Here is a 144,179-nt window from a genome sequence, read left to right as displayed (position 1 = left end):
TTAGGCATACACTAAAACACAAATAAATGGATCACCAAAGCCCTAAATTTTATGCCAATGTTCCTAGCATCTACAAGTATAGAATATCTTCTTAAAATTAAAATACTTCCGAACTTATAAATAATGGTGATTATAATGATAAAATGCATAATGATTTGACAGGATGGCACCCCTTTGTAGAACATTACTGTTTATCCTATAGGTGATATGTCACCTCCTACACATAGTCTGAGGGCCCATGGAGGTCTGCAGTCATGAGCTCTCTTTTCTCGTAGAACTTTGGAAGGATTTCTACCTGGAAAACTTTGGGAGAAGGTATTGAAATTGTCCACTGAAGCCATAAAATTCTCAATAATGCACCAATGGGATGTCTTTGTTCTTAAACAATTTAAATTTCCAGTGTCCCTTATTTTTAAAGTAAATAGTTGCCAATTTCACCTGTAGGTTAATTTAATGCTGGTTGTTGTCGGAGACTCCATAATACCACACACACGGGCTGGCATCTATTATCATGCATGGTGTCCTCTATTTTTCATCTGTTTCTGCATCTATGCAGTTCCCCTGATTATTGACTTCTTATTCGTCGGAAGATTTGTAAACATAATGAAGCCTAAATGGAGCACACATGAATATGAATTCCATGGTATGTAAATTAAGCCTCCCACTGTAACATTTGGGGGAAGTATTTCTCCCATGAGTGAACGCTGCCACCTGACAGGTGTGTTATGAAATGCTGTTTTCATCTTCCATGGTCTAAGGTTTACGATGTACCTGGAAACATTCTGGAGGTGGAAGGGGGTGGTTTACTCCACATAAGTGTTGTGAAAAGCATTATTCTATGCCATGCTCAGTTGGATTTAAGGATGAATGAAAACAAATGCTGAAGAACATTCTGTTTCCATGCTAGGCTATTTCATCTGTTATCTTTTCCTTTTGCTCTCAAATGTGACCAAAAGAGCTTCCAACATGGAATATAGCCTTGTGTGAAATCAAATTAACCTCTTATTTATAATGTATCACAAAATATTTGTCCTGAGTCTTATTAGGCTGCAAAGCTATTTGTTTTGTAAAAAAAATTTAAAGATAAAGGAAAAGCCATTTGAAGTTTGATGTTAAAAAGAGAAGCTATATAGTGTGTTCTACATTTGAAATTCCACACACTGTCAGTAATCAGGATTTTTCCTATAAAGAAAGACATGCACCCCTTTGCCCAATTTCTCCACTTAGGTGTTCACTTTTACCATCCCCCAGTTCCCCTTGTTCAGTCAAATATGTATGAAGTCCGGAGCTTTCTAAGAAATCCCCCAGCTAGGATCAAAGGGAAGCTTCTGGAATGGGACATGAACACTATGGCTCCCTTGGTTCATTTTTTTCACTCCTTTTTTTTTATTGTCAGCAGTGAATACCTTTCAGAAACAAAGCCACCTGCCATCAAATATGAGCAAAGCAACACTGACTCTTTGTGTGCCTGTGTACATGCGTGTGTGCTGGGCCCAGGGACACTTGGTGTGTGTGGTGCCGTGTAGGAGTTATTTACATGTCTGACCTCCCTTCAGTCTATTGCAAAATGTTCAGCAAGCTGGAATTAACCTCCTTGGAGGGTGTGAAGCTCCAAATGGCCATGTTAGGGAGTGACCACTCAGTCCCCTCTTCATAGGTCAGGAGTCCTGGGGCATCTGGGTGGTTCAGGGCGTTAAGTGTCTGCCTTCAGCTCAAGTGATGAGGTTCTGGGATCGAGGCCCACATCTGGCTCCCCACTCACCGAGGAGTCTGCTTATCCCTCTCCTTCTGCCTCTGTTCCCCACCCACCCCTGCTCATGCACTCTCTCTCTGTCAAATAAATAAATAAATAAATAATCTTGAGAGAGAGAGAGAGAGAGAGAGAGAGAGAGAGAGAAGTCCTGCCATGAAGGCACCCATGCTGAGAGGCATCTAGCTTAGCAGAGTGAGCATTGACCTGGGGAGGACAGGAGAACTTTTCCTTTCTTAGCTGTCAAAATAGGGGCATGTGACAGTATCTTCGGGACCCTCGGTTTTCTTTTCTGTAAAATGATAAGTTTGGACTAAGTCTGAGGCCTCCACATTGCTGCACAGTATACTCACTTGATTTTCTTTTTCTAACAGTGATATAAGGGTCTTACCCCAGACCGATTAAATTAAACCTCTGGTGGAACCCAGATGTGGATATTTTTTCGAAGCTTCCAGGTAAGTCTTGCTGCAGTCAGAGTGCAGAACTGCCAGGTGAAGTGAGCTCTAGGGTCTCTCCAGGGTCAGCACTGCTGGGCTGACTGCTGTCACCTTGGGGTGTGGGTAGGGGGCTGGTCAGCTGAGTCTCCTCTGCTCTACACCCTGCCCAGCCCACCCTTCCAAGTGCAGAAGTCAGTAGGGCCACACCTCCAACAGGTTCTGCTGAAACAGTCAATGGATTTAACCAGAATATTCCACCTAAAGATTGAGGCACTCAGGGAGGAAAGGGTAGGATCTATTGTTTAAAGAGAATCTTCATGACTCCTAAGAAATCTGCAGGCCAGCAGCAAAGCCCGCTCTTGTTTCTCTCGAAGCCTGCACAGCGAGCTCATTTGCTTGTTCATACCAGCTCCAACTTCTGTTTTGCAGCGCAGCGCTGTGCTGCAGAGATAAACTGCATTTTGATCTTGCAATCATGTCACATAATTCCCTTTTCCAGGGCAGGGCCACACTTCTCTCTGCCCTGTTCTCTTGTCTCTCGGAGCCTTTATTCCCTCTTATTCCTTCTTAACCTATCCATCCCCACGTCCCATCATCTACAGATCCACTCCACTGTCACATACCCACACCCCCCTTGGCCTGGTTTTCCTTTGTAATGTCCCATTTCCCCCACATTTTCCCACTCCTTTATTTTCAGCCAATATTGCTGGGCCACTGGTGGCTGTGAGGATGTGAAAATCTGAGACGCAGGCATGAATAATGAATTGGGAGAGCCAGACTGAAGTCAGTCGGAACTGAGAACAGTATTTCAGAAATGCAGCCAAAATGACTTAGCAAGAGGTGGTATCGAGTTACTGCAGCCCCCAGAAGCCCTAGATACACTGTTAATTATGAGAACGCAGTTCTGAGGAAGTAAAAATCTGTAATCGTCCAAAACCAGGTAAAAGCATCATGCTCTGCTTTGGGGCTAAAGCTGGGAGTTCTAGAAGGTGCAGAGATGCTTGCCCCACCTACTGCACTGGCCAGCCAGTGAGATTATTGGCTGGATGGCCAGCTTGTTCATTCTGAGAATGTCACTGCCACACCGGGCAGGATGCAGCTGGACAGGGATAGCTAGAGGGGGGTGGAATTTAAACTTTATATAGCTGCCAGGTGGAAGCTGGCAATTGGGGGAATCTAGATCTTAAGGTTGCCAGAGAGGAGACAGGCTGGAAGTCTGGAAGCCGAGAAGAGTTGTCTGTTGCTCTTCTAAGTCTTAGAATCCAGCCTAAGTCCCTGCCCTCAGCTCAGATGTACCTGAATCTCTTTAGTCAGTAGGAATAAGATTCCCATTTAGTGAGAAACTGCCATGGGACCTTCTTTTACAAGCAAGACTTGGTGGATGGGTCTGTGAAGCCCGTGGAACAATCTGGGGACTTGCCGGGGCCGGCTGGTGAGCAAGAAGCCTGCAGGACAACCCTAAGTGGCATTCTTGCTGCCCCTCACACCCCCTCCCATCTGTCCCTCAAATGCAGCCAGACATGTCGCTATAAAATATAAACCTGGTTATCCCACTCTGTTGCCAGGAACCTGTCAGTAGCCTGTCAGCTCCAGAACAGAGGCTAAATTCTTAATCATAGCATTCAAGGCATCTACGACTCAGCCCAAGCTTCCCCACCTTTCCAATCAGTGACTTGACCTGACAGTCCAGAGAGGCTGGATGCTTTGTTCTCTTTGTACTCTCTGCGGCTCCTCTCCCGCATGCCTTTGCCCAGGCTGTGTCGTCTGCAGAAATTTCTTTCCACCCACCTCTGTCTGCTGTATGAACACCCATTTATCCTTCAAGACCCAACTGAGGAGCCCTCTTTATTTTCCAGAGCCCTGAAATTGGATGGACTCTCCTCCTCCTGAGCTCCCATCACACCTACTGTCCATTTGACATTGAGGGATCTCTTTGTGAGACTAGAATGGACCCTCTGGGGCAGAGACCTTGTCCCATTCACCCAGGAATATTCCTAGCATCCAACACAATGCCTGGAATACAGTAGACAATATTTGTCTAGAGGATCCTGGCTGGAAAAGACTTGGAATGTAGGATAACAGTGTTCCAGTCTGACGGGCATGGATATTCCCTAGTTCCTGCCTTGAATAAAGGTCCGGAGATCTGAGCAATGCTCCTCTTCCTGACCCCTCACAATAGAGAGCTCCCCAGCACATGCTTACAATCCCTCCTCCCCATCCTCATGTGCTACAACTCTGATCTCATGCTGTTAGCTGCTCCCAAGTTCCCAGGCTCTTCTCATCTTTGTGGGGCCTTCGCAGGCAGTGGAGACATGCCCTGGTGACTCACACATTGCCAGTGGTGAGATAAGTCTTCCAAGAGAAAACTTACTTCATTTTCCCAAAGTCTGAGTCATGGAGGAAACAGGTACAGCAGGTATGAATCTCTGTCTGCAAATCTGAATGTACCAAAAAAAAAAAAAAAAAAAAAAGTGTCTTGATTTTCTCACAATTCAATTTAATTTCTATTTCAAGTCTCATTTTTTTTCTTAGGGTGGCATGGTCTATTTTCTATCTTCTCCCTTTTCCCTAGTGTGGCATCTAAGCACCAGGAGTTATGTGGCATCTGAGTGAGGGCATACCTGGTCTTCATCCCCAGGACCATCTATTCATTCTGGCTCCAGGTGGGAAGCCCCATCTTATCTGACATTCCTGCCCACCCACGTGGTTGCTGAGGTGGCCTCATTGACATTCTCTGTGCTGCTCTTGGGAGCCAAAAAACCATGTTGGGGCCATGATGGGACCTGGGAATTCTGTAGGCTGACTGAGGCCACATCTGCCAAGTCACACTACATCGTCATCACCACTTCCCCGGAACCTTAAAGAGAGGTTCGCTCTCTTCTCTGCTTCTTTGAACTTGTGTGTGAAGAGTTTTCTGTTGGTTGATTGGTTGGTTGGTTGGTTGGTTGGTTTTTGGTTTTGTTTGTTTGTTTGGTTTTAAGTTCCAGCATCCCTATATTTGACATGGGAGCTGGGGCTTATGGCCTCCTCCCTCAGAGACCCACCAGCTCTGTGCTTTTATAACTTCCATGGTCCAATTTGTCCACCTCCCAATCTCTAACACTTTTCATAGCCAGTGTGTGGTGGTGGGCGGGGGGGGGGGGTGTGAAGGGGGAGGAGCCTTCTTATTTCTCATCTGATATCTGCCAGCTTGTTTATCTCTGTCCTGTTTCTGTTTCCTCAGAGTCTATTCTTTCAAAATTCATAGGCCACAGAGACTTTTTTCCCTCTGATCTTTCCTGTCACATCCCCTCCCCTGGGTCAATGATCACCTGCTACAGTCTGATTACCGAATGGAGAGAAGAGGTAAAGTCTAAGAGGGAACTGGTTGGGTAAAGTATTGTTAAGGATGTTAGTGAACACAAAGGTAGGAGCTCCAGGGTGACTCAGTCGGCTAAGAGTCCAACTTTTGATATCAGCTCAGGTTGTGGTCTCAGGAGGTCTCAGCCCTGCAATGGGCTCCTTGCTCAGCAGCAGTCTGCTGGAGAGTGTCTCTCTCTCTCTCCTTCTCCCTCTGCCCCTCTCCCTGCTCATGCTCGCTCTCTCTCTCAAATAAATAAATAAATCTTTAAAAAAAAGTTGGCAAACACAAATGTAGTATTTACAATGAATCAGGCACTGCTCTAAGGACTTTACATACATTAGCTCATTAAATCATAGCAACCCAGTGAGGCAGACACTATTGTCATTCCCGTTTTACAGACGAGGAAACTGAGGTGAAGTTGTATCAGATTGTAGGAGCTGGGGCTTGAACCTGGGCCGTCAGCACCAGAATTTGTATCCTTAACCTTTACAATGACAGGCTGTGACAAATCAGTGCCCTGCCACGCATATTATTAAGTGTAGAGTTGTCTTCCTTGAAGATGAGTAGGAAAAGTTTTAAAATATTATGATGGAGCCTTCTCTCTCTATTCAAAGTGCTTATGCTGGGATTTAACAAATTCTGATTTTCATGAGAAATCTATCAGTCATCCAAGTGAATGTCAAAAAAAAAAAAAAAGCCTAAAAGTCATTAAAAATAGAATCTCCCAATATCACTGATGCCACTGCCTTCATCTGCCTGGGAGCGTTTTATCACACCCTCATCAGTGGGGTGAGAGAGAAGATTTGACCTCTGAAAAGGTATGCTAGTTCCCTATTACACTCTGCATGCCCTTGACCATTCTAAAAACTTACATCCCGTTTGAATAAAAAGTTACCCAAGAAAAAGCACCTGTGGGCTTCTAAGTTCTCAAAGACAAATATTCTTAACATTTGGAGGCAATGTCACAGACCTTTTTGCAAAAAAGAAATACCTCTCCGTGAAAATCAAGTGCATATATCCAAATGCATATACAATGTATTAGGGAACTGTAGGGAAATTATTGAGTCCTGTACTGTGTGTGAATTCTTCCTGGAAGTGAAGTTGCTTTACTCATTTCTGTACCTTCAACACATAGCAGAGAATAAAATAATTGAGTTAGGCTCATCCTGTTCCATCCAGCCCCCATATCCATAATGTCTCTCTGTGGTACCCTAAGAGACAGAAAATCTTTCCCTCCCTCTACTACATCCCAGATTCCCTGCAAATGCTTGGTGCTAACAAGGACTCTGGTTTTTGTGCATTGTGTGCAAGCCCTGAACCCTTGCAGCAACTTATTAGAAGCGGCCATTCTGATTTGGAGACCACTTGGAGGCCACACATAAAACTCTCCATGCCTCCTAGGGGCCAGTTAGAGAAGGACGGAGGTTCTTGGCCTCTTTATAAGCCCATAGGGGACTCCTTCCCAACCCATTACTTCAGGGTAGCCAATTCCGACTGTTTTTTTTTCTCTTTTCAGAAGGGAATTCAACACATCAAGGTTTAAAAATACCTTCTCAAAGAAAGCAGTTAATGGGTTTTCCAGGACCTCAAGAGTATCATGGAAGTGCAGTTAACTCTGCTTCTCAATCCTCTAATCAGCTAACTGAGAGAACATTTGAGACAAGGCCAAACATTATTCTTTCATTGAAGGAAACACATAGACAGTTCAGGATAAACTCTCTGAGCAACTCAGAGTCCTCTGCAAGAAATCATTGTACCCTACAAGTGCAATGTTTATCATTTGTAGTTAAGTGGAGTCACACCACTAGGGTGATTATTAAGAATAAGTTGGCACGCAGACAGCTAAAAGATATTGGGACATAAAAAGAGTATCTTTTTTCATTGTCATTTTCCATTTCCTTTCCTCTAGTAGTGGAGTGGCATGGTGTACCCCTTTCATTCCTTCCTATCAACCTTCTCTATTTCTTTTTTTTTTTTTTAACCTTCTCTATTTCTTTGATGATTTTTTTTCTTGTGACCTATTCTTGCTATCAAGTTTTCATATCTTAACTGTGTTCATGGATACTTATTCCATGAAAAAGGCCATCTTTGTTTCTCTAAGCCTTTGTGATATATATTCATCCATAGCTATTTTAGACATGTTCCTTGTTGTAAGCACGCTTATGATTGTATAAATTGCATGCAAGTAAAACTGTACTAATCTATTCCATGTATTATGAAACACCACAAAATAAATTATAAAAGGAGGAGATGAAATAATTATAAATAGAGTGCTAACATTTTATTCTCCTGATTATCCACGTCCCCTTGGGAAACACAGATGTAGTGTATCAAAGCAATTAAGCATACAACAATGCCCTCCAAAAGGTTTTAAACTGGAGGTCACTGCCTCAAATTGTAACCTGTTATACCCCTTAAAAATCTCCATTCATATAAGTGAATTTAGAAGAGACTCTGTTATAAATGGAATGTTTGTATCTCCTCAAATTCATATATTACAACCTTAACTCCCAGTGTGGCTGTATTTGAAGATGGGGCCACTAAGGAAGAAATCAAGGTTAAGTTAAGGTAGTGCTCTGATTCAACTTGATTAGATAGATTTAGTGTCCTTATAAGAAGAAACACAAGAAGCTCATGCCTCCTTTCCTTCTCTCTCTGTCTCTCTCTCCCTCTATATGTGTGTGTGTGTGTGTGTGTGTGTGTGCTCACACTGAGGAAAGACCATAGAGCACAAGCAAGATGGTAGCCATCTGCAAGCCAGAAGAGGGTACTCATCAGAAACCAATCCTGTCAGGCCTTGATTTGGGACTTTCAGCCTCCAGAACTATGAGAATATAAATGTGTGTTGTTTAAGCCACCCAGTCATTGTGTTATGACAGCCCCAGCTGACTAAGACACTCAGAAACCTCACCAGATTATTCCTATACCCTGAACTCAATAAACACACACACACATATAGTCATTCAACATAAAGTTAATACTTTCTTCAAAGCTGGTCATAAAATTAGTATTAGGTAACAAATTTCAGTAGTGTCAGAAATATATGGTGGTATGAGAAACTCACACAACATCCGTCTAACTTGGGCAAGCGAGAAATGCAGGGCCAGTGTAGCCCTGCTACTACAGCTGAAATATAGACCCTTCCTTTTCCATCAGATATGCACTGGCTTCCCCAGTGGACTGTATGGTAACCGTCCCCATGATTGTGCCCCAGAGAGGCAAGAATTGAAGTTTCTGTGGGAAGTAATTAGAAACTGAAATTCAACTCTCTAGAATTTTATAGACTGCTGCTTCTTGACATCATTTTGAAGAGAAAGCATAATCTACTTTTCCACCAAAAACAACAAAGATAGATGCTATTTTTGTTTATTTATTTTTAAAAGACAAACCTCTTCCTAAATGCATTCATGAGCAGGTTAGAAAGGAAAAAAAATCAATGATGGGTAAAAGCTAATTAAAAGGAGAAACATGTAGAGGTAGCTAAACACTGAATCTGGCTTTTGCTCTGGGGTAATGTATTAAACCTTGATTACTTTGAACTCCTGTTTTTAACAACTATGCAATGTGTAAGACATGAGACAAACCCTTGAGCCCAACTGAAGACAAGAGTCTGAAAGGAGAACCTGTAAGCAATCTAGGAACATCAGACAAATAAGAAACCACAGAAAGGACTGCTGAAAGTTACTTGTTTCTTTCAGCCTTGAAGCTGGGTTGGAGGAAAAAAATATTTCTCCTGAGAATTTGTAACTGTAATCCAGTTTTCATGGGCATTTTCAGCCCAAATTCACAGTACTTCAAATCTACAATTGACTTTAAAGTAGCCCTTAGTTGAGAGTGTCCTACCGGTGCCAGGTAGAAGTAAATGCATATTCTTTTTGAGGGAACTTACCTTCAATAAGGACCTAAAAACTACTACAGGTAAAATTCTAGGGAACATATGTCCATAGTCAATATCACAGGAAACACATAAATGAAAGGCATCATGAGTGACAGATTATAAAATCAATCAAGAAGATTCAAAAGACTCCAAAAGAATGTCTAAAAAATAGAGCAATTGAAAGTCGAGGCCAATATTCATAGTAGATACAGTTTAAGACTAATTTAGTGAAATGGAAAATAGTTTAGCAGAAATTACCCAGAATGCAGCACAGAAAGAAATGAAGTGGAGAAAATCAAAAAGTCATTAAGAACCTTGTAAGATAGAATGAGTTGTCGAATCATAAAATCACAATTGAATTTTGGAGGGACATAATAAAGAGAATGAAGGAGAGGCAATATTCAAATTGAAAAGGGTGCATAATTTTCTGTTACTGTTAAAAGATTCCAATATTCATACTAAAAAAATGAATATACGTGTATATATAATGAGATATTATTACTCAGCCATAAAAAAGAAAGAGATCTTACCATTTGCAACAACATGGATGGACCTAGAGTATATTATGCTAGGTGAAATCAGTCAGAGAAAGACAAATACCGTATGATCTCACTCATTTGTAGAATTTAAGAAACAAAACAAGCAAAACAAAACAAAACAAAAAAAAAAAGAGAGAGAGAGAGAGAAACGAACAAAAAACCAGGTTCTTAGATATGGAGAACAATCTAGTCATTGCCAGAGGGGAAGTGGGAGGATGTGAATGGAGAAGACAAGAGTACACTTATCTTGATGAGTAATGTATAGAATTGTTGAATCAGGGGCTCCTGGGTGGCTCAGTGGTTGAGCATCTGCCTTCAACTCAGGTCATGATCCCAGGGTCCTGGGATTGGGTCCCACATCGAGCTCCCCGCAGGGAAGCTGCTTCTCCTTCTGCCTATGTCTCTGCCTCTCTCTGTGTGTCTCTCATGAATAAGTCAATAAATAAAATCCTAAAAAAAAAAAAAAAAAAAAAAGAATTGTTGAATCATTATATTGTACACCTGGAACTAATAGAACACTGTATGTAAGTTATACTTTATAACAAAAGAAAATAAAAATTTAAAAAGAAAGATATTTTCAAGGAAATTTAAGTTTTAAAAAGTCTACAAGTATACATATCATAATCAAACTGCAGATGGAAAGTAATGAGAGAATCTTAAAGCAGCCGGAAAGAAAAGATGATCAAAGTGTCCTCCAACAGCTACAGTGGCAGCTGACTTCTTAACAGTAAAAATGAAAATCAGAAGACGGCAGAATAATATTGTCAGTATGTGGAGAAAAAGTTAACTCAAAAACTAAAATTTTATATCTATAATCTATTACTCAACTATGAGGATGAAATAAAGATATTTTAAGACAAATAAAAACTAATAGTTGCTAAGAAACACCTTTGCTACAACTTATAAATAAGCATTTTGTATAGAAAGAAACTAATCCGAGACAAAAGGTCTAGGATAAAAGAAAAAAAGGTAAAGAAATTAGTAAAATTTTGAGTTTATATAAATTTGTAATGTGGAAAACAAAGATAATATATTCTTTCAGAGTTTAAGAAAAGACAGAACTAAAATACAACAATGATATAGAAGTAAGGAAGAGGTCTTTGGAGTTTAAGTGTTTATAGATTGGATGGTTTATGAGGATGGTAAAGATGGTAACAGATTTTAAACCTTAAGTTTACATTCATTTGAAAAAACTCCCAAAGTAACTGCTAAAGGAATACAGTGCATATACTCAATTATATTTCTAGGAATTTACAACAATAGCGACAAATTGAAAACATTAGAAATAGCTCTCAATAAACAATTGGTTAAAATAATTATGAATAGTAAAATACTGTGGATAGAATCTAGATAATTGAATGCCATGCATCCATTTAAAAAATGCAGTTGCTACGTATGTATTTCTTTGAAATAATCTCCAAGGTAAAAGCAAAACTGGTGTCGGGGGATCCCTGGGTGGCTCGGCAGTTTAGCGCCTGCCTTTGGCCCAGGGCGAGATCCTGGGGTCCTGGGATCAAGTCCCACGTCAGGCTCCCTGCATGGAGCCTGCTTCTCCCTCTGCCTGTGTCTCTGCCTCTCTCTCTCTCTCTCTCATGAATAAATAAATAAAATCTTTTTAAAAAATGGTGTGTAGCATGTGTACTATTTATTGTTTTGGGTTTTTTTTTTTTTTTTTTAAGAAGGGACAAGAAATAGGCTTGTAGTTTCATAGAATAACTGTGAAAGATACACTGAAAATTCTCAACAATAATTGCCTCTGGGTTAGCTTTGAAATTTTCTAGTGTGTATATATATTCAAAAGAAAGATTTCTGCTAAAGACGTACAAAAGCAGGATAAAAAACAATACACAGAACTAAATACCCAGAGAAAAATGGACACACACGTACATACACTCATACATAAATACAGTAAGGAACCCATGGCAAAATGTATCATCTTTAAACTGTGTACCTCACCTTTGTGGTAGTAAAACATCTAAAAAAAGCACTCTGACTTTCCATTTTTTCATGTATAATGACAGCTCTAATCCTTGGATTTGCCACAGAGTATAGCATGGGCATTGATTCCCTTACTCTTATGTCCTGTTTGATTATATACTTCTTGAAATCCTGACTCAAGTATATTATTTCCTTTGTGGTTCTTGAAATATTTTTAGTATAAGCTTTATATATGGTAGGAACTTAATAAATAAATATGTGAGATACCATGTATCATTTTTTATGGGTTTGAAACTTTGGGGCTACCAAATTGACCTGAATCATATTAATGAGTTTTGATAACATATAAGACTCAATGGAATGTTAGATGAATTTTGGATGGTTTTGAAATTCGAATGTCTGCTGGTTTCTTTCATTGTCTAGAGTGCTTGCTAAATTTGACACAATAGGAAAGACTTACCTTAGGCATTTAGGAAAGCAAAAACCACAACACAAGACTGTCTTGCAAGCAGCCATATTAGTGTTTTTAATGTCTCATTCTGTGTGACCTATAAGCCAGAGTGGGAATGCATTCTGCAGTCATGTTTGTGCATGGCACATTCTAAAACTTTGTCTGAAATGAGGAACTCTTGGGCTGAAGACCAGAATTGAGGACTGGAGGGGATGGGTATGGTCCTGGGTGTACAACTGAGGGTAAAGTGTTTATCTCAGATACCCAACTAACACTCTTGGAGGGGGGTGGTCTTCAGAAACCCGTGATTTGTACAAATCAGCTGTAGTTGGAGGTACAGAACTATGTCCTTGCAGTAGATGAAGTGAGTGGCTTTCTATGTCCCGAGTTATCTGGACAAAATCACTTTCTTACGCATTCGTTTGCATTCTGACCAGAAAGAAATCATTAGTGAAGATAAACGTGAGAAGGTATCATTCAGATATTTCCGCTAGAGCAATCATTTCTAAAACTTTCCAGGGTTTGGTTTTGGTTTTGGTTATGGAAGTGCTTCTTCAAATGAAAGCACAGAGGAGATTCCAGTGTGTAAAATAGATGAACTCAAAATGGGAGTGGGGACAGCCCAGAATCCCAATTTCCAATTCCTAGATCTATGAACATTGAGCAATGTTCCTCAAACTTTAGTGTGAGAATCACCTAGGAGAGGATAACCCGTGGGCTGATCAGAACATCTGGGTACCTCTGAGAGTTGAAATCTTAACAAGCACCCCAGGGGACGTAGAGGATGTGCTCGCCCCTCCACCTCACAGTCATGGTCTTAACAGTGACACTCAGCAGAGCCCAGTGTGAAAACTATCCTGCAAGAGAATCCAAAGTGAGGTTCACTCTTTGACTCACTCATAAAGCAATAGCAGTACAAAATTTTCCATTATTTTGGTTGATTTTCCCATAATTTCCTCCCCCAAAGCTGAGGCAGCAACTACATTGTATCAGGCTGGTAAAAAGAAGTTTAAGAACTTGTTTATTTTAAACCAGTAACAGTGCCCTAAAAATCCATCTAATACCCATTTCCCAAATTATCTCAATAGAAGGAAGGAGAACAACATCTAGATCCTATGGAACTGGTAGGGACAGCAGCTGAAACCCTAAAAATAGCTGAATCATGTTCCGAACCCAATCAGGGAATTCCTTCCCAACATTTGACTTCAATGGATCGTCATGAATGCACAGCTGCCCAGGCGATGCAAATGTGCCTCACAGTGCTGAAACAAAGGGTCTTAGATTTTAGAAACAGTGGTCACTGGAAACCCTGCATTGGGCTGGCTACTTTCTTGTCTAAGCAATTGGACATTGACAAAATTCCCCAACATGGGAGTTGTGTGGGGCAGGAAATACATTTCTGTTTCCATTTTGGAGGTAGTGATGCATCACACTTGATGCTCACCCTGCTTCTCCAATTAGATAGGAGAAAAACTATAGGGCAAGAGCCAGCATATGTCTTTCTTTATCTAGATTCTATCACGGTGTTTTTTAAAGAGTGCTTGATAATTCCAGGTGATTCTGTCTGGGCAGGAAAAAGCCTGGGGGTGCTAGTTAAGATTTGCGAGATCCACTTTCCTTCAGGAGAAATCACCAGCACACTTGGACATGTCGACAGAAGTTGCAGGATCTCAGTTTTACACCATAACACGTGGCACTAAGTTTGGCCAAAATCACCACCAACAAAAGAACACCTAAGCTACGGTAAATTATAATTGGGTTTGACCTAAGACCTGAAATTTTCAGAGAATCTGAGAACCCATATAAAGAGATACTATTTAACTTGTTCTTTTCTTGTAAGGATTGTGGAAAATTTACTCTAAAGTCTGCAAAGCCTTTCAATTCTTGGAGGAAGTATCTGGTTAAGAAAGATGATTATCAAGTATTAATCTAATTTTTAAACAAGAGTACTAGAACTTTAATATTAAAGTGAGGGGTGCATAGGTGGCTCAGTCAGTTAAGTGTCTGACTTCCACTCAGGTCATGATCTTGGGGTCCTAGGATCAAGCCCCAGTCCCAGTTGCACTTAGGAGAGAGTCTACTTCTCTCTCCCTCTCCCTCTCCTTCTGCCCCTACCCACCCTCATGCTCTCTTTCTCTCTCTCAAAATAAATAAATAAATAAATAAATAAATAAATAAATAAATAAATAAATAAAAAATCTTCCAAAAAATTAAAAAGAGCATTAACCTTAAAAATTGTTACTCTAGAAGACTCTAGCTGATTTCAATGAAGCTGCCATTCCTCAAAATATCTCTAGGCTCCTATTTTGTAAATTGCCTTTAAAGGCAGGATAGGAGCCATATAGAAAACACAATCTTATTACAATATTTTTTAACCTTTTTAAATGTACATATCTTTTGAAATGTTAAAAAAAAAAGACCATCAACTACTCTCCATCTTAAAGCACATATCATGGATCATATTACCCAAGAAAGTTGAAATTTAAAGTCAAAATTTATTTTTTATTTTTTTTTTAATGAAATCAGGATTTACTTTCCTATTTTCCATCTGTGAATGCATTTTCAAAATACATCACCAACACACCATGCCCAGAATTTTTATTTCCCACTGAGAATCACTGCATTACATTTTAGTAAAAGCTTATTTCTAACCCAGACTCAGCTTGATTATTCCCTTTACTCAACAGCTTGGCTCTGAATGAGGCCTTATTCAAAAATCAAATCCATTTGAATAGAAAGAATTTGCCACCCTAAAATAAGAGATGTCACATATTCTGAAGGCAGTTTCAGATGCATTCTTAGAGACTTTTCATATTGATATTCAGAAAAGACAATATCTGTTTGGGTGCTCAAAATCTAATAGGTTAAGAGATTAATCTTAATAGTTATTATCGATTAGTTACAGTTTTTAAGCATAGCGATTGTTTTATAATATAGGTCACTATAGATGAGAAGCTACGATGTAGAAAGCCAGGCTGAGCACTGGTTTCTTAGACATACAGTATATTAATCATGAACCTTGAAAACTAGTCATTGAGAGGACATTCAGGGCACCTGGGTGGCTCAGTTGGTTAAGCATCTGCCTTTGGCTCAGGTTATGATCTAGGGGTTCTGGGATGGAGCCCCGTGTCGGCTTCCTGCTCAATGAGGAGCCTGCTTCTCCCCCTGTGCTCCTCCCCCAAGCTTGTTCTCTCTCTCTCTGCCTCAAATGAATAAATACATAAAATCTTGAAAAAAGACAGAGAGAGACATTCGTATGTGTATAACATAAATCCATAAGCAAGACCTAAATGTTGTGCGTGTTTTGAGCAGTGAGAAGGAGATGAGTGGGGGGAAAAGATATATTCAAATTTACTTCAAAGACATTTTTGAAGCTGACCACTTCCAAATAAACAATGAGAAGAATTTGATCAAAGAGAGAGGTTTGTAAACTACCTCTGCCATTAATGCAGCTTGGATATTTTCTTTTATTTACCAAAAGTCTGTGTCCTGCCACAGTCATGTTGGAAATATTTGAAGTTAGAAGGGCATGGGTGATTATGGGATCCGACTTTTAAGTGAAAGGAAAATCATAGGTGTGATATTCCCTTATGGAAGAGAAACCTACCACATCCATCTCAGCCTAAGAGAACCGGGTGATGGTGGTAATAACACCAATGATGCTGGTGGTGGTTGTGGTGGTGGAAGTTTTGTTAGTGGGAGTGATCCTTCGACTACTTCTCATACCTTTCTCCCAGCTGCTTCCACTGAAGCAAATAATGTGATTTCCTGAAACTTCCTGTTATCTCAGAAACAAAAACACAGATACTGAGTTGCTTCTGTTTTGAGAGGGTAGAAGAAAATGAGCCAAAGTGAGAGACCATGTATCTTATGAAAAGTAATATTGTTATTCCATAGGGAACCAGGGGCCAGGCCTTAATTTCCAGATTCAGCATTCCAGTCATATAAACTCAATGTGACACACAGGGGTATATGTAGGCTGTTTTTTCTTGGGTCAAGGTTACAAAAATGTTCATTTTGAGGTGCTACTGTGTGGGTTCCTTGCAAAATACATTTTTTATCAACACTAGCATTAATACAATATCCTCCAGTAGTTAAACAGATAAAACAGGAGACAACATGGTATTTGGTTCAAATCCCAGCTCTTCCACTCTCATGTTGTGTGAAGTTAAATGAGTTAACCACTCTGAGTCTCTATAAACCATTTTTACTCATAATTCTTACGACACTAAATGTGAGTTTTCCACACCCAGCAATTCTCCAACTTTCCAGATACCAAGTGAGTGCCCTACAATTCAATTCACCTCTGTCACTAGCTACCCAGCGGTAGCATCAAACCCCCCAGATTAAGAGTCCAGTCCCACAAAACTGGCCCCTGCTTTAGAGGCAAGTTAAGTTGCAGGGGCCTCCCATACTTCTAACTGATTGGCTATAAACTGAGGATTTCCACAACCCTCTCCTTGGGTTAAGTAATTTGCTAGAGTGGTTCACAGCACGCAGGAAGGCATATCACTTACCATTACTGGTTTATTATAAAGCATACAATTCAGGAACAGCCAACTTGAAGAGATGCAGAGGGCAAGGTATATGGGACGGAGCCTGGAACTTCTTCCTACGCCCTTTCCAGGTACACCACCCTCCCAGCACCTTGATGTATTCACCAACCAGGAGGCTCTCTCAGGATCTTTATGGAGGTTTCATTACATAGGCGTGATGGATTACAGCATAGCCCCTGGGGATGACCTCAACCTCTAGCCTCTCCCCTCCCCACCGGAAATCAGGGGGTAAGGATGAAAGTTCCAACCTTCTGATCATGTCTTGGTCTTTCTGGTGACCAGCCCCCATGCTGGAGCTATCTAGGAGTCCCCAACCACCATCTCATCAGTGTACAAAACCCATTCTTATCACTCCAGAGATCCCAACAGCTTAAAACTCTTGTACCAGGAGTCAGCGACCAAGACTAAATATTGTAACAAAAGATGCCCTTATCACCCCTCTCGCTCGGGAAATTACAAGAGTTTTAGAGTTCTGTGCCAGGAACAGAAGACAAAGACCAAATATATATTTCTCATTATAGCACAGCCTTAGTTTCTTCTGCTGTGGGTAGGGTTATGATTAATACACCACATAGTAGTTAAGAGGATTCAATCCGTCACTTGTTAGCAAACATCTGGGACTAACAAAGTTCCCCTTTGGTGACAATTACCTTATTTTCCCTGTTCGCCAAAGGCATAGTGGTTACTCCCTTTGTGCCAATCATAGAGCTGGGCACTCAGGGGTACCGAAAAGCAGGTTGCAGTCCACAAAACAACTCAACAGAGCTGTGTGAGCCCCTTCTGGGGATAATTCTTCTCCAGAGTAGAAACTTAGTTCATAGAGTGGCTGGATATTTATTGTGTAAGTGTGTCAAGTAGCTGAGTGTCTCAAATGTCAATGATTAGCTTACTTCCACTCAGAGTCTAGAGATCCACTTCATGTATTTGTTTAGAGATTGAGGCCCATGATACCAAAAAAGGAAATTGAACATAGTTCTCCTGTGTGCTAAATCTAGAATGTTGGTTGGAGCTAACATCTGCCTCGTCCTTTAAAAATGAGCTGTACATACCTTAGGTTAAAGATAAAATAGAAAAAAAAATTAAAATAAAATAAAGATAAAATAGAGAAAGAATGAAAGAAAGAAGAAAGAAAGAGAAAGAAAGAAAGAAAGAAAGAAAGAAAGAAAGAAAGAAAGAAAGAAAGAAAGGAAGGAAGGAAGGAAGGAAGGAAGGAAGGAAGGAAGGAAGGAAGGAAGGAAGGAAGGAAGGAAGGAAGAAGCCTTTACCGGTACGTGGACAGAAAAGTATTATTCAAATGGGATCAAATATTTTCAAAGCGCTTTATGAATGGTACGGTTCTATATAAATGTTTGGCAAGCTTCCACCTACACATTTTATTACCTTTGTTATTGTAGCTTGAGTTATAATCGAAGGTTTTAAGGTTGTAAGAACATAAGTCCTCCACCTGCACTGAGGATGTTTGAGAGAGAACAGTGACTGTGTATGCTCATGAACACACATGCGTTAGGGGCTATGTGGAGAAAGGGGATGTGTGGCTCCCACAGACTGCTGCTATCTTTTTTTTTTTTTTAAGATTTTATTTATTTATTCATGAAAGACACAGAGATAGAGGCAGAGACATAGGCAGAGGGAGAAGCAGGCTCCCTGCCGGGAGCCTAATGTGAGATTTGATCTGAGGATCCCAGGATCACGATGAGAGCCAAAGGTAGATGCTCAACCACTGAGCCACCCAGATGCCCCAGACTGCCATTATCTTAAAATATTTAAAATATTGTTCTATTTGTAAATGCTAGTTTTTTCAGATTAAATATGGACGTTGATGAGCAATAGCACTCCTTTCATGGTAGAAATTTTATAGGAAAATGCTAAGAAGCTGATAAAGATCAAGTGTGACCACTGTGCCCCTGGCATCCCAAACTATGACCTTGAAATGAAAATGGGTTATTATCCTTGAATGCCCAAGACATTAATGCATGAGCCCCACCAGGTTTAGTTGCTTGGAGGCGGTCCCCACTCCTTGGCACCCACCTACATCCTCATCCCCTGCCTCCCAGCCAGCCTGAGGTTTCCCAAGGTGCCAAAATGTATGTTCTCAGGAACACATTTTTGGTTTTGCTGATTCCTTGTGTCTTGGCCTGCAGCTTCTCCTGCTGCTGCCCCATAAGAGTGCAACTCTGACAGAGTCTGACACTGGTGTCCAGGCAGCCAGTTGGCCCACTGCCTGTCTGGCTGTCCCCAGAGCCATGGAGGGAGCCACTGTGATCCAGAAGGCCTCATGGGGAGAGCAGGCCAAGGCTGTGGGGACATAGCAGCCTTCACAAGGAGCGCTCAGGAAATGAGGAGGAGCTGCCCCATGAATACTGAAACCTTCTCTCAGTGACCCAGGAGGATGCAGTTGGCAGCTGGAGCATTGCCTGGAAGCGCCAGCTCAAGGCTGAGCAGAAAAGCAGTGAAGAGGGCTAGGAAGAGAAGGGCCTGGAGGTGCAAGAGTCCTGGGAGAAGACGGAGCCTGGGAGAAGGTGTGGGATGTGGTGGTGGGGCTGCTGGACACCACCACATCAAGGACACCAGTAATGCTAAAAGCTGGGTCTTCCACCTGAACTTGAGGGGTGACCACATCACGAGTCGGCTGAGGTGGCCACCGGTAAGGACCAAAAGCGTATCATCGACTCTGCCCTGTCAGCCAACCAGGAGGCCATAGACATCAGCAAGGCAATGCTGCCCACCAACCCCACCTGCTGGGCCTGGCCCAAGGTTTGTTGGTCTTCTGTGAGATCACCAACAGCCCAGAAGAGGTGGTCTCACTGGCCAAGACCAACTTCAATGATGCCATGGCTGACCTGCACGTGCTCACCAAGGACTCCTCCGAAGATTGCACCTTCATCATGCAGTGGCTGCAAGACAACCTGATGTTGGGGACGGCCTACAACACCAGGGAAGAGGGGGTGAGGCTCCTGAGGAGCCCCAGAACTGAGCTGCTCCTGCCACCTTCCCTGCAGGCCCCCGCTCCCTCAGAGAGGACCAGTATGGGGTGGCAGGCCCCATCACGGCTCTCTGCACCTTGTTCCTGAGACACGCCCCCTCATGAACCAGGTCACTGTTCACCTTCTTGACCCTCTCCTGCCCCTGTTGTCTCTGGATCTTAGGAATTGAGGACAGTCCCATCCTTGTGGCTGAGAACTGGACTATGCCTATGTGTTAGGCAGAAGCTGGATATGAGTGTGTATGTGTGTGCAAGACCAAGAATGAGAGGGAAAGCATGCCTGTTATGTATGACTATATTTCCTCCCAATAAAGATCCCCTGTGACCCTCTGCCCCCCAAAAAGAAAAAGAGTGCAAGTCTTCTAGGCTAGTCATCTCTGTCATCCTAAGCATCTTTCTGCAGGCTACAGGAAGCCCATGGTTCTCCTTAACTCCCTACAGTACACCTACACATGGTACACGGTACACTGGAGATCAGGTTTTTGTAAGACTTACCAGAAGACCTGGTCATAAGCTAAGTGAAATTCACCACTGCTTCTAGAATTGTACACTTTTGCCATTTTAGGCTCAGACCCAAACTCTGCACCCGGGCTTAGGTTCCATAGGCCTCCCCAGACCTCAAAGTCCAGGGCCCACTCAGTTCCCAGAAGAAAAGAAGAACCTTACCTTGCCAGTCCAAAACCCATTCTTCTCCTCCACCAGGATAGGTGATCATTGTTTCTTCTCTTTGGGGGAAATCCCACCCTTCTTCTAAGCAGACATCTTTCGTCTCTCGGAGAGTTGGCACGGCAATCGCTGGAGCCATGAGAACACTCCCAGTGCCTGGCACAGGTCACCTGAAATAATGGCTCTTCCAGGTGATGACACAGACCAGGCTGCAGGAGCCCGGCCCAGTCATCCTTTTCTTCTTCCTTCCTTCCAGCCCAAAGTGAACAGAATATCAAGTACGCTTGTTTTTACTGACGAAGCTGGTTCTCATTTTTTAAAAACAAATGTGTGGACAACAAAGTCAACCTACCTCTCGTGAATGACAGTAATATTCTGGAAAGTCAGGGGGAAGACATTTTTCTATCTTTTCAAAATAGAGTTCCATTGTCATACCTACTCAACATTGTGAAGCACCTAGCAGCATCTCAACCTGCAGCATCAGCTCCTGGATCCTTTTCTGGGTTCCCGTTTCCTTTTGCACGGAGGCAGTCATATGTTTCCTAACTAACGTGCTGAAAGATCCTACCAACAGTCCTACCACAGGGGAGGCTCTGCCCCAAAAGAGTGCTGGTATTCCTCAGTGTGGCAGAGTTTTGCACATCAAAAGACATCTTATGTCTTATGTAAATGTTAAGATTTCCATCTTTCCTACTTTTTCACTCAATCATACAACTCTAGGGCATTGCTCCTACTAAGTCTTCAACCTGTTGTAGCACTGTTAGAAATAAGCATTTCCCACTGGGGACAACCTTACAACCAACCACAAGGTAGAGTCACCCTAGGAGCAGGGCAAGATGACACTGGAAAGCTTTACAAATCATTAACGACGTTCTTAAGAAAGCTAATCTATTGGTGAGTTTGCTAATGCCAGCAAGTCCTCTTCCCCATCCCCAAAGATAAAAGCAACAAACAAAGATTGCCTTTCCTTTCTTTATTGGCATAATTTTACACTTGCAATTTCATTAGCTGTTTAGATAATGTGGCAGGCGCAACAAATAAAGCCCATAAAACAACAATAGAGTAGATCACTTGCAAGTGTAGAGCAACTTAATTGTTGTTTTCAGCAAACCCAGAATGACAAAGGGGATTATAATTTAAGTTGTGCTGCTGGCATTTGTGTTAGACAAAAGCTAGTAGTTGATTTCAGTACTTATTATTCTCCCCTGCAGTTTAAATTACTTTCTTACTAGGAGCAAAAGAGCAATAAGGGGAAAAAGAAACAAAACAATTTTAACCTTATGTAAATGTAATTCTCCAAATAGATTATTTTTGCAAATTCTGGAACCACTGAGGGAGACATGGTTACACAAATCTAAAGAATCCTAGAATTTTAGAGATGTGGCCATAAATATCACAATCCAGTTTCCTTAGTCTGTGCTTCCTGAACTGGCATGCGTATGTCCTGGTTATACAGGGATACTGTAGGCGTGCTCCAAGGGAACTATGAGATAATATTTGTTAAATTAATAAATCTCTGAGCTTTATCAGCTTTCCTGCTTGTTAAGTAATTTAAAACATTATTTTATGTTATTTCATTATTTTCTTTAGGTAGGCTCCAGGCTGGGCATGGAGCCCAATGTGGGGCTTGAACTCACAACCTGAGATCAAAACGTGAGCTGAAATCAAGAGTCAGCGGCTTAACCGACTGAGCCATCCAGGCACAGGAAACATCATTTTACTATTAAAATAAATCTATACTAAGCATGAACCTGAAAGTATGAAAATTTTTAAAAAATCATGTAGGAGATCAGAGAACTCAGGGATGGAAAGCAGAATGTAAATTATGAGATGACTTCACTGAGGGTCTGTGTGCTGGGAGTGAGGTGGGGAGGATGGAGGTTGGTACTGACCTTAGTAACTTTTGGAATGAGTGGAGTCTGTAAGACCAAACGCAAAAGAAACTGTACATAAACTTTGTGCCCTAGTTGATAAAGTTGTTTTCCACAAGGGTGCAGGTTAACAATAGTTACTGTCATACCTGTCACACTGGGAATGAACAAATTAGTCAAAGGGTAACCAAAAATGGGAACCAGCTTCCTCACTTTTGGAATGAGAGTTGACAGAGAAGCAAAGGAAGAAGGCTAGAATGACCCATCTGTTCATGGATTCATACCGGAAACACTGTGTGAACTTACAATGACCTGAATATAGGTATATGTGTATCTCTATGCACTTGGAGTACATAGAGATGCACAAATATTTATAGACATGTAGATAGGGGTTAGTACATGCACATTTATTTCCTTGCTGTGCCAGCTGAGAGGACCCAGAAGCCAGCACACCTAGAATCTTGGTTTCTTGTAGTGTTCTCCAGTAAAAGGAACCGGGACTCCTTGGAGAAATGGCTGATTCTAAGACCAGGACAGGAAACACACAAGATGAGCCCAAAGTATCTAATAGTGCCAGAAAGTTAAAAAATGCTAGAAGAAAAAGAAACCCCAAACTAAACTCCATAATGATAGGAGTATGCCAAAGGGACACATGAATCAACTGAAAGAGCTCCTAATTAAAGCCAAAACTGGAACAATTTAAGTAGCGAAATAAAGTAGAACTGGATTGTAATCTAAAGGAGAAAATAAATGTCCATAAGCATATGCTACTGTAAATAAGTGATTGGATAACTAATTGGTTGAATAAATAAATAATAAATAAATCTCAAAAAACAGATAAATCTCAATAATTCCAAAAATTTCTGTACTCTGGTGGAGCTTGTCTGTTCACTTCATAAATACAGGTTGTGCTTAGTAACTTCCTTCCAGAGAGTACAAAATATGGAAAGGAGGGGAGTAGAGTCACTTCAAAGTGGAGAAAACAGATAAACACCAGCTCAGCCAGTAGGTCAAGGTCAATAGTAACAGTGATGTCAGATGATTGATCAGTATGTTCTCTGGATATGATGTAATGGGAGGTGCCTTTTATTTGGGGTCTACTGCTAAAAACCCATAACCTCTGTCTAATCATGAGAAAAACATCAGACAGATCCCATTTGAGGGAAGTTCTGTAAAATATCTGACTGCTAGTGCTCAAAAGTTATCAAAATCTTCAAAGGAAAATCTGAGGAACTGTTACAGCCAGCAGGAGCCTAAGAAAATTGGACAACTAAATGTCATGTGGCATCTTGGACAAAATCCTAGAACAGAAAAGAATAGTAGGTAAAAATTAAGGAATCTGCATAAACTAGGACTTTAGTTAATAATAATGTATCAATATTGGTTTATTAATTATAACAAATGAACTTACTAATGCAAGGTGCTATTAATAGGGGAAACTGGGTACAGGGTGTGTGGGAACTCTCTGTACCATAGTTGTAAGTGTTCTAATCTAAAAATGTTCTGAAATAAATTATATGTATATATATATATGTATATAAATATATATATATATATTTAAATCTAGATAGATCAAAGGATAAAAAAGGCCAAGTATAAGGAATCTTTAAAGAAATAGGTTGAAGGCAGGCTGAGTAAAGTCTTCCAGAATGTCAAGGTGCCGTTAGGGCCTAGTGCTACTTTGGTACACGGTTTATGGTGTGTAGAACACTACATTAAACTTTGGACTTTACCTAAGATAGCTCCAAGGAAACTTCAAGGATTTACAATCTTCTTGGTTAAGGAGTAGAACAAAGACAAAGACTGGGAGTCTTTAATGATTAACCAACATATTTACATTATCCATGTTGAAAAACAAAAAGAACTTCATTGACAATGAATGAAATCAACCACTCATCAGTAAGACTTAGTAAAATATTTTGTTTTCATAATATATAAGGATGAGAAGTGAAGGTGCTTTATTTTAGAAATATTTTTTTGTTCACTTTTAAAATCCTTTGGAATGCGTAGTGACTAATGTTTATGCAAATAATCTACTTGGCCACATTTCAGCAATCTCCCTCTTTTTACCTTTTACTCTTTGCAAAGTTCGTATCCCGGGTAATTCGTGAGGATGAAAAATCTCATCAGTTTAGTTTATATTTAGTACTTGAAAGCCTTTCAAAATGTATTGTGTTTACTATTCATTACATAAAGCTCATCGTACCTGTTAAATTTTAACTTCTGTTTTAATCCTGAGTAAATCATAACTGGTTCTTAATAAAATGGCTTCTCAAACTAAACACATGTTCTACTTTGTCCAATACTCTTTTAGACACTGTAAGTGGACTTTTGCCTCTCTCTTCCTTCCTTCTTCCATAATGCCTGTGGAGCATCTACCCTGGCCAAGATTTGGGAAAACATTTTATTTTATTTCTTTATTTTTAAAAGATTTTAAAAATTTATTTGAGAGAGAGAACAAGCAGGGGGAGGGGCAGAGGGAGAAGCAGACTCTGCTGAGCAGGGAGCTGGACATGGGGCTCAGTCCCAGCACCCTGAGGTCATGACCTGAACTGAAGGCAGATGCTTAATCTACTGAGCCACCTGGGTCCTGTGGGGAGACATTTTAAATAACATATACTTGGTATCAAGGAATTCACAGTCCAGTAGGAGAAGCCGATGACAGGCAGATAATTAATCCTCATTGTATGAATATTAGGCTAGAGTTGTGCAAGAGATGCTTGTGAGGGCAACACAGAACGGAAGGCTATTAATCAGGGTGGGGAAGTCCTCATAGGATCGGGCAGGGGAGCCATCCCCTCCCTCACCCAACACTTGGCTGCTTCCTTTCCCCTGAGGTACATCTGAAATCTGATCATTTCAATTAATTGACAAATGCATCAGATGTAATAGAATCAGCCAAGCCTTCCTTCTTATCCTCTCCAGACTTTTCTTTGTAAACTCTCCTAGAGGTAAAAAAACAAAAAAACAAGGTGTTCATGATTAATCCTGGAGGGAACAGTGAAGGAACAGTGAAATTCTTTCTGTCCTCTGGCCCTCCCCACATTAAATATGTAAAACCGAAGGGGTTTAGAAAGGTGATCACATTTAACTGCTTTGTGTATTATTTAGCCAAATATTTGAGTGGAAAGCCAGATTTCTTAACGATTTAAAAAGTTTGTGAAATAATTTTTTAAAATATTTCTTTTAAAACTTTCTTTTCTGATAACACTGTGGTCTTTTTAAGCTGTGAGTGATTAGAAATGCCTGGTTTTTACATCAACCCAAAGTGATAAATAGCTATCAAGCCATAATCTGATAGTGTTGGTCTCATGACAGTCTTGGAAAAACAACGTCCCCATTGTAATGCCACAAGGGGCAAAATGGGAGCCTGTCAGAAGGGTCTCAATGTCATGCTTTTGCTCCAAAATGTGCTGAATATCATGGACTCATGTCACATTGCTGTGTAAGGCAGCGCCCATGTCACCACACAAAACCATATTATGTAGGCCCGACAAGGGCCACCAGCAAATACTAACACTGACATGTGAGCTCTGAAACTATTAACCAGCTCCCTCTTCCAAAGATGAAACTTAGCAGTCAACTTTCTAAAGTTTCTATTCAGGAAGTGTTTTATTAAAATTCTTGTTTATTATTAATTCAGGAGAGAGACATTTCTAAGCTTGTGGATATGAGAGGGAAACAGTATTTACACGTGAATTATACATGCCCCACTGGGCGCTCTCTCACGTTTACATCAGAACCCACAGAAACTTTGCCCACATGAGTCTTAATCGAAGATGTTTATGAAACCACCAGACTGACATCTGTACTCTTTTTTTCGGAGCCAAAGATTTCTGGAAAGAAAGAAGCTATTGCTTATACAATGCGCTTAGTATATTACCTGGCTTGAATAAACTGTGGGTGTGAGCCTGCACTCAGTTTTGGTTTGTCAACAATGGTTTCACTAAATGAGGAATGTCTGGAGGGCAGTTCTTTGATTAAATGTTCCACTGGTGGATCTTGCCTCTCGTCTAGTCCAGATAAAGGGAATTCTATGGGTTTAGGGACAATCTGCACCACCCAGGGTGAGCCCCACCTGCAAGCTACATGGAGGAAAAAGCTGACTGTGTGTTTCCCACCATAAGACATTGTTATCGGAAGAAGACACAGATAGAAGTTGGAACTTAACAGAAGTCGGAGGTCAGAAGGCACTTGCTCAATCTCAGGGATGGCTTCCTTGATCTTCCCCTGGCAGTGGCCGCACCTGTGGCAGCAGGCAGTAGGGCGGAGCCAGGAGTTCAATCCAAGGTAAGGCTCTTGCAAACAAGTGACCCCTCACATCCCTCTGCCCAAACCCTTCCCTGCCCTTCTATATCGCTTCTCTTCACTTTCTTGGGAACAGCTATTACTCATTCTTTAAGATCCTAATCAGACACCACATCTGCCAGGAAATATCCCTTATGCCAGGATCACTAGCTGTTCCCATCCCCATCCCCCATGTTCCTATCACACCCTCCAGCTGGCACCACCCTCTGGGCAGATGGGCACCCCCTGGATCTTCTTTATGGTGTCATTACTCCAGCAGTGCGTGACTATCCCAGTCACTGCCTGGACCTGTGTCCAGGAAACAACTCTAAAGAGCAGTGAGAACGTTGATGATGAAGAGTGACAAGAAATTATTGGGGAGGAGAATCAGTCACAAGGCTGAATGCATCCCGCTCTGAGATCATCAGCATGGATTCAGCACAAGAGGGAAAGGCCAAGGCAAATATAGTCAGCCTTGAATTAGAACAGAAGAGCCATAGAATGAAGACAGGGCTAACTTGGGTCTCTTGGAAGCAACACAGGAATGAAATAATAAATAAATAAATCTCAACTCGTGTGCTTGAAGTGTGTGTGTGTGTGTGTGTGTGTGTGTGTGTGTGTATGCATATGTGTGGAGACATATCTGTGCATATGGCATAAACACTGTTTTGTAAACAAGGGTAACAGCCACCCTAGACACGTTTCCTTTGCTTTTGAGAGTAATTTTCTTGGCATGCCATGACTTGTGCTAATTCAAAAGAGATAATCCCAGAAGAATCACTTACTTTGTCACTCCCAAACCCAGATAGTGTTCCAAGTTTTAAAGTAATTATTTTTGTCCTTCTCTCAAAGGTGGTTGGGCCATATTACCAATTCCCAAACTAATAAAAAATGAGATTCTTGAGAAGTCTGTTACTCACAATAATGGCACTCGTAATAGATCCAGAAGGATACTATACAGGGAGACTAACTTCTGCTCAAACATATAAGTTGGGTCAGAGAGACCTAGCAAGATTGTCTGATGTCCCCCAAATCCTTTAAATCTAATACAAGGAGACTAATTTCAAGATAGATATGGAAGATAGGGCTTCCTGATTATAGAGAACATGATCTGGTCAAATTACAAGTGATATTACAGTCATAGTTCTTCATATCATAGTTTAGAGATCAGCAAACATTTTCTAGAATGAGCCAGTTGATAAATATTTTCAGGACTACAGGCTATCCTGTTTCTGGCACAACTACTCAACCCTGCCATTGTAGCATGAAAACAGTCATAGGACATATGTAAACAAATGGGCATGTGTTCATGCTCATGGCTGTGTTACAATAAAACTTTATTTACAAAAACAGGTGAAGGGTTTGCTGATTCGTACTATAGTTGATGATATAGCAGAAATATAAGAAAAGATTTATAACTCTTTGGCTTTTAAAATGCCTGTTCTAAAATTTTTTTAAAGGTGCAATAATATATAGCACGTTAATGATTTTGTGCTGGGGCAGGCCTGGATTTGAATTTTTGCTCTGCCCCTAATTACCTGTGTGCCACTAGGCATGTTACTTTACCTCGTAAGCCTTTATTTCCTTATCCATTATACAAGTCAACAATGATACTTATTTCATTGTTTGTGAGGATTAAATCAAATAATATGTGTCAACCTTCAAGTACTACTGGTTAATAATGTTATCTATCTCATGCATTTATGTTGTCCTGGAAAAGGTCACAATCATCATCAACAAAAAGCCCAACACTGCCTCACCTGCCTGCCTGCCTTCCTGCGAACCATGAGTAGATTTACTCCACAGGGTGAGCCCAACAACTATAAAGTTCAGCTTTTTAAAATTTCTATCCTACTGACTGACTCTCAGGATCTCAGAAGCTTCAAGAGATAGATTCAGTAGCGCCTGTTACCTAATCATCACCTTGAAGGATAAAAATTCAGGTAATTGCCTAAGCAGGTCTGCAGAGAAAGGGAAACAGACCTTCTTACGTGTTTTATACCAATTTAATATTGTCATTGAATTGTACTAGCTCACATTTTAGTTTTCATCCTGGTAACAAGGGGTCCCTTGTCTTTAATTTTCCAGTGATTAGCACATTGGCTAGCATACATATCAAGCACTTACTAAACGTTTTTTGAAGGAATATTGACAACCAGATAGAATGAGTTGAGGAATCAACAGAAGATAAAAGTACATGCCCATGACTTTTGGGATATTTCCTTGGGACCATGATTTCCCATCCTTATTTCTAAGACCATTCCAGGCACAGAACTAGTCTCAAAGTGAAGCATCATTTTCTCTAGTTTTTTTTTCAGTGACAGATAAAAGCCAATGTCGATCTCATTCTGTACACTCATTTGAGCAAGGAATGTAACTGGGTTTTTCTATAACCCAACTAAAATGTTATTTTATATCTTTAATCAGTGGTAGGAACTTAAACCCAGTCAATTCCAGTTGCCCTTTCCTGCCCCATCATTGAGTCTAGGGCATGGTGGAGTCTGGGATTCATCTAGTGCTTGGACACTGCCCATCCAGGAAGGCATCCCCAAGAGGACTGTTGTCCTGGCTGGCCCTGGTCTTCAGGCACTGCTGTCCCATCCCTCATTGCTCCAGGGGCAGTTCCTTCCAACACAGCGCTCTTTATGCTGTGTCCCAGAATTGACTCTTTCCTCAGTGTTCTGCTGTTTTCCTTCCTCAAGGCAGTAGGCAGGAATGTCCTTGGTGATTTATGAAGGAAAGACGAGGCAGGTACATAGAAATGTGGTGGAACCAAACACACCATCAAAACTAGTTAATATTTCGAAATTACTCTGCCACATAGATTGTTCAAATTAAGATGAATTGGACAAGGGGAATACATACCCGTGTGCAAAGAGCCTGCCTGGCTCCCAGGTACAGGATTGGGACAAAGCAGGGAAGGCATTTGTAAATAGATTGGCTTGTATAGAAAATAAACAAAGCAACAAAACGTGCATTTAGAACAATCCACAAATACAGCCATTGGGTTCCTGGGTAGTAAATATTTAGCAGAAGCTCAATGCTTTAAGTTCAAAAGGATAGTAGATAAGATATTCACAGCTTGGGGAGATTTGGAATAAATTGTCTTTAACATTTTCCCAACTATGGAAGTTTTGTGATTCTTTATGTGAATGTGTGTGCATGTGTACAGGTGTATGTGTGTGTGTCTGCTTTTGATTTGATACTGTAGTGACAAATCCCTAAGAGGCGTACTGTTATCTTGTTGTGTGACCTCAGATAAGGTCCTTCACCCCTCTGCTTATTTCCTCACCTATCAAATTGGGATAACAATACTTCTTGTGTATTCGTTTGGAGGATTAAATTAGGTAAAACTCTTTGCAGGGTGATCAATGCATTTTGAATACTTGATCACAAGCAGATAAATCTTGATAGAAATGCTTACCTAGATAGAACTCTTTAGTCCTCCCAAAACTTTTGAATACCGCTATTTTCAGGGTTTCTAGAAGCAGCATACTTCTTTGATAATGTGAGCCAATTTTTAGAGATGTGTCACTTGGACTCAGCTATTAATTATACTGGTAATTGCAGCAAGGTTCCCAGAGCCCTTGCTCCTTCACATTCCCATAAGGTGGACAGAACTGTCACCCAGACACGGAGACTGAACACACAGCGGATGATTTGGCAGGGCCTTCATTTGAAGTCAGATAATTGGCTACAGTACCACTGCACTCCATCTGCCACTGATTTGTGGTGTGTATTAGTCAAGGTTCTCCAGAGAACCAACAGAACACATGAATATGTGTGTTTGTGTGCATGTGTGTGTGTGTTCGAGGAGAGAGGGGTGGGGGGAAGAGAGAGATTTTAAGGAATTGGCTCATGTGATTGTGAAGGTGGGGTAAATTCAAAATCTCAGGACGAGCTGGAAACCCAGGGAAAGGTTGCAGTTCAGTCTAAAGGTGGTCGGCTGACAGATTTCTCCTTGTTTCCAAGGTCAAGTTTTTGCAACCTTCAGGCCTTCAACTGACTAGACAAGGCCCACCCACATTACAGATGTAATCCAACTGTACTCAAAAGTCCACAGATTTAACTGTTAATCTCATCCAAAAAATATTTTCACAGAAATATCCAGAATAATGTTTGACCAATTATCTGGGCAACCCACGGTCCCACCAAGTTGACACATAAAATTAACCACCACATTGTGGTTCTCCACAAAAATCCACTCTAGTTCCTCTCCAGTTTTCCATGTCCTGGAGATCAGGTAATATAGCAAGTGAGTTCATTCTGAAAACAACTTTTAAGATTCTACAATAAAAGTGTTGTAAAATTACTGAAGTTTTCTACTTCCTTCTCCACTCCCTACCCCCTTTTCTCTCTTTCTCTCCCCTTCTTCTGGGAAAAGAAGGAGGTTGGAGAGAGAAGTTTCAACAGGGAGAGTTTTGCAACAGGATACCACAGCATGTTGCAACATTATGATGCCTGAGGCAAATGTATCCAAAAGACAAATTCCATTTTAAGTGCATACATACATAATTCAGCACCTAAAGTTTCTTGCTACTTTGATGTCTTTATAGGTACTTTTCTCTTCTTTCTCAGGTATGCAATTGTCAATATGTAGCAGAGTTTGAAGCATTAAAGTTGAGCCCCTAGTTTTCTCTGGGTGACGGTGAAAACCCACTCACATACGATTATTGACCTCATTGCTTTACTGCAAAAGGGACTAGGGGATCTCAGGCAGCCACAGCCACCACCTTCTCAGCCCCTTCAGCCAGCAGTACATTTGCCTGTGGAGAAGAAGCCGTGTGCTCTCCCTGTGGAGAGTCGAGGGCCTGGAATGACAAGTATAGAAAGAAGGCTGCTTATTGGAACGTCTGTGACAAGTTCCCGTGGCCAGCCTGCCCTGGTTCTCATCTTGTTCCAGAACAAATGCTTCAGCTAAAGAAGCAAAAGATAATTTCTTAATATCAACTCAGATTAAAAGTATGGTTGCTACTTGCTATATGAGTGAGTTATGGTAAGTTACTGAAAAAACAGTATTGACTTAACTTACAAAAACCCCCACCCCTTTTAAAATAAATTTTTAGGGCAGCCCGGGTGGCTCAGCAGTTTAGCGCTGCCTTCGGCCCAGGGCGTGATCCTGGAGACCCGGGATTGAGCCCCGCGCTCCTGCACAGAGCCTGCTTCTCCCTCCGCTTGTGTCTCTGCCTCTCTCTGTGTGTCTCTCATGAATAAATAAATAAAATCTTTAAATATAAAATAAATTTTTATTCAAAGCCACCAAAACGCACTAATAAATCAAATGTCTACCCACTGGAGAATGGATAAAGAAATTGTAGTATATCCATGTAATGGATGGGGCAGCATGGATAACTCTCCAAAGCTTTACTCTAAGTGAAAGAAGCCAGATACCAAATACCACATAGTGTATGACTCTCCTGGAAAAGGCAAAATCGCAGGGACAGAAATCAAATGAGTCATTGCCAGGGGCAAAGATGGGAGGATGGGGTTGACCCCCAAAGGGGCATGAGTGAACTATTTGGGTTGATGAAACTATTCTGTATCTTGATTGTCATGGTGGTCACAGGACTGCGTTAGTTTGTCAAAATTCATAGAGCCGCAACACCTCAAAAGGGCGAATTTACTATATATAAATTATGCCTCCATAAACGTGAGGTCGAAGAAGAGGATGTAGGATAATGCACACGTCTGGGGAGAGGGAAAGGCCAGGCTTCCTGGCAAATGCAGAAGGGCGCCTGGGAAAGCCTTTTACTAACCCTTCATGCTGGCCCAGACGTCGGGTGAGCAGGGAGCGCAGGAGGGAGAGAGACAGCAGAAGGCAAAGCCTCCTCTCCGCGCAATTCTACGTGCTTCTGCCAAGATTTGCCAGTGCTTTGGTTTATTTATCAAACACTCTCACTATCTATTTGAAAGTTGAAAACATCAAGTCAGCATTAACCTCCTTGGTGTATAAAGAGACGGCAGGCATGAGCCCCCCCAAGACGGGCCTCCTACCCAGTCTGCCTTCCTAAGGACAGGAAAAGGACACCAGTCCGGTGAGTCCAGTTCCCCTCTTTCTGTGTCTGGACTGCACCCCAGGAAGACATAGCAAGGAGGCAAAAAAAAAAAAAAGACATGTTTTTCATTTGCCTCGAAGGGCTACAAAAGTGGGGGCCGCTGCCAGAAGAAGTTAGCAAAGCAGCTTCAGTGCCAGCCAGAGCTGCGACTGGATTCAAAGGCAGATACTGTTGCAGTGACACTATGATTAAATCCCCGTTGCTGTAGGGCCCGGGAGGGGAGGTGAAGTAAGAGGCTTGACAGGGGTGGGAATGGGGAGTCGATGGAGAGATGGGAGCATCTAGGTCTTTTAAAATGGGAAGGATCGCCTCAAATTGCTCCAGCCACTGAACTCCCTCCAGAACATAATTTAAAGATTTCCTTTCCCGGGGCCGAGCGTGCCCCCCCCCGTTTGCTGGGGTTTAGTATCTGCTTTCTTCTCTGCCAAATGGCTCTTTTCTTCCCACAGGACCATTCTCGGGGAGAGTCAGGCAGTGCACCTGCGAGCAGGTGCCAGGCTCTGCAGGGGAAGGTGCGAAGCCTATGAACCATGGGCAAAAGACCACCTTTTACAAAGGAATCCATTAGGGCCAGTAAGAGCACTACTGTTGGTAGGCTAACTTTTTTTTTTTTTTTAAGATTTTATTTATTTATTTATTTATTTATTTATTTATTTATTTATTTATTTATGAGAAAGAGAGAGAAAGAAAGACACCCCGCTGAGCAGGGACCCCCCCCCCCCATGCGGGGCTCCATCTCAGGACTCTAGGATCATGACTCAAGCCAAAGGCAGACGCTTAACCAACTGAGCCACCCAGGTGTTCCAGTCAATCTAACTTCTAAGGAACAATCTGCTTGTGCTGTCTCTCTGCTCTGTGGTGTTTCCCTAAGACCTAGCTCCTCACTGATGTCTTTTTGACCCCCACCAGCTCCCTTCTGAGTAGGGACATATAAGGTAAAGAAGAATATATGTCGCTTACAATGTCTGGGACTTACTTTCTGTGTTCACACTGGGCTCAGTGCTTTCTGTGTGTTATCCTCCCCCCCCTTTTAAGATTTAATTTTTATTTTTTTATTTTTAAAGATTTTATTTATTTATTCATTAGAGACTTACAGAGAGAGGCAGAGAGACAGGCAGAGGGAGAATCAGGCTCTTAACTGCTGAGCCACCCAGGGGTCTCGATTTCTTTTTTTATTTCAGAGAGAGAGAGCATGAGTAAGGGGAGAGGGAGAAGTGGATTCCACCTCTGAGCAGGGAACCGGATGAGTAGCTCCATCTAGGGACTCTAGGTTCACGACCTGAGATGAAGGCAGATGCTTACTTGACTGCGCCACCCAGGTGCCCTCAGTGTATTATTTTATTTACTACTAAAAACAGCCCTATGAGGAAGATACTATGAGCACTCCCATTTTTCAAACAAGGATGCAGAGACTGAGAGAAATTAATGAACTTGCTGAAGGGCACTCAGCTATTTAGAGGGTAGAGCTGATAGTCAAACCCACACCAGTGCCAAAGCCTGAGTTCCTACCCACTAAGCAAAGACTGCTCTATCCTTGTAAAGCCAGGCCGTTCCTCTCAGAAGTAAGGAGCATCTCTCAACATTGCCTTCTATCTTTCAAAAATATGCAGGACATATGATTGGGGCTGGCTGACATGCTATATAAAATCCAGAAGGCCAGTGGATTCATTTAGAATGAATGATAAACTGTGTAAGGATCCCGAAATGACTTGGACTCAACACGATTTATTTTCCCTTCTTTCACACAGAGGTATCATGGAATTCTTCGTTGAATGCCTCCTTGAGGTGTACAGATGCTCTATATACTGTGTGGGCTTCATCTACAGCATGATAATCCACTGATAACCCTTTTCTGCTTTTTCATATTGAAATAATGAGTTTCTGCCGTTCTCTCACACAGATATCCTGTGTGCAGACACAGCAACGTAACAATCCAGGTGGGGAGCAAACTTGGAAAGAGGACAGACCCGGACTAAATATTTTCACAACAAAAATTGGCAGGGAAACCATCAAAGACTCTAAAACACACATATGGCTCGTCTACACAAAGCTCACTCCTAGAGGTTACGATGGATGTAAAATGAGTGTAAATCAAAGTTTCTGACTTGGGCTGTGACTGTCAAGGCAAGAGCAAAAAAGAAACCTGTAAAATGGTTAAGAACAATGAGAGGAGGCATAGAAGTAACATAATATGGAAGAAAAATTTATCAGTAGGGTGAATGCACCTGTCACTGAGGACAGATTTAAAGAGGCATGTCGACGGTGAACTAGGTATGGAAGCTGAGAAGACCCAGAGAGATTTGAGGGAATCAAAGTGATGAGAGAATATGAACTGCTTCCCTGGAGCCCATGGGGGAAGTCAAATCACCCTTTGAAGGTAGGAAATGACAGCATTTGGAGGAAGTAAAATAAGCATCACTTTGCAAAGTAATTGGAAATCTTCTAGAACTTGTTAACCTTAGGAGATACAGACTAAATATATATATTTATTTCAAAAGTGTGAATATAACCTCATAGTTTATACACACTCAATAGGTTTTTAAGATAAACTAGGGATGTGTCTGTATCCTAATCTGATGTTAACATTACAGAGGGTAACAATATCTTTTCTTTTCTGAATTACATGAGATTTCTCTCTAATGATAAAACCCAGTGCGGCCCATCTTTTATACTGGGGATCCCATGACACACAGATGGCATTTCTGAACACAAACATTTCCTGGTGACCTCATCCCCAAAATAGGATCATTTGGTGTTTAAAAGGGGTCTGGTTTTCTTTTTTTTTCTTTTTTAATTTAAAAAATTTTAAAATTTATTTATAGGGGGGGGTCTGGTTTTCTTTTAAATGGTTTGTATACTCACAGGAACTGGACTTACTTTCTTTTTCCATGGTCTTGGAAAGCCATTGCACTTTCTGGTCTGTACATTTCTAGATATTCCTCTTGAAAAGTCTTAAATATTGGACTTGGGGATAAATATTGAGAAGATCTTTCTGCTTTACTGTAACACTGGTTAAAAATAAGTGTACTATTAATATGCTGTTTTTATAGATGATTTATTTTTGTATGTAGTGTCACCTCAGAGTATCTCAGTTTTCGTTACTTTCTTTTTCTACACCACAGAAAGCCCAAGAGCTGTTGCTACATAATACTAATAACAAGTTCCAAAGTCATTCCTGAGTCCCTACTCCACACACAAAAGCAAATTCTGCTTTTTAATTTTTTTAAGTTTGTTTGTTTGTTTGTTTGTTTGTTTGTTTAAGTAATCTCTACACCCAATGTGGGGTTCAAACTTACAACCCCAAGATCAAGAGTCAAACCACCAGAAGCCCCAGATTCTACTTTTCTAAACATTCATTTTATCAAATGAATGTTTTTTGGTGAGCAGGAGCTATGAGTCTCTTACCAATATTATATTTTTAAAATATTTAAATTCCATGAGAAACACAAAGCACAATTTTTATCATGATTCCTTTCTTCTAATAGAGAAACAAGAAGCAAACATTCTGGAGGCTTCGATATTATGTTTAAATGACAACACATTTATATTTTTCCTAAAGTGTAAACAGAAAAACAGTGTGCCTGGCATGGGAAGGTGGTTGAAGCAGACCCTGGCACAAAGAACAGTGTCTTCAGTCACTGTGGCTAAGGGAACAGGGAATGCCAAAAAGGCCTTTGGGAGAAGCATATTTGCCTTACACTGGGAGCAGCCAAAAGAAGGTTTGGTGCAAGCAATGAAAGGACAAGGAATTGCCTAGACTCCAGATGCCAATGTCAGTGTGGTGATTTAACTTGCTGTCTACCCTGAGAACAAAGCAAACCATTCCTTTGCTGGGTGTGCTGTCCTCAATTTTTTAACCTATAGGCTCAGAACAAGGGCATGGAAAAGGTTAAGGGAACGAAGCTCAGCAGAGACCTCCAGCTTGGCTGCTTTGGGAGCTGTGAGTTTATTGGAGCTAATGACTCAGAACGGTTTTGAACTCTCCGCGGGGTTCATGTCTCCACAGCTTGCCCTGCATTTGGCACAGATAACCAAGCTTTGGCTGAAATAACCATTATGATAATATGGTGGAGAAGTCCCGTGTCTTTCCTACTGATTGCCCTCATGACGAGATGGAGACAAAACCCTCAATTGGTGATCGCTCTGATGTGGATTTTAATGGTTCTATAAATGATTAAATTGGACATATTCCAAAGTTGAAAAGTCATAAATAAAATCTATGATTTTTTCCTTTCATTTATCCCTTGTTTCTCTTTTTTTCTTTCTTTCTCTTTTTCCTCCTTTCCTCTCCTTGCTTACCTTATCTTACTTCCTCCCCCTCCTCTTCTCCTCCTTCTTCTTTCTCTTCTTTTTTGTTACAGTGTTAAGGAAGCACCATGGGGATCTCTCATAATATTCCTCTCATAAAAGATTCCTTTACTAAGGAATCTTAGCAATTATTTCCTCAAATCTTCCATTTGTGGTGTACTCAAAAGACCTGGAATAAAAAAGCCGGGATTGTGGTCAAAGTTTCACCACCTACTAGGTGTATATCCTGGTGAGTACAGTCTTTTTGAATCCCAATTTTCTTATTTGTAAACCAGAGCTTGTAGTCAGGGACAGGATTCAGCTCTCCTGCCCCTCAGCCCAATGCTCCATGGGTTTACCTCAGGATCCTACTGGTGCCTTCTATTTGCTTCCATAATCCTCCCGCAGGTGTCTTCCTTGCAGACTCCTTAACTACTGTCCTTTGCTTTGCCTGCATTTCCTGCGATGCTGCAGGATAACAACTCATATGCCAGAAAAGATGCTGGAATTTAGTTCTTCCAAATTCATTCCAATAAATACCATAATCTTTTAAGAGTATGAAATTGAACCACAACAGAACAGATACTCTTTCCCACATCCTGCTTCCATGTCATGCTTCACCCTCCAAGTGGTCACTTGCCATCCTTGCAACCTCAACCACAACATCAATCACAGGGAAGACCTCTTTAAATCTCTGGGCAGCAGAGCTCCCCTGCTCTGTGATCTTATAGAGAATTGTCCCTTCAAAACATCTATCACAATTTGCCCTCAAAAATGCATGATCCCTACATTTGAAACTAATACAGTTAGTTATACTTAGTTAATTATACTTCCATAAAAAAAAATTTAAAGGGGGAATATAATATAAAAGGAACGCATGGTCCTGTTTGGCCAAGTCATTGCCCATCTTCCCACTCCCCCCACTCCCTACTATACTGCCCAGTTCAGAAAATCAGGAAGCATCTGTTTAGCTCATCACTGTATCATCAGGGTCTTGCTTAAAGCCTGGCATAGGGTATGTCCTCAATAAAAATATGCTGAATGAATGGATTCAATTTTCTGATGGATGTTCTAACAACACCCATCATTTATTGAGTGTAATATATTCCAGATACTCTAAACTAATTGTTTGGTTCACCCCAAAATTTATATATTGAAACCTACCCCCCAAGGTGATCGTATTTGGAGGTGGGGTCTTTGGGAGGTGACTGGGTCATGAGAGTGGAACACTCCTGAATGGGATTAGTGTCTTTATAAAGTAGACCCCAGAGACTTCCTTCACCCTTTCCACCATATGCGGACACAGCAAAAAGAAGTCTTTTGTGAACCAGGAAGTAGACTCTTGCCAGACATTGAATCTGTTGGTGCCTTGATCTTAGACTTCCTAGCCTCCAGAACTGTGAGAAATAAATGTTTGTTGTTTATGGCACTTTCTTATAGTGGCCCAAATGTACTAAGACACGAGGTTCTGCAGTAGGTATTTCACATAGCTTACTTAATTTTCAAAACAACCTCTTGAGGAAGGTATCACTGTGTTTTACAGACAAGGAAATTGAGGCCCGTGTAAGCCCCAGGAAGGAACATCCAACTCTGCTTCCAGAGTCAGCAAAAGCTTCCCAAAGTGGCAATGATAAAGCCAATGATAATTTAATTACTTCCAGGTCTGGCTAAAACCAAATTTAAGTGGCTGGCCTTCTTCAGCAAGTTAGCATCCCAATAGGGAGAGACAGATAGATAGGCAGATAGGTATCTTATGTATATGATCACACAATTGATATTTATTAAGGAAGACTCTACTAGCTATAGGAAATATCAGTAAATATGAGACATAAGCATCTGGTACAGATCTGGGCTAGTTAACTATGGAAGGTATGGGGATTTTGTCCTTTTGCTCCCTGCCACCTGCCACCACACTCAGTGCAGCCCCTTGGAAATCAGGAACTGTCCCCTTCTGGCTTTCTCAAAATACTGGTGCCAATCTGTCAAGCACAAGTTTTGCTGTATTACAGCCCCCAAAATGTGGAACTCTGTATTATCTCCTCTGTCCTACAATAACATTGTAGTGCTTATTCTTTAATTGGATTACAAACAAAGCAACACTATGCCCGGATTTGAAAAGTCACATTTATTTTCATTCTGGATACTAGCTCTATGGGATCATGCAAGTGAACGTTGCTGTCATCCCCGCTTGGACTCAGTCAGCTGAGTTGGAAGAGATTTTATGTTTGTGGTTTTCTTTTTCTTTTCTCTCTTTCTTTCTTTCTTTTTCTTTTTCTTTCTTTTTTTTTTTTTAAAGAAAAGAGATTAGTGAATGCATGTCTGTTTGAAAGCAAATTCCTTTTTGAGCAAAACACCAGCAACGTGCCCTGGTGATGAGTCCTCTCCTCATCTTGTGAGCCTTGACCTACGGATGGGAATATTAGATAATAAAAGGTTTCTTTTGAGAAGAATCAGAGATAAAACTCTACAATTCCCTCATCTCACAAATGCACATTTTTCTTTTTCCTTTTATGCTCTTGTGTTACATCTTTTTGGAAGCTGTTTTCTCATTCAAACAACCCCTACTGGGCCAGCAAGTCTGGAAGAGCTGCAGGTGTCCCCTGGCCACTGCTTAAAAAGCCTACTTGTTAATCAGCCCCATCACGTGTCTTTTGACCCCTTTCTTGCCCTGCTCTCTACATGTGTCTCCCTGCCAGCCACCACTGCCACTTCTAAAAGGGGAAAAAACTGAACAGTCAGTCAAAAGAGCTATTATCCTAAAGCCTCCTTAACAAGGCCTGGGGCTTTCCAGTAAATTAGTTGAAGGTTTTCATCCCCTCCCCCTTTCTAGACATGGTGGTCCCCTTCCCCCATTCATTGGTCACATGCAAAGGTTAGTGACTCTGCTACCTTCTGTGACCACTGGGCATTCTATAGAGGGGCCCTCCTGAAGCCTCTCAGCTACCCTCTGCATAGGTCAGAACCAGTTAGGGATGTAAATCCACAAGCAGATTATCCTGAGATTCCAAGTACAGCACGGGTGATAAGGGTGGGCAGTGCTGTCTGGGAGTTGAAACAGAGGATCTGGCAAATAAGTAAACCACTTGCTTCTGCCTCTAGTCTTCTCTACTTGATGAGTGACTGTTCTGACTATGCAAGCCCTCCCCACACGAGAATTCTAGTTCTAGAACATTATGACTTGTGGAGAAATAATTGCTAGTAAGGGCCAGTGTCTGGAGAAGGCTCTGGGGTTGGATTGTCAGGTTATAGATAATCTATGGCAATTACATAGGCCTGAAATTGAAAGAAGGTTGCAGGTACCTACAGGTCCTAGATAGGAAAGTTTATTTGCTCGGCTGTCACCTTACCCCATCCAGCACAGAAACCAGGCCCCATCTGTCCCTTCACTCCACGCTCTCAAGAAACGTGAAAGGAGGAAGCGGGTAAGATTCTCTTTGGTTTCACCATGTGTGGACCATGGAGAGAAAGGAGATGTCCCCAGAGTTACTTGTGCTGTACCAAAATGGGATTTTACTCCTAGGAAGGGCCAATGCTGGTTATTAGTAAAATGCTCTAAGTGTCCAAAAGATTGTCTTTCAATCCTTTTGTGGGATATCTCCTATGAGAACCATAAGAATAAAAGAAGGAAAAGAGAAGAGACCACCTCACCTTAACAAAGGAAACAGTTTGTTTCTCAGCCGGCTTACAAAACTTTACAGCAGATAGTAAATGATGAGTTCTTTTCAGATAAATAAAATAAAAACCTTTCTTTTCTTCCACCATCGAACATTTCTCAGACAAACTCGATTCAGAACACTGGCTTACCTTTGTTAAGTAAAAGCCCCTAAGATACAGTCCATGTAATGACATTCATGTGGCTGGGTTTTGGCAAATGATAACTAGGTCTCAGAGGTAATAATGTTACACAGAAGCCTTCCAGTAGAAGTCAACAAAAATAACGCAGAGGTCAGGACACTCAGAAGCCTACTGGCCTAGTAAGATGCAAAACTGAAGCTGCCTTGAGGGGTGACGAGGGGAGAAGGACGTTCAGCAGTGGAATGGTTGAACTGTAAAGGATGTGATGTCTTCTCATCCATGGTTTATCAGGTAGCAATAGGCCTGGAGTTTCTGCAACTTTATAGAATTGCGGATCGATCTATTTCCTACTGGAGTTTAAAAACTGTTTTTTTGAATGACTAAGGCTTATTGACTTAAAGATGAGATTTGGGGTGCTTGGTGACCCAGTTGATTGGGCATCAAGCTCTTGATCTCAGCTCCTGGGTTGATCTCAGGGTCATGAGTTCAAGCCCTGCATTGGGCTCTGTGCTGGGCATGGAGCTTACTTAAAAAAAAAAAGAAGGGAAAGGGAAGGAGAGGAAAGGAAAGGGAAGGGAAGGGAAGGGAAGGAAAAGAAAAGAAAACAGAAGAGAAAAAAAAGATGAGATTTCTTAGACCTGTGTCATCTTTCAGAAATAGGCTGCTCACAGAAACAGGTATTTCTCTCAATCTCTCTCCCAATTATCTAGTATACATGACATAAAATATGCCATTTTAACTTTTTTAAATGTTCAAGTCTCTGGCATGAAGCACACTGACATTGCTGTCCATCCATCATTCCCATCCATCTCCAGAACTTTTTCATCTTCCCAACCAGAAACTGTACTCATTAAACAATGATTTCCCACTCACACTCCTCCCCTGCCCCCAGTAACCACCATTCTGTTTGCTGTGTCCATGAACTTGAGTACTCTAGGGACCTCAAATAAAGTGAAATCATACAGCAATTTTCCTTTTGTGACTGGCTTATTCCACTTGGCTTAATGTCTGTGAGGTTCATGCATGTATGTGTAGCAGGTGTTTGTTTCTTTTTTTTTTTTTAAGATTATTTATTTATTCGTGATAGACACAGAGAGAGATAGGCAGAGACACAGGCAGAGGGAGAAGCAGGCTCCATGCCGGGAACCCAACACGGGACTCGATCCCGGGACTCCAGGATCATACCCTGGGCCAAAGGCAGGCACCAAACCGCTGAGCCACCCAGGCATCCCCAGGTGTTCGTTTCCATCCTTTTTAAGGCTGAGCCATATTCCACTCTTTCTGTTATTCATAAACAACTTCATTGAGGTATAATTTGCATACCATAAAGTTCAACTCTTTTAACTATACAATTCAATAATTTTTATTTTTATTATTATTTATTTATTTATTCATGACAGGCAGAGACACAGGCAGAGGGAGGAGCAGGCTCCCCACAGGGAGCCTGATGCGGAACTCAATCCCAGGACCTCAGGATCTCGCCCTGAGTCAAAGGCAGATGCTCAACCACTGGGCCACCCTGGCATCCTGATTCAACAAATTTTACTCCGTTTTTCAAGTTGTACGATCATGATGCACAATGCAGCTGTGGGGCACTTTCATCATTGGAGTAAGATCCCCCGTTCCCATTGACAGTTACTCCCCACTCCCATACCCTGTTCCTCCTCCCTACCCCAGGCAGCCACTCCTCTGCTATCTCTATCCAGTTATTTCTTCTGGATATTTCATATAAATGGAATCATACGCTAGGTAATCTTTTGCGTCTGGCTTCTTTCAGTTGGCATATCCTTCTTGAGGTTCATGTGTGTTGTCACGTGTATCAGGCTTTTATTGTTTCATTACTGGATCCTGTATTTCACTGTATGGACAGACCATGTTACTTGTCCATTCCAGTTGAGGGACCTTTGGGTTGTTGGTTCTCTTTAGCTCTTATGAATAATGCTGTGTGAACATTTGTGTGCCGGCTTTTGCATGTGCCGAGTTTCATTCCTCTTTGGTGGGCTTCTAGGAGTGGAATTGTTAGGTCATAAGACTCATTTATGGTTAACTTTTTAGGAAATTGTTAAACTGTTTTTCCAAAGTGGCTGTACCATTCGGAGGTTTTCCTTAGGGTACCAAGCAGATCTTTCAAATGGGTTTGTTTGTTTCTTTGTGACTCTTCCTAACGTAAAATACTTTGCTTCTTTCCAGCCCTGGCTCCAGCTTAGTCAGAAAGCCAAGCAGTGGGAGTCATGATTAATTCCTCAAATAGTTCTCATTTTCACACCCTTAACTCACCGTGAGGCCACGTTAAAACCAAACAGCTTGAAAGCTCAGAAGAACAAGGTTATGAAATGTCTCAGGAGACCTTGGGCAAGTCATGTCAGTGATTGAGGACCTCAGTATCTCCATTGGTTCCTGAAGTATCAGACCTGGATGATCTATCCTGTCCACGAACAACATCTTTGGAAGTTTGTGTGGTACCAGAACAATTCACTGATGGGTTTTGAGGTACATCTTTATTCATACTGCCTGGCTGCGGAGGTAGAGTCTCTCAACCATGCAAATGCCAACACGAGTAAGGAACCAAGACTATCCCCTAACCGTGGGCCCTGAAACTGAAGAAGGAGGAAGCTCTCAGTGAAAGAATGACTATTTTCTTCCTCGGGCAAGTTAAACAAAGGGGCACGCTGACCTCATTACGGAAAACTGTCTGGCCTTATATCCTTACTGGACATTAATTAACATGTCTCCTGGATGTCATGTTGATTTTTGAAAACCTTTATCTTCTGTCTAGAAGCAGTAGGTATATCACTCTTTGGCACGTTTTCATTTTAGTAACTGTATTATTTTCCTAGGGCTGCTATGACAAAATACTCCAAAAAGTCAGCAGTTTAAACCAACAGAAATTTATTGTCTCAAGGTTCTGGAAGCTAGATGTCTGCGATCAAGGTGGAGGCAAGAGCCACGTTCTCTCTTACAGCTCTGGGGTAAAACCCCTTGTTTCTTCTAGCTTCTGGTGTTTGCTGGCAATTCTTGACCTTCTGGGCTCCTAGATGCATCGATATAGTCACATGGCCTCTTCTCCCATTCTGTTTTCACACCCTCTTCCTTTTTGGGGGGTCTGTCTCTTTTCTCCTTCTTATAATAACACTGGGTTAGGGACTACCCTAATGATCTTATTTTAACCTGGTTACCTCTTTATATACGCTCCTTCCAAATAAGGTCACATTCTGAGAAACTGGGGTCAGGACTTCAATATATCTTTGGGAGGGGGTGTGAGAGAACATAATTCAACCTATCACAGTAGCATTTTGATAAAAATGAGGTTTGTAATAAGATATCCATCACCGAATGCACATCCAACTGTGTTTATGCTATAAAAGGGAAAAAAGAAAGTGTTTTCCTTCTTCAACACTTGACATCTGAGCTCTGTGGCACTTGGGCACAAAGGAAGATCATAACAATCTTGAACCCTTGGCTCTTAGTCCCATGCGGTTTGAGATTCTGACATCCAGCAGTTATTTAAATAATAGCTTTCAGTTTTGGGGGAAAAATCTATTCAGTGCTTGGAATATGATACTGTAAATTATTGTGAATGCTTTATCCTGTGGAGAATTGCCTGGGACTAAAGCAGGGGGGGAGGATGGGAGGTTGAAAAAAGGTTTTTTTAAAAGATGGGCTCCCAGGATGTGGTGCCATAATCACAGGACAGGGGTTAACCGATAAGGTTACTTAGATTTCCACAGCTCAGAGGAGAAAGACATAAGTTGGGTTGGCAACCCAAAGAGCTGATTATCACTCGGGGAGAAATAAGGCGGGGAGTAGGGCTGTGTGTGCTCACTAGACCGACCTCTGGCTGGCTCGCTGACACTACCAGATTCCCGCAGCACAGAACTCAGATGAGCTCCCCATGGCAAATTTTCGGAAGACCCTCTTCCTTCCCTTCTTCCCTGCCCCATCCTCTTCATGGTGGTTTTGGGCACCTGCCCATGGCTTCCCAGGATTCCATCCTACTTCATCTGTGGCCCATCCACCTTCCCCTGTTAAATGCCCCTTTCCCAAATGACAGCCCTGACCGTGTTTCCCATCTCATTTTCCTCTCCCCTGATTTCCTTTTTCCATGGGGTCCACTGGAAATTCTTGCTGCTCTAAAGAGAGTAACTAAGAGTTTAAGCTGGTCTCAGACACTCTCCACCTCACTCAATTAACTGCCACCGGGATTCCCTTCCTATCACCTCCTCCCTGGTTATTCTCCCTCTTTACACCACTCCGGGTTAAAGAAGGTCTCAAAGAGAGGCTCCATGCTCCTTGTCTCCACGGCCTCTTTTAGATTGCTGTGTTGGCCAACCCTCGACCTCTTCATCTCATCTCTTCTCCAACCTCCTTCATTTTTTTTTTTCTATGGCTCCACATACCACAGCTGTCAGGATGACTTCCTTCACCAGTTGACCATACACACCAGACTCCAGAGACCACAAATTAAACGCCCTGATTTCCCTACTTGTACTAGTGGTACCATTAGACTACTGGTCCCTAGAGGCTCAAATGCTGGTGCGTATCTTTGCTTCCTTCCTCTGCCTCATGGCAGCACCTACCTGGGCATTTCGGTGAGGTTTATGTGAGAGAAGGCATGCAAATCCTCTGGCACACAGGGCTTGAGAGTGAATGCTCCACAATGTAGGCTATTATTTGTAAGTATCTTATTACCCTCAGTGAATTAATAAGTCCCTAGTCTCCAGATGTACCTGTTCACATCTTTCAAAACCCTCCATCGCACATCCCTGCTTTCCATTCCCACTGCTGCCTCCTTCATCAAAGCCCCTGGGGAGGCTTTGCCTCCCTTCTGGACCAGAGATGGAAACTCCAAGCCAGTCTCCTGTCTCCCACCTCTTCTTCCACTTCCTAATCTATCTGGGATAGAAGATCCAGGTAGGGCTAATGCAAAGCTAACTTGGATGACGTCATTCTGGCTCAGAAAAGTCCATGCTGGCCCGTTGGCTCCCTGGGCAGCCAGGCCCTTCCTGCCAGTCCCACACCACAGTGCCAGCCTCATCTTCTATAACCACGCTCCAGCCAGACTGGACGGGAAATCTCTGCAAAGTCTCCCCCCTCTCCCATGACCATTCCCTTGTGGATACCATTCTCTCAGTCTGGAAAGTTTCCACTGTCCACACATTGAAATCCTTCTCATCCTCCTAAGCCCCTAGCCACTTTTTGTGTTTATTCTTTTCCTTCTTTGAGCCCCCACTGCCCCGGCATTATCTCCCGCTCACAGACCTTATATCTTCCCCATGGGACCTCATCCAGCACTTCCTAAGTAGAAAGAGCTCAATAAACGTTTGTTGACTAGAACTGAACGCCTTTCTCCCTTTAAGGGGAGAGACGCCTCTCTGTGGGATTACTTTGGTCCAATCTTCCCACCGTCTAACCCCTCAAACACCCCAGTTCACATCTTCTCAGTATATTTTAATGTATACTCTTCCTCACTCTGCCTTTTGCCTTTCTAATTTCAGATGACTCCAGCTTACCTACCCCAAAGCACAACCCGTCCCGGCCTTTGTCCTAATTTCCCCCAATTTAACGGCTCTCTTATACAGACTGGTGCTCAGAGACTAAACCCCGAAGGGAATCGCTGTCCTTCGTAGAGGTCTGATCTCTATCAGGGAACCCAAGCCCTGCAGTTAAAAGTGTCATGAAATGGACTGATAAGTAGCTAGAAGCAGAATGCTGTGCACACACAAATGGCACTGCATTGCAGGATGCAGTTTGGAAGTTCGAGCAAGAATTGTTTATTAAAATGCATGAGCTTAGTGCAGCTTTACTGAGGAGATAACATGCTTAACAGTCACTGGTGGAGCACCGCCTAAAAGAATGGGTATTTTATGTGGCTCTAAGTGGGTCTTTTGAAGTATTTTTTGATTCTTTTCGTTAGGCAAGATGAAGCCATCTTTAAGGCCATGTCGCTGGCATAAAAAGATGCACGTTGTATGTCAGCAGCTACAGTATAATGCATTTATTTTGTGTGAGCGCAGCAAAACACTTGGGAACACAGTTTATTTTGCAGAAAGACTAAATTAACCCTTCAATTGCTGTCCCATGCCACCAAACTGCCAATCTTGTCACGCTGGTGCCTTTGCTTCTTATAATTACGTTCTTCGGCCTGTTTATGGATCACGGATAAATTACGTAGAGAAAGGAAAATCAAGTGGGAAAGTGGATGGCTTCTGTATGCTCCATCCTGTGAGGTGGGTGTCGGCACCCAGCCCTTACAGAGGAAGGACTGACACATCTAGCCCTAGTCATGGGAACCAGGAACTTCTCGAACCCCAGGCCATCCCCCACTGTAGGCCATCTCCCACTGTGACTGAATGGCATGCACGTTCTTATGTCATTTTTGTCTTTCTCCAGCGCCGACCACTTCATACCTATTTGCTCATCAGCATCCCCCTCCCTGCTGGGTCTTAGTAAAGAAAGGCCTGCCACTTTGGTTTTGACGCTCAGGGAGGCTGACCAGAGTTTTCCTTCCATATTTGTTCACGTGGTTTCCTCTCACGTTGAGAAGAAAGAAAAATAGGGCCGGACTGCCTCTAGGTGGAGAGGGCACACGCAGAGGTGGAACTGTCCCTCAGTGGCGCCGCGCAGCTGTGGCTTCCCATCCCAGCACTAGCGCGGTGGCGCTGATGGGCGCCCGGCAAGTTCTGTGGTCCCCTGAGCGTCAGGTTTCTTCTTCCCTATAAAATGGGGATGCCGGGGATCCCTGGGTGGCGCAGCGGTTTGGCGCCTGCCTTTGGCCCAGGGCGCGATCCTGGAGCCCCGGGATCGAATCCCACGTCGGGCTCCCGGTGCACGGAGCCTGCTTCTCCCTCTGCCTGTGTCTCTGCCTCTCTCTCTCTCTCTCTCTCTCTCTCTCTCTCTCTATGACTATCATAAATAAATAATAATAAAAAAAATTAAAATGGGGATGCCTTCCCTCTCATGGGGTGGCTTGGTGCAGCCTAGGTACTTAACCAACATTAGTTCCCCTTCCATCCCTCTATACTGTCTCCCCTCAATTCGATTATACTAAGGAGAAATCCGGACGTCGGGGCACGAGGAAGCGTTCCTTCTATCTCTTTACCTTCCTCCTTTCCTCCCACCCACGCCAAACCTCAAAAGCAGGTCTTCTCCCTGTCTCCCCTCCACCCGCCTCCCCATCCTCTCAGTTCAGCGGTCACTGCCGGGTCTCAGGGAAAGCACAAGAATCTCCAGGGGGGACCCAGTGTTCGTGGTCTAGCGGGGTGGAGGCCCGCAGGCTCATCCCTGAGCATGAAGGCCGGAGGACCTGGCTGGGGCTACAATACACTACGTCTCCGGGGAGCCGGAGGGGCAGAGAGGGGGGCCCCGGGTGTCCTCCTGGGCTCTCCTTCCTATTCCGTGTCACCGCATCGCCGCCACCCAGGCAGGCGCCCAGGTCGGGGTGCTGGGGGCGGGGGGGGCTGAGTCCGCGGTAGGCTGCCCTGTTAGAAGATTCCTTTAGCCCCGGGCCTACGTCGCGTTCGGGGTATCTCGGTGGAGCCGGGACACTGCAGACGCAGGTGTCCGTAATCCCGGCCGGCGGACGAAGCCCCGAATTGCTGCTCCCTCCGGCCCAGCCCGTCATTCCACAAACAGAAAAGTAAAGTTCGCGGGGCTTCAGGAACCTGCCTGAGGCTCCGTCCCGGGACCGAGGGGTCGGGATTGCCCCGCGGGGCTCCCCCGCCCCGCCCCGCGCTTGCGGGTTCCCGCGCCGGGGTCTCGCCGGGGCGCGGGGGCGAGGGGAGGCAGGACCCCTCTAACGGCCCTCGGGACCGGGGCCGGGGGCGGGGCCTGGCGGCCGGAGCGAGCGGGCGGGGCGGCGGGAGCCGGGGCGCGCGGGCCGGGGCCGGGGCGGGGGCGGGGGCGGGCGCTGCGGAGGTGCGGCGGGCGCGGGGCGGGCGCGGGGCAGGGGCGGGCGCGGGGCGGGCGCGGGGCGGGCGGCGTAACCGGAGGCGGAGGGGGCGGAGCCGCGCTCGCAGCTGCCGGCCGGCCTGGCGGCCTCCGGGCCCGGCAGAGGACACCCGCCCGCGGCCGGGCACGCACCGCGCGCGCTCCCTCTGCAAACAATGCTCCGAGGCGCCCGGCGGGGCGGCTGGCGGCTGGCGGCTCGGCGACCGACGGCGAGGCCGGGGGAGCGCGGCCCCGAGGTGAGCCCGCCACGCTGCCGCCAGACCCCGTCCCTTTTTGTCTGGCAGACGTGGCCGCAGAGGGGCGCCCGGGGAGGCGAGCGCGGCGGCGCGGGGAGGGCGACCCCCTGGCGGCGCCCCCCGGGGTGACAGGCGCCCGCCCGCGGAGGGTGGAGCGTCCGGACCGCGTGCGCCCCGGGGCGGGCTCGGGGGTGCAGCGGGCGCCCGCGGGTGCTTTCGATTCACTCGGGGTCGCGCTTTTTAAGACGGGGAAACTTGACGCCTCGCGTTCGGGGAGGGAGAGCCGCGGGTTCAGCCGGTCCCCTTGGTCTGGCTCGTGCGTTTGGGGCGCGAGGCTGCAGCGCCCCGCGGGTCGCTCACGGGGACGGCTCCGCTGCCGCGGCGGGAGGACGGTCGCGGGAGCCGCGGGGCGGGCGGCGGGGCGCCCGGGCTGCTCGGACCCGGGTCCCGGGGTGCGGTGGGCGCCCCTGGGCTGCCCCGGTGAGAGGCCGGCCTCGGAGCCCGGGCTGAGCCCCCTGGAAGGCGTACTGGGGGCACGTTCTTCGCCTTTGCCGGTGCTGCTTGTGTCCCCAGCCGGACACACACACACACACACACACGCACACGCGCTGGGAAAATAGAGCCCCTGCACCTCTCCCCACTCTCAGGTCCCGTAAATGGGGATGGAGGCAGGCCCGGCTTACTGTGTTTATTTTTCCCAGGTAAATCTCAGCCGCGGAGGGCATGGCTTTGCAGAGCTGAATGGGAAAGCCCTAAGCACTTAGGGGCCGGGAGTTTTGCAATGGGATCAGGGCAGAGTCGGGTTGCACGGACCTCCTGGATCCCTGGCCTGGGCTATGGTAGCAAGCTTTTCCCTTTTTGGAGAGGGAGATTTGACAGGAAGCCCTGGGAAATCCTGCTTCTGCTTTGCTATCATGGGATCCCGTGGAATTCGGCTACTCTCCTTGCTCCTTTAGACTGTAGTAGGTCTCACCCTTGGAAACACATTCCTACCGCTGAGATTGGATTGCACAGCATTGGAGAAGGAAAAAATGAAAAGTTGGGCGAATATCATGACATCGTCTGTGTGTGTGAGGAGGAGGGGAGTGTTGGGGAGGTGTGTTAAGGCTGTCACTTTGTTCTTTCTCCTGGGCAACCCCTGCCAGTGGAGTATTGAAATCCAGACATTTCCCATACGTACTTTTCTTTTCCAGTGTTGCATTACTTTAATTTTTATATGTATTAATTTCTGTATTACATATTGTGTGTACAATGTATATTTATATATAAAACAATTAAATTAATATGCGTATATATTTATTGGATGAGTATTTTCTGGAATTCGGTCACTTCTGGGCAAGGCATGAACAACCTTTGACGCAAGTGTGAGGGGGAATTTTGAGCCAAAAAGATTTAATTTTACGGACCTGGCCGTCAGTCTTCAGATTGTTTTTGAAATGGGATGGGAGTGTGTCTGACAACTTCAGTCTTGCAAATTGTGGCCACAAATCTAGTGCAGAAGTTTGCAGAGGCAAAGATATTTTATCAGGACTTGGATCATAAAGAATGCCAGGATCTTTGTCTAATCTTACCCTGCTGCCTCCCACTGAAATGGGGGAATTTGCATAAATCTGAGGGCTGCCTCCCCTCCGAGGTAAGGAATGTGGGCAGGAAGGTACCATTCCCAGGCTGTGGAGAGTTGGCACTGGTAGGCGAAGCACAGCGCTGCTCTCTGTGAGCGCCACTTGAGTTTTTCACCATCTTTCACTGAAAACAAATAGGAGATAATTCCAGGCCTAGAGCTCTCTAGACAGAACTGGAAATGAATCTTTTCTGGCTTGACATGATGGCAAATTCTGTTTGCTGTGACTGAGAAACCAGTTTGAACAGGATGCAGTGAGTCAATGATGGTGGAAGGCTAGCGCTTCATTCTGTTGTCTTATTCAAAGACTTCCCCTAAAAACCTTTGCACCTCTGAGCAGTCAGTCGTACCGAGAGTTGTGCCCACGTCAGAGAATTTCAGAGCTGGGCACGGGAGCGCTGAGAGTGTACACAAGCTGGTGAGGGTTCTGCAGGGAAGCTTCCCACAGCTCTGTAACCCGGAGCCCACTTCAAAAGTCCCAGGGCTGTTGTGGGCCACGTGCGACAAAGGATGGGGACCTCTGGTAGCAAGCAAATATGACAAGTTTGCGCTCTCCGTGCCGGCTAGGGAGGAAATGAACTGTGGCCACCCCAGACTGCTTCTTTGTGAATCTGTGGTAGCCTTGAGGAAGTGGTTGGACGCCCACCCCTATGGATAGCTCAGCCTTATAAGGAGATGCAGGAACCTGAAAGGCCCACACAGTATGGGGGTTTTAAGCTTTCTTTCCCCATCCCATCAAGGGGGCTCCAGAGCCTTTGCCTGCAGTAAAGGGGAGCCTCTCTTTCCCTGTGGTCAGGAAGCCAACAGCATTCTGAGGAAGGACCAACTCCCTACCTTGGGGCAGGGATGTGGACACTTGCTCTCTGAATACCAGTGAGCTTCCTCCATTCCCCCCAACCCCCTTCCAAAATTTAGCAGCAGAGCCTCAAGCTGTCTGTGGCTCAAGGCTGTGGGAAGGAAGAAAAATCCATGCTCTCCTCCTCTGCTTGTTGAGGCTTAGTGACCTCTTCTGGGGAACTTGGTGAGCCATGAACCTACTACTTGGGTGTGTTTCAGGGAGAAGAAGAACCCAACCCACAGTCCTCTTAAGGGCAGGGATGCATAAGACCCTACCGATGGCTGCCGAAGGGCAAACACTTGACTTGATTTCAGAGTGCTCGGTTAGCTTCACCATGCAGTGGCTTCCTGGCGAACTTCGGAGGGAAAAGAGACAAATTTATTCCTGGTGCTCGGTGAACACGCACCTCTGTCTCTGTGTGTGACACTGGAAAGAGAGCACTCCCCACAAAGATGCTGGAATGGGCTCCTGGCTCATTCCACCTGCTTAGCCCTGTTGAGTGTTTAGACAGCATCAGCCTCAGAGCAAGTTCTTGCTGGAGGAAAGTGGACAGCAAGCCCCAGGGCAGAATTCCCTTTTTGATGAGAATCTGATCGCCTGAGGTTTGTAAAGATGATTTTCTCAAGAGCAGTTTCCTTATGGGGAGGTCGGTTCACTTAAATGAGGAAAGAACAATGAGCAGCAAACAGGTGATGGCCAGCCACTCTGCATAACGGATGATGACGTGAGGAGTCGAGGCTGCCAGCACATTTGGCCTCGCCTTCCAGCACCAGCAAACTCCCTGTGTCTGTGCACAAGTCTTCATTTATGTCATTGCCACTGTTTCTCCATCTGTAAAATGGGGATAATGGCCAGCTGCCGGGGTGTTACTCAGGCTAATTGGTTAATACCTGCAACCCTTTGAGCTCATCTCCAACAGCTGGATTTATTAGTTTCTTTGGGCAAACTCTGCTCCTGGCTGGACTGTCAGAGACAACTCTTGCAACAAGCAGACTGCCTTACCCCTAGGGCTATTGTAGGGAAAAAATAATTGTGTGATAATCTCTTCCCTCTGCTATAGATCACAGGGCTGTGGTAATCAGGCATTTCTCTTTCTGTTTTCCCCCTTGGCCTGCAGCCCCAGCTCTGTTGACCTCACTGAGCGCTGGGCTAAATAACGTACATTAAGTAAGAGGAGGAGGGCAGATTCCCAAGATGCCAAACCTCCTGACACAGTTCCCCTGGGGGCAGGCCCGCACCACACCTCTCCCCTTTCTCATCCATTGAGTGGCCACCTGGCCAGAAGTATGGATTCCAGTGCTGGTCTCAGGGTCCAGGCCTCCCTGCCCGCTCACACAGCCCTTGGTGAAAAGTCGTGGCTTAGCCTCCGGAAGCCATCGTTTTTATTTGGTGCACCACTCTGCAGTACCATGGATCCTCATCTAAAACCCTGTGCAGGTTTCTCATCTAAAACCCTGTGTGATTTCTTCCTGTCACAGCCCCCAAACCTCAGCTCTCGGGCCTGAAATGTAATAGAGTTGTGTTTAGTTTTTTATAGGTTCTGATAAGGCCACACCACCACCCAAGAGTGACTAAGAGCCCTATGACAAATAGGTGAAGGCCTCAGAATACATCGAATATGCTAACCTTTACCTTTTTCTCTCCTCCCCCCCCCCCACCCTGGTTCTACTCCCCATTACAATGATTAGACTCTAGCTGGTGATGCAGCCAGCCTCGGGTCCGGGAGATCTCTGATCAGGTCAGTGTTCTGCTGTTCCAGGCAGCCGCTCTGTGACCCACATCTGCCTCCCCCACGACCACGGCCGAGAGCTGAGTGCAAGATGAACCAGCACACTGTCGCCTCAAGATGCACCAGGCCCTCCGACTGAACCCCGAGAGCCCCAAAATGTCCGCGTGCAGCGACTTTGTGGAGCACATCTGGAAGCCTGGGTCCTGCAAGAACTGCTTCTGCCTGAGGAGTGACCACCAGCTGGCGGCCGGCCATCCCCAGCCCAGAGCAGGCAACCCGCCCCCTCCGCCTCGCCTGCCCCCCAGGCCCGAGAACTGCCGCCCGGACGATGAAGGGGTGAACAGCTCGCCCTACTCCAAGCCCACGATCGCTGTGAAGCCCACCATGATGAGCTCAGATGCCTCTGATGTGTGGACAGAGGCGAACCTGAGCACCGCCGACGTCTCGCAGGTGAGGCTGACTAACCCCTGTGGCACTGGTACAGGGGCTGCTCTTGTAGCGTTTGAGGGCTGGCGGGCAGCCAGGGAGGGCTGTTAGGGCAGGACTCCCACTGGGCTCCCGTCAGCTGGCCCCACCACCGCGCCTTTTTGACTCTTGCCCTCCTTTCATATCTGCCCTCCTTTCCATCTGTCCCTTCAGGCTAAGACCCCTCACCAGTCCCTCAAGTGTAACTGGAGAGTGCATTAATTATTTATGCAGAGGCACACAAAAATGTAGCTTTAAAAAAAAACAAGTTTTTAAAGCTTTTTTCATTGATAATTTAGAATACATACAGCAGTAGCAGCGATTGCTTAACAAACGGCCTGCATCCGCTGCCTTCCACTATGAGGGTCAACCAATCAACTCATGACCTGGTCTTGCTTCCTCTCTGCCCCCAGCCCCACCTTCCCCTCACTGTGATTTTATTTATTTATTTTTTAAAGATTTTATTTATTTATTCATGAGACACACACACACACACACACACACACACAGAGGGACAGAGACATAGGCAGAGGGAGAAACAGGCTCCATGCAGGGAGCCCGATATGGGACTCGATCTCAGGACTCCAGGATCATGCCCTGGGCCGAAGGCAGGCACTCAGCTGCTGAGTCACCCAGGCGTCCCCCCTCCCTGTGATTTTAAAGCGGACCCCAGACATCACATCATTTGTGCACGTCTTTAAAAAAATAAAGTCTTCCTAAGACATGTAACCACAAGACCATGATCACACTTAAAATGTTAGCAGTAACTCCTCCATATCCAGTTCCCAGCCAGGGTTCATATTTCCAGTTGGATATTAGCAGCTTTGACCTGGGATCACTAGAGACAATTGTATCCCTTAGAGATTAGACCATTCTGCTCATCCCACAGGTCACCCTTCCAAAGGTATGATTACTTAGAGGGCATGTAGAGCCTGCTGCCTCTAGAAGGGTCTAGGAAGCTGTAAGTCTAGGACATCCAAGAACTGCTTGGGACTTGTTTGACCCTTTTGCCTATTCTGGTTTTCCTAAACCATCATGCTGTGTGGATCAGGAAGGGTGTTTGAGCCTATGTGAAATCAGAGGTCAGTTTTAATTTGGAGGAGGCTTAAGTGGAGAGAGGCATTTCCTGTGGTTGCACTTAGTTCCATGTCCCTTCAGAACTGCTCTGTTTGTCACCAGCTGGTTACACCCATTCACTAGGCTGCACTCACTACTGTTAGTCTTCACAGACATAAGCCAGGGACTCCTTCAGTTTGGAGTCATCTTTGACAGGAAGCAGATGCCAGCCCTACTTCGAGGCTGCTTCTAAAAGTTTTGGGGTAGGGGAAGACTTGAGAAAGGAAGGACAAGGAGACTATGACTTTAGGGATAGGAAGGACCAGTCCACATCTTTTTTTTTTTTTTTTTTTTTAAGATTTCTTTCTTTGAGAGATAGCAAGTGCCCACATGTGCGCAATGAGGGGAGGGGCAGAGGGAGAGGGAGAGAGAGAGAGAGGGAATCTCAAGCAGACTCGGTGCTCAGCATGGATCCTGATGCGGGCTTAGGATCCTGAGACCATGACCTGAGCTGAAATCAAGAGTCAGATGCTTAACCGACTGAGCCAGCTACCCAGGTGCCCCATGGCCAGTCCACATCTTTGTCTCATGGCTCAACTAGTCCAGCCACTTAAGCAGGCTCAGGCTGAGGTCACTGGCTGTAACTGGGAGGGGGAGTAGCTCTTTGGCGTGGCCCAGAGACCAACAAGGGAGCTGGGACCCAGCTCAGAAACCGCCCCTCACTCTCCCACCCCAACACCCACCCAAGCTGTCTTAAAAAGCCCCGTGACTTTGGTTTCTTTAGGACTGTACCGCGACTCCGTTGTCCAAAAACTAACAAACGTAAAACAAAAATCCAACCACACTCAAAACTCCATTTTCAGAGCTCTTAGGAAAATCTATCTCATCGGGCAATTTTGAGGGAGATGCCGAATGTTCTTTTTTAGAGTTCTGTTTCCCCCTGCCCCCACCTCTCAGATTTAAGCCAAAAGAATCACAGCCCCCGGGTGGGAAGCGCAGCTCAGTGTCTGGGAAGCCCACTGGCTGCAGGGGTGCCCCCGAATGAAGAGAGTCTGTGGGGAGATCAGAAGGTAGGCGTGCTGCAGAGCTTCCTCGCGGCAGCACAGAAGACCGTTGACAATGTCATGGCACTTCCCTCTCACTTTCTCTCTCTTCCTTTTTTCTCTGACAAGGTCTAATGTAAGTCTTTTCACCTTGGGGCTGTGTAGGTCATCTGGAGACGAGCCCCCGGCAAGCTGCCCCTCCCGAAGCAGGACGACGTGCCGATAGTTTACCTGGGCAGCTTCCGCGGCGTCCAGAAGGCTCCCGGGCCCGCCGCCTCCAGCGAGGGCCACTCCCGCGGCCCCCCCGCCTATGCCATGCTCGGCCTGCACAGCCTGGAGGCCCGAGGCGAGCGGAGCACTGCCTTCCACCCCGTGAGCTTCTCCAGTGACAAGGTCGGGCGAGAAGATAAACCCATGTTTTCCTACCAAGAGCTGACCTCCACCCAGGAGAGCTTCCGCCAGAAAGTGGCCGCCTTTGCTGGGACGACGTCCGGCTGCCACAAGGGCCCCGGGCCCTGCCCGGCGGCGCAGCCCCTGCGGGAGTCCCTGCCCTCGTTGGACGACAGCGATCGGCGGTGCTCACCCTCAGGGGACAGCGAAGGGGGAGAATATTGCTCCATCCTGGACTGTTGCCCCGCGAGCCCCGTGGCGGCGGACACCCCGCAGGCTGAGGGCTCTGGGTGCGGGCCCGGCAGAGGGGACTGCCCGCCGCTGTGCTGGGAGCAGGGACTGTGTGCGGGGCCCCCCGACGAGGAGACGCGGGGCTTGAGCTTCCCCAGGGAGTGCTGCAGCCAGGGCCCAGCGGAGAAGCCTCCCCGCCTGGGCCCCAAGAAGCTGTCCCTTACCTCCGAGGCTGCCAGTTCCTCGGACGGCCTCTCCTGCGGGAGTGCCAGCAGCGGGGCCAGCAGCCCCTTCGCCCCCCATCTTGACAGCGATTACTGCTCCCTCATGAAGGAGCCCGTGCCAGGGAAGCAGCAGGACTCCGGCTGCCACGCGGTGACCTCCAGCAGGTGCCTCGGACTGCCTGGGGAGCCCCAGCCTGCAGCCCACCCCAGCGAGGCTGCACAGCCTGAACCCATCTATGCCGAGAGCACCAAGAGGAAGAAGGCGGTTCCAGCACCTTCCAAGCCACAGGCCACAGCGGAACAGGCAGCGGCTGCTCGGGGCCAGGGCCAAGGTCAGGGCCAGGTACGGACAGCTACCACCTGGGCTCAGAAAGCGGCGTCTGGCTGGGGCCGGGACAGGGAAGGCCCAGATATGGCTCCCCAGGTGGCAGCCACCATCACAGTCATGGCAGCCCATCCAGAGGAGGACCACCGGACAATCTACCTGAGCAGCCCCGACTCTGCGGTGGGGGTACAGTGGCCACGCAGGCCTGTGAGCCAGGACTCTGAGGCAGGCGAAGAGGAGGTGTCGGCCGGGCAGGCGCTGAGCTCCAGAGAAAGCCACCGCCCCGACGCGAGTGAGAACAGCCTCAAGGGGAAGCCTGCCATTCCGCCCAAGCTGTCCAAGAGTAGCCCCGGAGGGTCCCCAGTGTCACCTTCGGCCTCCCCACTGTCTGACCTCAGCGAGGGGAGCTCCTCTGGTGGCACTGGGCCCCAGGCTTCGTCCAGGGGCCCCACCGACTCTGCTTCTTCCTGCCGGGCCAACGGCATTGCCGCCAGTGACTCTGTCCGGTGCCACCTGCCTGCTGCCACCTCCTCGGCCTTGGACCAGAGGAGGCCCCGCTACCAGACTGGGGCCTGGAGTCGTCAGTGCCGGATAGAGGAAGAGGAGGAGGTGGAGCAAGAGTTGCTGAGTCAAAGCTGGGGGAGAGAGCTAGAGAATGGCACCACAGACCCCTCCACCTCCTCCACCTGGCACCGGCTCCGCCCCACGGACGGCTCCTCTGGGCAGAGCAGCAAAGTCGGGACTGGGATGAGCAAGTCGGCCTCTTTTGCCTTTGAGTTCCCCAAGGACAGAAGTGGGATTGAGGTGTTCTCACCTCCTCCACCGCCTCCAAAGTCGAGGTGAGTGTGATTGTGTGTAACTCGGGGCTTGTCCAGGAGGACCAGGGGCTCTTCCAGAAACCTTTGCTGGTGCCCCTTTACTGAAAGCCCTCAGGCCCAAGCTCTGAGTCCTGCACTTGGGGCACCAGCATCTGCCCAAAGGCCCTTGTGCCTTTTATATGCGCTTCTGAGTTGCTGGTGTTTGTGCTGAGCAAACAAACCTACAAGCCCTACAAGCAGTGCCCTGCCTGGGATTGGCTTTTTGAAATGCATCTTTCCAAGAAGCACTGCCAAGCCCTTCCTCCCTTCCTGGTGCTCATAGTTTTATAAACTGGTCCTCTTTTCCTCCCCAGCTCTCTCAAGTATCTCTAGCAGGCTTTTTCAGGGAAACACTCAGATTCTCCATTTATTTAAACACGCAAAAGAAGGCCAAAGGAGGCTGTGCTGCACAATTTGGAAAGGCAAAGAGATGGGGAGGCTCATGGGCACTGCCAAATGTGTGCTCCAGAAACAGTTAGGCCCTGGAGCCAAGAACAGAATAGTAGGAGGCTCTGCACGTGGTCAGTAACCTTCAGATGTGGGTTTTTACAGGGGGGAGAAAAAGGTGGTTCGTTTTAGCATGCCGAAACTCACAGCTTTCTCCTTGCTTCACTGCTATCTCCTGCCAGTTTAAAGGACCTTTCAAAGGCCCAAGGAAAATAAATACCTTTTTTAAAGGTATTATTGCATTGTGCATGGAATTTAAATTCTGGAAAAAAAATTTCCCCCTTATTCGAGCAAAACTGATTTTCTATCAGGGAAAGGAGAAACCTACTGGGTTTGTGTGTGTGTGTGTGTGTGTGTGTGTGTGTGTGTGTGTTTAAGTGACAGCCTTTCCAAACAGACTTTTTCTAGTGGTGTCATTTCCAGTGATTCTGTTTCAGCTCATTCACCTCCGGGTTGATGTTGGAAGCAGGGAACTGACCACAGAGATGCAGCTGTGACACTTGACTTTGAACATCAAGGCGTCTCAGGCTGTGATTCTCTTTAACATGGGCTTTTTCTGTGACCACTGCTTTGTTCTGGTATTGCATTGGCCACCTGCCATGCGGCATAGACATCCTCCAGATCCTCAGGTGATTGCAGACTCCTTTTGGCTACAGTTTCAACTTCCCAAGTGAATGAGGGATCCAGCAGCTAAGAATAGCTCCCATTTATATGGCGCTTACTATGGGCCGGGCACGGATCTAAGGGAATTGGACCTATTAATTCATTTCATCCTCAGAACAACCACAGGAGGTAGGAATTACCATCCCCAATTTACAGATGGCCAAAGAGATGAAGGGAGCTGAAGTCACCTCCCAAGGTTACACAGTTGTACTGGCCAGCTCTGCTCCTAAACTCATAGGGCACTTTAGCAGGCATAGGATGTGAGAGGAAAGATGGGTATTGGATCTGGCTGCCTCAGGCCTGGGTAGGTTGGTGGGAAGCACAGACTTTGAACTTGATCAGAAAATCAAGTTTATACTACATCTGTCTTATCTGTGGGCTGAGTGATCTTGAGCAAGCCACTTGCCGTGACTGAGCCTCCCTACAACTGGATGGTAGTAACAATACTTTTATAACACCCTGTTGTTGAAAGAGTCAAATGAGATGAACAGAATCCAGTAGAGAGGTTAGTTATAATGTAGGCAAGAGCCACCTGGAGCTATTGGCTTTGGCAGGGACACCCACACCCTATCGGAACCTCCTGGCCCAATCCTAGGCATGCCACCTGAATACCACCTGGTTCCTTGGAGAAGAGACTATCCCCTTCTCCTTTAAGAGTTAAGGGCTTCGAGAAACCCCAGTCACCACAGCAACATGACTCAGGTAGGGTTTGCATTAGCATCTGGGTTGAGATCAGAATTTTTGGGGGCCAGTTTGTTATGATAAAACCATTGGATTGTATAAAGCTCAAACCAGGTGGGAATCTCAGAATTTCTGGGTTCCAGCTCTTAAAAACAAAAAACAAAGTTCTTATTTTCAGGACTTTTGGGGAAAAAATCTGGGAAATAAAATTAGCTTAAGGGAACTCAGAAAAGAGGAAGGAGCACCTGGTACTACTTAAAATAAAACATATATATTTTCATTTGAGGAAGATTTTTTAAGCATTACTGACATCTCTTGCATCATCACATCTCCCTCATGAAGAGATAAGAGGGCAGGCTTGGGACTATGAGCTGACTTTAATTCTGGAACATAGTACTTACCGAATCCCTCTGAAGAGAATGCCAGAAACCCACGGTCTTCAAATCTGTCAGGTCAGGGTGATGGCACATTGGACTCTTAATGAGAATACAGCCCACAGTTGATCCAGGACCAATACCAGTACCACACTATAACTATGGCAAACTGATGTCCATTTTCCAAGATGGAGAATGTTGGAGTCTTTGAATGATATTCAAAACTAAATTTCTTTGCATGGCCCATCTGTTAATGGGTCCTATTCCTAAGAATCAACCTCACCTACAAACCAAAATAATGAATCTCATGAAGTATATTACATACACTTAATACTCTCAAGAAAGGGGTGGTTTCATGCAGGACAATGTTACTTTTCACTTACATTTGCTTAGATCCTGCTTTCTTGGACTATCATGGAAGAACAAAGAATCATTTTCTGATTTGCCTGTGGTCCTGCTTTAAAAAAACTGACTGTGGCTCAGAGTTTTTTTTTTTTTTTTTTTTTAAAGATGTTGAGAATGACTTGACTTTCCTGTGATCTTGTTTTGGATGTTTGGCAGTAGCTTCTCTATCCATTTGAGATACTGCCCTCTGTAAGCTGCCATTAGGGAAAAATTCTTGCTTTAATGCCATGTAGGAGAGAGGTTCTCAATGCCCATTTTGTACCCTTCAGAGGTGTTTAAGTGCACCCACTGTGGCTCCCAGCAGATGAGGCACAGTCTGGGTCTCTTGGCACCTTCTTCTGCCAAGGCAGCCACCTGCACGTTCCGGCTCTCTGATTTGATGGACCTCACCGACTCCTTGGGTCAATTTAGTGCCCCAAATGAGAGCAGACTTCGAAGGTGAGGGTTGACAGGTCCCACTAGCTAGGAGACTCAAACTATGGGGGAATGAGCATGGACTTCTTAGTTTAAATGTCACGTTCAAGACTTAAGGCAGTTTAATGAGAGCGGCAGTGCCTGGGGAAATAATTAAGATGCAGAAGAATCAAATTTATTTCTGCCTTTTATTTCTTTGCAGATGCAAACCTGGTTTTAAAAGACTTATGGCTTTTGAGTGACAAGGTCAGTTGAGGGAGAATCCTCTGATTAGTGCAGACAGGAATTTCACAGAGAAACCCCAAATTAGAATGAGAGGCCTGCACTCAGAGGAGGAGTTAGAGCACGGCAGGTGAATAAGAACTAAGACAGGTTTATATGATTTTAGTGTCCAAAGGTCTGGCCTCAGGGGAGACTTATCAAAAGAAAAGAGTTTCCCCCAAGATAGTGAGAGATGTTTTACTTTTGAAGTTGTCACTCATGCTGATTGTAATTTTAACCCACTACTTAACTAATTCTCCCTCTCTTCTGTGGGGATTCTGAGGAGCAGAGGCTGAGTCTATCCTTGGGCTTTTGCTCATTCTTGATTTCCTGCTCCCCCTCCCACACTGCTTCTCGGCAGACAGGTGGTGGCAGAGTCACAGATGGAGCACTTTTGTGTCCACAGAAGTGGCCACTTGGCGAACCAGAGGACTCAAAATGACTTCATTGTGTGGTCTCTTGGTAACATGGTCTCTCAGCGTGAGCCCCAAGGATGGGAAAAGAGCAATTGAGATTGGTATTTATCTCCAGCCTCCATATCCAATCTGAGTAAATCTCCAGATGCTTTATTCTTGAGGTGATTTCTGCAACAGTGGATTATGGCACAATGGCAACAATTTACTGGGAAATCCCATAGTTCTGACACATAATGGGCTTTTCTGTGTGGCATTTTGAAAATCACAGTTTGTATTAGAAAGCACTATGTGTGCTTCGAGAATCTTCTTTGACCATGTTTAACCTTTTTGACAAAGCTGAAATAAGTTGGCCAGAGGTCGAATTGATCCATGGAAGAATGAATATTGGGGATACTTCAGGGAGAGAAATCACTCCCGCATAGACACACAGGAGTTTGGCAAACAAAACAAAGCACATCAGCAATGCAAGTTTATGTTCTGCTCCCTGCCAGGGGCAAATTTATAGTTGGCTCTTCTCATGAGTTTGTGGATAGAACTTGAAAACACTGGACATCTAATGATGCTGTCTGGACCAGGGAGAATTAAAATTGATTCCTCTATTTCTATTCTGTAATTAAAAAAAAATCACTGAGTTGAACAGTATTCTATACCACAATTTTGGAACTTCTCTCCATTTTTGAGCATACATCCATGGCTAAGGCTAGGGATTAGAGACACTTTCTTTAATTCATCAGATGTCTACTAACTGCCTGCTTTCCATTATGCTCTGTAGAAGGTGCTAAAAAGTCAGTGACTAAGGCCCCTTAAGGCCCCTTAAGGCCTCCAAGGGTAGAGGGTAGAGTGGATATAAATTAAATCCGCAGGTGTGTAATATGACCACCAAGGGCTCTCCCCCTGTTTTGATTCCTTTTGATGAGACTGGTTATCATAGCAACAGGATTCTCAGCACATTCTCATTCTGTTGGGTAACACAGAGGTAAGTTCAGCTTGGCATCCAGGAGGAGTGAAAGAATAGTCCTTCCGTTAAGTGTCTTTTGACCCGATCCACGATCAAGCTTAATACAGGTATATAGATAACCATTTATTTTTCAAAAGGCAGGATGGGTGGGAGGGAGGCAGGTGCTCCTTGAAGGTCAGGAGCAAGCTTAGTCATCTGTAATAGCATAGTATCCTGTTTGGTGCCTATTTGGTACATAATAGATGCTCAAGAAATACTTGTTTAAGTTGTAGGTAGAGACCATGCCCTGCTTATTTCACTTCCTCCAAAAAGCACTATGCTTTGCACATCAGGAAACATGGAGAAAGGAACAAGTCGTTTTAAATTCTTGTTTCCAGTATCTTTCTGAAGCCCAGGTTTCTGGATCGCCCCCGTACTCTGTTTTGGCAGTTTACACAGTATGTCTTGCACTGCGTTAAATTGGATCCATATTTGTTTCTCCTCAGGAAATTGTAAATTCCTAGGAGTACAGGAACCACATTTCATATATTTTTTTGACTTTCCCACAGGATGCCTTAGCATGGTACCTGGGACATAGTAAGTATTCAATAAAGGATTATTGAATTAGGAGGGAGAAAAGCCCAGAGGGGAACTACAGATACTGGCCTGATTTTTCACTGGACATCCCATTATAATTCTGTGCCTTGCTCAACAGAACGTTGTCACCTTCAGGAAAAGAAGCTGAAGTTAATCATTACTAATGTTTCAAGGTGGGCAAACAGCATATAGACACAATGCATCCTTTCATGGATTAATTTCTCTCCAATGATTGTACATTTCAGTTCTGCAACTAGGTTCATACTTGGCCCTTTTTTATTTTTCAAGCTGAGCAGGAGTGTGGAGCCAGCCCTCTCTTGTCACAAGAATGCTCCTTTCAGGTAGTCATCACCTAAGGACTTTTCTCCCCACCAGTGAGTCACAAGGAATTCCAGCTGTGGTTTCACTTCTCTTGGGAATGGATTTTTCGTGCTTTCTCAGGTGGGTTGGAAAACACAAGGGCGGGCCACATGATCGAGCCCCCTCTCTGCCCATCAAGCAATCAGAGGGACTTTTTCCTAAAATGGCCAGCCTACTTTTTGGGTGTGGAACTCACCATCTGGTGAAAAATTATCTCTATTTGTGGTACAAGTAATTTGTTACTATGTCAGGATCGTCAGTGTGCTCAGGGAAGGACTTCCTTTTATCAGGGTTGATAGACCAACTGCAGAGAAATAGTCAGTGGCCCTTTCTGCAGCTGGTAACTTTCAGAGTTTAAGATCCGTCTTCATCTGTACTAGAAGTGCAGGCTGTTTCTTTATGTGGACTCTTGGGCACAGTCCTAAAACTGTTGGTTGTGAAGGGTGTTCACACTATTTCCATACAGGTTTGTAAAACTCCCTGCTTCGATGAGCTTTTGCTTAATGCCTTAGGTTACTCTCTGTGCTTCTCTAACAGGCTGACTCACAGAAACAACTGTTCTTCACTGGGGGAAAAGAGGAACCTCCAGATTGAAGCCTGCTTTAAAAAACCCTTCCCTTTTTACTCATTTTAATGTCCAGTACCTATCACTGTCAGATGATCCCCTGACTTCCTGGGAGTTTGGTTTTCGGCCACTTTGTGCTCATTTATGCATGTGCTATAAAAACTTATCTGAAGTCTAAAACCTAGGCAAATAATTGGCAGTGTTACCCCTGGAGTATGTTCCTGAAGTATAGAAAGCCCTTCAGAATGGCTCCTGCTTTTTGAGGAGCTCCATATGGCAGTCAAAGTGAATGAAAAAAATACAACTACGTTGGATAAATACAAGAAGAGTTGGGATAAATTGATATATTAATAAGTAATATGACCTTGAAGATCAGGGAAAAAAAGGGGAGAATTCCTTGGAATTTTAAAACTAGTCATAATGGGGATGTCACTTAAAATAATTCTTATTAATATGCGTAGCCCAAAAGGAAGATCCTGTGACAGCATAGTCTTGAACCATGAGGGCAGTTCGGTTGCATCCTCCACACCAGTTATAATCAGCTGGAGTAGCAGCCTGGAGCTCTATGTAGAAAACTGGGAGACCATGTGCCCTTCCTGTAGGGAAGTTCACCATGATTAGTTAATGCTGTCCACAGGTTATGCCAGCGGAGAGTGTAGGCACGTGTGCCAGCTATCTGTCAATCCAGGTTTGGAATCTAAACTTTACCACCTATAATGCAAAATCATTGATGGTCAAGAACTATTCCGTACACTGGGAGAGGATCTGCGTTCTGTACAGCCCGGGCCGTCCTAAGCAATCTTCGGCAGACTATGGTTCTCTCTTTGATTATAGGCTCAAAGTTCAGACTGTAATGCCAACATGTTTTATTTTCTCTTAATGAGTGATTATGAATATTCTATGAATTCTAACCTTTTTGGAGATACGTATTTGAATAAGTAGGAGTTACCAGTAAGTCTATTACCCATTAAATAATGTATGTTCACTTAGCCCTACTCTCTTTGATATGTATCATTTGTTTTCTATGCCCCCGATGGGGGAGAGAGAGAGGGAGTCAGGGCAGGAAGTATGTCTTAATCTTTTTAGAGAGGTAGTTTGAAAATGAAAATGAAAAATGAAAATTCAATATTATTAATTTAAATTTGGGAGATAAAAATTAAACTATTGTTTTCATGATACATAGAACACAAAATTTTTCTGAGTCTTCCTGACTGGCGATGAGTTAGTTAGGCTGTCTGTTTCAGAGATGTGCAAGTTGGGGAAAGAGCGTGTTTCCCAAGGAGCAAGTTTAAGAAAACTAGAACAAGAAATATTCACTGATCTGTTACATTTACTTCGTGACCTCCCTTCAAATTTCTCAAAATGCCTTCTCTATATTCATGTCCTCTCCAAAACTTGAATCAGAAATAGTCTCTGATTCAGAGACCAGCGAATCCTAAATCTAGCCCCTTGATCCTGCTCCTTATTCTACTTTCAATGCCTGTCCATGTTTCCTATAAAAACAGAGAAATGTAATGAAAGAGACTCTTCTTGCATTTCAGAGGCTGAAGTTTCTTGGTCTTGACAGTTGTTTAATCACTAAATCCTGAGGACTTGGTGTAGGTGGAGCTAATATGAGTTATTGGGTAAAATTAAATATAAGAATACATTTTGCCCCTGCAATCTCCATTCCTCAGTGTGTGCCTCAGAGAAACACAGAATTCAGTAAGAGAACATATACAACGAAAATCATCACAACGTTGTTCACAGTAGCAGGTAGTTGGCGCAAGCCCAGCTATTCGTGTCTAGGAAAACAGAAAAGTAAAAAGTCATGAGGATCAAATGAAATACTTAATAGTAGTCAGACATAGGCTGGATATACAGAAACATGGATGAACCTTAAACTAGTATTGAGGCAAATAATTAAGAAACAGAACAAGATCTATAACACAATGTAATGATATAAATTGAAAACACATAAAGTAACACCTTATCTTTTTAAAAGATAAATCCAAAGATAAATATCAAAGGAAATACAGGGAGTACCCCAAAATGGGAAATCAATCGGGAAAGTAGAGAATTAGTGTAGAGATGGGGATGTAGGAAAAAGCTAAAATAATGAAGATCAGTGTGAAGGTGTTTCATTGATTGAGGCATAAGGTGATCTCACCTCTTGCACTTGAAGTAACTATGAACATAAAGACTGAATCGTGGAGAAAGAGGACTTATGTGCAAGAAATAAGGATGGCAACTAAAAATATCAAGAAGAATGAGGAATGTTTGGAATAGCTGCTTTGAGATGGGAGATCAAGTGCAAGGATTGCCAGGGAGCCCCAAAAAGCTAGCTGAAGGCAGGAAGCATGAATTAATAGTGGCCCCAGGCTGCATGGTTATGCACTTTCCTAAAGAAGCAGTGAGCTACCTGGTGCAGGAGTGGAGATGGAAAATGTTTGGAATTAACTAGTACGATACAGTGTGATTTATAATAAGAAATCAACGTTTGATCTTCCTCCCTGTTTCTGGCACAGAGCTCCTAAAACCCATGGAGCTTCCTGAGTGAAGAATTTCCTAGGAGCCATAAAGGTGTGTTTTATTATGTTAATGAGGTGACTTTTGGACCTACCTAAGGATGGGGGCTGGTTGCCAGGAAATCAACCCTGTGATTAGAGGGTTGGAACTTTCAGCCCCACCCCCCCAGCCTCTGGGGAGGAGTGAGGGGTTGGAGGTTGAATCAGTCTTCAGTGGCCAATGATTTAATCAACTGTGCCTCAGTCAGGAAGCGTCCATAAAACCCCGAAGGATGGCGTTTGGAGAGCTACGAGGTTGGTGAACCTGTGGAGATGCGGGCAGAGTGGTGCCCCTGCCAAGATCATGGAGGCTCGGCACCCTTTCCCTGCACCTTGCACGATGCATCTCTATCATCTGGCTGCTCCTGGGTTATATTCTGCTAATGCAGTGTTTCTCTGGGTTCTTTGAACTGCTCTAACGAATGAATCAGACCCGAGGAAGAGGTCATTGGAACCTCGGATCTATATAGCCTGTTGGTCAGGAGCACAGGTGATGACGTGGACCTGCAGTTGTCATCTGCAACAGAGGGCAGGCAGTTTAGTGGTTCCGAGCCCTTAACCTGCAGGATCTGATGCTGTCTCCGGGTACTAGGATCAGAACTGAGTTGAATGGTAGGACACCCAGCTGATGGAAATGAGTGGTGTAGGGAAGCACCCCTCCCCCTACCTTTGCCACATTGGAGTTGGGTGAAAAGAACCCTTACCTAGGTTGGGGGAGGTTTCAGCCGGGGCTGAGTCCAGGGAAATGGAGCTGTCAAGGAGCAGTTAATGGAGGGCTGACGAGGTGACCTGGGAGTGGGAAAAAAAAAACATCCATTTTAGGCAACAGACTGGGCCAGAGTAGAGAGTGGAGAAAGAGATCTTCTAATGGTTTTGTTACAAATATCCCAACTCTCCCAAGCCAGGAGGATAGGAACAACGTCTAATATAAATTACACACAGATTTCTTAAGCCAATAGTTGGGCTGAGAAACTGGGTCACAAAGTGGACTGGGAGCATTTGCTGAATCAAGAGAAAGAGGGAAAGATAATTCTGCAAGTGTCGTTGCCAAAACCAGTAGTCTAGAAACAGAAAGATTCTGGTCAGGCACAGATTGTATTGGTGGACGAGTTCCAAGAAGGCTAGGTCAGGAGTTGAAGAAGAGTAATTCCCAAGTTGGTGAGTACGAATTTGCTATTGCTTTGGTTTCCTCAATCACCAGAGTCCTCCACTGGGGGTGGAGAAGTGGTATGAAGGGGGAAGGAATTGTGGGAGGTTCTTTCTTACAGGGGGAGGCAGGTTAATATAATAAAAGAGGTTCTTTTGTGTTTTAATTTGTGTATGATGGAGCTAAGCAACCTGGTCAGCTGTGGAGTATGTGAGCCCTGAGTGTGGGGCGATGCTACACATTAGCAATGTTTCAAATCATAGATTCACACTGAGGTCTGGTTGATGGACAGATCAGTTCTAGTTATTATAATACGTTTCTTCAAAGCATTATCCAGATGAACTTTCTTCTTTGAGTCTCTCTCTCTCTCTTTTTTTTTTGTTAAATATTTTATTTATTAGAGAGAGTGTACATGAGAGTGCACAAGCAGAAGGTGGGGCAAAGGGAGACGGGGAGGGAGAAGTAGACTACTCCTTGAGTGCAGAGCCCAAGCCCAGGACCCCAGGAACATAACCTGAGCAGAAGTCAGACACCCAACCGACTGAACCACCCAGATGCCCCTTTGAGTCTCTTTTAAGTTCTATTATAAAAGTAGAGGTGTCAGAGTGGAATCTGTAACCCATGTAGTGTTTTCTGTTTCTGTCCTGGTAGTAGAATTACTCAGTTTACTGGAGGCTCCTGAAGTCCTCCCTCTGTCTCTTCTCTCCATCCATCCATCCACCCATCCACCATTCATCCATCCATCCATCCATCTTTCTGTATAAGTCTGTACACCTGATGCATTTTTTGGTACGTAGCAAATTTTAACTCAATGAACCTTGCCAATAGCCCCATGAGAAAAGTATTGTTGGTATCCCCATTAGGAGAAATGGGCTAGGGGCACGTGGGTGGCTCAGTGGTCAAGCGTCTGCCTTTGGCTCAGGTCATGGTCCCCAGGTCCTGGGATTGAGTCCAGCATTGGGCTCCCCACAGGGAGCTTGCTTCTCCCTCTGCCTATGTCTCTGCCTCTCTCTGTGTCTCTCATGAATAAATAAATTTAAAAAAAAGGAAAGGAAAGGAAAGGAAAGGAAAGGAAAGGAAAGGAAAGGAAAGGAAAGGAAAGGAAAGGAAAGGAAAAAAAGGAAAGGAAAAGGAAAGGAAAGAGCTGGATGGGCAGCTGAAGCACAGAGATGAAGTACCTTTTCCAAGGCACACAACCAGTAGGCAGTGGAGCCAGGCTCCGAACCAGGCAGCAGAGCCCCTGTGTTCATGGCCTTAACCACCCCATCAAGAAGCTTCCTAGATGACTCTGAAATCCATCTGGGAAGTTCTGCAAATGCTTGTGTGGCTGTTCTTCCCAAAGGCTCCTGCAAGTCCTCCTGCACTGTGCTGGCCTGTGGGTGGGCTGGTGGTGGGGTGCCCCTCTGCTGATTGCAGTTGCTTGGTCGTCCACTTGTTCCTCATCTCCTTATCATCTTACTTTCTGCCTGCGTGTGAACACCTGAAAGAGCTTCCTCCTTGACTTTCCAGGCCAGGACTTGGGGCCTCCGTTCTTAGGTGAGCATTTTGGATATGAAAGTGTAGCACACTGGTGATGGAGTCTCTCTTACCTGCTCCTTAACAACTCCTGGCCTGTCCTCAGCCTCAGCTCAAAGCTCCTCACTCCAGGTAACTCCAAACCTCTGTCTGCCTTCCTCCAGCACCAGGCAGCCCAGAGCTTCTCTAGGAAAGTACACAAAAAAGTACCATGCCAACTGGAACCACAGATTAAGGAACATTAATTTTTGAGACCTGAAAGGCGATCCTGTCAAAACATGTGTTTCTCTCAGTGCCAAAGTATATCTGTATATAGTCCGGGCAAATGCCTTTAAATTTCCATTTGACCAATTCAAGCATTTTTACCTTCCCTAAAACTCACAACTGACCTGAATGCATGCATGTGCACGTCCCTATCTTTAAAAGTAAGTATGGCTTTATTCCTATTTTTAAATGGTTTCCACTGAATGCAGACTGCATTCATCATCAGGTTGAACCAAAGGGTTTTTCAGCTTGTAGAGCTGTGAAAGTCACTAGTGCATTAACTGCAAATGCAAATTAATAAGCCTGCACCGTGGGGAACATTGTGGTCATCTGACCGAAAATGAAACTGATTTCCTATCTTTATACATGCTAATAAATCAGTGGGGAAACATGCCCCCAGAGTAGACTGGACTTATTAGCCTAAGATACTCAGAAAGTAACTCCCTTAGCATTTTCATCAAAGAGAAGCAAAGATAAAAACAATAAAAACCTTTCCAGCATAGTTATCTGCCTTTCTCTACCCATCTCTTAAAATATTTTTTATTAACTACAAGATTTATGCAAATTTAGGATATTTTGGGGCCGTTGTATTTTGTAAATATGATAAAGGTTCAGCTTTTGAATCCAGCTTTATTGAGGAGTGTTTGCTCAGTGTTCCTGTCTTTTGCAAGTTTTGCCAGGCGAATGTAATTCTTTACTGAAAGGAAACATTTATCCTCCCAGATGCCACTGAATTATTGAAACAGAAGCAGATAAACTTAATCAAGAAGTATTTAATAATTACTATGTGTTCCAGTATATTCTGAGTATGACACAGCTCCTCAAACAGTTTATAATTGGGGCGTGGTAACAAGCCTATTTCACATGAAACAATTAGAATAATCTAACCAGGATTATAACCTAATGCCCAGTGATGTGAATCAGACTCGGTTCGGTGTGCGTCCTAGAGGAGACAGGCCAGTCAGAAAAGACTGCAGTAGTTTGGGAGGGATTTGTAGGTAAGTGATACTGACCCTGGGTCTTGAGGATATAAAGGTTTGAAAGGGAGAGATTGTTGTTTCCTCAGAGCCAGAACGAGGAGGGGACAATAATGCAGAATCTTTTGGGGACAATGAGAGATGAGCCCAATTGGAGCAAAGGATTTATGAGGAGAAGTCTATTAACCAAAATGGTGATAATTTATTTCTCCCAAACAAGAAGTCTAGCCATGTGTTCTAATATGCAAACAGTGGGGGAAAATGTTTGAAATTGAGATTGGCAAAAGAATATCTGAGGTGTGTGTTTGTGTCCCCATGGAGGACCCAGGATTCGATATGGTGGCCGAGGTTCAGAATACTTAACAAGAGTTCTGTATAGGGCTTGTCAGGGTCAACCATCATAATGAGATCACTATTTTAGAAAGATCTGGAGTCAGGATGCTCGATCCCAAGGCTGCCAATCTATTCTGAAGGTATAGATTGAACCCTCTATCTACTTTCTTGGAGGAGCTTGATAAGTGTTTGTCTCCTGGGTTGTAGGTTTGTTGAAGCAAGGATGGCATCATCTCTCCTCACTCTTTTGTGTCCCCAACACCTAACACAGTGCTCGCCACAGAGTAGGCAGTCCAGATTTATTTCTTGAAAAACCTGGGAATGGTATCGAGGATAGACAGGACAGGGGACACACTGCAGGTAAAGAAGCATAAGATTAAGAAAAAAAAAAAATGAGGTGGTTTTATGCACCCAGCAAGTTCAGTATTTCAGTTTGAATCATTTAATGATTTTGACCTTAGAACGTGGCTACACAGTAGAGAATGAGTGGGGTGAGACCGACTGTGTCCTAGAGTGTGTTTGAATCGCTGCTAACCTTGGAGCCCAAGACAATTGGAGACTGAAGGCTACAGGTCAGAGGCAGAGCCGTCCCTGTTTTCGTGCGCTTTTGCAGGAAGTGCATTTTATAGAAAAGTCAGAGAGGAACTGAGGGGAGAGCTCTGAGCGGTGAATTCACAGCTGGCTGACAAGGCACTCCTGCCACCGCCACCGCCACCGCCACCGAAGCTGGCCACCCTCCTCAGGGCTGCTCCATGGGACCCCGCAGCCACGGGCCCAGCGGGTCCCCAGGCTCTGGGAGGCCATGCCCATGAGGACGGCAGCCCGGCCAGAGTCTAGGATGGTAAGAGGTTCTCATTCTTTGATTTAGGCATGACTTGACTTATTTGCATCCCAAACTAGTCTGTTTTCTCTTCTGGGCAATCTAAAAAAAAAAAAAAAAAAGTGCATAGGCTCTTCTAACCTGTTTGTGCTTTCAGCACTAGCTGGGAGGTCTTCTCCAAGTCATCACCCAGCTTAGCGGTGAACTTGGCCGACCCGAAGGTCTGGCACGCCTGCATACTAGGGTCGTGAGTCCGCGTCTGAAATTGCGCACTGGTGTTGCTTTGGGTTTTCCTAGCTTCTGCTCCGGAGGTGCAAAGCTCTCGGCCAAATGCATTGTGAACTAGACACCAGTGAGGGCAGTGGCAACGAGCCTTTGCCTCCGTCACCCTGTCCAAGCTGTGTGGTCCCAGGAGGCTGCTGGCAGCCCCGTGAGGCTCGGGCCGCACGCTGGGGCTGGGCATCCGTTAAGAATTTCGGACATTCTGAGAGCTCGGGGGTATTTTTAGATGAGTCTTGTTCCTATGAATGAGGAAGTCTGGCAGATGGTTCTTCCGCCTGGATTATTTTTTCCAGCTTTCTACCAATACAGTGTGGAGAAAACTCTGGCAGGGCTGCTTTCTCTCGGGACAATAGGGGGAAAAGCCATTCTGCAAAACACCGGGCGGCAGCTGCAGGGCCCAGTCTCAAAAGAGAGGAGCCACTGGCCATGTATTTCATCCTCCTCTCCTGTGACTATGTCTAATCAAGGGGAGGCAGGGAAGGAAGTCTGAGGAAGAACAAGTCGTTTATCACGCTGCGTGAGCAAAGACATCTGTGCAGGCCATGCTCTCCCTGCAGCTGATAAGAATATTCACCACCCAGAGAGGAAAGAGGGGAGTGTGTGGTTTCGGCCCGTTGAAGCCACTTCCTTAAATTACAGGACATCAGATTGCATCTTCTAGATGGTTTGCTCCACTTTTATGAAAGAGACAGAGCAAACTATCCTTAATGAGGGGAAAGTGCCTTGAAAAACAATCAGTAGCGTCTTGCTGTGCATCGTTGGGGTGCACTTGGATGGTCATTTGGCCAGGTCTGACAAAACAATCCCAACAGGGCTCAGAAAAGTCACCTTTGGAATCCTGAGCCTTTTCTGGGGTTGCTTAAGAAATCTATCACATGTCTAGATGGAGCCCACAAAAACAACTTGATTGTCAGTCTCTGCTTTGATGGCAGGCTTCCCCTTTCATTTTGAAATCTGAGGTAGTTTTGCTCATTCCTTACTTAAAATGGCAATTCTCTAAGAGTGCGCGTTACACAGGCTTTTCAATTGCATCTTTGATGCAATTCATATAAAGGAGTCATCACGCCCAAGATTTCACTGTTACCAGAAAGGGTTACCCCTTCCCTCCCATTTACACCAGAACATTCCAAATGCCTATCAGGCTTTTGTTACCTGGTGGGAGCCTGGGCTTCTTGAGCCTTTTTAGTAGAGAAACAGTAATATTCCCAGAAGTCAGGAAAACATAAAAATTCTACCTGTACTTGAATACTGAGATTTACCGAGGTCTACTTTTGGAGGCTCCCCACTCCCCTATACATAACACATGCACATGCTCGCTATAGAAAGCTTATCCTGCAACCACAAGAATAATCTAATTTTGTCTGCATTCACTTGGTGAGTTCAAAACTTGTGACTTCTCCCTCATAGTGACTAGATTTGGAAGAACCAATTTCTGAAGTCTCAGAAGAGACGTTAGGTCTGAGAAATAACTTTTTCCATATATAAGGCTAGTCTCTGGTATTACTAACCTTCACTGAATGTATCTGCCTGTCCTGCTGTGGGGCCTGCTGGAAATCCTGCTGGGTCATCCCATCCCTTGCCTTTCAGAGGCTTGGCGGCAGGTCAACGACTGTGTCCATCTCTGAGATCATGTAGGCCCTAGTGATTTTCTTTCCTTCTAGAAATGTTCATTTTCAATGTATCATATATTTCAAGCATACAGTGAAGTTCAAAGGATAATTTAAATCACGTGTCTTCCACAAAGATTTTTTCAAGTATTATTCACATTTTGCCATTTTAGATTTTTAAAAAGAAAACATTATAGGTACTGTGGCAGATCACATCTTATCTAGTTTGTGTTTCAGTTTCCCATTGCTACCCAGAGTATTCACTATCTTGAAGTTGATGAGTCTTATTCCTATTTTACTACATATACATGATAAACAAAAAATTATAGCATCGTTATATATTTTTAAATATTATTTAAATGGTATCACACTGCACTTGAGACTTTTGCATGTTCCTTTTATTTTATTTTATTTTTATCTTTTTAAAGATTTTATTTATTTATTCATGAGAGACAGAGAGAGAGAGAGAGAGGCAGAGACACAGGCAGAGGGAGAAGCAGGCTCCATGCAGGGAGCCCGATGCGGAACTTGATTCTGGGACTCCAGGATCAGGCCCTGGGCCGAAGGCAGGTGCTAAACTACTGACCCACCCAGGGATCCCGTTCCTTTTTTTTTTTTTTTCTTCGTTCCTTTTTCTTAAATTGAAGTATAGGTCCCATACAATATTATATTAGTTTCAGGTGTACCAATATAGTGATTTGGCAATTACATACATTATGAATGCTCACCATGAGGTGTAGTTACCATCTGTCACCATACAAAGTTATTACAATATGATTGACTGTATTCCCTCTACTGTACTTTTCATCCCTGTGATTTATTTATTTTATAACTGGAAATTTGTACGTCTTAATCCCCTTCACCTATTTCATCTGTCCCCTTGCTTTCTTCCCCTCTGACAACCACTAGTTTGTTCTTTTTGTTCTTTGTTTTTACGAGTCCATTTTTCCCTGGTTTTTGTTTGTTCATTTTTTTTTTTTTTAGATTCCACATATAAGTGGGATCATCATGTATTTTTGTCTTTCTCTAATTTCATTTAGCCTGATGCCCTCTGAGTACATCTATGTTGTTACAAAAGGCAAGTTCTCATTCTTTTTTAAGATTGAGTAATATTCCATTGTATATATGTACCACCTCTCCTTTATCTGTTTATCCTCCTGTGGACACTTTGGTTGCTTCCTTATCTTGGCCATTGTAAATAATACTGCAATAAACATAGGGGTGCATGTATCTTTTCAGAGTGTTGTTGTTGTTGCTGTTTTTGTTTTCAGGTAAATACCCAGAAGTAGAATTACTGGATCATATGGTATTTCTATTTTTAATTTTTTGAGGAACCTCCATACTGTTTTCCACAGTGGCTGCACTAGTTTCCACCAGCAGTGCATGAGGGTTCCTTTTTCTCCATATCCTCTCTAACATTTATTATTTCTTATCTTTTTTATCCTGACTGGTGGGAGCTCATTGCAATTTTTAATTTGCAGCAAGTTACTTTTAACATTCAACATTTAAGAATCATTTCAATATTGGTACATTAAAATCAAGTTCATTTATTTTTTAATTCTATATCATTCCATTATAAGACTATACTACAATGTATCCATTATTTTATTGATGGACACCGGACTGTTTCTGATTCTGTTTTTGCTATTAGTAACATCATGAAGAGCCTTGTACATGTATGAGTTTTTTTAGATCTTCACTGTATAGTAGAGTAGCCAGTAGCTTAAAATGTGGCTAGTCTAAATTGCATTGTGCTGTAAGTGTAAAATACACACCAGACTTTAAAGACTTAGAATGAAAAAAAATGTAAAAGATCTCATTAATGATTTTTATACTCATTGCCTATTGAGATGACAATATTTTTATATATTTTGTTAAATAAAATATATTACAATAATTTCACCTATAATTTGGCTACAAAAGTTTAAACTATGCATTCATATGTGACTTTTATTGGACAAAGCTGATTTAGATCAGGGGTCAGTAATCTACCATCTATGCAGTGTGGTCATCTTTGTTTGTAAGTAAAGTTTTGTTAGAAAACATGCCCATTCATTTACATGTAGTCTGTTACTGCTTTCCTGCTCCAACAGCAGAGTTGAATAACTGTAAAGAGACCATGTGATCCACAAGCCTAAAATTGAAAATATCTACCCATCTGACCCCTTTAAGGAAATGTTTGCTGACCTCTATTCTTGAGCAATGATTTTTAGCCTTGTTTTTAAACAATGATCCACAATAAGGAATATATTTACTATCCTGATCCAACAAGCACACAGCTGAAACAAAAGTTTCACAAAATAATGTTTCAAAAATCCTTACTATAATATTTGCATATTTTCTGGTCACCTAGCAGTATGTTTTGTTAAAATAAACTACTGGTAAACTGCCGTGCCTCACTAAATTGACTTAGCCATTCATTCACTACTAGTGATTTGAATATTGCTCAAGGACATGTATCCAAGGTGTCTGTGTGTGTGTGTGTGTGTGTGTGCGCGCACGCGCGCGTGTGTATACTGACACATATACATATTTATGTATTTTTTAGTTTAATATATTTGTATACACTTCTTTCAGTGTTTTTCTAGGTTGTAGAGTGGGAGCTTTGCCAGCTTAGTAGCTCGGGTGCTGGAAATTCTCCCATGGCAGTTTTCCGGGTCTGAGGACCAAGAGACACCGGAGGCCACTTTGGAGGGGTTTGGGGAGTTGCACTGCCACAGAGCTGGCTTCTCTCTGGACCAAGGAGTTGTCCATTACTCACAACTGCATATCTAGGCTTCACCTGTGAAAGCCATGATTGATGGATCTGATGAGACTAAAAATAGTTTTACAAAACTTTCTATGATTTTACTTTGCCCGAGGGTAAAATAAAGATAATCTACTACCATGGCACTTCCTACGGATCTGATGTTTCCCAGAGCTCTACAGTGACATTAAAAAGTGAGGAAGAGTATTAATCGTAACCTTGCCATCACTGTCACAACTTCCATTTGGCAGCTGTAACATAGTCTTTAATGTGGTTCTAAGAATTGGGGGTGAGGAGAAGTACGTGTTCCTAAAGAGTGTCTTCATGGTAGCTAACAAACTTTCTGGAAACTTTTCTGGCAATAAGCAAGGGATCCCCATGACTGAAGACCGATACGGGACCTGGCAACATTGAACACAAAGAACAATCGATAAATTCTTGACTGTAAGGTCATGTGCATTAAATAAGGCGGTTCTGATGCCAAATCAATACTGCATTGTGTATTTCCTACAACAGATATTGAGGTATAGATCTGCTGTAGTGGGAACAGGAATGTCATCAAGGAAGCATCAGTTCAGACAAATCTGGGTTACCACCAGCAGGGAGAGAGCTAGATTGATTGTGGTCTGCCTCACTGTGTGGTGAAAATGTCAGGTCAGAGTGAATATTCATGTAGTCCTTGGAAAAAGGGAAGGAGAAATCAATAAGCTAACCGCTCTATCTGATAATGGCATTGTTTTCGCCAAGGCAAGTTATTTTTCTCTTGAACTTGGTATTCCGGTACCTGATATGTTGGGAATGGTGTCTCAGAGATGCAACAAAAGGTTTCATAGAAAGCCTAAGGGCAGATTCTGTACTTGAGGAAGAAGAGTTATGTTAACATGTTTCTGAGTATTGCACTAAAATCTGGTTAAATTGATATAAAGTTTTCCTTAATTCCAAGGAACAACCTATACCCTTTGAAGCTCTGTCAAGAGAGTACCAGACAAAAAGAAATCCCACCTTTTTAGTCCTAATTTGCACTTCCTGTGTCCTATGATCTTAAAAAAGCTACCCAAGCTCTGTATATCTCTCTGCATTGACTTGTATGATAATGTTCGAGCTTTTCTTTGTAGAGATGTTATAATAGGCGACATAAATGTTTTGGCCAACAGGGTCAGAATATGAAGGCAGTTCATCCCAAATCCGGATTTTGACATTTGTCTACATTTACGAAGACCCACTCCTCCTAACCACATTTGAGAAATCTCCCACTATTCATGTGCATAAGGTTTCAAAGGAGTGCCCGTTCTCTCTTCCCAAAATCCTTTTTTTTTCAAAACTTCCTGGCACTGTTCAGGCTGCAGGAGCATAGTGGATTCATGACCCATCACCTGGTTTTTGAATAGAAACCAAATTAATTGCTTTTATTGTTTGTTCTTATCTTTCCCAGGCACCTTTTGAAGATGAACAAGAGCAGCTCTGATTTGGAAAAAGTGAGCCAGGGCTCTGCAGAGAGCCTCAGCCCTCCCTGCAGGGGCGTCCACGTCAACTTCACCACGGGTTCCACGGACAGTCTGGCCTCAGACTCCAGGACCTGCAGTGATGGAGGTAACAGACTTGACCTTGACGGGGAGGCTTAGATTCTCCTGAGTCTGGAAGGCCAGTCCTGGCCACACTGCCCAGATTTGGAATGGCCGAGCTAGACCTACTATCTTGGTTCTGCTTTCCCCATAAGGTAGACTCCACCCAGGAGCAGTTGACGTTAATTCCCTGTTGGATAGGTGACAAGGTACCTCATGCTGTGCTGCTCTTTCCACTTACACACCATGCATTCACTGATTCCTGGGCTGATGAGCCATTTATGTGTAGGTCTGGTCTGCATTTCTGTCCTCGGGATTGGTTCTTGGGGGATTAGGTGCATGCCAACCACAAGTTCTCAGCCTCCGTGTTTCTTTCTCTCTGCTTCTCCCTCATCTCCTTCGCTCCTTCGTGTGCATGAGTGCACATACATGTGCGTACACGTACACACTTCCTTAGACACAGCAGGTGCTTACATAAATGTTTGTTGGATTAAAGCATGGAGTTTTCATTAGGTTACCATCCATCCCACTCCCTGGATGAAGCTCTAAGGCGTTATAGGTGGGTACGTCTTGACAGAGCACATTTCTGAGCACGCTCTTGTGTTTCTGCAGTTGTAATGGGTAGTATTAAAACCTCTCACCATTTCAACATTCTTTGTGTGCTTGTGTGTCCTCTCCTGTGTGTCTCTTAAACTCGCTTTAGCATGTTAGGTTTCAACATGTGCTAACGTGACGCCCTTTCTCACTCCTGTGGAAATATTTCTTCCCAGTAGGTAGTTTTGGCATCAAGGCTTCCATCATAAAATCACAATCACTGACATATTTCCATTGGAAATATGAGTACTGCTAAGTCTAGAGCATATGTTCTGTGAGTCTGTGGTCTGTTCTTATGGGAAATTTCTGATAGCTCAGACTTAAAAACAGGAAATCTCTTAGTCTTGATTTGGGGGGGGGGGGGGGATGTAGCCAAAGAGGCTACATCTTTGGGCTTCCTTCTTTTGCCGTCCAATTGTGCAAAAATTCTGTGAGGTGGATTATTCCACAGGGGGTTGGGCTAGGCGCATAAACCATTGGACCCTATGCCCTGACCTGCTATCTTGGGGATTATGACCAATGCTGAGGGAGCAGTGTAGAGTGGAGTCCCATGGCCACCAGCTAGCTCATGTCAATGGGAACTCTACTTAATTGTCTGGGCACTTGACTAGTCAGTACCAGCAAATAATGATGTTTGCTCTCAGGACTCTTCAGGTCTAGCTAGGAAGATAGGACTGAAACACGTGCCCTCTGGGTGGCTGGTCTAATCTAGGAGATTGGGCTTCCCAGAACATGAGTGTTTATCAAGGCTTCCGGAAGAGAGAGGAGCCAATGAGGGCTGTGGAAAGGTAGAGGGAAGGCGTTTACAGAAGATGGCACTTCAGCTCTTCGCAAGTGTGGTTAGAATTAAGGAGTTCGAGGGAGGAAAGGGCTTTGCAGGTTACAGAAATGACAAAGGAGGAACAAAGGCACAGGGTTAGCAGTACATTCTGGGGGAAAGGTAAGACCACTTGACGCACTTTTGTGGAAGCAGGCAGGGGGAAGATGGGACTAGAAGTTGGTATAAGATAGAGGCTAAATGATTATACAAACCTCTGAAAACCAATGTGTGGAAGTGGGAAATACGGAGCCACTGGGGATTTATAGATACAATGGTGATGGCTTACTCAGATGTTTTCTAATTTTAAAAAATCTATTTTATGGTTCTCCTTTTATCATGAGCCTGTCATTCAATGGAAATGCACTTCCAAATTTAGATTCCTAGATCAACAAAAAATATCTACCTTGTTACCAGACTCTGGGTCCTTAGAGTGAACCATTTCTAGCTGCTGCTCCTGCTTATGGCTCTGTAACCCGGACCATGCTTTCTTTCTCCACCCTCCTTTTGTAACATCTGTTAAACATTAATCTGGAGACTATCCAGAACCACTGGTCATGAATGTGAGAAACCCTTCAGTCTGCTTCTCAACGTTAACCAAGGCGGCTTGCTTTAGATCTAGTCCTGAACAATTATCTTTCAATCCCATGAATTCTTACTTGCTTTTTACCTCATAAAAATAATATTGAAATATTTATCTATCACGCCTTTTGTGACTATTTGATATCTAATACCGAAGCTGAGAGAGTGGATCTGAATAAGAGAAGTAGAGTTGGTTCACGCTGAAGTTCCTGGAGACCAGAATGTAGTATCTACTTCTCTAATAAATATTAAGTCAAAGGATACTATTAGACTATTTGCTTTGTTGGTAAGAATCCAGTAATGAAAAGAGATGCATTTCGCAGAGTTTTTGTATCTATGGTAAAGGCTGACCTGAGTGAGTTGAGGCCAAAGTCATTCCAGAGTATATCATAATAATAGTTTGTGTAAACTTCTTGGAAGCTTATCAGGGTTAGTGGTTAAAGTTAGTTTTCTACTATTTGGGTTTTGTGGCAAACCCCCCCAAAAGTTTTAAATTTTATAAGAAATGGGGCGCCTGGGTGGTGCAATCAGTTAAGCAGCCAACTCTTGGTTTTGGCTCAGATCCTGATCTCGGTGAGATTGAGCTCCGTATCAGGCTCCACATTCAGTGCAGTCTGCTAATGTTTCTTTCTCCCTCTGCTGCCCATCTCCATGTGTGCATGCACATGCACTCTTTTTCTCTCTCACTCAAATAAATAAATAAATCCTTAAAAAAATTTTATGAAAAAAACAAACAGAATTGAAATCTATAACTTTGTTGCATTTAAAAAACTAGGGTGTCTAAATTTTCTGTTTACAAAGTATCATTTTATATCAATATTAATTTCACTGCTTTATGCTTGTATGCATGTCCTACTCCTCAGAGCACATCTGTTTTCCCATTTGTCTGTGCGGGCAATTCCATTGAACAGTGTATCAACTCAGTGGAAGGAAAAATCTGCCTAAGCAGTTGTTTGGTTTATGCTTGGTTTGGGAGGGACAAACTGCATGTGTCAGGACAGATCCACAAATGCTGCCAAGAAGTTATCTGTAGTGAATGGATGTGAGGCAAAGTTGTCAGCTAAATGGCCATCCCAAATGCTCATCAGAAAACAAAGCAAGAAACAAATGGTCATCAGAAGACTCTCATGCTTTAAATGGTTCCTTTTAAATAGGTAAACCTAATGTCACATTAGGATCATTTTCCTTTTTTGATTTAGGATAATGTTAAACTTCAGTTCCACAGTTTAACAAACATCACAGATGCCAGGTTCCCATAGTACAGGAGGATTAGAAAGTGCTCTGTTGAACTGAAACTGTTGGCACAAGCAATAGATAAGAGATCTAACCACACAGTGAATATAGGTATGAATTCACATGAAGGTATGTACCAGGTCAGTGTTAGTATTTTTATAGCTAACAAACCAGGGATACAACCGAGTTAATGAAATATCTTAACAGTAGCCAACTTCCTTTTCAGTATTAAGGCCCAGAGGATTGTTTTAAATATATACATTAATGCAGTCATTGATTCGATAGAGATTTGTTGAATCCTTGTGCTGGGTACAGTTTTAGATGTTGAACATACAGCAATGACAAAAAAATGCCCAGTCTCTTCTTTCACATTGCAGTGGATGGAGATGGAACAAGGAAAACGATAAAGCTAGCATGTCAGACAGCAGTAAGTGCCAAGGGGAACAAAATCAAGCCAGGAAGTGGGCAGGGAGGGGTGGAGGGTGCTGTGAGGAGGAGAGACCAGAAGTCCATAAAGATCAGACATCAGTGAGCAGTGACAGCCTGACCTTATGAGCATTTGCTCCTCTGCTCAGGCTGTTACCTGGGACACTGTAGGAAGAAAAAAAACGGCCCTGAAAAAGGCATCTAAAACCCGCCAGCTGAAATTAGTGTATTCTATCAAATGGGCCATCAGAGCACTGGATCCCAAATTGGCAGGTTTGGTCTAACACATTACATTTGGTGTTTTGCTCTAATGTGGATGGTTAGGCCCTCCCTCATCCCCCACCCCTATGGAGAGAGGCTGAGTCGTGAGTCCTGTTCTGGGAGATTTATTAGATTTATTAGTGATTTATTTATTTATTTATTTATTTTAATTTTGTTTTTTTTTAATTTATTTATGATAGTCACAGAGAGAGAGAGAGAGAGGCAGCGACATAGGCAGAGGGAGAAGCAGGCTCCATGCACCGGGAGCCCGACGTGGGATTCGATCCCAGGTCTCAGGATCGCGCCCTGGGCCAAAGGCAGGCGCCAAACCGCTGCGCCACCCAGGGATCCCCTGATTTATTTATTTTTAAAAGATTTTATTTATTTATTCATGAGAGATGCAGAGAGAGAGAGGCAGAGACATAGGCAGAGGGAGAAGCGGTCTCCTCACGGAGATCCCAATGCAGGACTCAATCCCAGGACCCTGGGATCATGCCCTGAGCCAAAGGCAGACGCTCAACCACTGAGCCACCCAGGTGCCCCATTATTAGTGATTTATTAGTGAAGGATGAAGAAGCTATCCCAAGGAGAAGATACTCATTTTTAATATTGTCTGTGGCCTGAACCCTTACAGAATCACAAAAGTGAAGCTTTACCTTAGTTTAAACAATTCCCTTTAAACTGAATTTTTAAAATACCTATTTTTACTTCAGTAGGGTCAGTACATGATAACAATTCACATGATGGGGAAAGACATGAGTTGAAAAATCAAAGTCATTAGATACCCTCTAAGCCAACTCCCACTTTTGACATATTTGAGCATACTTTTCTGTATTTTCTCAGAAATTTTTATCCATATTTAAAATATCATAAACCTCAATTTGACACATTTTTATACTTAGTTTATCATGAAGTCTTTCAAATCAGAACCTCTAAATTTATCTCATTTTTTTTAATGCTGCATATTTTGTCATGGTGCAAATTGGTAAACCCCTATCTTAACAATGCATGTTTAGGTGATTTTCATTATCAGTCTCCAGTAAGGCCCTGTGGCACACTTTGAGATAATTTGGTGGACATATCTGTAAGATAAGTTCTTAAGAGAAGTGGAACCGATATGTCAAAACGTATAGGCATTTTAAATAGAAGTTCCCAAATTATCCTGCAAAATGTCACTGTACGCGTCCATCAACAGCATGTGAAAATACTTTGAACTAACTTTTAATTTTGCTGTTAATTTGGGAGAAGACTGTAAATGATTGTGCTCTCACAGGAGACTGAAAGTGCAGGGTTCTGGAGCCACACTGAGGCAGTGGGCATGGACTGCTTTCCATGAGCCAGTTTTCCTGAGCCAGGGCTTCTCCTCTTTTGCATGTAAATTGCATTCACATCTTGATTGTTGTCTCTTGGGATGATTAAGTGTTCCAGAGAGACTCCTCGCAAATGCCACATTTTCCTTCCAGTTGTAAAATGTTAATAATATGCTTCCATTTTCAGGCCGCATTTACCTTCTTGAGAAAGCAAGGGATCCTTTTGAAGGGATACTTGGCTGCCTTTTATTTTTTTAGCTTTTGAAAATTGTTGAGCCTTTCTGATTGTGTGACCAAACAAGAGTTTGCACTATTTTTCTTTGGAGGAAAAAGCTACATAGGAGGGTAGAACATTCCCTCTGCCACCCGCTTCACGTCTCATTGGGGTGGGAAGAGGGTTTTGGCAGAAACCCGCAAGAGTGCCACTTGTGTGCACCATTGGCAAGGTGCCCACCTAGGTGGCTTTCACTGAGTGAGGCCACAGGCCATAGGAGAGTTTTTATCCATCTGCTTTTTTCCTTAGGCCTTGCATTTAGTAGGTGCTCAGGAAACAGTAGATGAATGAATAGATAAATCTATATAGCCATTTCCAGCTATACAATCTGTATTCTCATTTTGAAAAATGGTCCATAGAACACTCCAAGTTTTTCAAACAAAAGAAAAGTCAATTTGCTTTCATGTTACCTGCAGTTGGAGAATAGCTAGACCCAAAAGCTAAGGATTTGGAGCTTAGGTACCCCTTACCATGACTCTACCCTTGGCCTCTGTTTGCTCTAGCCAGCTGCTGTCAGAAGGCAGAGCTGTGCACCAAGGGAGCCAGACAGGCTCATTCACACAGCTCAAAACTGGACTGACCACTTCCTGCATAAGCTTACCTCTCATTTTGGCTGAAGAGAACAATGAAAGTAGCTATTAAAACCCAGCAAAGGAGAGGACTCTATAATAAAGAAAACATCACAGTACTACGTTTGAACTTCTGGCCTGTTTTTCTGCTTGGCTTTAAGCTGTTTTATCCCAGCCACTGAAATCCTGATTTCTTCTCTGCTTTCTAAATATAATGGTCCCAAGCTAGTGTACCTTCCCCTTGGTCTTTGTAAGATCCCAGCCAGCACACCATATGTGATGTGTCACTTCCCCACTAGAAACACTTTTTCTTCTCTGAAACACACGCACTGTAGAGATGCAGAGGTGTTCTACTCTGTGGTTGGCTACTGGCTTTATATGCAGAATAGGAAATTGGAAGAAAAATGTAGGAGCTGGGGTTTGGAGTTCTCTGGCCCAATTAGTCTAAAAAAGCCATTTAAAAACCTACCAATGATGTAACTGTAATGGAGGCAAACTTCCCAGAAAAGTATTTTCCATTCTTCTCACCTTTTTTATACTCTTAGCTATAAGCCAGAATTTGGAAACGGGGTGATCTAACACCAGCATAAAACCAGGACATATTTGAATTCTTCTCATTGCTGTTGAATCTGAGTCCTGAGAATACAGGCTGTTGGCCAACATTTTTCAGGACTTTTTTAGGCACATTTTCCTGAACCAGTGGTTTGCCTGTGACTTTTGCAACTATTTTAGGTGTCAAGGCATATTCGTCCCCTCTTCTTTCTGGCTTTTCTAAATGCAGAGTGTGTCAGCTGTTGCAAATACATTTGACCCTGACAAAACATAGGGGTTGCAGCACCAACCCCCCGCACAGTCAAAAATCCAAATATAACTTTTTGACTCCCCAGAAATATAACTACTAATAGCCTACTATTGACCAGAAGCCTCATAACATAAACAACACATATTTTGTACGTTGTATGTATTATATACTATGTTCTTTTTTAAGATTTTATTTATTCATTCATGAGAGACACACACACACCCAGAGAGAGAGAGAGAGAGAGAGAGAGAGAGGCAGGGACACAGGCAGAGGGAGAAGCAGGCTCCATGCAGGGAGCCCGATGTGGGACTTGATCCTGGGTCTCCAGGATCAGGCCCTGGGCCAAAGGTGGCACTAAACCGCTGAGCCACCCAGGCTGCCCTATACTATGTTCTTATAATAAAGTAAGCTAGAGAAAGGAAAATCATAAGGAAGAGAAAATGTATTTGCAGTACTGTACTGTATTTATTTAAAAGAAAAAAAAAAACCACGTGTAAGTGGACTCATTCATTCTGACCCCATTCGTTCAAGAGTCAACTGTAGTAGGAATCAAGCTGCTGTGTTGCCTATGGCCGTGTTCATGAGGAGGCTCCCCATGTAAGAGTGAAGCAACTAGAAGAATCAGAGTGGGTCTTCACGGGAGCCCTCTGGTCCCATAGCAAATAGGTACTGCTTTTTTCATGGTAGAGAAATCAGTTTCATCGAGAAGGGCCACATGTTGACATCTCTTTCCAAGTAGCCCTGGGAATACTACCAGCTGAGCTGTTATGTGGTCCTGAGGTGCCCCAGGGGATCTCAGAGTGAAGTGTGTTCTTCTCACTAGCTATGGTTCCAAATCTGGAGAAAAACTTTAAGAAACTGTAAGAGAAAGAAAGAAAGAAAGAAAGAGAGAGAGAGAGGAGAGAGGGAGAAACCATAAGTTAAGAAGAATGCCTCAGGTCAGAAGATGGTCATGCCTGTTACAGAACTAAGCAATGTTTTTTTTTAACTTCAAAATCACAGTATGTGTACATAACTCCTAATGATACGGGTAACGTGCACATTTCGGGTGAGCCTCACTTCCCTGGATGAGGTTCCGGTAACTACAGCCCTGCCCTGCTGGGGACGTGTGTGGTTGGGGAGCACTCTTAGGCAGTGACCTCCTCTGATCAGTACGGGCTTTGTTGGGTGACCAACACCTAGCATCTCAGAAATAAAGGAAAATGAACCATTTTCCCCCTAATACCCAGTACTCCTTGCCAGATTTACCTGTAGATCTGATCAAAGCCGCTGACTAACACAGTTCCCACAGGAAATCGAGAGAACACCCATAGGGCAAGGGAGAAAAATCACTTCCTTCCAACTGCCTGAACACACAAGTTATTTTTGGTGTGAAAGCAGAACCTCTTGATTCTCTTTGGTAATCTAGGGAATAAGAAGTGTTACAGAATTTTTTTTTTTTTTTTTTTTTTTTTTAAGATTCCTGCTATCCTTACAGTTTGAAAAGTTGACCCCAGGGGCAGCTGAGGGAACTAGGGTAGAGAATCCGTGGAAGCAAGAGAGCCCTCTGCCTTAGAGGTGTTTTATTTTGGGGACAGCTTTGAGACAAAATGCACATTGGGAGAGATTGAAAATGGAGAGAGTGGCTAAAATTATAGACTATTCATGCTGGAAGGGGCCTTGGCTGTGCTGTGATTCAGTCAGTTTTTAAATGAGGGAACTCAGCTGGGTGAGGATAGCACGAGCTCGGGGCTGGTCCTGCTGTCTGTCCTCAGACCACAGACGAGGCAGAAAAGGCTGTGATGGGGGTGTTCCGGAGACCTGTCCAGGGAGGGCAAGGAAGGCAAACCACTAAGGATGAGGAACTAGCACAAGGCTTAAAGAGGCAACTAGTCCAGAAACTGATTTGTCAGAAACACCCTGGCCAGCCGGACTGGGGACCAGAAGGAGTCCTCACCATACCCAGGCTGTCCCTGTCACTGGAGACACAGATTAAAGCATTGACCAGACTCTGCTCACACTCCCCTGCCCCTCCTTGTCCCCCACTTCTGTCTGTTGATAATAAATGGAGATCAGACTCTTGCGACACGTTCTGCTGTCCAGAATGCAGAAAGGCCGGGAAACGGACCTGTTTCCATCTGGCTGCCCTCTTGCTCATCACCTGGGTACTTGGTGGCTGAAGCTGAGTATCCTGTGAGAACCCCACACATAAGGGTTTTGCTTTTCCATTTTCAGCCCAGGGGCCAGTGAGTGATCCCCCCTCTGCTCTCTCAGCCTCTGCTAGAGGGAGGACAGAGAGGAAGTGACTATACGGCCCTAGCCTGCATCTGCTCCCATTGCTGCCTGCACCCTTGAGAGGGGAAAAGTCTCTTCCTGGAGAGTGTGGGCCAGGGGTCCCACAGACCGCAGGGTTCCAGAACCTGCCAAGATCAGCTGCAATCAGAGTCTCCATTCTCTGGCTGGCTGGATGGCTGGCTATCGCTTGCCCCCCCCCCCCCATGAGGACAATACAAGGGTGTGTAAGGTTGCCTGGCCTGACTGTGCCACTGCTGCTTAGTTTATAATCACCCTGGCCTCCCTGGGTGGGTATAAATCACTCATTCAGCCTTGCTGGCAGGCGCCCCGCCTGTCATTAGCAACGCAGGGTGAGGTGGGAAGGAAAACGTAACTGTGATCTTGATAAGCTACTGGGCAGCAAGAGCGCTTGCCTGCTGCAGATGTGGGAGTGTGAGAGGCCTTGGGCTTTCTCTGGGGTCTGGGAAGAGAGACAGCAGAGCCAGGGAAGGTGCTGGTGTGGGCCCGACAGCCTCTCTGTGCTGCACCAGACTGTGGGGCTGGGTTCCCAGCTCCTGCGTCCTGCAGGCTGCATGCATGCTTTGCACTTGGGATTGTCCTGCTGTAAGCTTTGCATTTGGGCTTGTCCTGGACGGGAGGCCCCTGCTGTCACCTCACTGACACAGCTCGCGTTATTCAAGCTGTGGCACAGAGGTCAGTGCCCACTCTGCCCAGGGCGAGGGGACCCCCCCCTCCTCACGGAGTATCCTGAGTAAGGAGACCCAGGGTTGACCTCGGGGAGGCCTGGAGTCAGTGCTTGTTCCTTGGAGGGGTCATTCTGTCCCCAGAATATGTCCCAACTTTGGTTGGAGAAAGCAGAGGGGGGACTCAGTGTGAGCAGAGAAAGTTGTTAACTCTTCAGGAGCAGCCTGAGAAAGATCACGTGCATCGACACAAAATGAACAGTTTGCTTCCTTTGGGGCTTTTCGGTATGTGCTTGGGCCCCCGGTGTTTGTGGCACCTCATGCATCCCGGCATCCTGCCAAGGTGGGGAGAGGCACAGAGACACCCATGGCCTGCCCTTAAGATGACACAGCTTGGGGCACTCCACAAGGGGCGCATGTCACTGTGCCCTTGAGTCGGAGACCCGCATTTCTCTCACATTTTCACCTTTAGGGTACTAGGATGCATTTTACGACCTACAACTACATTTAGTGCTTCTGTTACCGCCCTAAAAGCTGCTGTCAAAATAGTGGGGACATCCTCCCGTCAGAAAGAAATGAGGGCTATTTCACTTTGCCCTTTTCTGTGCCCAGTGGCCATGCTTCTTCCTACCCCCCACCCCACCACATTTTTTTTTTTTTAAAGATTGTATTTATTTGAGAGAGAGCATGAGCAGGGAGAGAGGCAGAGGGAGAGGGAGAAGCAGGCTCTCCAATGAGCAGGGAGCCAGACACGGGACTCGATCCCAGGATTTTAGGATCACGCCCTGAGCGGAAGGCAGACAATCAACCACTGAGCCACCCAGGCACCCCCCCCCCCCCGCCCCTCTGCCGCATAGTTTTACCTGAGCTTGTTTCATTGTGAAACCTCCATTTTCTATGCTGATAGAAAGAGTGAAGTCCTCTCTTCATCCTGTCTAGACTGGCCCTGTAGCTCACTGTGACGCTTCTGAACATTCTGAACCCATGTTCTCGGGGTGGGGGCGAGGTGGGGGTGGGGGGACAGCTGAGGCTGCAATGGAGCCTCCCCCCTCTGACAGGTCAGCATCTACATGCCCCACTCTGGGAATTGGGGGTCCCTTGAGATTTATTTCCTCATTTATAGTCATGTACTTCTGCCTTCTGAGATATTTCTGGGTCATCCCTGCCCCCCAAAAGGCACCAGGGTGTTTGTCAAAACTCAAAGAAGTACACACTAAAAAAGAAGGGGAGTTTTACTATAGGTAAATTGTACCCTCTGCAAACTTTTTAAAAGATCCATTCAAAGCACACATTCAGGTTTGCTGTTGCCGTTGAAGGCATGGCTTGCAAGATGTTAGAAACAACCTAAGTGTCCATCACAAGGGGATCAGTTAAATAAATGATGATACTTGCCTATGATGATATGGGATTGCTGTTAAAAAGAAGTGAATAGATCCGTACATCTGATGTGAAATATCTCCTTTGTGTAATTGACTGGTTTGGCACATCTCTGGTAGGATCCCTGGAAATTGCCAGCAGTGGTTCCCTCCATAAGGGCGACTGGGTGTAGAAGGATAGGGTTGGAGGAAGACTTCATGGACACCGTTATACCTTTTTTTTGCATTTCGAATTTTGTTCCTTGTGCATTTGCTGTCCCTAAGAGGTAGATACAAATAAAATAAATTCCTTTGACCACAGGACCCCAGAACTGAATGGCATTGGCCTCTAGCCTGATTGTCGCTGCTTCTCAATTTCAGGGCCTTCGTCCGAGCCAGCGCACTCCCCCACCAACAGTGGGAAGAAGCTCTTTGCTCCTGTTCCATTCCCTTCGGGCTTCACTGAGGATGTGTCCCCCGGTGGCCCCCTCCAGCCCCCACCACTCCCCCAGAAGAAGTTAGTGAGCCGGGCAGCCTCCTCACCCGACGGCTTCTTCTGGACCCAAGGCTCTCCTAAGCCAAGAACAGCGAGTCCCAAGCTGAACCTCAGCCACTCAGAAAGCAATGTGTGTGCCCACGAAGAGTCCCACTTCAGCTACTCCTCGAGCCCGGGGAGCCGCCACCATCACATCTTCTCCTCTTCCGAGCCCCTGGAGAAAACTTTCAAAGGCAGCGGCCACTGGGTGCCAGCCCCAGGGCTGGTGGGCAGCAAGAGCGGCTGTGGGAGCCCCGGTCTCCAATGCAAAGGGGTCCCCTCGGCCTCGGCCTCCCAGCTGAGCGTGTCCAGCCAGGCGTCCACCGGCAGCACCCAGCTCCATCTCCACAGCCTCCTGAGCAGCATCAGCAGCAAGGAGGGCACCTACACCAAGCTCGGGGGGCTCTATGCCCAGTCCCTGGTCCGCCTCTCGGCCAAGTGTGAGGACCTCTTCATGGGCGGCCAGAAAAAGGAGCTGCGCTTCAATGAGAATAACTGGTCGCTCTTCAAACTGACCTGTAACAAGCCTTGCTGTGACTCGGGGGATGCCATTTATTACTGCGCCACCTGCTCCGAGGACCCCGGCAGCACCTATGCTGTGAAAGTAGGTACCACCCTGTCCCCTGCTTCCATTCTGCACCGCAGACAGCTGGCCCCGGCTGTGACGAGGCCACAGCTCCAGCAGGTCCTCTTACTGTCTGGGCTGCAGGTGCAGGCCTGATGCCTGAGCTTCCCACTAACACTCAGCACTCTCAGCCCGGCCCAGGACATGGTGCAGTGAGATTTGTAGTGTCAATGCCACATTCATCCTCTGCTTCCAGGAGTGAACCTGTGTGATCTAGTTGGATTAGGGAAACAAGTTGTCTTTGAAGGCAGCAGAGAGTTTGTTCATTTATTCGGCAGATTTTTACAGAGTGCCTACTACATACCAGACATTTTGTAAAGATCTGAGTAGATAGAGGTGAACTTAAGTCTCCTATGGAGCTTGTAACCTAAGATGGGAGATAACCAATGAAGATAATTGTTCTTCAAATATTAGAGCTGGAGAGAGCCAGACCTAGGCATCATCTTGAGCACTAAGAGTAATTGCATTGATGAAGCATTCACTATGCAACAAGTGTCTTAGGTGGATTCACTCCATGACCTCGTATCGTCACAGGACACAGAGGTTTTTCAGATGGGGGATCTGAGGCTCAACATGATTAAGTAATCTGCCTACAGCTAGCTGGTAGCTGAGATGGATGGGAGTGCTGCTTTGTCTTACCCTCAACACTTCTGCTACCATCCTGTCAGTTAAGAAACGAAGTTCAGAGAAGTTAAGTGACTAGCCCAAGGTAACACAGCTCTTTAATCTTTGCCACCAGATCAGGGCTGTTGCAAACCACCCCCCCCTTCCCCCCGCTCCATTTCTCTCTCAGGGTGCAGCTCTCAGCAAGTGGGCCAAACTGTTGGCACCCATGTGGCCACTGTGGTCTGTGCCACACATGCTGGTCCTTCCATGTGGCCTCCTTTCTCATCTTCTTTGCTGTCCCTTGGTTACCTGGTAGTTCTGTAGTTCTCCTATAAATGCAAGCTTTTGTGGAGAGCGAGAAAGGAGCTCTTTTTCCTGCGATCACCTGTCCCCAGATATTCTTTTATTTCCAGTTAGAAAGAAATACAAATAGTGAATGAACATGAAATGGTCTCGGGAGGGAGGGTAGCTTCCTGCTTACTAGTGGGGTTTTTAAAGCTATTACGATTATTGGCCAAGGAAAATGGTAGTGACTTTTACTGTGAGCTTTTTTTCTGAAGAACTTGGTGATACCAAGTTAGATAAAACTTGATATCTAGTTTTAGATAGACGGGTAAAAAGATAAAAGATAGATGGGTAAACCCCGATTTGTATGTTCTGGGGGGCTACATATAATTATTTGCTACCTTACTAGGAAAAAAAAAAAAACAGGGTGGTGGGGGCAGTATGGCTCCAGGGAGGATCCAGCTGAGGGTCCAGAAATCAAGGCAGGTATGGCTAAGATGACAGGCACCAGATGGAGGAAAACATTAAGGAGACCTGTGTGAGAGTCTGTGGATTTCTTGAATCTCATTGCCTCTTTGTATCTAAACTTTCTTGGTAAGTGATTACACCCTGCCACTCTCCAGCCACAGTTAAAAGCAAAAAAGAAACAATCCCAGTGTTTCCCTTCCTGTTAGGATGGCGCTGGATTCTGTAGAGGGGAAGTAGTGGACTTGCCAGTGAGCTGAAAAGGAGCCCGATTATCAGGGTGGGCTCAGACCCCAGCCCGTGAAAGGGATGCAAATGTGAGCTGCTGGAAGACTGAGGCCAGGAGGTGCCTGGGGTTCCTGCTAGCCCCAGGGAACCTGAGGAGGTGATCTGTGCACCAGCCCTCCTCCCCTTCCCTGGGGTCAAGGACATCAGCCGCAGCCACCCCGCTCCTGAGGCTGGACCTAGGCTCATGCAGGGCCTCTCCATTTGGAGGAGGAGAGAACCCGGTGGAAGAGTCTTCCTCCCTCTTGCCATGGGGTAGAAAGTGACGTGACCCTGCCGCAAGACCTAAGGCGCTGCCTGTCACAACTTCTGCCCCGATCAGAATCTCGGGGCAAAGGGGTCTGGTTTTTATAGTTCTAAGTGCTTGTCAGGTGCAGCTTGGATCCAGGACCTCCTACAATCACGCAGAATCAGTCACGTTCTCTGAAGAACAATGCAGAAAATCCAGCTTTCCCCGAGGAGGTTGAAAACAAGCGTTCCTCCTCATTTCATCAGAAATGTAAACCATAAGGAAAGGAGAGGATAGCCCTCTAAGGGAGAGAGTCCCGGGGTGTCCTATCTGACTTTGCCAGAGACGTGGCAGCTCAAAGACCATCTCTGCGACGCAGGAAATGGAAATTTGGAGAAGAGCCTCAAATATCTAGAGTCTAGAGAACACCGGTACCAATTTGCAAGCGTGCCCAGCCTGGTGATTGTGGGGTGGGGGCTTTTGGAACATCATTTCCCACGTGCAGCTGTTCCACTTCATTAGCGCTGCAGTCTAGACGAACGCAGTCATCTGGAAGCCGCGGGACCCAGCGGTTCCCCCCGCCCGCCCTGCGCCGCCGCTCTGTCGCAGAGCCCACCTCATCTGTGCCTGGTGCCAGGCAGGGGCTTGCATGCAAGTCCCCTGTAACCAAAGCAGCTCACACCTGCTCCCACTAAACGCCGGGCCCTCCGTTCGTGGGCTCAGCGCCCTGCAGCAGCCGGGAGATTAAAGTCAGCTCTTGTAGCCCTGCTCCGTGAATATGGGGGGGCGGGTGGGGGGCTGGGGGGGCTCGTCAGCTGTGTGTGAGTTTTCAGAGCTGCTTTATTCCTCAACCAGAACTCCAGTTCGGTAATTAGGGACCTGTGTTAAGCCAGCTGGGCCTTCTTTATTTAACAAACGTGACTTAGCCCAGATTTTTAGCCACGAATGAGGCTGTAACTCCAAAGTTTCAAGTAAGGACTTGGCTCAGCAAAATGTTTGAAATGTGAGCTGAACCAAAGGTTTGTGTGGTCTTGCACCAAAACCCAAGCACAGACTCCCTGAAGATGAAGAGGGGGTGAGGGTAAAGAAGCCTCCCCACCCCCACTCCCCTTCCTCTACCCACCCCAACCATCCAGCACTGTAAAAAAAAAAAAAAAAAAAAAATAGGTCTCAGGGGCACCTGCCTGGGATCCCCCCACTCCCCAGCCTGTGCACTGTGCTGACTTCTCAGATGCGGGACAATGAGGAAGCTGGGGGTCCTGGCTAAGGACTAGTCACTGATTTTGAAATGCATCCAGATCAGTTGCCATTTCACTCTGCTCCTTCATTTGCTCTCTGGGCAGACTGTCAGTGGTGTTTGATAACCCTTGAGAAATGGGACCCTTGGAAACACTTCCCAGGCCCTGGACAGCTGCACTTCCCAGGTTTGTACAATAACCTGCAAGCCAGCTTTGGATTGCCTCACCACGTGGCTCCAGCCAGACCTGCGGCGCAATCACCATAGCAACCTTTTCCAGTGAGAGCTCACCCTGGGGTAGTCACAGTGCTGAGAGCCGCACCTGCCCTGTGTCATTGACTGCTCACCATGGCCCGGGAGAAGGGACCTATTGCTGCCCCCACTGCAGAGGAGAAAACAGTCCGAGACCAATAAGCTTGATCCTCATCATTTGTGGATTCCGTAATTTTGAATTCACTCATTAAAATTTATGTGTAACCCCAGATCATTTTTTCCCCACATGCACAGAGTTGGGGAAAACGTGAATCACCCGATGTGGGAATCCCCAGCCCAGGTGGAACCCGGCAAGGCTCCGGCTCCTTGTTTCAGCACTCATCTATAAACAGGTGTCTTGTTGTGGTCTATTTATTGCCTCGTTCTTCACATTTTCATGCTTTGTGGTGATGATTTCACTGTCGAGAAGGACCAAAGTGAGCACTGAAGTCCTGCCTAGTGTTCCCGAGTTCAAAAAGGTTGTGATGTGCCTCTGGGAGAATGTCAGGTAGGCTTCGTTCAGGCACGAGTTCCGGCGCTGTCTGCTGTGAGTTCTGGGTTAACAAATCAACAGTAGCTACTGCTAAGGCAGTTTTAGACAGAAGCACACACAAAACAAGGCTCTGTGCTGGCCACTTGGTAAAAATGTTGTGACCAGACGCTCGTAAGAGCTTTGCCTTCGATTTCCCTTAAGGAGCAATGGGTCAGTATTCACTCATTCATGTCTGTGGCACACAGATCCTGCAGATAGCAAGAATCCATTGTAACTTGCCAGTGTTTGCGGAGTTTGTAGTTAAGCCAAGGTCCTTTTCACTCCCAAGCCCATATTTTTGATCCCTGGAACACATCTCACTTAGACAATCTTGGACAAATAATTTATCCCCTTGGAGCCTCTGTCTCCTTTTTTGTAGCAGCATCTACCTCCTCCTACCTTGTTAGGTTGTCTGGGATTTAGTGAGACTCTGTAAAAAATGCTTAGTAGGCCAGTGCCTCACACATGGAAGAGGTGGGCTGGTGTCTGGTGGCCGAGAGGCTCTCACAGGAGGAGAATGACCCCAACCTCAGCAGCACTTTGCCCACATATCCACAGATGGCACGGCAGATGAGTCTGTACATGGTGGTTGGGATCTATATGTGAGGCCACTTTTGGAAGACTGCAAATTCCCTTTCATTTTTGGGGTTTGTTTTTTAATTTTATTTATTTATTTGAGAGACAGAGAAAGCATACAATGGGGAGGAGCAGAAGGAGAGGGAGAAGCAGACTCCCCACTGAGCAGGGAGCCCAACTCCAGGCTCTATCCGAGGACCCTGGGATCATAACCTGAGCCAAAGGCAGATGCTCAACCAACCGAGCCACCCAGGCTCACCCCGCTTTCATTTAATAGTGTTTCTGAAGACTGCCTTTAAAAACCAAATATAAGGATCCCTGGGTGGCTCAGCAGTTTAGCACCTGCCTTTGGCCCAGGGTGTGATCCTGGAGTCCCGGGACTGAGTCCCACATCAGGCTCCCTGCATGGAGCCTGCTTCTCCCTCTGCCTGTGTCTCTGCCCCTCTCTCTCTGTGTGTGTATCATGAATCAATAAATAAGATCTTTGAAAAAATAAAAACCAAATATAGTTGGGTGGGCTGGAATGCAGTCTGCAACAACGTCCCTCAGATAAGTGTTCCCGAATCATTTCTCTTAGTGTAATAGGAAGCAATGTCTGGAAGAAGATGTGCTGCCATTTTATTTCTGTTTTACTTCTATAATAGAGAAATTACTAAATGTGTTACCTCCCTCCCCATGCCCTCCTGCACGCCCCCCAAGTTATTTTTAAATATTTCCTCGGAGGCTGGGCATTTATGCTGAGGAGGTTTGTATAGCTGCAATCTAAATAAATCTCTTTGGAAAGGTGCTTGCAACAGAACTCCTGAAAATGTCCCCTGTTAGCACGTGGCGCTTCATAAACACTGCCGTGACCCCTCGTGTGCGGCAGCGCAGCAGCCTGAGGGGTGATCGTGGGCTGTGTGCAGGACGATGTGACAGGTAGATGCGAGGGGCCTTTCTCCGCAGGGTCGGGTACCAGTCCCTACCTTTCCGTAGAGCATGGCTGAGGCTGCGCTGTATCCTTTTGGGAGAAGAGACCACAGACTGTCTTCTGTCCCTTTCAGTGGAATTACGGGGAAATTGAGGCCTGCCAGAAGGCCACGATCTCTGGCTCGAGACTCCAGTTGTGTGGCAGCCAGAGGAGGATTAGCGCTGCTGAGGATCCTCAGGCGGCTGGCGCTGTCATTAGAACAAGAAGATGTTGAAGAGGCAGGAGAGAGATGGTTGCGGGGATTCCCCAGCGGAGCTTGAGATCACCTGCTTGTTTATTCCTGCCTCCAGTTCAGAGAGTGCCTTGGGCACTTGGGCATCCCCAGCCCTGGAGAGCTTTCTGTTTCCTTTCAGCTCCATGACTCACCCTCGGAGGATAGTGTGTGGCCATCTAGCAGCGCCAATAAAATTGGCTGGCCCTGCAGGCCATGCCAGCTAGCAGGCATCGCATTTTTCCCTGGATCTAGAAACTGCAGCAGCCTGAGGGGACGTGGCCACATCCTAGGGGGGCCTGCTTCTGTCCCTGAGACTCCCCAAGAAGGGAGTTCCCCAGTGGTCAAACATATCTGCTGTCAGGTAGTGACCGTCGGGTGCAAGGGTTGGGGAGTCAGGCTGACTGCCTGTGTGAACTCCTGTCTGGCCTCCTCAGAGTTTGTCCAGGCCACACCTTGGGCTGATGATGTCTTCCTACTGATACCAGGGTGCCACCCTGCACGTTTTTCTGCAGGGACCCCACTCCTTCTGTCTGGATTGTGTAATTTTATGTGTAACTTTTTTTTTAAGATTTATTATTTATTTTAGAGCAAGTGAGCGAGCCAGGGGAGTAGGGGGCAGAGGGAGAGAAAGACTCTCAAGCAGACTCCCAGCTAAGCAGGGAGCCCAACCCAGGGCTCTGTCCCAGGATCCTGAGATCATGTCCTGAGCCAAAATCAAGAGTCGGCCACTTAACCGATTGAGTCACCCAGGTGCCCCTATGTTTAACTTTTAAAGAAATTGCCAAACTGTGTTCCAGATGATGGCACCATTTTACACTCCACCAGCAACTGTAAGGGTTCCCAATTCTCTACATCTTTACAGACACCTGTTATTGTCTGTCATTCTTATTATAGAATTCTAGCAAGTGGCAACTAGAACCCCACCGTGGTCTGGATTTGTATCTCCCTAAAGACTCCTGATAGTGGGGCTCTCTTCAGGTGTCTGTGGCCATTTGCTTTTTTTTTTCTTTTGGTGAAATGCCTATTAATATATTTTGCTCACTTTTGATTGGGTAGTTTATCACCAAAGTATTGAGTTGTAAGAGTTTTTTGTTCAGTTGTGTTTAAAAAATCCACTTGTCAGGTGTGTGTTTTGTAAATATTTTCTCCAGCCTATGACTTATCTGTTCCCTTCCTTCGTGATATCTTTGGAAGCACAAAAGTTTGGAACTTTGATCATTATCTACTTTTTTCTTCTCTGGACCGTGCCTTTGGTGTGGCATCTGACAATTCTTTGCCCGACCCACGGTCTCAAAGATTCCTGTGTTGTCTTTTAAGATGTGCATTTTTCGCTCATACGCCTAAGTCTGTGTGATGCATTTTGAGGTGATTTGTGAGTATGGTGGGTGTAAGGGTTTACGTTCACCTTTTTTGCAAACGGATACCCAAATGTCCCAACACTATTTGCTGCCCAGGATGATGGATTCCACTTTTGGCCTGACTTTGCCCTCTCCCCACAGATCTGCAAGACCCCTGAGCCCAGAGTAGCCTCGTACTGCAGCCCCTCTGTGCCGGTGCACTTCAACATCCAGCAGGACTGCGGCCACTTTGTGGCCTCCGTGCCCTCCAGCATGCTCACCTCTCCTGACGCACCCAAGGACCCTCTCCCTGCACCGCCCTCACAGCCCCCTGCCCAGGAGCAGGACTGCGTGGTGGTCATCACCCCGGAGGTGCCCCACCAGACCGCCTCAGACTTTGTGCGGGACTCAGCCGCCAGCCACCAGTCTGAACCTGAGGTTTATGAGCGGCGCGTGTGCTTCCTGCTGCTGCAGCTCTGCAACGGGCTAGAGCATCTGAAGGAGCACGGGATCATCCATCGAGACCTGTGCCTGGAGAACCTGCTGCTGGTGCATTGCTTCCCCCAGGCCCCCCCTGGCCCCTCCTCTGTCACCCCGGCTCCCCCTGTCTCCTCTGCCACCCCCAGTGCCCCCGCCGCGGCCACGTCCCCTTCCCCCGCTGCCGCTCCGTCTCCTTGCCCCCCTGCCACCCTCCCAGCCGGCGTCCCTCCCAGCCCCTCGGCCGCCCCCGCCTGCCAGGCAGCGCCCGGGGAGAAGTACCTGCCCCGGCTCATCATCAGCAACTTCCTGAAGGCCAAGCAGAAGCCAGGCGGCACCGCCAACCTGCAGCAGAAGAAGAGCCAGGCCCGGCTGGCCCCGGAGATCGTGTCGGCCTCCCAGTACCGCAAGTTCGATGAGTTCCAAACGGGCATCCTCATCTACGAGCTGCTGCACCAGCCCAACCCGTTCGAGGTGCGCGCACAGCTGCGGGAGCAGGACTACCGGCAGGAAGACCTGCCCGCGCTGCCCGCCCTGTCCCTCTACTCGCCGGGCCTGCAGCAGCTCGCGCACCTGCTGCTCGAGGCCGACCCCATCAAGCGCATCCGCATCGGGGAGGCCAAGCGGGTGCTGCAGTGCCTGCTGTGGGGGCCGCGGCGCGAGCTGCTGGAGCAGCCCGGCTCGTCGGAGGAGGTGCTGTGCGGCACCCTGCACAACTGGATCGACATGAAGCGGGCCCTGATGATGATGAAGTTTGCGGAGAGGGCGGTGGACCGCAGGCGCGGGGTGGAGCTGGAGGACTGGCTGTGCTGCCAGTACCTGGCGGCCGCAGAGCCGGGGGCCCTCTTGCAGTCCCTGAAGCTCCTGCAGCTTCTGTGAGCGCAGCCCACTCCCACCCGCCCCGCACCTAGCCGCCCCTTCCCCCGCCTGACCCCGGCCCCACCCCCATGCCCGACCTTGCCTTGGAAACCTCTGCCTCCCCTGGGAAATGGTACAAACGACTCTCATACTTGGATGTAATATATATATAAAATATCTAAATATGAAAGACTGTGGCTGTCATTGCCTACTCTGCTTCCCCCACCCCCCGGTCCCCAAGTCTCCCCAGTTTCCTCCTGCAATTATGTACCCTTCTTTTTTTCTTTTTTTAAAGATTTTATTTATTCATGACAGACACACACAGAGAGAAGCAGAGACACAGGCAGAGGGAGAAGCAGGTTCCATGCAGGGAGCCTGACATGGGACTCGATCCCGGGTCTCCAGAATCACACCCTGGGCTGAAGGCAGCACAAAACCACTGGGCCACTGGGGCTGCCCAATTATGTACCCTTCTGGCTCAGTGCCGAGGCTGGGGACAGTTCTGCCAACAGAGCAAAGCCTGGACTCTGGCTTTGCTACCTTGTCATGGGATCAGTTTACCCTCTGGTGGTTGAGTCATTAGCAAAGCTCTTATCCCCAAAGTGCCCGATGCCTTAATATCTTGGTGGGTTAAATTGTATCTAAGCCTCCGAGCAGTGGCTTCAAGACCACTTGAGGCGTCCGGATCTCACTTCTGAGCTAGAGCGGCAGTCCACTCGTCCCTCTCAACTTCCCCTGCCCTCCTCCCAACCCAGCAGTCTCTTAGGAGGAATCCAGACTCAACCATGAACCCAGCAGAGTTTCAGAATCAACCCCACTGCTCCAAATCCATTTCCAGTTTGCTAAAGCCAGTTGCCATATGTATGGTCAGAGGCCCGGCTGAAGCGGAATCCACCCCAGATGGTTCACATGAAATGATTTTAACGGGGCCACTTAGGTGTGGGCAGGGTTAAGAGCATAAAGGAAAGATGGTGAGGCAAAAGCAGGGGCTGAGGTGGGAGAGCCAGCTCTTCACCCTCCGTTTCCCACCTGCCATCCGCGGGCCAAGCCCAAGGGGCGCTGGGGTGATGGAGGCAGGAGGCTCAGCCTTGCAGGGCAGGGAGGAGGAAAGGATGCTGCCCTTTGCCTCCACTATGCTAGAGAAGGGCAGCGCCAGAGTAAAACAGGTGTTCCGCTCCCAGACCGGTAGTCTCCCTACGGGCCTAAGCTCCTTCCAGTTACCATTTGTAAAGCTCACGTATTCAACTCGCGCACTGCGCCTACTATGCACTGCAGTCAATATTTGTCACTATGCCTTTAAAGCACATGGAGAGATTTAGGAAGCACCAGATCTTTCCTCCACAAACTAGACACACAAAATGTTACTAATTACTCATTTGAAGGGAGACAGCCCCAAGACCCTTGTATTTCTACCTAAAGGGTAATCTTCCAACGTGTGAGCTAATTAATTTCTAAAACCTTGTTAATAACTATGGACGATTGTAAAACAAATGCAAAGATCTTCTTAATGGATGTCCTAGAAATCTGGGAATGCGGTTAGCAACCAGGACAGGGAAATCTCGCAGGTCCCCTTCTGCATATTAATTTCACTCCTCTCGGACTACAGGTAAATACGTCCCCATTTCGCTGCATCAGCTGTGAAGACAGCGCCTGTGCCACACATTTGTCATGTCAATTGTTGCTTGAGCATTGAGGAAAGAACGGAAGAAGCCAGCTTCCAGCTCTAGCTGTGCAAGAGAAAGAGCCTTCAAATGTAGAAATCATAATTCTTCATAGGACCTATCTGTTTTGGGGCAGTATTTTGTCAGTGGTTTATTCCTGGGAATTTTCTGGACACACCCTCCACCCTCGATTTGCTGCCCTTTGCTCTCTCCTCTTTTCTCATTTCAAGTAAATAAACAGTGGGGGAGCACCTGGGTGGCTCAGTGATTGAGCGTCTGCCTTTGCCTTTTTAAAAAAAAATTTTTTTTATTAGAGATCCAGGATCAACCTTGGGAACCCTAGTAGCCCTCTGATAGACAGGAGAGAGAAGTGATGTGGTGGGGACACTGAGCCTTCCACAAGCTTCCTGTTATGGGTGCTAGTTGTAGGGGCTGGAGGGGAAGCCTAAGGACCCTCCATACCCCCCCTCAGCCAATTAGTTGAGGCCAGGGGATGAAGGGGATGGAGAGAGGGAAGAAGGACCACCTGACCATGCCCGGAAGGAGCTTCCTCTAAGCTGCCTGGGGAGGAAGCCTATTATGCTGGTGTGGACTGGAGCTGTGTCAGCCTAGTTTGGGAATACTGGTAAAAGACTGCAAAGTAGAAAATGTAAGGAGAGGACGATCCTTGGGATCCTGGGAGCAAGTCCCAAATCAGTTCCCGGCAGTGAACCTGCTTCTCCCTCTGCCTATATCTCTGCCTATGTCTCTCATGAATAAATAAATAAAATCTTAAAAAAAAAAAAAAAAAGCAATGGGGAGGGAGGAGACAAACCTTCTGCCAAGGGAATGCAGCGCCACTTGGAAACACATGTCTCAAGAGGCACATTTTAAATCTCTGAATGAATGACACTTTTTGTATATGCCACCCACCTCAGGGGGAAAAAAATTGAAATTGTAGAAAAGGTCTTAAAACCAAAATTAATTCAAAAGTAAAGGTGAGAAGAAATTATAGCAGTAAAGTCCAATTGAGAAGAATGATTACAAACATCTAACTTACTTCTGAGCTGTCCACCAACCTAGAAAAAGTAGAAAACAGTTGCCTGCAGAATTCTTTGTGGAGTTTTAGGGGACAGTTCAGGTCTTGGTAAGGAACAGGCCTTTTCCCAGTGTGTGGTTTTGAAGGGAATTTGTCAAGGATTTCCTTTATTTTTTTTTAAGATTGTATTTATTTATTAGAGAGAGAGAGAGGGAGAGAGAGAGAAGTGGAGGGAGAGGCAGAAGGAGAAGCAGACTTCCCTGTGGAGCAGGGAGCCTGACTCGATCCCAGGACCCTGAGATCATGACCCTTGCTGAAGGCAGGTGCCTAACCAACTGAGCCACCCAGGTGCCCCAAGGATTTTTTTTTTTCTTGAAGACAGTGGTTGATATCCCCAAGAGCAGTGTTTATTGTTTTCTTAAAAGACATTTTCCTAGATAGGGCAATTCCTTATATTCACTATTGGTGAAATCCAAGTGGATAACATTCGAGCCTATTTCCATCAAGGTGATTCTACAGGGTACTTGCCACCCATTCATCTTGGTAAGTTGTTGGCCTTTTCCATAAATGGTTAGTCACATGGCTACATGGATTAGGTTGGACAAATAGCTTTAGCCACTCTAAATTTAGGGGCTCAAGTTAGGTGGGGTTTTTTTTTTTAACTTTAAAATACAGCTGCAATGCACAGCTTTATCTCACAGAAAGCTTAAGCACTAAACAGATGAAGTCCAGAAACAATATTTTGTTCCACAGAGCTGAAGTTCAGAAACCATCAGGGACTTCTGTTTGATGATGGGCTCCTAACCCTTGGCTTGGCTCTTCAATACTCCTGGCATCTGTGGACTCATCTCCTTTTGCTTGGCTTTAGACCCAACTACTAGTATTGAAATCTCCAGATTTTTTTTCTCTCCAGCTCTGAGTCAGGTTGCCCCCATATCCTTTTCCCATTTGTAATCTTGGTTGTTAACAGGGCCTTTCCCTTTCACATGCCAAGATGTGGAATCTTTTTTCTTCTCCTAAGTTCTTTCCTGTAGGCGTTATGAAGCCGTACATCTAAATTGTTATATCCTTGCCAGAAGCAAGATATGCACTTCAAGGGGATTATTTATTTATCATAACACATGGCTCAGATCTAAAAAGACAGGGCTCTGGGGAGCTGTAGTTACCACTCTGTGTAACACTTCCTGGTCTGCAAGAGCTCCGGGCTGGAGAAAGCTCTTTTGTGATGTGCACTTGCACACAAACAATTATAAGGATTTTGAAGAGGGAAGACACATGTTACTTTAATGACTTTTCTGAAATCCATTCTTTAAATATACAGCTAATAAATGAGGCAGGCCTTTCCCACTCTGCTGAGTATCTATAAATCTTTGAAGATCTAAGGATAAGCTTATTAATCTCATTAAAGTAGAAGCTTTGTCATGTAAAATCTGCTTGGCATATTTAATAGAGGGCGGTGTGAAAGGAATTGATTCATTAGAAACCAAAATTTAAACCAACTGATGTCATTGCTAAAAATAGAAGACAAGAATAAAATGATTGAGACAAGTTCCATGGGGTGACTATCTTAACAAATTACTCTTCTCTTTTCCGATGCTAATTAATGCAAGTTAGGGACAGCCAAAGACACCTAGTCCATACTAAAGATGTTCTGGAAGCACTTGCACTCTGGAAAGTTGTTTAGGAGGTAGCCAGATCGGTTCAAGAAAAGAGTCCAAATTGGCCCCAAAATGGTATCATTCATTTATTTAGGGAGAACTTGGGTTTGGCCAGAACTTCCATGATCAACCTGGAACCTTACTGAGTCCTGGCTACTCTCTTCTCTGCTCCTTAGCTTTCCTTCCAGGGCTCCATCTGTTCCAGCTTTCTGGAGGGGGGGAACAGCGAAGTCAAGCTTACTCAGGAGTTTTTTGCAGACCAACAAACCAGCGTGGTATTGAATTATACCAGTGGGAATTTGAACATAACACTTTTATAGTATGTTCTACATGCTGGGTTCCAGTCTTTATAGATCCTTTACCAGAAATGATTATAGCTACTTCAAAAATGAACAAACGACAACAACAACAAAAACCACTGCCCAGAACTTGAGATGCATTTAGGCCACGAAAACTTTTACATTCTATATTAGGACTTCTTAAAAATGATTCTTCGGACTTCTGACTCATTGCCTTATCAGGGATGATCAGGCATGGAGACAGTTTGACGGAAGTAAGTATGGAGGTTTAAGGAGGGAAGAGAAGACAGAAAATGAGAAAGCAAGATTCAGAGACAAACCACCTGCTTTACTATTTGCCTGGAACCAGCCCCGATAACTTCCCACAACCCCAGAAGGAGATTCATGAGTCTTAGTCTGCTCAGGCTGCTCCAAAAAATACCATAGGTTGGGTAGCTTATAAACAACAGAAATTTATTTCTCACAGTCTGGAAGCTGCAAAGGCCAAGATTAAGGTGCCAATAGATTTGGTTCTAAAAAAAAAAAAAAAAAAAAAAAAAAAAGATTTGGTTCTAGTGAGGACCCACTTCCCAGTCATAGATGGCCAGATTATTGTTGTGTCCTCACATGGTGGAGAGGGCAAAGGAGCTCTCAGGGGTCTCTTTTATTAAGGGCACTAATCCCACTGATGAGGTTTTCACCCTCATGACCTAAGCAACTCCCAAAGTCCCCACCACCTAAGCCATCACCTTGAGAATTAGATTTCAACATGTGAATTTTGGGGAAACGAACGTTCAGTCTAATATATCACTCTTATCAGCCCTTTCCTGGAATCATGGAGACATGTGTATGTCTAGTCTTTTCTTAAAGATCTCCAGGGATGTGGAGGCTCAACAGAACCCTAGGTGGTGTAAAGTTCAACGTCAGTTGGTAACAGATTCCTTACAAAGTCAGAAAGATTTTAAGAACTGTGCCTTTTATTTCTGTCCTTTCCTTATTGACCATTCCCATCACCATCATGATGGAGACAATTTTCTGATTTCCTAAAGTAGTAACAGAGATTTCCTCTCCTCTATCCCTCAGTCTTCCTGGTTGTATTTATTTGGAGTATGTACAACATCGCACAGCACTAAAAGCCAAAGCTACTCAAAAAGATACATTCAGAGAAAGTTCCCTCCCCCAAACCCTGTCCCATTCTTCCATCCTTTCCACCTGGCTTCCACCTATCTGTTGTAATAACCAAACATACTAATTTCTTCTTTATCTTTCTTGTGTTTCCTTTGCACAAATGAGCAGCTATAAGACTATGTCTTCTTTCTTACACAAATGTTAGTACAGGAGAGATGCGGGAGCATTTTTCTTTTCTCTCTTAGTGTGTCAACAAAAACTTTTTGTTTAAGATTTATTGATTCATCTTAGAGAGTTGGGGGAGGGGCATAGGGAGTCAGAGAATCTCAAGCGGACTCCACACTGAGCATGGAGCCTGACTTGGGGTTCGATCTCAGGACCCTGAGATCATGACCTGAGCTGAAATCAAGAGCCAGCTGCTGCGCTGACTGAGCCACCCAGGCACCCGTCAACAAAAACTTTCTTAAAGCAATGAGGCGACTTGACCTCTTACTTGATTCAGACAATTAACACAGTTTCATCATCCACCAAGGTGGTAAAAGCATCATTTTCCCTGCTTGGAGAACATTAATTCACCAAACTTTGAATGATCCCTTACTGGTATCGCCCCTTTGTCCTTACGATAACCCATCTTATTTTCTCTGGGAGATATGGACTGTTTTTCCTCCCAGATGGAAACCCTGAAATTTGTCCCAAACTGCAGTCAGCATCATCAACAGACTCCTGAGTTAAATGATGAAATTCATCCTCAGGCGCTTACTCCTCTCTGGAGTGACTCTGCTAGTCCTTGCCCTCGGAACCTAACATTTCTTTGATAAACTCTTCATTGATCCCTTATGGCAAACTCAACCTAGAGAATATGGCCAGGTCTTCGAGGAAAATACTTTGGGGATAATCTCCCAGAGAGTGTTTAAAGAAGAAAGAGATTGTGTGGCTCTCTGTGGCTTGGCTTTTCTGTGGCTCCAGTGTGGTCATCTCTTTCCCTGACTTCAGAGCGCTGCAATGTAAGCAACAAGGACTCCACTCATTGAAATCGTTTCTGGAACTTGGAGTTAACTCTTACACAAAAGGAGCCTGATGCTGTTTGTCTTGGCAGAGTCCAACATGAGTCATGTGCTGTTTCAAGTAGCTGATTAATCATGGGTAGAATGAAGGAACTTACTGGGTGTTTCGTCCCATGGAAAGGTTTCTTGTGAAGGCAAGGGTTGGGGGAGGGGAGTGGGGGTGCAAGCTGCACTGCCTCCCCGGTGCAGAGGGCACACACTGTGCAGAGCAGAGGGCGCCTTCCTGGCCAGTGCCAACTGCACCCCTGCAGCTGGAATGGGCAGGCTCCTCCAGTCATGAATCACACATTTGATAGCAGCCCTCATCCTGCACACAGGCTCGGTCTGTGCCAGCTGCTATGCCCTGGCTCGTCACCCGACAGCCCCCTTTGTTTCAACTCTGAAAAGGCAACGGCCCACCGGAGACAGCACTGGAATGAAGAAAACCAAGAGCGTTGTTACGTGGGGATGACAGCTCTGGTAGGATGACCATTTCTCAACAACACCCAGCCCATGAGTGCTCCTGAAAAGGACTCTCACAAGGGCGTGGACACGCAGGCCTCTGAGAGCAGCTAACGGGAGCAGTTTGCCACCGGGCTGGGATTATCACCTTCCAGGGGATAAGCTTTGTAAGGTCTGGAATTTCTCCTTTGTGGTACCTCTAAAGTTACCTTGTAGGGAAAGAAAGGATGTGGGAGAGAGACACTTAATATTCCTGGAGCGATGTCATTAAGAGCATGTCACAAGCCCGGAGAATGGCTAGGCTCGGCTCTGCTGTGTCTGTAAGTGGACACCACGATGGTTAGAGAACAAAACCTGGCTGTGTAATCCAGGTCCTTTGTCTAGTTTTGACTCCCTACCCCTGAGGTCTGAGCACCAAGAAAGGAATGCCTTAATGGGCAAACCTTTAGTTTGAGATTAGAATTTAGTGATTCGGCACTTACATATAATACCCGGTGCTCATCACAAGGTCCCTCAATCCCCATCACCCATCTAGCCCATGCCCCCACCCATCCGCCCTCCAGCACCCCTCAGTTTGTTCTCTATCGTTAAGAGTCTGTTTTCTGGTTTGCCTCTCTCTTTTCCCCTCTATGTTCATTTGTTTTGTTTCTTAAGTTCCACATATGCATGAAATCATGGTATTTGTGTTTCGCTGACTGACTCATTTCACTTAGCATAATACTCTTGAGCTCCATCCACGTCATTGAAAATGGCAAGATTTCATTCTTGTTTATGGCTGAGAAGTATTCTGTTATATATGTATATCTCCCACATCTTCTTTATCCATTCATCAGTCAATGGACTTTGAGGTTTCCATAATTTGTCTATGGTTGACCATGCTGCACGTATCTCCTCAAATCAGTATTTCTGTATCCTTTGGGTAAACATCTAGTAGCGCAATTGCTGGATCATAGGGTAGTTCTAGTTTTAACTTTTTGAGGAGGCTCCACATTGTTTTCCAGAGTGGCTGCACCACTTTGCATGCCCACCAACAGTCTTCGCTAATGACTGTTGTGTCCCTTGTTAGTTTTAGCCATTCTGACAGGCTGAGGTGCTATCTCATTGTAGTTTTGTTTTGTATTTCCCTGATGATGAGTGATGTTGAGCATCTTTTCAGGTGTCTGTCTGTTGGCCATCTATGTGTTCTTTGGAAAAATGTCTATTGGTATCTTCTGCCCATTTCTTAACTGGATTATTTGTTTTTTGGGTGTTGAGTTTGATAAGTTCTTTTGAATATTAACCCTTTATCAGATGTGCCATTTACAAATATCTTCTCCCATTCCATTGGCTGCCTTTTAGTTTTATTGTTTCCTTCACTGTGCAGAAGCTTTTTATCTTGATGAAGTCCCAATAGTTTATTTTTGCTTCTGTTTCCCTTCCCTCAGGAGACATATCTAGTAAGAAGTTGCTATGGCTGATGTCAGAGGTTACTGCCTGTGTTCTCCTTTAGGATTTTGATGGTTTCCTGTCTCACCCTTAGGTCTTTCATCCATTTTGAACTTATTTTGGTGTATGGTGTAATAGAGTGATCCAGTTTCATTCTTTTGCATGTTGCTGTCTGGTTGTCCCAACACCATTTGTTGAAGAGACTTTTTTCAATTGGATATTCTTTCTTGCTTTGTTGAAGATTAGTTGACCATATGGTTGGGGGTTCATTTTGACGTTTTTTATCCTGTTCCATTGATCTGTGTGTCTATTTTTGTGCCAGTACCATACTGTTTTGATCACTACAGCTTTTTAACAATAGAACTTGAAGTGTAGAATTATGATGCCTTTGTCATCATAATTTTCCTTTTTCAGGATTGCTTTGGCTGTTTAGGGTCTTTTGTGGTTCCAAACAAATTTTAAGATTATCTGTTCTAGTTCTGTGAAAAATGCTGGCGGTATTTTGATAGAGATTGCATTAAATGTGTAGATTGCTTTGGGTAGTAAAAAATGTTTAACAATATTTGTTCTTCCAATACATAAGCATGAAATTCTTTCCATTTCTTTGTGTCATTTCAATTTCTTTCATCAGTGTTTTATAGTTTTCAGAGTACAGGTCCTTTACCTCTTTGGTTAGGTTTATTCCTAGGTATCTTATGATTTTGGGGACAATTATAAATGGGATTGCTTCCTTGATTTCTCTTTCTGCTGCTTCATTAGGGATATATAAAAATGCAACAGATTTCTCTATGTTGATTTTGTATCTTGAGACTTTACTGATTTAATGTATCAGTTCTAGCAACTCTGTGGTGGAATCTGTTGGGTTTTCTATATAGAGTATCATGTCATCTGCAAAGAGTGAAAGTTTGACTTATTTCTTGCTGATTTGAATGCTTTTCATTTTGTTGTTGTTGTTGTTGTCTGATTGCGTGGCCAGTACTTCTGGCACCATGTTAAATAATAGTGGTGAGAGTGACATCCCTGTCTTGTTCCTGACTAGAAAGGAAAACTTCTCAGTTTTTCCCTGTTGAGGATATTAGATGTTGGTCTTCGGGATCCCTGGGTGGCTCAGTGGTTTAGCGCCTGCTTTGGCCCAGGGCATGATCCTGGGGTCCCGGGATCAAGTCCCACTCGGGCTCCCTGCATGGAGCCTGCTTCTCCCTGTGTGTGTCTCTCATGAATAAATAATAAAACCTTAAAAAAAAAAAGATGTTGGTCTTCTGTAGATAGCCTTTATGATGTGTAGTATGTTCACTTTATCCCTACTCTGTTGAGGAGTTTTATCAAGAATGGATGTTGTACAAATCAAATGCTTTTTCTGCATCTATTGAAAAGATCATATGGTTCTTATCCTTTCTTTTATTAAAATTATGTATCGTGTTGATTGATTTGTGAATTTGAATGACCCTCGTAGCCCAGGAATAAATCCCACTTGATTGTGGTGAGTGATTCTTTTAAAGTGCTACTGGATTCAATTTGCTAGTATTTTGTTGGAATTTTTGCATCCATGTTCATCAGGGATATTGGCCTGTAGTCCTCTTTTCTAGTGGAGTCATTGTCCAGTTTTGGAATCAGGGTAATGCTGGCCTCATAGAATGAGTTTGGAAGTTTTCCTTCCATTTCTGTTTTTTTTGGAATAGTTTGAGAAGAATAGGTACTAACACTTCCTTAAATGTTTGGTAGAATTTCCCTGGGAAGCCATCTGGCCCTGGACTTTTGTTTGTTGGGAGATTTTTTTTTTTTTTATTACTGACTCAATTTCTTTGCTGGTTATGGGACTGTTCAAGTTTTCTATTTCTTCCTGTTTTAGTTTTGGTGGTTTCTATGTTTCTAGGAATTTATCCATTTCTTCCAGATTGTCCAATTTGTTAGCTTATAATTTTTCATAATGTTCTCCTATAACTGTTTGTATTTCTGTGGTGTTGACTCTTACTTCTCTCATTTGTGATTTTATTTATGGGTCCTTTCTGTTTTCTTTTTGATAAGCCTGGCGAAGGGTTTATCAATTTTATTTTTTCAAAGAACCAGCTCCTACTTTCATTGATCTTTTCTACTGATTTTTGTTTGTTTGTTTTTTTATCAGTTGTTTCTGCTCTAATCTTTATTACTTCCCTTCTTCAGTTGGCTTTAGGCTTTATTTGTTGCTCTTTTTCTAGTTCCTTTAGGATAAGGTTAAGTTGTTTATTTGAGGTTTTTCTTGCTTCCTGAGGTAGGCTTGTGTTGCTATAGACTTCCCTCTTAGGATGGCTTTTACTGCATCCCAAAGGTTTTGTTTGTTTGTTTTTTGTCTTTTTAAAGATTTTATTTATTTGAGAGCTAGAGAGCATAGAGTGGGGAGCAAGGGTCAGAAGGAGAAGCAGACTCTCTGCTAAGCAGGGAGCCCAATGAGGGGCTCTATCCCAGCCCTGCGAGATCATGACCTGAGCTGAAGGCAGATGTTTAACCAACTGAGCCATCCAGGTGCCCCCCCAAAAGTTTTAGACCATGATGTTTTCATTTTCATTTGTTTCCATGTATTTTTAAATTTCTTTAAATTCCTGGTTGACTCATTCATGTTTTAGTAGGATGTTCTTTAAGTTCCATGTATTTGCGGTCTTTCCAAATTTTTTCTTGTGGTCACTTTAAGTTTTGCAGCATTGTGGTCAGAAAAGATGTGCATGGTGTGATCTGTCTTTTTGTACTTGATGAGGACTGATTTGTGACCCAGTGTGTGATCTATTCTGGAGAATGTCTTACATGTGCTTGAAAAGAATGTGTATTCTGCCCCTTTAGGATGGGATGTCCTGAATACATATGTTAAGTCCATTTGGTCCAGTTTATCATTCAAAGCCATTGATTCCTTGTATATTTTCTGCTTAGATGATCTGTTCATTGATGTAAGTGGGTGTGAAAGTCACCTACAGTTATTGCATTACTGTTGATTAGTTCCTTTATGTGTGTTATTGTTTTATATATTTGGGTGCTCCCAAATAGGGCACATAAATCTCTACAATTGTTATATATCTTCTTGTTGGACAGTCCCCTTTATTATGATATAGTACCCTTCTTCATCTCCTGTTACAGTCTTTGGTTTAAAATCTGGTTTGTCTGATACAGGTATTGCTACTCTGGCTTTCTTTTGATATAATGGGCAACCTTTCATTCATAGACTCCCTGGATTGCATAAACAGAAGTTTTTTGCTTGGCATCTAATGAAAACATTGGAAAACAATGAATGACATAATAACAGTCTTTTTGTTTGCCTGACTTCTCTGTTCCAAAAGACTTAAAGTCCTGGTACTTGAAATATTTACCTTTTTACAACATTTCTCTGATATATGTAGGAATCCAGACAGGTGACCTACATTTTAAGAGAAAATTGAGGTCTGGAAAGATGAGTTAATAGATGAAGTATAAACCCAGGACTAGTGTCTCAGCTGCATGCCTTCCATTCTCCACCAAGTACCACTGTACCATGTGGTCAGGTGTTCCCTGGAGATTCATCAGCATCCTGGCTGTCCTTAGGCGCTCAACTCAAGTCTTACCCTGCCCATGAAAGTTAGTGTCCCTTTCTCCTTTGTGCTCACTCACTCTTGGATCATTCATGACTCCGTGCTCTTTTTTTTTTTTTTTTAATTTATTTATTTACGATAGTCACAGAGAGAGAGAGAGAGGCAGAGACAGGCAGAGGGAGAAGCAGGCTCCATGCACCGGGAGCCCGACGTGGGATTCAATCCCGGGTCTCCAGGATCGTGCCCTGGGCCAAAGGCAGGCGCCAAACCGCTGCGCCACCCAGGGATCCCGACTCCGTGCTCTTGATGCACTACTGATCACTTTTGGGCAGATGGGTACTATATATTTTTCTTGTTATGATGAGAGTGGCAATGTAGTATATTCTTTCTAAGTTGACTATGAGCCTCTTAGGGTAGTGACCATGTCTGAAACTACTTTGTTCCTCCATTCGTTAGCCCCTTATGTTGTATACAGTAGATGCTTAATAACTGTGTCAATGGCATTTTTGATGATGCGTGGTTTACAGTTGAGGAGTAGGGCCACTGCTTTGGAAAGACGGCGCCTCACAAACCACACAGAGCTCTACAGTTGAGAAAGGCTTTCACACAGCTTACCTTACACAACCCCTCCAGGGTCATAGAATGTCTCCCCAAGCACAGAGCATGACAATAAGCTTCAGAGAGACTAAGCGACTTGCCAGAGAGTGCTTATGAATGGTGAGTGATGGGACCCAGACTGGTACCAGGTCATCAGTCGTCCGCCCAGCCTTCTCCCCCCACAACACAACTGCACCATGGTTTCTGAAGGCCTATGCACTTGCCTTTGCACTGGGACCCCCACAGTCTCTGTCTTCTACACCATAGGACTGCTTTGGCAGTCCTATGTTGGGCAGCTTCCACTGCAGTAGTGACTACATAGTGCTCTATTATTAATTTCAAAAGTTAAATTCAAGGGAACATTTTAATATTTTTTTAGGCATGTGATGCAAACAGTATCCATCTCTCTGAAATGTGTAGTGATGAGGTGGGTAGTAACAGATGCACATAAGTTTTATTAGAGTTATTTTCAGCTTTACCCTAGATGCACTCCCAGACTACTGATGCCCCCTGCAGTACCCGTCCCCTAAGGGAGCACATTCTCTTTTGGACCATCTGCTCTTCCTCAGGCCACTGGCTCTGCCAAAACGCTGGCCCCTACTTCACTGAGGCTTCATGGAGCCGGGCCCAAGGGCATGTCTGAGGTGACTGCCCAGTTGAGCCCCTGCCAAACCCTGCACCAGGTTCTGCTTCTGGGTCCCCAAGCAGCATGCCTGCATTGAATTAGCTGTGACTGCATGGTCACCTTCCTAAGGTGTCTCCCTCCCTCAGGCTGGTCAGCCTGGACAGAGAAAGCAGTGCAGTTTTTTTTTTTTTTTTTTTTGAGTTTTTTGTTTGTTTGTTTGTTTTTGCCAGACCACTATAAAACACCAAATTTCATTTTCCGCAACAAACTGAGGCTACCTGGGCAGAAAAAGAGTAAGAATCTTCAAATTTTCCAAGGTGCTGATTTTTCACTCTGCACTATGAGATTTTTTTTCTTAAAGCACGGTCTGAATGTTAGTATAATACCAGCTAGGTGGGACATTTCTGGTTTATAATGAGGCTGTCCCAACATTCCCAGGAGAGATCCCCAGAATCTCTTCCACGGGACTCTGGATAGTGGGGCTCAGTGCTGAATGGCATGGTGAACACACTGTGATCTCAGACCTATAGGCAGTGCATTTACAAAGTTACTTGCCATAGAGAACTCCCTATACCGGAAGTCCCTATATGTGGGACTCTCTCTACAGGAAGCACATTTTTCTTTAACGCTTAGGCACAAATTAAGATGAAATTTTATGAGAACCACCTAAAACTGTAAATGTACATAACCTTATGAATTATTGAAATGTTTGTCAGTGATTTTAAAGGACTGTTGTTTGAATGAACAATTTCATTATACAGGGTCCTTCACTCTGGGTTTCCCCAGATTTGGATGAGCTTTAAGACACACTCTTATTTCTTGGCCATGGCCCAAGGGTGCTGTGTTTTTGAGCTACTTCTCAGCATTATGTTTTTGCAACAGGAATTCAATTTTCCAAAATAATGTCCTTTATCCTGGGATAAAGGGATCCACAGACCTCATGAACCTATCCCAGTATCTCTGACAGCTACACCGGGTGGAGTTCAGTCCTCTGATTTCTCTCCATTTCTGGTAAGAAAGGTCTGTGAAAGTGAGCTAAATCCTCAGCAGATTAGTTCATCAGCCCTAATAAAGGCATGTCAGGATGCTGCCAAGAAGAATCCGGTTTCAGAAGCAACTTTCCTTTTAAAGTGCCAGGGTCATCGCTTCCACCCAAACTCATGAGGATCGCATTGCAGGAAGCAAAATATGATAGCAGGACATCTTAGCAGACAAACGTCTTCCCTCTCTTACCCCAGCCTCCAAAGGAATAGCTCTCTGGGGGAGTGATGTCTACATCAAAGCTGCTTGTCACTCAGTGGGCCTCCCAGATGGGGAAGTGTTTACTTTGGCCGAGAACAACTGTATTCTCTGCATCCGGAGCCAGGGGCTGACTGCAGTGGACCCTTCCTGGCTGCGGCAGGGTAGATTTGCAGGTGCCGTGCCTCTCTCCCATCATCTAGAAAGGTCGGAGGAAGCTAAGACAATACAAGGGTCTTAAAAAGAGCTGAATATCTCCAAAGTGTGCAGAGGCTGCTGGCTGTGCCTAGACTTCATAAAACCTCTTTTAAAGCTTCTGAGTTGGCACTATTCAGTTCTTGGGAAAATCTGGGACCTTGAGAGATGCTAAGTCTAGATTTTTAAAATAATACATAAGAGGGAAAAATATACAAATCTTCCTGTTTAACTCATTCTTGCATCCATAGACTTCCTCAGGAAATTTGTTTTCATTCAAGTCAGTGAAACATGTGGCGTTCCACAATCCTAGGGTGAGAAGTTTCTCTCCGTCAATCACTGAGCTGTGTAATGTGATCACTCCTAGATGTCCTGAGCCCCAAGCAATTTCCTCAGTCATTGGTTGGTTGATTCATAGAAATTTGTAGCAATGTTCACTTACTAAGGGCTATGAAAATCTAAGGTTTCCCTAAGTCATTTTTACACACAGGTAAGACTCTAACTCTCAGCTCTGAACTGCCTATTCAGCATCCTGGACAAAAAGAGGAGGGTGGCCCTAAGGGGAAAAAACTGGGGGTCAAAGGCATGCCCATGTCCTGTGACTTCTACACATAAGATTGATAGATGCAAGGAAAAGATTATTGGCTTAAGATAACGATAGTCAGGAAACAGTGGCCAAAATAAGTCAGTACTGAGTCAGAACTATTTAATCAATAGTTTCTGGGTGACTTGTCTCGCCAATTCTTGTTAAATTCTTGAAGAAAAAAAGACTATTCTCTACATCTTTTCCATCCTTCGGAACATGATCCATGAGGCAGTGGCCTCTGCTTCCCCAAGAACTTACTAAAACTTGAGAATCTCAGGCCCACCTTGGACCTACTGAATCAGAATCTTCATTTTAACAGGATCGTCAGGTGATTTGTGTGCATATTCAAGTGTAGGAAGTGCTGCTGAGTGCCTTTCATATCTCTACATCACCAATCTTTAAGCCTATTATCATATAAATGATTTCTTTTAAAAATACTTTACTGAGTTTTGATTCACATACCATATAATGGTAATTACCCATGTATAGTTTACAATTTAATGGCTTTTAGTAAATTCAGTTTTGTATTCATCATCACAGTTTATTTTATTTTACTTTTCTTTTAGATTTTATTTTATTTTATTTTATTTCTTTACCAAAACCAATTTTAGAACATTTGTATTACTCCCAAAAGAACCACCCATATGCTAGCCACCACATCCCAACTCCCATCCACCCCAGGCCTGCACAACTCCTAATCTCCTTTAGGCTTGCCTATTCTGGATTTCCCACAAATGGGACCATACAATATAAGCTCTTTTGTGACTGTCTCCTTTCACTCAGCATAATATTTTTGGGTTCCACCCATGCCATAACATATATTGGTACTTTCATTTCTTTTTATTGCAAATAATATGCCATTGCATGGCTATACCACATTTGATGTGTCCATGGGCACTGTGGATGGACATTTGGATTGTTTCCACTCTGGCTATCTGAAATAAAGCTTCCGTAGACATCCTGTACAAGTTTTGTGTGGACATATGTCTTTATCTCTTTGGGGTATATACCTCGGGGTGGAATCACTGGGTCATACTTTGTGTTATTAAGTGTTTTCACGTTGTGATTAGCAGAGTACAAGTGCTGCTGTTCCCACATAAAGGATAAGGAGACAGAAGTCTAAGTGGTTGACTTGCTTGTGGAAGGGAAAGTTATCTGGCTCTGTCTTGGTACAGGGTATAATTAAAAAAGAGTAGGTTAATTGTTTTTTCCAAGCTCAGCCAAAAGATTTAATTTAATAAGAAAACTGTAGTCTTGAATTTATCATTTTACTCCTCCAAGTCCTAGAGTCCTAGATTAGTGACTGGGAGCCTGGTACAGTGTTTCTAGCTTTTAGACTGCACTCAAATTTTAAAAATACAATGTTTTTTAACTTTTAATTTCTAATTGATGGATGAAAACAATGATTAGAAATTGAAGGCAGTCTAAAGAAGAGATATTTTTAAAGTTAATGACGCAAAAGCCAAATCGAAGATGAGTTCTCTATCCCTAGCTTTTCCTTCACTATTTTTTAAAATATTTTATTTATTTATTCATGAGAGACACACAGAGAGAGACAGAGACATAGGCAGAGGGAGAAGGTGGCTCCCTGGAGGAAGCCGGATGTGGGACTCAATCCCAGGATCACGACCTGAGCCAAAGGCAGACACGCCCAACACTGAGCCACCCAGGTGTCCCCTTTTCCCTTCAGTGTTACACTAAGTAAACTGCATTGTTCCCTCTGTTTCCACCAGGCATTATGAATTTATGTCACAAGGAGTTGCTTGTCTTTAGTTAAACAACAGCTTGATGCATTATTTGTGATTTATTTACTAGGTTTCTGTAGTATCTTTCCACCTAGGAGCCCATGGCACTGGTCATATAATCTTTAGGATGTTATTTTAATCACAAAATTTCTAAGGATTCTTATGTTGACTAGACAATCAACAGGAATGGTTCCCAGTATAGCTAAGAGGCAATAAAGAAATTATTAAAGTGCTATAAATATGAACTATAAACATAAAAATGACCTATTGTGGATATGTGAGCTAAGGTACAAGGGGAGTGCAAAAGAGGGAAATCTAATTTTGCCTTCTGAGGTGACGGAGGGGAAGAACTAGGAAAGATCCCAGAGGAGGACATATGGAGGTGAGTTTTGAAGGATAAATCAAAACAATGTAAGACAGACAAGGGTGAAAAGGACTTTTTAATAGCTATTTTGTATATTTATTTGATAGGCAACTAAGCTGTGCATATTTACATTTCAGATTTTGTCATTTTTACAAAGACTTTATTTATTTATTTATTTATTTATTTATTTATTTATTTATTTATTTATTTATTTATTTATAGAGCAGTGCAAGCAGTAGGAAGGGCAGAAGGAGAGTGAGAGAGAGAATCTCAAGCAGACTCTGGATTGTGAAGGAGCCCCATGTGGCGCTTGATCCCAGGACCCTGAGATCATGACCTGAGACAAAATCAAGAGTCATATGCACAACCCACTGAGCCACTCAGGCATCCTCAAATTTTGTAAGTTTTGACATGGATATACAGCCATGAAATCATGCCACAATCAAGATATTGAACATGTCACCACTCCCACACAGAACAGTGGCCCACGTAATCCCTCCCTCCTGCCTTGCTCTACCCATCCTACACTCATCCCACCACCCATATAGCCATCGATAGGCTTTTTCTCACTCTCCATTAGCTTGTATTTTTCTAGACTTGTGTATACATAGAATCATACAACGTGTACCCTTTTCATTCCACTTTAATCGTTTTGAGACTAACCTGTGTTGTTACGTGTATTGGTAGTTTATTCATTTTTATTGTTGACCAACTTTCTACTGTATGAGTTTACCACAAGGTGTTCATCACCTTTTGATGGACATTTGAATTTGTTTCTAGTTTTATCAAATTGCTGCTGAGAACACACATGTACGAGTCTTACTTTCTTTTCTCTTGGTACATACCTAGTTGTGGAATGACTGGGTAATAGGGCAGATGTTAGTTTAACATTTTAGAACCTCTACCAAATGGTTTTCCAGAGTGGGGATGCCATTCTACATACTCACCTGCAGTGTATGAGAGGTCCAGTTCTTCCACGTGACCTGGCATGGCCAGTCTTTTTAATTCTAATTTTAAAATTACATTTTTGTTTTGTGGTGGGAGGGAACATTTCTGAAGATTCTCTTGGGAGAGAGTCACTGAAGAATATATAAGCATTTTAAATCTCTTGCTTCACATGGGAAATTGTTTTGCATAAAATTCTTCATTCATTCCTCCTAACAAAGAGTTTATCTTATTGACTTTCTTTTTTAAAAAATCTTATTGACTGTCACATTTTTTTTTTGAGAGAGAGAGAGCATGAAAAGTATGTGGGGGGGGGGGGAACGGAGTAGAGGGAGAGGGAGAGAAGTCCAAGCAGACTCTGTGTTGCACGCAGAGCCCAACTTGTGGCTCAATCTTATGACCCTGAGATCATGACCTGACCTGAAACCAAGAGTCAGAAGCCTAAACCAACTGAGCCACCCAGGCCCCCCGGCCTTCCCATTTTAAAATCCTCCCTTAATAACTCTGAGAATTCCTGTACTGAAAGTCCCCAGGTCCATCCTTCCTGGGACGGGTGTGTAAAGTGTCTTTGAGGGGTTCCTAATTACTAGCATGGGCCTTCACTGTGGCCCTACTCTATCACATATCTCTCCCAGGGGAAGGACTCCACTATACCAGGTAGCAGGAATTTGGTCTGGTAGAGACCCAGAAACACAGACCATGGTGGCAGCAGGAAGGTATAATTATGAGCATCCGGGGCTGACTTCCATACTATAAGCTGGTCTTTTGCCCAATTATAAAAGTTGGTATTCTTATAGCCTTATTAAGACAATAGCTTTTATTTTTCTGCCTCTCAAGCACTGCCTCGCTAGTAGTAATATTTATAAGTATATATTTTTAAATAATCAGTCCATCTAAAATCTTTTTGGGAAGAATTTAGCCTGGAGTTTATAGTAGAAGATAATCTGTAATGTCTTTTCCAGCTTTGTGGCTCTCTGGACACTATTTCCCCTTAAAAAACAAAACAGAACACTACTGCTTCTGCTTTTCAGCAGTGAATGTCTCTGCCTTTCACAGATGTTAGGGAACTTTGTCGTTAATGCGACCCCAGTGCCTTGCCTTAATGTTTAGCATGAGAATTCAGGGATTTATCTTTCCTGTCAAGTTTTAACCCACTATGATTCTTCCTAGTGGACAGTGTGACAGTATTTTGAAGTTTATCTCCTTAGACAAATGGCTCATTCCAGCCAAAAAGGGAGTATACACGACGGTTCTTTTTCAACGCTGGCAGACCCAGCTGAGGGCCATGTGCAAGGGATGAAGCCTTCCTGGCTCACAGGGGGACCCTAATCAGAGAGACATGGATTAGAATTAAAATTAGAATCTGCCCCTTTGGAGGCACCTGGGTGGCTCAATGATGAGTATGTGCCTTTGGCTCAGCTTGTGATCTGGGGTCCTGGGATCGAGTCTGGTATTGAGCTCCCCACCGGGAGCCTACTTCTCCCTCAGCCTATGTTTCTTCCTTTCTCTCTGTGTTTCTCATGAATGGATGAGTCTACCCCTTTGTTTGAGCCCTCCATGTGGTTAGAGGTCCTGGGGAGACATCTGAGTCATAGGTGTTCTGAGGGCCTTGTCCTGGGCCTAAGGGCTGGATGCAACTATTCTTTCAATATAGGTTAAAGTTATTTAAATACCTGAATGATTAAGATCCTCTCCAGCCACTATTAGCAGTTAAGAGTCTCGATCCTATTCTCTGTCACCACCCTTCCTCTCCAGGTGGCTGAATGGGTTACTGTAGGAGAGGCTGCCTCAGATATTAACATTAGCTTTCACCTGACGATGAATCCCCCTATACTAGACATTGTTTTTTTTTTTTTTTTCTTTCCTCTTCTCACCTTGTCTTTCTCTCTTACCCTCTTCGGCTTTCTCTTGATTTCCACTTTCCATTAGTAGGGAGACATTTCTACAGGTTAAAATCCTTCCCTGACCATTCCTCAACCCATAGGAATTCTCCCTCTGACCCATCCATCCACCCTGTCTAGGCGGCCAGCCCTTCAGAGAGGCTGTGCATTTTTTCCCCTGAATCTGCCCACCTTCCCAGACAGAGCTGCAGACCTGAAATCCTAACCCAGCAGCTAAAACCCACCAAAGAATTTCTCCACCACACTCGTTCTTTCCTGATGATTTACCAGGTCAATGCCAAGTCCCACTTTGGCATAACTGAACTCACAAGGGTTTTGACTATAATGCCACTACCATCTAAGTGCTTATGTGCCTTCTGCCTCCTTTGGGTTGATGGCAGGAGACAACACCAGCTCCATTTAGATAAAGATGGAAACAGGACTCCATCAAAGTCACCACATCACCTGGTTACACAATGACTCAGCGGCCAGGGGAGGCCTAAATTTTCAGCTTTCTTTCAAGGTTTCCTCTGAATCAGTAGACCTGATTAGACCCTTTGAACCAGTCGAACCTTTTCCATTTCCCCTCAGAGGGTTCTGTTTTCATACCTATACTGAGATTCTGCGCATGGACTCATGGAGATGTGGAATAATCCCCCCAAGTCCACACACCACCCCCTCTCTGCCTCTTTTTGCCTTCCTGGTGTTTCCCCCCAACCCCGGCCTATGAAGGGGAGGGTCCTTCAGCAGCCTCTTTTGCCACACAGGTGCTGTGACAAAGAACATGTCCTGCTCCACAAGTGACCCCAACTGTGGGACAGAACCCCCCAAGCCCTGCTCTGCACAGGTCTCCCTTGGTGTGAAAGTGTCTGAGAAGGTGTTACTTGCCAATTCACAGGAAAGTTGCCCACTGTCAGAGAGAGGGGGTGAGGGGAGGCAGGAAGCGGCAGTGGTCATGAACTAGTGCCCTGAGCGCAGTGCCCTTGCAGATGTGGGTGAGATCAGGGCTGACTGTGAGGTCAGCCTGATGGAATGCTCCTAGGTGACACACCCTCCCTTGTCAGGGCAGTGAGTCAGAGGGTACAAGAGCAGCCCCACCTAGCTGTGAGCAAAACTGCACCCCAAGAGCGCGAAAAGGGGAAAAGCTGGGCTGACCCTCCCCCACAACAATGAGCAGCAGGTCAGTCACCCCTTTGCTCTCCTAGGGAGCCAGGCAGGGACTCCACAACATTTCACTCATTGAGTCTGTGCCATCTTTTTTTCTAACCCATGGAAACTTGCGTTTGCTTCTTGGATGAGTTTGTTCTTCCAAGCTTCTTGGGAGCCAATAGGAGGAAGCCACTTGTCTCCAGCAGCAACTTCTGTGAAGAAGGGAGAGTTTGCTTGGTGGCGGTCAAGGTCAGGGGGTGCCTCGCTCCTGGCACATGATAGGCAGTCAGCAAATATAGACTCACTAAACTGAGGAATGGGAGGGCTGCACTTGCCCCACTTTCCCTAGGTCTCTCCCTCTTATCCCTGCAATCACATTTTCTCAACAGGATGGACTGAAACTCAAAACAATGCATGGACTCAGAAATGGCACTGATGGGGACACCTGGGTGGCTTAGTTGGTTGAGTGTCTGCCTTTGGCTCAGGTTATGATCTCATGTCGGGCTCATCTGGGAGTCTGCTTCTCTCTCCCACTCTGCTGTTCCCACTCATGCTAACACACACACTCTCTCTCTCAGATGAATAAATAAAATCCTTTAAAAAAGGAAAGAAATGGCACTGATGAGCTCAGCACTTTCACAGATGAGATCCGGCAGCTGGGGACTGACTACAGTGGCCTAATTGTGGGACACAGCCTATGACAAAAAAAAAAAAAAAAAAGTAGTTAGTAAAGAAAACCATACGCCCAAAATGGCATCCCTTGGGCCAAATCACCAAGCTGGGGCTTAACACCTAAGCAAACTGCAATGTCAACCTCCCCCAGAAATGCAGTCGTAACTGGTTAGTTTGGGAATTTCTGATGAGCATCAATGAGGTGATCTGTCAGGTAGGCCCCCCTCCACCCCGGGAAGGAGGATGAGGCGACCCACCTAATAGGCCCTTCTGCCCCTCCCTCTAAGGAAAGTAGACCTCGCCTGGGATAGTCTTGTGTTTTCTTTAGCTAATAACTTTCTTGCTCCATCTCCTTCCTAGAAACACCTTCCATTCTGCACAGCTCCTCAGAGCTCCCCGCTACTTGCTACATGGGGCGCTGCCTACTGATAAGTCATTTTTTAAATGGAGCAAGTCAAATCTTCACATTGGCTCGGCTGAATTTTTGTTCTTTCACAGTGGTTCCCACAGAGGTGCCACAGGCCTCCCTGAGATGGGACCAGGGCCTGGGCTGGAGGCTGAGAGATGGGTTAAAGGAGACCTGGGAACCTGACCTGGGCCCTCAGCCACCCAGCACCAGGCAGGTTAGATGGGGAGCCCCAGCTGGGTGCAGCGGGGTAGGTGTAGGCTCTCAGGTGAGGCCCCAAGAGCCTGTCTCCCGGGAGGAGGGCTCTGACTTTTTCCTTACAGTCTCCTCCACCCGCCCACCCTTCTCACTTGCTTCTTACAACACGGAGACAGTCTACTAGCCTAGATTTTTTTTTAAGATTTTATTTATTTATTTATTTATTTATTTATTTAATTAATTAATTAATTTATTTATTTATTTATTTATTTATGACACAGAGAGAGAGAGGCAGAGACACAGGCAGAGGGAGAAGCAGGCCCCATTCAGAGAGCCTGAGGTGGGACTCGATCCCAGGTCTCCAGGATCACCTTGGGCCGAAGGCAGGTGCTGAGCCACCCAGGCTACCCCTACTAGCCTAGACTGACCCAAGTTTTGCTTTCGTCTCTTTTATCATCCTTCCTCTTCCATCATCGGGCCTGCTAGGCCACCACCAGGTGCAGTGGGTGCTGTGTGCCAACCCCTCTAGAGGCCCCAGGACACCGAGTCCCAGCTGGCCAGGGCCTCCTATTGGCATCAGGGGAAAAGCTCGTGGCATCACGAGGACCCCTGGTAAGTTCTGTGACGGTGGCCAGGGGGGAGGGCAGCAGGACAAACAGTGCACGCCAGGGAGCCGGGGCGGCCAGGCCTCTGGACCGAGAGGTGGCAGCTGAAAGGTGGAGCTCAGTTTCCCCAAAGACAGGTGGCACTCATTCCCGGAGGAAGGAAGGAACACACGGGGGCTGAGAAGCACGCAGATTGGCAGGAAGCCCGCAGTTGGGGGGACCTGGCTCTGCTGAAGGTAAGGGACTCGAGGTGCCAGGTGTGGGGCTGGAACGTGCACCTGAAGACCCTACATCGATCAGGTCGTGCAAGGCTCATGCAGCCCCTGAATTCGGGGAAGGACTGCACACTTCCCCTTCAGCCACCTCCTCCTCTGAGATCATGTCCCTCCCTCCCAGATGCGGCCTCAGGAGGCCTCACCGGGCACCAAGCCTCACCGAGCACCGAGCACCAAGCACCAGTCTGGCTTGGCCTTGCATGGACTCTCCAGCACCGCCTGCCTTCCCATTTTGCTGAGGGTGGGAAGGAAAAACCGAGTGAGCTCAGCAACTACATGAATGAGAAAGCCACCCTATCAGGGATCCTAGCAAACAAGTTAAACAAAAGCAGGAAGGATGTTTTAAAGGAAAAAGCCTCACGCAGGAAGTAGGGAGACAAAAATAAAAAAGAGAAAGGGAAAAGCAAACAAACTGAGGTCACCTGTGAAGACCACTAAGCTAAAGAAGTACAGGATATGACAAAATGAATCAGAAAAAGCTAGGGAAAGAATCATAGCTAACACAGACTAAGCCTCTTCTTTTTTAAAAAAAGATTTTATTTATTCATTCATGAGAGACACAGAGAGAGGCAGAGACATAGGCAGAGGGAGAAGCAGGCTCCATGCAGGGAGACCTCGATCCCACGACCCCAGGATCACAGCATGAACCACAGGCAGACATTCAACCACTGAGCCACCCAGGTGCCTCCAATCTCAGCCTTTTCTAAGCCCAAAATGTATTAAGCCTCATGGGAACCCTACTTGTTGAACCCTACTGTCCCCGCTTTACAGATGGGGAGACTGAGGCACAGAGAGGCAAGGGAAGTAAAGAAGTGAAGAATGGCTGTATGCATGAATAGGAATTAGTAGCCCGCCTGTGTCATAACAGAAGTTCACAAAGAAGAAGTTTCCTTGAGGGGTTTGGGAGAACTCCTGCCTCGTGCTCTTCGTGTTCTGGCCAGAGAGGGTTGCATTACATGGAGCATCATGCCACTGAAGTCCACGTCTGGGGCTCGGACATGGCCTGGGTAAAGAGCAGTCTTTTTACATGAAAGCCAAAGTGAGTCCTGGAAAAGAAAAGCCTATCCGTACAGAAAAGTGGTCCCGAGAGAGAGACAGCAGGCAGATCTCCTTCTTAGCAGACTAGAGATTGAGTGAATGGTTGTGTTCAGCTTCCAGATCCATCTTCTGCTGCAGCCCCAGGGACTCATTCATGCCTGAATCTCATTTTGAACAGATGATGAGTAGAATAATGGTAAGTAAATAGGTAGCTGTTTCACAAACCACTGGGGTGTGTATCTTCTGGACCACTTTATAGGTGTTTAGCACTAAAAGGAAGTTAAGAATTCCTTCCCACTTTTCCAAGGAACGGCCTATAACTCAGAAACCTCCCTATAACTCAACCCTGAGGTTTCAATGTCTCCGTTCCTTCTGTGTGGGCTCCAGGGTGTCTGGGTGAAAGTCAACAGGAGGGCAGAGATTTAGCTCCCAGCAGCCTGGCAGTGCCCAGCAGGAGTGTAGCCTGGCACCCAGTGCATGCAGCGTGGCATCCAAAAGACAGAGCAAGTCCCCACCAGAACCCTGGTACCCAAAAATAGCTGCTGTAGAATTTAGAAGCAATGAAGGGACCTGGTGGTTATTGAAGCGTCTAGAGCTATATCCAAACAGGAAAACAGTGAAAGAAAAGAAAGAAAAGAAAAGAAAAAAAGAAAAGAAAAGAAAAGGAAGAAAAGAAGAAAGAAAAGAAAGAAAGAAAAGAAGGAAGAAAAGAAAGAAAGAAAAGAAAGAGAGAAATAATATTATGCACAAATATAATGTAAGAACAAACCGCGAAGAACCCTTGGGGAAAAATTGTGGCAAGAGCAATAAATACAAGTGATTATTATATTTGGGATCATGTGACCTTAACAATAAAATTCAACTAGCCTTACAGAGAAATATTTGAGTTGCTTTCATTTCAACTTAGACTTTAGGCAAAAATCTGTATTTTAAAAGACAAACATGCTCACAAAAAAAGATTTTTTTCTGAGACAAGAAAACATATTTTAAGTTATTACAGTATCAACACAAAGGAGAGTTAGTGTTTAAAAAATTAGTTTCTTAGAAATCCGTGTTCATTTTTGTTTCCTTAAAGCTTTGCTAATTACTGATGAATCTTTTTTCTATTTCTGATTGTTTGGATAATATTAGTGTTTCTGTGAACAAAATCCAACACTCCAGAGTACGGAAAGAAAGCTCATGGCATTTAGGTCAAGGTTTGCTGCGCACCTCTCCCCTCCCTACCCCTGGGCACCCTGGATTTTGATTCATTGTGGTCTTGGAGGCATGACCTTATCTATTAATCTCAATGACATTCTGGGTTCTGAAAGGGCAATACTCTGAATAGCAAATAGTGAGATGAAAGTGTTGAATCTCTAGTCCGTCTGGATCCTAGAGCACTTTATTTTCAAGGGTACATAGTATATATGACTAACCCTCAGAGTGATCACTCCGGTTATGCCTAATGCAACAAATACTATTCAACTTTAACAAAATAAGGATTTTATACTGTCTGGCTTGTTCTTAATTCTTCCCTAAGGGCCTATTTGGTTTAGCATCAAATATAAGATTAAGAGACTCTAAATTTTAGCTGAACAGCCACTCAAGGGATTTAGATGATCTCTTTACACAACAGAGAGTTAGCGTGCAGCTGACACCTCCTGCTCAGGGAGCACAGGTTTATACATACGATACACCTCAATTTCTTAATGTTGGTTGTTTACTTGAAAACAAAATGAAGAATAATATTATTTCACCCTCAAAAAAAGCTCTACTGGTTGTGGAAAATTTGGGAGCCAAAACACATCTGTCAATTTATACTGAATAAAGCAAAAGAAGAGAATGAAGTTTATACTGACTATATAATCACATAAAAATATGTGTATCATCTACGTATGTGCGCATACATGTATCTGCAAACATCTTTAATCTGCACGGCAGAAATGAAGTGGGGAATTAGTAACTCGACAGGAATTCAGACTTTGGTCTTCCAAAGCTGACTCCTGTGCTCGTTGCGTTACCTTGTGCTGTAAGCCAAATGGAGATAGAAATTTCCAGGCCAGAGGGAAAAAAATATGTAGGGTAGTAGCTCTCAGTCCCACCAGCTGGTTAATAAATAAATACTTTGACCTAAGCAGTGAATCATAATATGTGCTTTTCTTGTGTATTTAGACTTGATTGCTTTAATAATTTCAAAGAGATAGCAAAGATAGAGAAACAGGCAAGGAGAGAGACAGTAATAAAGATAAAAGGAGTGAAAAGAAATCTCTCTCCCTCTCTCTCTCTTTAGAACAGCTTTTCTCCAAGGGCTTTATAGAGCCACATAAAGAGCTGCAAAATTCCAAAAAGCATCGCTGTGAAGTTACAAACCAGAGGAGAGCTTTGGAAATGGCTGTTGAGGATGGAGGAATGGAACAGAGAAGGTTCAGGAAGGCAGAGGAGCACTAGTTGGCCAGGCCTCGCTCAGCTGAAAATGTTTTCATTGTCACCGTGCACCAGCAGAGCAAAGTCACTCTCTATTTGCAGGTCAGAGGAAATAATATTTTTTAATATCTGACTGTATTGCGCTTGCGGGGTAAATGCAAATATTTGTGTACATAGGCACATTTGAATGACAGCGGCGGATGGTTACCTTTTCCAGAATTAATTATTTCCGTGTTCGTAATGCTTGAGTGCCTATCTAATTGCTGGGTGGAGGGAGAGCAGCGGGATTGTAGCAGCTCCTTCATTCACGAGGAGCCAATGGGTTTGGACCTCGCACATGGTTTGTGTATGCACAGCTTATGTAAAGTTATAGTTTTGAGTGTGAGGGTGTGACTAAGCCTTTCAAAACTATTTAGCTTGCCTTGGATTTCTTTGATTCTCCAAAATCTGACGTTTTCTGCAGATGGAATTCAAGTAGTAACCTTTGTTGCAACGTCATTTCCTCACACATGTGCCAGCTCTTCCGCTAGGCAGACCTCTTGCCCTGGTAAGAAATGCTAGTGATATGGTAACAGCAACCAAATAAAAGATTAGGCGCTGCTGGGGAAAGAATATTACTCATAACTCGGTATACATCCTGTCAATTATTCTGCCCTGATGAGTAGTGTGTGACGGGAAACTAGGAAGTGATAAAAGACCTCTCAACCCCATCTCCTTGAAGAGAAGGTGGAGCGTTGAGTGATTGCACACCAGGCACCTTGCCACACATACCGCAGAGCAGGGACTGAGCTCATCCATCACCCAGACCACTGTAGACAGCCTCTGGCTGTTATAAAGTATAGGTATAAAAGGGTTTGACATTCAGGTCTGAGTAGATAAGTCAATAGTATAAAGGGCCCAAGAGGAACATCTCATCCCAAACCAAAATATTAATTAAGAGTGAGGGGAGAAGCATAATCATGCAAGCAAAAGGGTAGCTTTGCCTAGAAAATACATCTTTTGTCCAATTTCTCCTTCCAGTTTATAAACCATGTGATCTAATCCATGTGCCGTGATTGAAACAAAATTTGTCACATCTCTGAGCATGTCAATGGGTAAGTAAGTAGCTTAATTTTAGAAAAGCAGACCCAGAATTGCAGGTATCCTGGTGGTCTTGACATTGAAGTTCTCATGCAGTGAAGGGACTCCAGGAGTACTCTGGAGAATAACCCACATCCAGTTAGTCCTTGGACATCACCGGTATTGTGGACAAATCACAATTTAAGCAGACACACCATTCTGTTTTCAGATAGTTCTAATTCTTAGGGAAGCTCTGATGTGATAGGTTGGGGTGAGGTAGTGGATACTTTTCAAAGTTTGCTTGTCCCTCACCAAGTATCCATGTGCATGAAGTCATATGATTAGGAACTTGTTTTGATCAAAAAGAGGGGGTAGAGAGAATAAAGACTACACAGGGTTTCCTCCCTAGCCCTTTGGCCTGGTTGGAGCTCCAGTGGAAAAAAAGAATTAAGAGCCAGAAAATGAAGGACCCCTGCATGAGTGGAAGCTCTGCTGTGGAAGCCAGGGACCAACTGGGGCCCCAGAGAGCCTTTGTCTGTGGTTCTCCACGGAGCCCAGCTCGGCTGCAGCCCCCAAGGATGGACAGCTGGGGGAGCAGAGAGGGAAGGAGGGAGACACTTCCTATGGCCATGGAGCCTTATGTGTCGCTCATTCAGCTGTAGCAAGAATGTGGCTCCCTCGGGTACCTGGGCCTGCAGCCCACACAGAAAAGGGAGAGGCAGAGAACCGAAGCAGAATGCAGCAGATGTCTCTGGAGGTACTCTGTGGACAAGCTGGCTATTGGGAAAGTCCTGGGAGCGTTTTGGTTGGGAGAAAACAGGAAGGAGATCTTCTTGCAGGGAGCTAGCTGCCTGTGCGGGGGAAGTGTGGGCGGTTAGGTTGCCCGTTCCTAAGGCTGAAGTATACGCAGGCTGGTGAGCCCAGCAACATTTGGGCTGCATTTATGCCGAACCATGGTCCCTTCCTTTGTGACAGGGGCTCATTAAATTACTCCTCATTTCTCCAGATTGTGAGGATCAAATGTGTGACCGACTTTCTGAGCAGTTTAAGTCACAGCTTGCTCTTGTCAATAGGAATAATGAATGACTCCTATTTTTTTCACAATAGAAAACATATTTGAATCCTCAGTGATGGGGGTGGTGAGAAGCGCTGCAGAAAGAGTAAAAGTGTCCCTTAAAGGAAGAGTGGCTGTGTCATGTATCAGCCAAACCAGGACACTCTTGAGAGTTAAGACAATGTTATTAGTTGTTGTGCTGGGACGAGAGACAAATAACAGGGACTGTTAGGATAAACTGTGCCACACGGGTACCCTACCTGAGGGTACTTGGTAAGACATACCCAGGCACAAAAAAAAAAAAAAAAAAAAAAAAAAAAGACATACCCAGGCACTAAAATCTAGTGGCAATACCTGTGTTTCTCCAACAACCCGGAATGCAGCCTGAGTAGAGCTGAACCACTTTGAAGCCTACTTCTGCTAACACCAACCCTCCCTGACAATAACAAGGGGGTGGCGGTGGTGCAGACTCTTCCAGAAACCTCAAAGGGTATATACAGATATTTCTTACAGATTTTCTTGAAAGAGGGGTTTCAGAGCACACTGCCAGGCATCCAAAAAGACTTTCTCCCCCTTAGGCTCCCTGGAGTCTCCACGGCACCAGCCTCCCTGTCACCCCCACCATGGCCTACCCCCCTCCACAAAAGCGTCTCACAACTGTTCTTCACTATAGCTTTCTCCTCTGTCCCCTCAAACCTGTCCCCTCCCCTTCTGCCCATTTCTCCCTGCCGTTGAACATGTGTAGTGGGGGAAAGCGGGAGATCGTGAACATGCATGCATTAATTTGTTGTGTGTGTTCATCACACTTTTTAGAGCCTCATTACAATAAAAATAAACATTTGTGTTAGGGAAAGAGATGACCGCCGTATGGAACATGCTGGCGGACTGGAACTCAGATGGAAGGAAAAGAAACACAGGAACTAACAACTGCTGAGCACAGGCCAGGGTTGGGGGCTTTGTTCACACAGTGTGAAAATGGGTACTTCCTGTCTTGGTTTGTCTGACACAGGAAGTCAGTAGACACCATGTGTCAGGAGATATATGAGATATACAATCCCATGGAATTTGTAAACTATGTCAGACAGTTCACCTATGCCAAGGGTCAAAAGAGTTGTGTGGATGGGGATTGACGGGATGTGTGCAGATTATTTATTTGGAGATTGCTGCCAGTGTGTCATAAGTTTTGCCCATGCCTCTTACCTCAAGCAGAAGGGGGGGGGGGGTGCTTCAAAGGACCACTTAGAAACCTTGTGTCCTAGCACTAGATAGAGTGGATTTGGATTTGACTAGCGACCAAGGAATGTAAGGTCTTGAAGTGCCAGCTCCCTATTCTGATGGCAGAGTGAAGGAGATTGCCAGGTTGGGGCCTGGCCAACTCAACTTTCTGGGTAGGCAAATAATTCGTGAGCCTTTCTTATTGACCTCATCTGATGAGCCCATGATGCAGAGAAGGAATGAAGTCTTGTCTTTGAATCCCTTCAGGGGGCCTCTAGAAAAGCACCAGCCTTCAGGAGAGGAGAACCTGGAGCTGCTCTCCTCTTTCCACAGGCTTGAGAGGGAACTGAGCAACAAAATAAATTCCATTTGCCCAGGGCGAGGGAACCCAGCATGGGAGCTGGTCCTGGTTGGAGAGCCTGGGGATTGGCAACCGATGGCCAGTAGGCTGTACATATTTACAGGGACAGAAACACACTCTTTCCTTGATGTCTTGTCCATGGCAGAGTTGAGTAGCCATGACAGAGACTGTACCTGCAAATCCTGATACATTTACTACCTGGCCTTTTATAGGAAACATTTGCTGATAGTTGAGAAAGATTCTCAGAAGAGTCTCAGAAATGCCCCAGTAAGGGGAAGAGTCAGACTTCCACTGCTCTGGCACTCGGCGAATAACCATCTTAAAACTTCCCACTGCCTCTTCTTGCTCTCCCCACATTGGCCTGATGAGGTCAGAAACCCCTGTGGCAGAAGTGGGATGGACCCGGCCCTCCTTTCCCATTGCGAGGGATCAGCCCTCAGCAGCCTGGGCTTGGGCGTGTGCAGGGAAGGATTAGGCAGCGTGAGACTTTTACTCTTGAGTCAGATTTGAAATTTTGCTTATTACAGAGGCCCGGGCACTATAGATGACTAAACTTGAGAACATGCTGATGACAAGTAAATGTATTTTTCATTCAGAGGTGAGGAAGGAACTTCCACCACTGAGCAAATATACAGGAACAGTGGGAGACAAAAAAAAAAATCAACCTAGCTTTAAGCTAACAGCCCAAGAGCCCAGCCTGTTTAATATATTTCCTGGTTTCACATATATGTCTTCAGAGAGGAAAGCCAGATTCTAGATGAAACTCTCCCACTATTTATGTGATACAGAGCAGTGCTTGTCTTTTCCAGAATTCAATTTTCTCATCTGCAAAGTAAGGGTTGGACCAACACTAGATGAATCCTTCCCATACTGATGATCTGTGATCGCAGAGCTCGGTGGACATCCTTTGAGATGGATGATGTCTCTTTGGGACTCTTACAATGGTACACGTGACAATCGCTGTCGCCTATGGGTTACTTGCATTTAAATGCTGGGGAAATAGTGCAGTGTGTCCCTACCCTCACCTCTTAAGTCAGTCCTTGAGTGCTTCTTGACTACCCGAGCCTCTTCCATGCTTTTATGGGATAAAAGGAGCTGGAGTACAGAGGTCTTCATGTAAGACCTTATGTTTTTCTGGCCAGGAATTTGGCCTTGTTTGTTGTTTGCTATAGGTGTGGTGTCTGAGGCTAAAAATTCCTTAAGTGTCCTTGCTTCTGGGGCCCTTGTTGTCTTTCAGGTTTTCTAAAAACTCTTAAATAGGGTCTGAGGCTTGTAGTTTTTTAGCAATATTCCCCTGTTACGGTACAGGAGCCCTCCTGGTGTGGTGGCGACATGTGGGGACAGGGGAGGTGTTTCTAATCCTGTGATTAGGTCTCAATCTGTCCGTGAGGGAGCTGGAGTGGGTGAGGCTGGTGGGTGAGGCTTTGGTAAAATAATTTCCCTCTGGGCAGTCTTTGTTAAGGAGAACAAGAAGCTCTGGGTATATTTCAAAATACTCTGCCAGAAACACAGGGGATTTTTCTTCCATCTTCACAGGAGAACCTGGCAGAGCTCTTGGCAGTCAAATTCATGAAAGTGTGGGGGTCCAGTCCTAGGGGGAGTTTCTAACTCTTAGAGTAAACTGTGGTTCTCTCCACCTACTCATCTGTTTCTCCAGTTTTAGGGGCAACAGTTGAGTTAGGACCTCAGTTCTCTGCTGGGTCTAAGAAGAGTTGTTGATCTTTATTTTGCTCAGTCTTTTTTATCTTGTAATGACAGGAGTGATGAGTTTCAAGGTCTTCACATGTGTGACCCAGAACCAGAAGTCTTCTCACTAATATAGGAAACTATATGAAATCATGAAGGTCTACAATTTTTGTCCAACAAAATGGCCATTTCATAGGCTCAATCAGACTGGAGCAGATGAAGAAGATTCATAGAGTGCAGGGAGACTGACAAACTTGAGATTCGGAGTGCGTTGTTATAGGTACCCCTGAAATTGTTTTAAAGATTTATTTTGATGTTTTGTATTACAATTCCACTTTGGAAATTCAGTTATGTAAATCTCTAAAGCAATTTTCTGAGTACTGTTTCATAGGGAATTCTTACTCCAAGTCCTTCAAACAATACCTGACACATATTTTATTTTAAAATTATAATCACTTTTAGCACTTTTTACTTTACACAGATGTTCACATACCTTTTCTCAAAGGTGGGTAGAAGCTCAGAGGTGGATGTCTTTGTCTCAAAAACTTCAAGACTTCCTTATGGCAGTGGGGCCGGTATAGTGCTGTTATTTTATGACAGATACTCACAGAAGACACGCGTTTGCCAACCGAAATTCACGTACACCAGAAATGTAACCATTTCCTTGACTTAGAGTAATTCTGATTTGGGATTCCCATTCTGAGAAGACCAGTAGAAAATTCTGTTTCTATCATTACCAATGTCACTTTCTCCTCTCTGGTGCACCAAGATCCCAGAAAGCCTGCATGGTACTCAAGAGAGAAGGACCTACATGTGTTTTGAGCTCATCTTGGCTCCCCCCTGGGCCTGTGACCCCTAGATAGGGGCACACTCTCAGCTCAAAAAGAGCTTCTTCCTGCTTTGCCACGAAACACAGGTGTCTCATTACACCACACAGATCCACGCCCACCCCCACCCCGAGGTACCACCAAAGTCGGAGTGTGGGTCTTGAATACATCTGTACTTTATGATCTCACTATAGAAGAAAGAAAGAAAGAAAGAAAGAAAGAAAGAAAGAAAGAAAGAAAGAAAGAAAGAAAGAAAGAAAGGAAAAGAAAAAAAAGAAAAGAAAAGAAAGAAAAGAAAAGAAAAAGAGAAAGAAGAAAGAAGAGGAAGGAAAAGGAAAAGGAAGGAAGGAAGGAGACAAACAACAGAAAGAGTTTCTCCCTCCCTGGGACACAAAATACATTGAATTCAGTGAGCTCCAACTTTTGTAAAAGGCCGGTTGCCCTCCATTAGCTTCTGCTTTCTGCCTGGCCAGAAGCACCTGTGGCAAGGGCCAGTTTCCAGAAGATGGAAACAGGAAGAAGAAACACATTTCGATCTTTCAGTGAATTCTCCTGCCACACAACCAACCATTTGGTTAAAAAACCAAAACCTATCCACAATAATTTCTTAATCTGACTTGAGGCAATTTAACTCCTGGAAATTCTTTCTTTCATCTCCTAGATTTGAATATTCATGATAGAAGGCATGTGATGGAATGACACAACACAAATGAGTCTGCGAGGTGACACCAAGTAACACTCAGAGAAAGATAAGTCAGTTTCCTCTGAGCAAAGGCGTCCAAAGACAAGCACATTATAACACGTGATTTAAGAAAGGGAAGAATGTAGTCAATATTGCCTTGAAATTAAGACAGATCTGCACACATAGAGGTTTAACAAGTAGATGACACAATTAAATTGATAAAAAAAAAAAAGACTCAGAGTTGGCTTCCAACAGAAAATTAGAATACTGGGAACAAACAAGATGGAAATGAATAAGGAATAAAGAGGATGGAATGAAGCCTTACATGTAGTTCAAACAATAACTGTATTAAAGAAATTATTGATATTATGTTTTGTCATTGCGTGATTGTCTATAGGAGTTGAAAAATGTTTCCTTAGTCGAGAGAGTGGCACACCTAGACAGAGGATCCTTTTCATTACTTAAAACATACTTCAAATGACCTTACCTGGAGTGTAATTTCAAAGTTATATAATACATATCACAACTGATTATTAATGGTCGATATCCCAGTGTTCTCTAAGACATAGAGATGTCTATGTTTTTAGGTTACTGACATGTACCTACCTTTTTTCTCTTTTTTTCCATGCCTTCCTTTCTGAATATTACAGGCATTCATTAGTATAATCATTAAGTTACTTGGTAGCCCAGAAATTCACTGAAGCATGTGGTTCTCATTTTATATTTCCACTGGAGAACAGCCTCTGAATTCTTGCCACTGGATATGACAAAAATCCGGCCAAAGCAAGAATCTATCTTAGATGTTTTCAGGGTCTCAGGAGAAGGTAGAAGGGGGTATGAGGGTGAGGCACTTCACTTAAGACACTGAAATCATTCAAGCAGTAGGGTAAGGCCCTATGAAGTGTTAGATTTTCTTGAGCAAGCCATCAAATATGCACCAGCACACACACACACACACACTCACACTCACAGAAGACTAGTTATGTTTCTGGAAATAAAGCAGAAAGATATTCAGATAAACCTCTTTAAGTATAACTCATCTAAAAATCCTAGATGTATATTTATATAAACATGAATATGGGTAGATGATGATGATGATGATGATAGGTAGATAGATGATAGATAGATAGATGTTGTGTGGCTTAGCTGGTAGAGTAAGGAAATTCTCTAGTGTCCTGAAATGACATGAGATCTTGAATCCACAAGGCATGCACTGGCATTGGAGTTGTCTCTGGACGTATCTTGGTGGCCTGGTGACAGAGAGCCTGAAATTTAACAATCCACACAGGGGGATTGGGAGACAAAGCCCAGAGCCAGAACAATGTGAGACATCATGTATGAGACACCCTTCATGAAACTGTACTTCCATGAGTAGCATGATCAATTTGAAGGGAGAACTTACTTTGGAGAGGAAGATAGTGAGTAGAACTGCCTAAATATTGTTTTTGATTGCTATTTGACTAGAGAAAGGTAGGGAAAAACTCTTTGTGGGCATTTCTAATCTCAAGACTATACTACAAGTATTTAAAGCAGAATTCCTTCCTTTCGGCTGGAAGGAATTATCTTTCAGTAATTCGCCAAAATGACCAACACAAAGGGAAAGAGGAGAGGTACCCACTATATGATCTCAAGCCTTTTAGAAAACATGGAGTTGTTCCTTTGGCCACATACATGCAAATCTATAAAAAAGCTGATACTGTGGACATCAAGGGAATGGGCACTGTTCAAAAAGGAATGCCCCACAAATGTTACCATGGCAAAACTCAAAGATTCTACAGTGTTACTCAGCATGCTGTTGGCATTGCTGTAAACAAACAAGTTAAGGGCAAGATTCTTGCCAAGAGAATTAATATACACATTGAGCATATTAAACACTCAAAGAGCCGAGATAACTTCCTGAAGTGTGTAAAGGAAAATGATCAGAAAAAGAAGGAAGCCAAAGAGAAAGGTACTTGGGTCCAACTGAAGCACCAGCCTGCCCCACCCAGAGAAGCACACTTTGTGAGAACCAATGGAAAGGAGCCTGAACTGCTGGAACCCATTCCCTATGAATTCGTGGCATGATAAATGTAAAGAAAATAAATGACCTCAGGATTATAAAAAAAATTAAATTTAATTAAAAAAAATAAAGCAGAATTCCTTAAGGGAGTGCCCTTGAGGGAATTATGTTCCCAGACCCTTGGAGGAACACCCTCTAAAAGCAGACCTCCCTCCCACAGATGAGGAAGGAGGATGTAGGCTGTGACCAGGAAGATTCAGCAGAGACAGGAAGCTGTAGAGTCAGATGTGCAAAGTTGATAACTACTGGAATTATCAAAGAATATAAAGCAAATATGCTTAGTTAGTATGTGTAAAGAGGACAAAAAGGCAAATTGAGAGAATGACAGACAATGTAATAAGAGATTATGAAAATTGACCAGATTGATGTGAAAAAAAAGAAAACCCAAATGAATACATTCAGATGAAAAACTGGAAATTGGAAATGTAATGACTGGATACATTGTCAACTATGGGGAAATAGAGCTGGTGACATATCCCAGATGACAGCTGAGACAGACATGGAAATGGAAAATCTGAGCAATTAAGAGATACGGACAGTGGAGCAAAAATGGCCACTGTTAAAACACATCTGATGTTACCTAAAGGAAAAACCAGAGAAGGAGGAAAGAAGCATTCCAAAAGACAGTAAATGGGAATTTGCCAGGACTGGTGGACAAACTATGTCTTGGGGTTCCATAACCGCAACCAATCCCAAGCAGAGTCAACAACAGGAAATTCAACACTAAGATATATAATAAAACTGAAGACCACTGTAGATAAAGACTATCTTAAAAGTAGCCAGAGGGAAAGGATAGATTGCCCATTAATTGGCCACCTATGTAATTTATTATCCAAAGCAGGATACTTTTAAGAAGGAAAGGGGATGCTAACCAAATAGGATACCAGGGTAACAGGCATAGTCTGGGCCTGCAACAGGCAAAAGAGAATGCCTGGTCCACCAAATTTATAAAAAAATAACAATTTAATTGACAGCAAGGACAAGGAGAGCCAGGAAGACATCAGATAATATCTTCAAAGTGTTAAACAAATTATTCAATTGGAATTGCATATCAGCAAAGTCTCTTTTAATAATAAGGATTGGGGTGCCTGGGTGACATAGTTGGTTAAGCATCTGCCTTCATCTCAGGTCATGTTCCCAGAGTCCTGGGATGGAGCCCCACCATCAAGCTCCCTGCTCAGTGGGGTGTCTGCTTGTCCCTCTCCCTCTGCCCCTCCACCCTGCTCGTGCTCTCTCTCTCAAATAAATATATAAAATCTTAAAAAAGAAACAAGGGTCAAAAAAAGACGTGTTTGGATAAGTAAAAACAGAGAGGTCATGATCAATAGTCCCTCTCAAAAGTAACTTCCTTGTAAGAGAAGGAAAATGAGCCCAGAAAGGGTCTGAGACACAAAGAAGTCAACAAAGAAAATTGAAATTAACATTGACTGATTAAATAATAATAATAATAATAATAATAATAATAATAGTAATAGTAGTAATGCCTAATGTATAAGGCTACAAAATTAAGCTAGATCTAAATTTCTGTACAAGTATAGCAAAGAAGTCCAGAGGGGAGGTAAATTTTTTAAAAAGCTAATTAAGACTCTCAACGCTTTTGGAGGAAGGTAATGCTATTGATTAATTTTGCATGTTGTTAAATTAAATATCCATGTTATATTTTCTGGGTCACTACTAAAAAGTGTATTACTTAGAAAATACTAGAAAGACAATATTAAGGAATGAAACAGACATGTAATCCAAAGGAGGGCAAGAAAAACATAAGAGGGAGATAAACTTAGAAGAGTGGGGTAGGGGGAGAACAATTAGAAAGTATGAAATAGGGGATCCCTGGGTGACTCAGCGGTTTCACGCCTGCCTTTGGCCCAGGGCGCGATCCTGGAGTCCTGGGATCGAGTCCCGCGTTGGGCTCCCTGCATGGAGCCTGCTTCTTCCTCTGCCTGTGTCTCTGCCTCTCTCTCTCTCTCTCTCTATGTCTATCATAAATAAATAAAAATAAATCTTTAAAAAAGAAAGTATGAAATAATAAACACATTAATTATAAGTGCACTAATATCTCCAGTTCAAAGATAAAGATAGACCAGATTTTTTTTAGAAATCTTATCTATAGGGGCACCTGGTGGCTCAGTCAGTTAAACATCCAACTCTTGATTTCAGCCCAGGTCATGATCTTAGGGTCAAGAGATCAAGCCCCTCATGGGGCTCTGCACTCAGCAAGGTGTCTACTTGGTATTCTCTCTCTCCCTCTGCCCCTCCCCCTACTCGTGGCATGTGCATTCTCTCTCTCTCCCTCTCTCTCAGATAAATCTTTTTTTTTTTAAGGTTTTATTTATTCATGACAGACACAGAGAGAGGCAAAGACATAGGCAGAGGGAGAAGCAGGCTCCCTGCATGGGATGCAGGACTCAATCCCAGGACTCGAGGATCACGCCTTGAGCCAAAGGCAGATGCTCAACCACTAAACCACCCAGACATCTGAATAAATAAATATTTTTTTGAAAAAGAAAGAAATCCAGCTATATTCTGTTTACAAGAAACAAACTTAGCACTTCAGAGCACAGTAAGGTTAAATAAAAGATAAGGGAAGGTAATATGGAGCAAATACTTACAAAGACATAGGTAGGATGGCTATTTTAATCTTAAAAGAAAGAAACCTTAAACAAAACGCACTAATGATAAATGAAGAAGATCACTATATATTGATAAAAATTTCAACTCATAAGGAAGGTTACAGCAATTCTAAATTTGTATAGAATTCAATAAAAATAACCTCAAAATATATAAAGCAAAATTTAGAAGAATTACAAGAAGAAATTTACATATTAAATTTACATATCATGATAGTTGGAGGTTCCAATATACCCCTGTAGCAATTGATAGATCAAGCAGGCAAGAAAAAGCAAGCTTGATCAAAAGGCCATTATATCTAAAAATCATATTTGGGGCCATAAAGCCACTATCAACCAAATAATTTTTTAAATCTACATGATAGAGATGATCATCTCTGACCACAACACTATTCAATTAGATGCCAATACCAGAAAGGTAATCCCTCACTGCATCCCTCAGAGAGCCCGGTTTTGGGGAAATAAGAATAAATAATCAGTGGGTCAAAAGAAGTCCCAACTTCCTAGAAAACAGAATTACAAAGTAGGGTAAATGCTACATGTCATTGCAGTCAAAGCTGTACTGAGCAAAAGGGGGGAAAACCTTTAAATGCTTGCATTTTCAGAAAAGAAAGAAATATATGCACTAGAAACTAATTTAAGAAGGTAGATGAGTGCCAGAAAAAAGCCAAATAATGCAGAAGAAAGGAAAACACTATTCCTTCCCTGTTACATTATAGTTTTCATTTAATATTGTTGCTCCTCGTTTTCCTTTCTTACTTTTATTGGTCTGATCATAGCACTTTGTGCTCCATGTTCATCCTGTTAATTTAGGAGTTTTACCATCATGTGCCATTCGCATGATGACCTGCCTTTTCCCTGCTCTGGAAAGCAGACCGAGTGTGTCTGTTGCCCTATTATTTCAAAGCTGTTTCTCCCACTGAGACCCGCTCTTTCCCTACTGATTTCCTCTTTCTGATTTCATCATGTTTTGCTCACAGCCCTAATGGAATGAAATCTTTAGAATTCTTTCATTTTCCCCCTTTCTCCTCCATCCAGACGTCTCTTGCCCCCTAATTAAACCCTGGGATGTTTTCGCTTCCTCTTGCACTCTGAAGTCTGAGGTTTTGCTGAACTAGTTGGACACAATTTTACTTAATATTTGTTTTGTGTGTTTGTCTTCGGGGTCCATGTGCAGGATTGACATTACACGTTATATTCTTATCCATTAATATTTAATGATGTATTTCTAAAATCGATGCATTATTCATCTCTAATTGTTTCCTGCTTTCCCTTTCCCCATCTTGAAGTCTCTGTTCCAGTTCATTGGTCTCTGGAAAGATCTTTTTCTCAAGTATTTACCTCAGATGGGGCATTCTGTGATTTATTCTCTGAATTAATGCATGTCCTTAGATATCTTCCACTCATTTTAACAGGTAAACAACTGCAAAAGCCTAGTGTAGGATTCTGGGGGTTCCTTTCAATCTCCTCTAGATTCCAGTGTTGCAGATAAAAAGTCCAGCAACAGTCAAAAAAGGAAAAGCCTGGAAACTTGTTTTACCCAGCTAACGCCTCAGCATGTGTTTGCCTCATCAATCTAACCAAAAATTCTGAACCTTTTTACCCTGTACACTCATCTTTATTTGGCTTAGGAAAATTTTCTCCTAAGTGATTTAAAATGATTTCTTCTGCTTCCTATGTTCTTTCTTCTTTTAGAATGTCTATGAGTCAAATGGCTGGTGTCCTGCACCCATTTCCCAAATTCTTGGGAAAGAATTGGGAGAGCCTGTCCCTTGTGATTTCCAGTGTGTGACATGTTTCACTCTGTGGTTCATGATGTGGATGGTCCCCTCTCTTGCAGGCCACTAACACAAATCTCACCAGTCATCATCTACCCTCTGCATTCATGCATTGAATTGGTAAGGTTTTTAAAAGCTCTAGGAAATCTTTATATTTTATTTGTTATTCTGTAGTTCTGTTCCTAAGTGCTTCTTTTACTTTTTTTTTTTTTTATTTAAATATGAGAACTGATTTGTCTGATTCAGCAGGTCTCTTCCCTGGGTGTACAATGTGATTGTCGAATCTATTTGTCCTCTTTGGCTTCTGGACGTCTTTAGGTCCTTGATTTTTTTTTTTTTTTTCCTCCATTGGCCAACTGGAGTTCAGGCCTAATTTTTTAGAGCTACTCTTAAAAATCAGGAAACTCTCAGGCCAAGAGGTCTCACTCCTGTGAGCCTAGTATAGAGGCAGACAGTCCCCTCTGAGGCACCTAGGAGGCATCCCTGCTCTTAGGTCACCCTGGGCTCTCCCAACACCCATGGCAGGAAAGACATGCCCAAACTTTTGTGTATGTCCATGGGGAATCTTGACACACTCAAGTAAGAGAGGATGGACACTCCATCCCTGGAGTCTACATCTTGATTCATTAGCCCTATCCCTTTCTCTGAGCTCAGCTGGCTCAGCACTGCTTCCTTCTTTGAGAGTCCAAAGCCTCATTTACATACACAGTAGATGCTGGTTCTTGAGAGACAAATTTTTTGGATTAGGAAATGGAAGGGGAATCTCATTTAGGTCGCCATAGTATGAAAATCCTCTACCCAGGGCTTTCTTCTGTAAAATGAGAAAATTTAGACTAGTGTTAGATAATACTTAAGAGCTCTTTCAGCATAAAAAATCTACAAAACAGATTAAATAAGAAGAATTCATGACTGATAATTTATGGGACTAGTGTTTGCATAAAAATAGTTTAGGGAAAAAAATAGTTTAGGGCAAGTGTTTTTTTTTTTAATGTTTATTTGTTTTAGAGAGAGAATGTGTGAGCATGGGGAGGGACAGAGGGAGAGAGAGAGAGAATCCTCAAGCAGAACCCCCACTGAATGTGGAACCTGCATGGGGCTTAATCCAAAGATCCTGAGATCATGACCTGAGCCAAAATCAAGAGTCAACCACTTAACTGACTGAACCACCCAGGCACTCCTTTAGGGTAAAAGTTTTTAAGAAAAGAATAGTTTTTGAGCTGTAATGCTTTTATGAAAACCTAGATAACATGGTGACAGGAGATCTAGCTTGGAACTAGATGGTAAGATCCTCTGAGTAGTCTTCAAATCTGCTAATTCTGATCATTTATAAACATAAAATGTTTTTCCATAACTTAGAACAGTGCTTCTCAAACTTCCCTGCACCCACAAATTGTCTGTCAATATTACAATGTAGGTTCTGACTCGATAGGTCTGGGGGATGACCAGAGAGTCTGTATTTCTTACCAGTTGGTTTGTCCATACTGCTTGTCTGTGGCTCACATTTCAGCAGCAAGGCCTGGAGTATTTGTAGTAGTGAGTAGACCTCTGGTGGCCATAGGAGAAATATGCCATCATTTTGTCATGCAGCTATAAATTCTTTTTCTGGGAATGTTAAAAAAATATCCCCCACAAAAGCCAGCAACTGATATATCTCTGATATGATATAGATAAAGCCAACATAGTTTATTAGTTTGGATGCTGTTAGTCTAGAATTTGGTGTCATTCCAGACAGACTACATTGCTAGTGATCATCAAAGATGGGATATGTTTATTCAGTGCTAAAGGAAATGCATTAAAAAAGAAAATGGAAACCAACCTAGTGGTAGCCTTTGTATACAAGTAATGAGTGAACTTCAAATGATTAGTCTTTATTTAATTAAATAGTTTTGTCATTCTTTAAGGCTTTTAATGTAATTCTCTTATCCCTGTGAAGGGTGGCCATAATTTAGTTTTTTTATGAAACATTCCCTGATTCAGGCCCATTTCTGAATCAGAAGAGCCTACTCTTTAATTATGAAAAATGAGGGCAGTTTTATAGTAGGTTTAAATTTCTCAGTCTTTTGGCTCCTTTCAGTCTGTGCTTCTCAAACAGAAAATAAAACGTGCTATGCCATTTGACTAACTCCTGTCAGTGTTTCAAATTAAACAATCCATAAACCCTATAAAGGTGTTCAGTTTTGGGAACTATTTTTTTCCATTTTTTTCCCTAGCTGCAAATATGTCTTTTATTTTGAATGTCAATAGATATATTTCCTGGCTTTGCCATGGTAAACAGATTAAATGTTCCAGAAATCATCCATTTTTTTTGAGATAACCAAATTAGTATCACTTTAGGAAGGAAGATAAACATCCTACACCAAGAATGTGCTATTTCTCAAACTGGAAGCCTGTCTAATGGAAACAAACTTGCATATTGGTATCGATATCAACTTGAGAGTGGTATAAACTTCGGCCTCCTGTGCAACTCCCTTTTGCCAGTCCTGAGCAGTTTCCAGAAAATGGTTCATTGGCTCATGGAAACTTTCTTGACTTCGGTCATGTTCCAGTGTCCGTGCATATGATCGATAAATCAGACCCCAAAGCAGGTTTCTTTCCTTTGCTGGCTTCCCCAGTATCATCATAGACATTTATGTTATGAGAATTACACAGATCTTATATGTTGTGGGAAGTTCTGGGAGTCTATTCAAACCTCTAATTAGTCAGCTCTAGAGAAACATCCGGAATTATTATGACCACTGACCCGGACATGGCAGTTACCAAAAGAAGGATTTGTGTAGATCATTTCAGAGGTTCCTGTTCTGGTGTTTAAGTAGAGGTTTGGTGAGAAGTGCAGGTAAACGGTTAATTACAGATATATATTTTTCTATCTTTAGAGTCTCCAGAATCACACAAAATTTCACATGCATTTCTGACTCAGGAATTGACAGGTGGTTCATGTGTACAATTGGACATCACCTGGTAACGGCCCTGATACCCATTAGTTACTAAATGAAAGGAAGAACTCTATTCCTCTACTCTGCACTCACAACACTTCTGACACCAGATGCGTGGGGTTTTTCTCCCATCGACCAATCCTCTGACACCAGCTGAGTGCCCTACAACTCAGCAGAAGACCCTATGGGTTAAGGGCTCACTTTCACAAGACAACCCCACTTCGGATGCCAGCTGAAGGTAGAGTGTCCCGGGTCATCTACCCTCCATTCCGATTTGGCCACAACAAATCAGGGGTTCCAGTGACCACCCCACCCCAACTCAGGTTCAATAATTTGCTAGTATGTCTCACTGAGCTCAGGGAAACACTTACATTTACCAGTTTATTATATAATAAAGAATATGATAGGGCACCTGGGTGGCTCAGAGGCTGAGCATCTACTTTTGGCTCAGGTTGTGACCCCGGAGTCCTGGGATCGAGTTCCGTATCGGGCTTCCCACAAGGAGCCTGCTTCTCCCTCTGCCTGTGTCTCTGCCTCTCTCCGTGTCTCTCATGAATGAATGAATGAATGAATGAATGAATAAAATAAATAAATAAATAAATAAATAAATAAATAAATAAATAACTTTAAAAAAAGAGAGAATATGATAAGGACACTAATGAAGAGATACATAGGATAGTCCAAAAGAGTCCCAAGCGCAGAAGTTTCTGCCCCCATGCAGTTAGGATGTGCCACCTTCCCAACACATGAACGTGTTCACCAACTCAGGAGCTCTAGAACACTTTACAGATGTTTACAGAGGGTTCATCACGTCGATGTGATTAATTATCAACTTGTTTTCTGGTCTCTCTTCCCTCCCTTGAGAATAGGGAGTGGAGATGAAAGTTCTGAGATGCTAATCATGGCGTGATCTTTGTGGTGACCAACCCCCATCGTGAAGCTGTCCAGGAACCACCCAGAGTCTCCTCATTTGAACCAAAGACACTCCCAACACCTGGGAAATTGCAAGTGCCATGAATTGGAGTCAAAGGACACATTCGTTGGTTTCAGTTATAGCCGGTAGCCGGTCAACCAAGGTCAGGAAGCAGATGGTTCTCCTTCTGATGTATTGTCAGAAGATCAAGATGGCTTAATGCTGCATCACAATGCCTATGTCACTCACCTCGCTTCAATTAGTCACACAGGCATTTTATCATCTCACATCACCACAAGAAGAAGGGTGAGTGCAGTACAGTAAGATATTTGAGAGAGAGACCACATTCACAAAACTTTTATTATAGCATATTGTAATAATCGTCCATTGTAAATATTGCATAATTGTTCTTTTATATTAGTAGTTGCTGTTGTTAATCTCTTACTGTGCCTAACTGATAAATTAAATTTTATTATAGGTATATGTATATAGGAAAAAGCATACTATATATAGGGCATGGTAGCAGCCACGGTTGCAGACACCACTGTTCTTGGAACAAATCCTCCACAGACAAGGCAGGGGACCACTGTACCAAAATTCAAGACACAATTCAAGTACTTATTTTACACTTTAAAACCCAACTTATTCCTTCCTTAAGATTATTCCCCTTCTTGCCTTTCATCCTGTGGAGCTCTTCTATTAAGTGAGACAGAACAACACAAAGGTAATAATCAGAGTGACTATTCAAGCTAGAATGGGAAGTAGCTCCAGATGGCAAGTCACACACAAAAACACTGAGTGTATTTTCCCTTATCTGTGTACCCACTGTGACAACCATAGAAGTCGTTTGAGAAACTGAGACACTTATGGGTTCTGTGATTTCAGCAGTTGAATAAGAGATGTGAAAATAAGAGGCAGCTGAGGGTAGACTTGGGGAGATTTCACCTCCCAGGAAGAAGTGACTTATAAGCTTGAAACTTCTTATATCCCCAGTATTGAATACTTTGTGTTATTACCTTTGTTTACCTCTAAAAACTAGAAATAGGGCACCTCGGAGCACTCAGTCAGTTAAGCAGCCAGCTCTTGGTTTTGGCTCAGGTCATGACCTCAGGGTTGTGAGATGGAGCCCTGCATCGGGCTCTCACCGGGCGTGGCACCTGCTTACAATTCTCTCCCTCTCCCTCTGCTGCTCTTCTAAAATAAATAAATAAATAAATAAATAAATAAATAAATAAATAAATAACATTAAAAAAAATAAAGCCCAGAAATATGCTTAAAACAGAAGCTTAGGGGGATCCCTGGGTGGCTCAGCAGTTGAGCACCTGCCTTCGGCCCCGGGCATTTTCCTGGAGACCCGGGATCGAGTCCCACATCGGGCTCCCTGCATGGAGCCTGCTTCTCCCTCTGCCTGCGTCTCTGCCTCTCTCTCTGTATCTCTCATGAATGGATAAATAAAATCTTAAAAAAAAAAAAAGCTTAA

General features: G+C 44.2%; 1 protein-coding gene across 3 annotated transcripts; it reads left to right on the top strand.

Annotated features, from left to right (window-relative positions):
* Positions 1-40,230: 40,230 nt before the first annotated feature.
* Positions 40,231-98,570, top strand: PRAG1 (PEAK1 related, kinase-activating pseudokinase 1). Of its 3 annotated transcripts, XM_072776224.1 has the most exons (7): positions 40,231-40,463; positions 42,237-42,445; positions 53,238-53,657; positions 55,937-57,780; positions 77,588-77,745; positions 89,279-90,036; positions 97,208-98,570. In XM_072776224.1, the coding sequence occupies exons 3-7, from the start codon at positions 53,325-53,327 to the stop codon at positions 98,399-98,401; spliced, it is 4,287 nt and encodes a 1,428-aa protein (XP_072632325.1). In that variant the 5' UTR covers positions 40,231-40,463; positions 42,237-42,445; positions 53,238-53,324; the 3' UTR covers positions 98,402-98,570. The 3 variants fall into 3 exon arrangements, with proteins under 3 accessions (XP_072632325.1, XP_072632326.1, XP_072632324.1); XM_072776225.1 differs by lacking the exons at positions 40,231-40,463; positions 42,237-42,445 and adding an exon at positions 48,865-49,019; XM_072776223.1 differs by lacking the exons at positions 40,231-40,463; positions 42,237-42,445 and adding an exon at positions 48,868-49,019 and having other exon boundaries at positions 53,167-53,657.
* The last annotated feature ends 45,609 nt before the right edge of the window (positions 98,571-144,179 follow it).

The sequence above is a fragment of the Canis lupus genome, chromosome 15 (assembly GCF_048164855.1).
Source record: "Canis lupus baileyi chromosome 15, mCanLup2.hap1, whole genome shotgun sequence".
NCBI lineage: Eukaryota > Metazoa > Chordata > Mammalia > Carnivora > Canidae > Canis > Canis lupus.
This window is presented reverse-complemented; position numbering and strand designations above follow the sequence as displayed.

Excerpts from the sequence above, each read along its gene's own strand:
- PRAG1 (XM_072776224.1), top strand. The coding sequence starts at position 53,325 with ATGCACCAGGCCCTCCGACTGAACCCCGAGAGCCCCAAAATGTCCGCG. Across the intron at positions 53,658-55,936 it reads GCACCGCCGACGTCTCGCAG|GTCATCTGGAGACGAGCCCC; the intron begins GTGAGGCTGACT and ends GGGGCTGTGTAG. Across the intron at positions 57,781-77,587 it reads CCACCGCCTCCAAAGTCGAG|GCACCTTTTGAAGATGAACA; the intron begins GTGAGTGTGATT and ends TATCTTTCCCAG.